Consider the following 118,714-nt stretch of genomic DNA (forward strand, 5'->3'; position numbering starts at 1 on the left):
TGAAGCCTATGATCTCCTTCTTGGGATAACGTTTCTAAATACATAAAACACATATGATCACAAAGGAAACAGATTATATCTGAATACAGTTATCAAAATATAGTTGTTGGTTTTTAATCACACACCGGAAGTTAAAGAACCTCTGACTTAAAAGGGGGCCTTCCCAGCACATTAGGTGGATTCTCCGTGGAGGAGCTATGGAAGAATATAAACGAGAGTCAACAGGCTGTGATCAGTTTTTAATTCAACGACAGATCCACGGAACTATATGATCTCAATGGCAAAAGGGAACCCTCAAATAACCTTGCTCCGATTCTAGTTTTGGTCTCACAGCTTCAGTCATGGCTATAGAATTCTTATCAAGGTCAAATGAGGGTGGGGAAGGAGTTAAACTTTCCCCTTCTTTTTCTCCCTTCCCCATATCCCTAAGTCTTGGTCCTTAAAGCCATCTGCGGTTTCCTGCATGACTTTGAAACATATCAGTAGTTGAGAGTAGGAGTCATTCCTGTGTAAACAATGTTCAGGGTTCTTAAATGAGCTTCATTCTTCAAGAGAGTAAATTACCTATTACTATTAAATATTAATAAACACAATGCCCCAAATCAGCCTGCATCTTACCTACTTTGTAGTACAAGCCATTTGGAGCCCCACAACGCACGGTCCAAGCTGTGTTTGGGACATGTTGTGCCTGTCACATAGTGAGCACTTAATAATGCTTGTCGCTTAGATGACTACCCAAGAAGTCATCGCTTCAATGCATTCGGTTTCCTAGTGATTTTTCCGGAGAATTTATAACAGGCAATACAACAAATTTATGGAAAATTTACAAGTGAATTTATGGAGGAAAAACCCCATATTACTTACAGGTACCGGTACTTACTTAAGGGCTCGTCTACTGTTAGCTGTAAGAGCCCAAAGAAAAGCGTGTCAGCTTTGAGACTCGGAGGAGAAAATTTAAGAGAAGCCTGATTCTTTGATTTTGCTGACCCACACTTGGAAGAGACAGGAGACGAGAGCTTTAATACGAGGTTTTCAGAACAGGCGCCAAAGGCAGAAAGTAAACCTCCGGGGGGTGGGGGGAGAACAGGGTTATTAAAATAAGCCCTTCACAAACTCCTAAAGAGCAGCGACTATTCATAGCACTCCTCGCGGGCTGGGGATCCTTGACCTCCGGCTTCGCCTCGCTAGAGGACAAGCGGGTCAGCCCTCTTGGTTGCTAAGTAACGGCGGGACGTCTGCCAGCCTCAGACAGATTGTGCTCGGTTCCCCCGCGCGTCCGCCCTAGTAACCCGCGGGCTGCGCGTTCCAAACGCTCGCTCCTCAGTACGCCGGCCGTTCCGGGAGTGGGCGGAAATACGTCACTGCGGTGCGCTCACTTCCGGGGAGGGAGCGCGCGGGTTGATTCGTTCTCCTCGGCCCCTTCAGCCTGCTGCACGGAAATGGCGGGTAAGTTCCCGGGAAAAGTTTACCTAGGGGGAAAGGGGGCGGGGAGGCCCTGGGGACTGGATGCTGAGGTGGCGGCAGCCGAGGCCCTAGCTGGCCAGGGGTGGAAGGAGTGGGGGTGGCCACAGCGTCCTGTGCGCCCTGCTGTTGGAGGGCAAGCTCCGGATTCTAGCTCCCGCTCCCTTGCCCCTCTCTCCTTTTCCTCCTCCAGCCCCGGTCCAAACCTGGGCGCCATTGGGGCCGTCAGTGCCCGGGGCAGCTAGAGTGCGGAGGGCATGGTCTCTGTCGGGAGGCTCTTCTCCCTCCCCGACCCCTCCGGCGCTTCTGGCCTGGTGTTCGTCTTGCCCCTCCCCCCACCCCCCTTACCTCGTCCGTCCGTTCGGTCGCGAGCGCCCCTCCTCCCGCCGGCTGACAGCGACACCTCCCCGGCCCCGGGGCTGACGGCGTCGGCAATGCCTGGAGGCCCCGCCCCTAGCCTCTTTTCCCGCGGTTTTGGGACCGCCCGCCCCCCGCTGTCGGACCCGCTTCTTCTTGTAGCCGCTCATCTCTCACCTTGAGGCCACTTCAGTTTAGAGTCTTTCGGATTCCGTTTAGGTCAGGAAGCGGGTTGTTGTACGCCTGCCCCAACCCCTGGACTTCCTTTTAGGATGCAAGTACGGGGGAGGGGAAGTCCCCCAAAGCTTATTATGTTGTATTGACCCTACTTTGCCTTCCCCAGCCTCCCCACTTTGTGGTAGTCTACCTTGATTTGGCTTTATCTCTGGTAGAAGTTTTCAAACCATTATAACAAGTGTGTGTACTGGCCTCCCATGTAGAATAAAAGTACCTCGAAGTACTTCCTTCAGACACATAAACATCGCATTAATGTCTACCTTTATCTTCTTACTATAACCAAATTCTTAATTCCTTTTTACCTGTTAGGCTTTAATAAAACTGAAATGAGATAGTCTATTCGGAGTCGAGTTAAATTGTAGTATTTAATGTAGTTCTGTTTTCATTTTTTTATTTTACTAGTTTGTTATTGTTGTTGTTGAGTTGGTTTTCAGTCATGTCAGAGTTTTTGTGAACCCATTTCGAGTTTTCTTGGCAAAGATACTGGAGGGGTTTGCCATTTCCTCCTCCAGATCATTTGACAGATGAGCAATCTGCGGCAAACAAGTGTAAGTGACTTGTCCAGGGTCACGCATCTAGTAAGTGTCTGAGGCCAGAATTGAACTCAGGAAAGAGATTTTTCCTGACTCCAGGCCCAGAAAATCATAGCAAAAGGACTATATCTTAGAGTTTTAGACCCAGAAAGTACCATCTAATCTAACTCTCTCATTTTACACTTGAGGAAACCGTTGCAGAAAAATTAATTCATTTGTTCAGGGTAATAAAGTCAAGTCTCTGTTTACATTGTCCTTTTCACTGTGCCACAAAGGAAGGCAATGCCCCTTTTTTTGGGGGGGGGGGCGTTTAGTACACACATTGGGTAGGGGGAGAGATAAGCCCTTATATAGAGCCTAGCATGTGCCTGACACTGTGCTAAACTTTTTTTTAATTTAATTTCTTATCTTCATTACAACTGTGGGAGGTAGATCCTATTATTAGTCCCATTTTATATTATCCTTATTTATATATATATATTTGCAGAAACTGAAGAAAACAAGTCAGGTGACTTGCCCAGGGTCATACAGTTAGACCATGTACAAGATCAGATTCAAACCCTGATCTTCCTGATCCCAGGCTATAAAGTTCTATATAGATAGAGACAAGTGATTTAGTAGTTTATTTAAGAGGCTCGTTATCCAACCAGTGGAATAATTATTTCTATTTGAAGCTTGTCTTAGATATATCCCATACACATTTTATCCATTATTAAATTATACAATTGAGGTCTTGTATGAAGATGAATTTTGTTAATATTTTCATAGGTAGTCTGTCCTCTGTTTTCTAAGAAAACTGCCTGCAAAACTCAGTTGTTTTTTTGAATTCCTTATTTTATTATTTAGTATTTTTTAGTTTTCAGCACTGATTTCCACAGGATTTTGAGTTGCAAATTTTCTCCCCATTTCTACTCTCCCTCTACTCCAAGATAGCATATATTCTGATTGCCCTGTTCCCCAGTCAGCCCTTCTTTCTGTCACCCCACCCACCCCCCATCCCCTTTCCCCTTACTTTCTTGTAGGGCAAGATAGATTTCTATGCCCCATTGCCTGTATGTCTTATTTCCCAGTTGCATGCAAAAACAACTTTTTTTTTGAGCATCTGCTTTTAAAACTTTGAGTTCCAAATTCTTTCCCCTCTTCCCTTCCCACCCACTCTCCCTAAGAAAGCAACAATTCAACATAGGCCACACATGTATCATTATGTAAAACACTTCCACAATACTCATGTTGTGAAAGACTAACTATATTTCCCTCCATCCTATCCTGTCCCCCTTTATTCAGTTTTCTCCCTTATCTCTGTCCCTTTTCAAATGTGTTTGCTTTTGATTACTTCTTCCCCCATCTGCCCTCCCTTCTATCATCCCCCTTTTTTTTATCCCCTTTCCCCTACTTTCCTGTGGGGTAAGATACCCAATTGAGTGTGTATGGTATTCCCTCCTCAAGTCAAATATGATGAGAGCAAGATTCACTCATTCTCCCTCATCTGCCCCCTCTTCCCTTCCAACAGAACTGCTTTTTATTGCCACTTTTATGTGAGATAATTTACCCCATTCTATCCCTGCCTTTTTCTCTCTCTCTCAATATGTTCCTCTCTCATCCCTTAATTTGATTTTATTTTTTTAGGTATCATCCCTTCATATTCAACTCACCCTGTGCCCTCTGTGTATATATATGTATATTCCCTTCACCTACCCTAATACTGAGAAAGGTCTCATGATTTACACACATCATCTTTCCATGTAGGAATGTAAAAAAAACAGTTCAACTTTAGTAAGTCCCTTGTGATTTCTCTTTCTTGTTTACCTTTTCATGATTCTCTTGATTTTTGTGTTTGAAAGTCAAATTTTCTATTCCGCTCTGGTCTTTTCACTGAGAAAGCTTGAAAGTCCTCTATTTTATTGAAAGTCCATATTTTACCTTGGAGCATGATACTCAGTTTTGCTGGGTAGGTGATTCTTGGTTTTAATCCTAGCTCCTTTGACCTCTAGAACATCGTATTCCAAGCCCTTCAATTCCTTGATGTAGAAGCTGCTAGATCTTGTATTATCCTGATTGTGTTTCCACAATACTCAAATTGTTTTCTTCTGGCTGCTTACAGTATTTTCTCCTTGACCTGGGAACTCTGAAATTTGGTGACAATATTCCTAGGAGTTTTCTTTTTGGTATCTTTTTGAAGAGGCAATCAGTGGATTCTTTCATTTTCTGTTTTACCCTCTGACTGTAGAATATCAGGGCAGTTTTCCTTGATAAATTTCTTGAAAGATGATATCTAGGCTCTTTTTTGGATCATGGCTTTCAGGTAGTCCAATAATTTTTAAATTATCTCTCTTGGATCTATTCTCCAGGTCAGTGTATTTTCCAATGAGATATTTCACATTGTCTTCCATTTTTTTCATTTCTTTGGTTCTGTTTTATAATATCTTGATTTCTTATCAAGTCACTAGCTTCCACTTGCTCCAATCTAATTTTTTTTTTGTTTTTTTTTTGGGGGGGGGGCAGGGCAATTGGGGTTAAGTGACTTGCCCAGGGTCACACTACTAGTATATGTGTTTGGGGCCAGATTTGAACTCAGGTCCTCCTGACTCCAGAGCCGGTGCTCTACTCACTGTGCCACCTAGCTTCCCCTCCAATCTAATTTTTAAGGTGGCATTTTCTTCAGTAGTTTTTTGGATCTCCTTTTCCATTTGGCTAATTCTGCCTTTCAAGGCATTCTTCTCCTCATTGTCTTTTTGGAGCTCTTTTGACATTTGGGTTAGTCTATTTTTTAAGGTATTATTTTCTTCAGTATTGTTTTGGGTCTCCTTTAGCAAGTCATTGACTTGCTCTTCATGATTTTCTTGCATCACTCTCATTTCTCTTCCCAATTTTTCCTCTACTTCTCTAACTTCCTTTTCCAAATCCTTTTTGAGCTCTTCCATGGCCTGAGCCCAATTCTTATTTTTCTTGAAGGCTTTTGATGCAGGCTCTTTGACTTTGTTGACTTCTTCTGGCTGTATGTTTTGATCTTCTTTGTCACCAAAGAAAGATTCTGAAGTCTGAGTCTGAATCTGAGTTCATTTTTGCTGCCTGTTCATGTTCCCAGCCAACTACTTGTCTCTTGAGCTTTTTGTCAGGGTATGACTGCTTGTAGAGAGTACTTTGTCCCAAGCTTTAGGGTCCAAGTGCTGCTGTTTTCAGAGCTACTTCTGCACAGCAAGCTCTTCCACACCAGCGCTCCTCCTCCCCCAAGAATGGCCAACCCAGACAGTGACCCAGATCCAAGCAGGGCAAAGCAGGCTCTGTACTCCCTCCCTGATCCACTGCTTAATCCCTCCCACCAGGTGGGCCAGGGACTAGGGAAGCAACTGCAGCTGGAGCTCTGGAAGCAGCCACAGAGCTGCAACACCTCTGCTGCCCTATGGCCTGTTCCGCCTGGCTCCTGGTCTGGTTGGTCCTGGCGTGGCCCTCGCTGGGCTGAGCTGTGCTCCACTCTGCTCCTAGCTCTGTGCAATAGACCCTTCTCAGTTACCATCCAGGCTGTTCTGGGCTGGAGCCCTGCTTCCCTCTGCTATTTTGTGAGTTTTGCAGCTCTAGAATTTGTTCAGAGCCATTTTTATAGGTGTTTGGAGGGACTGGGGGAGAGCTTAAACAAGTCCCTCTTTTCCGGCTGCTATCTTGGCTCTGCTCCCCAAAACTCAGTTGTTGTAATTGATATATTTTCTCTTATTTTCTAAATATTTTGTATCTTCAAGTATGGAATCACAAAATTTTAGTGCCTGAAGGAAACTTGGGTAAAATCTAGTCCTAGAATTTTATCTTTTGTAAAGGAGATCTGAGAATTTTACTTGATTTGTACAGGTATATTATCCTGGACTTAAACACCAAATGGAATGAACATTTTCATATACAAAGTAACAGAATGGGGCTTACCTGGAGGAAAGAAACACAAGGAAGGGATCTGAGGAGGTGGGGAGGGGAAATATGTAGAGTGGAGGGTGTGGGGGTGGTTTTGAAGTTCAGAAAGTCTGAAGCACAGATGAGGGCAATAGAGGTTGGTCAGCTTAAGCCCCTCTCCCAAATGGAGGGCTCCACCCCCACCCCAGAGGAACTTAGCAATGGGAGGAAAGGGTCTAAATGGCAGAGGAATGTTCTACTGTGAGAAGGCCACAGGAGTGGATGGATGTTCCAGGGTAGGGAAACCTCAGGCACTGAGGCAGGTTCCAGGGTAAGACTACAAGCTAAGGCATAGTCTTGAAGCCCAGAAAGTCGGAAGTACAGTTAGTTGATAGTGCTTTAGGAGTAGTAGTACTTTCATGGCTTCTTCAAGTTGTCATTTTCCTTTCTTGGTCATCTTTACTAATCAGATAGACATGGAGTGGAACCTCTGAGTTGCTTTAATTTGCATTTCTCTTAGTTATTAGTAATTTGGAGAATTTTTAATATGGTTTTTGATAACTTGAATTTAGAGAACTGCCTGTCCATAACCTTTGACAATTTATCTCTTGTTATCTGTTTGACAGTTTCTATATATTTGAAGCCATTTTCCTTCCTTGCCCTTCTGATTTGACCATGATGTGACCGTAAACCAGGTCATGTATCCATTTAGCTGGCTGTATATTGTGTGAAATTTAAAGTGTAGCTAAGTGGCACAGTGGATAGAATGCCAGACTTGGCATCAGGAAGACCAGAGTTCAAACCTGGCCTCTGACACTTACTAGCTATGTGACCATGGGCAAATCACTTAACTCTTTGTCTCAGTTTCCTCTTTTGTAAAATGAGCTGAAGAAGGAAATGGTAAACCGCTCCAGTATCCTTGCCAGGAAAATCCCAAGTCAAGAAGAATCAAAACTGACTGAAAAATGACTTTGTTACTGTGTGAGATTTTTGCTTTATTCCATTTCTTCACGTTTTTTAACCATACTAAATTGTTTAAAAAATTACTGCTTTTTAGTGTAGTTTGAGATATGTAGTATTCCTAGGGTCGCCTTCCCTGCTACGTTTTAATTATTTCTCATGAGATTCTTGATCTTTTTTTCCTCTATATGAATTTTATTATTTTATCTGCTTCTATATAGTGATCATTTGGTAGTTTGGTACAACATTAAGCAAATTAATTTAGGTCATATTGTCATTGTTATTTATTAGTCCATTCTAATAAGAAGCAATTAATGTACTTCCAGTTATTTAGCTCTGTTTTAATTTGTGTGTCTTGGTAGACAGTTACGTTATGCTTTCTGTAGTAATTTTGAATGCAATTTCCTTTTCAGTTTCTCCCTGCTGGGTGTTAGTAACATATATAGATGCTGATTGTTTATGTAGACTTATTTTATATGCTGCAAATTTGCTAAAGTTATTGTTTCAATTAATTTTTTATTGACTTTTTAAAAGTAGACCTTGTCACCTGCAAAAAGCGATAGTTTATCTCCTTGTTGCTTCTGCTTATTCCCTCAATTTCTAGCATTTCTAGCACTGTTAAATAATAATGATCATCCTCACTTTACTCCTGTTCTTATTGAAAAGGCCTCTGTTTGGTCTCCTTTTCATATAATGCTGTCTTTTGGTTTTAGATAATACTCAACCATATTAAGAAAAAGTCCAGTTATTACTATGCTTTTTAGCATATTTGTGTGTGTGTTAACAAAAAAAAAATCAGATTACATTTTGTCTAATCCAACCTCTTTATTTTTTATTTTTTGATGAACAAATTGAGACCCTTGAGAGATTTATTTATGAGAGGGCTTAAAATCTGTGAAATTTATGTTTTATAGGCAGTTTTACCACCATACATAATCAACTAAGAGGATACTGTGCATAATCTAGCCCTACTTAAAAAATTAAGATTTTAAAACATTTCCAATTCTGTACCTCTTCTTCAATTTACTTTTAAAAACTATATTAGAGGCTTCTCCAAACTGGACCTTGCCTATTCAAACAATTAAACTAAAGGGTACCTCTTGTTCAATTTACTTTTAAAAACTATGTTAGAGGCTTCTCTAAACTGGTCCTTGCCTATTCAAACAATTAAACTAAAGGCCTAAAGAGCTGACAGCCTGTTCTTTATTTGCTGGTCAGCATTGATTTTACCTACTTTAAATTGCTTCTTAATATTTCCCTGGCTTCTGCAAGTAAGGGATGCGAGGTCGTTGGATCTGCCAGTGCAGGTGATCTCTCAGGTCACCTCCATCTCTTAAATTCTGTGAATTAAAGTATTCTTATAAGTAAATATTAAGATTGGGCTGGGATTCTTATTCTACTCTCTGTCCCATACTACTTACCTGGAAATTAGAAAACCAGTGAAATTCCGTGATCCCAGATTACTTATGGTTTTGTAAGCATTTATCATGACCTTTAAAAACCCACACCAGAAAGGAAATCTTAGATGCACCATCAACCTTTTTAAACTCACAAGTACTTTTTTCCTTATCTTTTTCTAGGAACTCCAGTATATTTCTTTTTTCTTTTAGCAATTTTATTGTAAAAGGAGAAATTTTAGCTGACCTGGATTCTACTGCCCTTTGTCACTGCCCTTTAGTAAATGCATGATCTTAGAGCATTGGCCTTGCAGTGAGGAACACCTTAGCTTGATCTTTTCCACAGTCACTTGTAGTGACATAGTGACTTGACTGTGACTCGGCAAGTTATTTAATCTCTCTCATCCTCAGTTTCTTTATCTGCAAAATACTTACTTCACAGGACTACTATGTAGATTAAATGATGTAATATATGTAAAATGCATTGCAAACCATAAAGTGCTGTGTAGGTAGCTTTTATTTCTTCATCTCCCTAAAAGGGTAAAAGTATTGGGAAAAATAGAGGATAGAATTAAGTCCATGTAATACTTAATTTGCTTTGGATAATTAATATTTTATATTAAATACAACAAAAATAGACTTAAGCATTAAACAATTTAAAAAAAAGATAGCCTTCCCATTTTTATGATTATACAAACTTCTTAATTTGTGATCACTTTGTATATATTCTGAGTCTATAAGCCATTGTAGACATTAAATTCCTATAAATTTTTGATATCTGTCTTTTATCTAACATTTATTATTATTTTCCCACATGTGTGGTGTTGATGGACTCAGACACTTGACACATGTACTAGCTGTGTGACCTTGGGCAAGTCACTTCACCCCAATTGCCCTGCCCCAAAAAAGATATTGATCTTCTTACTAATATGTACAAAGCATTATGTTAATAGGTATTGAAAGAAATAAAATGTTTTGATAAGAAATAGTAACATACAAAATTGCAGTGCTGTTATAGTACTCCTAAATAATTGAATCCCTGGAAACAATTACCAGGAAAACTGGAAAACAGTTTGAAAGAAATTAAGTTTAGGTCAACAACTTAGACCAAATTCCATAATAAATTTAAAATGGCTAAAACCCCTGAGTACTAGAGATAATGTTACCAAAAAAATTAGGAGTGAATCTGATTATATACCTTTGACTATGATGAACGGAGGGTCATAAATTAACCGCACTAACACTTTTGGGACATACTCTGTAAATAGGCAAGTCAAAGTAATATATAAAACCAAAAGCCATTCTCCAGTATAGAAATGGTCAAATGATATGAACAGTTTTCAAAAGAATTGTAAATAACTGACAACCTTACAGAAGAATGCTCCAAATTACTAATTGTAAGAAATGCAAATTACAACCTTGAGGTTTTACCTCATAACCAGCAAATTGGTAAAGTGGACAACAACAGAAATTGTCACTTTTAGAGGGGTTGTGAAAATGAAAGGGCATGCTAATGGACGCATTATTGGTGGCTTTGTGAATTGGACCAACCATTCTGGAAAGCAATTTGAAAAGTGACTGATATGTCCATGCCCTTTGACATAAATTACCATTGCTAGTAATATATCCTAAGGAGGAAATTGATAAAAGGAAAGATCCCGTAATATACCAAAATATGATAGCACTCTTTGCTGTAACAAAGAACTGGAAACAAATTATGCCAGTTGATTGGGAAATATCTTAAATAAATTAGTACATGAACATAATGTAATATGTTACTCTGCTAAAAGGAACAGTAGCTATGATGAATGCAGATAGACAAGGAAAAACTTTCATGAACTGATGCAAATGAAACAAGCAGAACCAGAAAAATAATATACACACACAATCACTACAATAATGTAAGTGAAAGAACAAGAAAATAAAACTGAATTCTTCAGAATTATAGTGATCAAGCTTGGCTTCAAAACATAGATGACACCTCCTTCACCTCACTATTTTTTGCAGAGGTCGGGAGAACCATGGGTATAGAACATGGCATATAATGTCAGACTTGATATATTGGTTAGTTTTACAGAATGTTTTCCCTTCTCTTTATCATGAGGGATGGTTCTCTGGGAGGGGGAGGGGGTAAGGGAAGAACTATAGAGGAAATGTAGGTGATATAACAAAAGACCTCAGTACAGTTTATTTTTTGAAAAATATAAAATTCTGTATAACTTCATTAAAAAACTGCAAAAACAAAGTGTTATGTGAGCAGCAGCATAGTACAGTAGAAAGAGTGTTGGAATTGTAGGGGACCCTTCTTCCCATGATTTTTTTTCCCATCTTTTAGGCCCTCTAAAAATGTTCTCCATTGCCTCCATCTTGACTTGGAGATGACAGGGTTTTAGAATGTAATATCCTTTAGGGAAGGAGTGTTTTTATTTTTGTCTTTGTAATCTAAAATTTCATACAGTGTTTGGCACTCAATAGATGTTTGATAAATGTTTGTTAAATTGAATTTGATAGAAACTGGGGAAATGGAGTACTTATCTATTTGAGAGATATAGCAGATGGACAATAAGCCGGGCCCAGAACTGAGTAGGAGGAAGATAATGGGCTAGATAACATTTGGGAGATTGAACAGTACATCTGGTAACCTCAAGCTCTTCCGTAAAACAAAACCAGTCTTTTTTATATCAATGTTTTTAAGATGTTACCTCTTGGCTAAGAATCATAATACCAAATTCTCCAGTCTCAAAATTATAGGTCATGTGAAGTGTGATGGAGTGATAATATGGATGTAAATAGGGTAAGGCACATTAGCAACAATGAATTGTTCATAAAATGGCATAAAACATATCACCAGACATATTTGATTGGAAAGATAGGACTGTTCATGTAGCAAAAACAAGAAGTAGTAGCCCACCTGCTACTCTGTTGCCTACATAATCTTAAGAGATTGATGCCTCCTGCAGGATTTTTGTGAGGACATGTGCAAGAATATTACACGATATGGAAGTATTAGTGGGTTTCAGAATATACTTTAGAAGACTTATACATATTGAAACCATAGGTCCTATGATATGTCAACTCTTAAGAGAAAGAAATAAGAATAGAAACTTATATTAAAGTGTTTTCTTCTTTTAAAAAGAAAAACAAAATTACTTCCCAGATGTTTCTTAAAATCAGAAAATATTTAGTTTCATACTTTCTGCCTCTATATCTACAGTACTGCATCTTGAAGTGTTATAAATTCTGTAATCAGTAATTTGATTTTGTTTTCAATACTGTACCTTTGGAAATGCCAGCAATAGTGTCTTACATATTTGGTACAACAGGTGCTTAATGTTTAAATCAAAATGAACACTTTATAGAAGGTTGATTTCTTCATATCACACCCCTCAATTATTTTCAACTTGGACTGAAATCAAAAGGGTATCTCCTCCTCAATTGAACTGGAAATTCATTTAACCTAGTTATCACTGAGTATTTCTATTAATTAAGGTTTTAGATAATATTGTATTTAATATATCATCTAATGTTTTGATTCTATTGTCTTTAGTTTCTAATATATAGTCATCTTTTGCAATTTCTTTTACTTTCTAAAACAGGAGATCCTGACAGATTCTTTAAAATTTTTATTCATTTATTTATTTGTTTATTTTTCTCACAGATTTATTCGCCAAATATTTGAGTGTCTGCTACATGCAAGACACTGTCCTAGGTACATTGTACTACAACTACAAGTGTATATGTTTAGAAACATCAAACTGGCACCTTTTTAAGTGATTAAAACTACAGTTTCTAGGAAGATTATATTGATAGATTTTTGTTTTGCTTTATAGATTATGACATGATGATCAATCATAAGTTATCCTTCAAGTGCAAAATTTTGGTACTGACATTGTCAAAGTCAGTGTTGTTTTTATAATAATGTGATATTTTCACTTTGACCCATCTGTACAACCCACATTCTCATAATGATGACACATTTAAATGAGACCTACACATCATTGTATCCACTTATAGTACCTAGTACAGTGCCTTGCATATAGCAGACACTCAAATGTTGAATTCCCCACCATGTACAGTTCCTTAAAATAGTAATAACTTGTGATAATAAGAGATAGTACATGTAGTCCTGCACTATTTTCCATTTGTTAAAATAATTGGTAGAAGCAAATGCTTTACAATTATTAACAATTTTATTCATTATTTTTGATTTGAGTTTTGTTACTATTTGAAATTGTCTTCATTTTTATAGCTGTAGATTTGATTTTGTCTTGTTAATTATTACTTAGTGTAGGGCTTTCCCTAACTTCATATTCACTATTCTTTATTGTACAATAATAATTCCAACATGTTCACATACTTTAAGTTTTGCTGCCATTTCACAAGTTAGACATGGTCTGTTTCTTTTTTATTTGCTATTATAAAGAGTTGTTGTGAATATGTCCATACTGTATTTTAAATCCTTTTCATAAAATTCTAAAGCCCCACACTTTCATATTCTGTAATATTTTTAAGCCCTTACAAACTAGAAAATGAATAATGAGTATCAGGAGATATTTAGCATTCATTTTATTTCAAATACTGTTGTAAGTACTAGATAATTTTAAGTCAAAGTTATAAATTAATTTTTATGCCTTTTTTCTATATAGACTAGATAACTGTGTGGAGTGATTTTATCAATTAATCAGCAAGCATTTATTAAATGCTTAGAGTGCCAGACACTATGCTAAGTGTTGGGGATAGATAGAAAGGAAAAAAAAAACCAGTTCTCTACCTTGGAACTTACATTCTAATAGGGGAGACAATATGCAATTAGGTACATACAGAGTAGATTAGAAGGTGACCTTCTCCTAAGGGCTAAGGTGATCTTTTGAGATAAGGTTTGAAGGAAGCCAGGGATTGTAAGAGGCTGAGGTGAGGAGGGAAAACATTCCAGGAATGCTGGTCAGCCACTGCAAAAGTACAAAGAAGGGAGATGACAAGATGCTGTGTCCTGTATGAGGAACAGTAAGTAAGTCAGTATAGTTGGATTGTAGTGTGTGGAGGGGGAAGTAAAATGTAAGAAATTGGAAATGTGGGAAGGGTGTAGGTTGTGAAGAGCTTTAAATGCTACACTAGGAACTTTATATTTGATCTTGGAGGTAATAGAGAACCACTGGAACCTGCACTTTAGGAATAGCACTTTGGCATGTTTGGAGGGTAGACTGAAAAAGGAAAAAGACTTGAAGTAGAGAGATTACCGTATTTCCCCATGTATAAGAAAAAAATGTATTACACAAAGTTATTGAACTCAAGTTTTATTCATCATAAAATTCATATAATATTCAAATAATACGATAAAATTCAAGGACCTTCTGCTCATAGCTTTCAGGCATCTTCTGCAAGTCTGGTGCATGTATGCATGCTTAGTCCATTCCGTTTTGTGAACCTGAAGCACCAATTGTGTCCTCCTTTGAAATCAGTAACTTCTTTTTCATCAGCAATTCTTCTTGCCTCATGCGGGACCATCTTTGTGGACACAGGAATTCCAATTGGCCTTTGCTCTTCAATCCATATCTTCAATTCCCTCTCTAAATCAGGCCATTTTGCTGACTTGCCTCTCATGGCCTTCTTCTGCCGTGGCATTTTCAGTAGAGTTTCTTGTTCCCGTGGCTAGTCTTGGATTATTTTCTCAGTTGGAGGAAGACCAAACTTATGTTCAGCAGCATGATTTCCATTCACTTTTGCAAACTAGATCACTTTTCACTTGAAATCAGCATCTTTTCTGAGCCATTTCTGGGCAGAAGGTGGCAAAATGTAACCAAATATACTGGTAACAAATGCGAAACAATGAGCACAAAGACAACAAGTGCAAAAAAGTGGGAAATGCAAGTGAAAAAATCTACAACCACTGTATAAGATGCACCCAGTTTTTAGACCCCAGATTTTTCAAAAAAGGGTGTGTCTTATACATGGGGAAATACAGTAATTAGGAGACTATTACAGTAGTCCACAGGAGAGATGATGATTGTATAAATTTGTTTGTACACTACAGAGGACTTATATCTTATTCTGTAGGGAATGGTGAGGCAAAGGTCCTTGATCCTTAGGGCTAATGAGGGAGCTGGTTCTGGCATGACTTGATGATATCTTGAACGTTAGTGAGTTGGTCGTGTAAGTGGAGGAAAAGGATGAATTATATAGGTAGAATCTACTGACCTTGGCAAATAGTTATAGAGGTTAAAGGTGAATGAAAAGTGGAGGATGACTGAGGTTGTGAATCTGGATGGCTGGAAAGATAGTGATACCTTCAACAGAAATAGATAAATTAGGAACTAGGGTAGGTTTTGGGGAAAAATAATGCATTTTGGTTTGAAATGCCTGTAGGGCATTCACATAGGGGTATCTCATACATCTTTGGCTTTGTGTGGAGCCTTGAGTCTCTAGTCCTGAAGAGAGAGAATTAGATTGGATTGGTAGATCTAAGAATCATCTGCATGGAGAGGCTAATTGAACCCTTTCTAGCTGGTGAGACTGAAGTTATATAGAGGGAAAAGAGAGGTGTTTAGGGAAGGGCCTTGGGCAGCTAGGTGGTGCTTTTGATAGAGTGCTGGGCCTGGAGTCTGGAAGACCCCTCTTCCAGAGGTCAAATCCAGCCTCAGACACTTAGTAGCTGTGTGACCCTGGGCAAGTCACTTAGCCCTGTTTGCTTTAGTTTCCTCATCTGTAAAAGGAGCTGGAGAAGAAACTGGCAAACCACTCTAGTATCTTTGTCAAGAAAACCTTAAGTGAGCTCACAAAGAGTCCTGAGCAACAAGAATAAAAACAAGGAAGAGAGCCTTGGGGAATATTCCTAGTTAGGTGTGGATCTTAGATCTTAGATTGGAACATGTGACCTAGGAGAAAAAAATTATCTTAAATCCATGAAGAAAAGGGATCTAGTCAATCCTCTTAGGTAGAGAGATGAGAAGCCTCAGCTATGTCTGCCAGTTAAGTGACAGAGCTTGGATTCAGAATCAATCATAGAATTTCAGGATCTTGGCCCCATGGTATAATCTTTTTCTGAAAAAATATCTCTGCTACAGACAAGTGGCTAATAAGTAGTCATCCAGTCTTTTCTTGAAGGCTTGAAGACAGGAACATGTAGCTTGGTGCAGTAGAGAGAACATAAGATGGGGAATTAGGAACGGAGTTGAAGTTATACCTCAATACCAATGTAACCATAGGCAAGTCATTTAATGTCTCTAAACCTTAGTTTCCTCATCTGTAAAATGAAGGAGTTGGACTAGATCACGGCTTCTTAAACTCTTTCCACAACACTCGGGTCTCATGGCTTGAGGACATGCGAAGCGCAAAGTGCCCATGTTTTGTGTCCAGAACCAAGGCTGCGTGAAGTTGTAACCCAGATGATGCAACACGGGCAAGCCAAGTGCTGCCAGAAACATCTCAGATTCATTATGCGTTTGATTTTTAATTAATTCAGAAACCCTTTACTCTTGCCAATTTTTTTGGGACCCCATATGCGGTTGTGACCCACAATTTAAGAAGCACTGGACTAGATGATCTTTAAGCTCCCTTCCAGCTCCAAATCCTTGAACCTGTGACCTCCTGAAGGCCCCATTTCCACTTTTATTTAGCTTTAATTGTTAGGAAGAATTAGGAGAACAGTATTGAAGTACAAAGCCCTTTCTTTGTACCATCCTGTCACCATAGCATGATCTTTTCTATTATTTTGTTATCACAGAGATCTTGCTGATACCTAGTTTTAGGTTATAGGAGACAACATTGACCTTTTAAAAAAATAATAAGGTTATACAGAAAAATTTATCAGCGTCATGAATTTTTAATATAATTCATCTCTGTCTCAATTCATATACTTTTCAAAACTAGTGATGAGAAGTAGAGCCTAGTAATATTTCCTAGTTTATTCGTTCTCTTTTTATTTAGTCTCTTAAAATCAGAGTGGTTCCTAATACAAAGGGAGAGAATAAGCATTTATATAGCATCAACTGTTCCAGATGTTATATTAAGTGCTTTTTTTAAAAAAAAAATATGATTTCATTTGATCCTCACAACAACCCTACAAAATGCTATAATTATTCCCATTTTACATTTGAGGAAACTGAGGCAAATAGAGGGTAAAGTGACTTGCCCAGAGTCATGCTACTACTAAGTGTCTGGGGCTGGAATTGAACTTATGTCTTCCTGACCCCCAGCTGATAGCTATATTTACTGCGCTACCTGCTGCCTCTGTTATTATTCTCTAATATTGTTATAGAATTGATGGCCTTTTTTGAAGCTTTTTTTGTCTGTCAATTTCATTTATGCAGAATTCCTTAAGAAAGATAACTCATGAACTGACGTGGCCTAAAAGCAGATATTTAACACATTTGTGGATATTTTAGTGATACTTAAAAATCTGGAACAATAAGGGCCGTATACATTAGAAAAACCGTGTGTGTGTGTGTGTGTGTGTGTGTGTGTGTGTGTGTGTGTATGTAATGAAGTATCTTGAGTAATAGTGCGACATTGAAAATAATGAAATTCTGCTTCATTGGCAGCAATTGCACCAAAGCCATTGTTCTATTGAGCACCTATGGAGACTAGCTTTTTTACATCCAGCTTACTGTGGGAGTGACTTTAATTTAGCAATATTATCTCTTCTTCAAAGGTTATGCCAAACGAACACAAGCACTAGCAGGTCTTGCCAAGCTAGCTAGACAGGCTTGGAGTACAGACTTGGTGAGAAGCTGCATGGGTAAGGGAAAAGTGTGCCAGATTTGGACCCAGGAGGCCTGAGTTTGAATCCTTCTTCTGATCTGCACCCCCACCTCCCCGCTAGTCACTAACTTCTCTGGGCCTCTGTTTCCTCATCTGTAAACTATACTATTTACCTCACAGGGTAGTTGTAAGGAAAATATTTTGGTTTTTTTGTAGGACATGTTACAATTTACAACTTTCATCTCCAAGGCTATATTGGTCAAAACAAATGACCCAAGTTTTATGTTATTGCTTGCCAAGTTGATGGCAAACCAGTGTTGAATACAGTACTCAAGTAATAATACATTGATATAACATTTTACGTTTATAAAGTGCTTTCCTCATAAAAGGAGGTATAGTGGTATGTGGGTTAAAAGTTTGATTATGTCTGCTTTTTAGATGAGGAATTAAGGTTGTGATTTACTGGGAGTCACAAAGCCAATTTGAAGACCTGGCCCCAAATACATTGGTTTTGCTTCAGGGTGCTGTATAAAGGAAGGGCTGAAGTAGGGTGATTTAATTACCTTGGAAAACTGACCAAATATGCTTAGTTCCTGCCAAAGCTCTTCTAATAATTGGTGGCCATAGCTTGTTAGGTCATTGAATATGGTGTGTAAGTCTTATTTTATTCCTTCATTTGTCTAAATTAGCTAAACAGTAAAGATTTTGTTTGAAAGCCATGTTGTATCTGAAAGCTGCTTTGTCATCTTAATAGTACACAATTGATAATATGCATTAGCCATTTCTGCCCCAGAATCATTTTTCCAGCATTAAAAATGAAATGTTATATAGTAGTTGCCAAAGACAATTTTCTTTGCACTTTATTTTTTGGGGTACATAGGTAACTGGATCTTTGACATTTTAAAACACATCATTGGTATTGCATGTATTTTGGAAAACTTTGTGTAAATGTAAATCCTGTCAGGGAAACCACTGTAAGCAGGTTTGTATAGTGTGGACTACATCACTGTATGTTGACTAAAGAAGAGTGGTGTGTTCCAGTACTTTCAGCCTTATTAATATATAAAGAAAGGCTACTTTGTAAACACATTTCTTCAGATGTTGTGTCTTTTTGTTTTTGGTTTGGTTGTATGACTTCTTTGGTGTGGGGAGATTTCCATTGAGGAAGTTCCCTCTACCAATTTGGACAGTTAACTGTTTTTCAATTTGTAGTCATAGGTCTTCCTGACTCCTGGTTCTGCTTTCTATCTACCCCACAGCTTTGCCTTGCACAGTAATGTGCAACAATTTAACCTTTTCCTTATTGTTGGACATTTGTATTTATTTTCAGTTACATGTAACATTTATACGAGCATCTTTGTCTTTTTTTTTTTTTCTTAGGTGTTGACTAGGAATACCCTATTTCCTTTCCCGCTTTAGGCATCTACTGGCAGTGTGTCTGTGGACAAGTCATTTAACTTCTCAGCCTTTGTTGCCTTATTGGTGATGTGGGGGTAGTAATTGTTGTGAGGATATGATGATGATGATGACGATAGTTAAATTTATACAGACTTACTATATGCCAGTCACAGTGCTAAGCGCTTTACAATTATTATTTCATTTGATGCTCACAGCAACATGGAAGTTAGGTGCTATTATTACCCTCATTTTACAGATGAGGAAAACTGAAGCAAACAGATTAAGTGACTTTGGGTCACCCAGCTATTAGGTATCTGAGGCTAGATTTGAACTCAGAGGTCTTCTTAACTCCAGGCCCTGTGCTCTATCTGCTTTATGAAGTGTTTTGCAAACCTTAACACTATATAAACGCTAGTTATTTTTAAGCAACATTCACAGGATGTATTCCTAATCATGTAAGTATGAAAGTATATGATTTTTGTTACTTTTACTGTTGTATTGCCATAATTTGAGACTTTAAGAAAGTTTTTATGTTTAGGCTTTAGCCTCCCTAACATTATTTTCATTTGTAATTTTATTTAGATTAAATAACTTCTAATCAAATGCTTTTGATACCTTTCCCTTCTCCCATAGGATTTGGTGCCGTGGAAAAATTTTTAGTGGAATATAAGAGTGCTATGGAAAAGAAACTGGCAGAGTACAAGTGTAACACCAACGAAGCAATTCAACTTAAATTAGGTATGCTGCATTTTAGGTGTTTTAAATTCTGTGCTCTTGGAATATGTATACCTCTTAAAAGTTATCTATTTCATGTTGAGGTAGGATTCATTTGTGGAAGGGCTTTTTAACTTTTATACATATAGCTTTCTATATCTATGGTTCAAAGCTTTCTTCTTTGATATGAGTGAATCTCAATTGTCACTAATTCTGTTAATATAGAAACAAAGTAGACGTGGAGTACAGAAGAAAGAAGTAATAGGAATTTTAAATATTGCTATAGTCAGGTCAATAGCCTTGGTTATGACTGGAGGGGTGGGATAGATACCTCTATATCAACTCAGTAAGAAAAGTCAGAATGGAGATTCTTTATTATTCAAATATGCTGTGTCAAAAACATTCCCTTAAACTAACTTTCTAGTAACCCTGTCAAAAAAAACAAGTGAGATTTGTCTAGCACAACTTGTTCTTTATGAGCCCCCAATACTAGAAGGATAAAGCATGTATAATAGGTAAGTAAATAAAAAGTAATTAGAGGAGGAGAGTACTAACAACTATATCAGATGGAGTTGAACCAGGAGAAGTTGTAGGAAGTGACACCTAAACCTTGAAGAATTTTAAGAAATGATTATGAGGAGGGAATACATTTTAGGGATGGGGAATAGCCTGTGTGAAGACATGCAGAGAAGAGTATCAAGTTCAGAGATTGACTACTAAGCCAGTTTAGCTTAACATAGAATAGAAGAAGGGTAGTAATGTGAAATAAGTCTGGAAAGGTAGGATGGAGCCATATTGTAGAGGACTTTACATGCCAGACTGAGGAGTTTTATCAGTCCAGAAGCAATGGGGATCCATTGAAGATTTTTGAGCAGGAAGTTGATATGGTCAGACTTGTGCACAAGGAAAATTTATTTTAGCAGTTCAGTGGAATATGGATTGGGGAAAAGAGCTAGAAAGCTTGGAGAACAATTAAGGAGCTATTACAGTTGTCTAGGGGAGAAATTATTAGGGCATTGTAAGTGGAATAGAAAAAGGAATAGATGGGTAGGATTTAATCAGTTGGCAACTGATTGGGATTTTAAGAACTGAAGAAGAAGAGGAAAGATTGAAGGAATTACTCTGTGGTTACAAAACCAGAGTTGGTTGTTGATGATCCCATATAAGAAAAGGGGAGCTTCTCCCTTGATTCTTCTTCTAGCTGTCTTATTGCTCCTTCTTAATCTCTTTTGCTCGATCTTCATCCACTTCATGCCTGCCAGTTGTGGGTTAGCTAAGGCTTTGTCCAGAGCTCTTTTCTTTTCTGCCTCTATACTGTTCCATACTGTCTCAAACCTACTTATCCAGCCCTAACCTCTCTCCTGACTTTCAGTATTACATCTCCAACTGTAGATATTTTAAACTTAAACATATTCAAAATGGAACTCTTATTTTTTCCCCAAACCTTGTCCTCTTTCTGATTTTCCTATGCTCTTGAGGCTACCACAATCTTCCCAGTCACCCAGGCTCACAACTTTGCTGTCATCTTCTACTCTTTACTCTCACACCTTATATCCAGTCTGTTGCCAAGTCCTTTTAATATCCACCACTCTCTCTCTTCTGAGCCTGCTGCCATCCTGGTGCAGGCCCTCATCACCCTATGCCTAGACTGTTGCAATAGTCTGCTTGTTTTCCTGTTTATCTTCTACTCAGCAATCAAATTGGTCTTCTTAAAATTCAAGTCTGACCATGTCACACCCTCTATTCATAAACTATCACTCCCTATCACTTTCAGAATCAAATAGAAAGCCCTCTGTTTGGCATTAAAAGCCCTTCATAACCTGGTCCCTTCCTGCCTTTCCAGTATTCTTATACCTTCGTCCCTTCTACATACTCTGTGATCTAGCGATAGTGGCCTCTTTTGATCTTTTTCACATATAAGACATTCCTCCCAACTTTGGGCATTTTTACTGACTATCCTCCATGCCTGGAATGCCCTATCTCCTTATAGGGAAGTCTTTTGGCTTCCCTGGCTTTCTTTAAGGCTCAGGTAAAATCTTACCTTCTGCAAGAAGCTTTTCCTGAACCCCTTTTATGCTAGTACCTTCCCTCTGAGTTTATCTCTAATTTATCTTTATCTTATATGCATCTTGTTTGTACATAGTTGTTGGCATGTTGTCCTCCCCCATTAGACTGTGAGAACCTTGAAAGTAGGGACTCTTTTTGCCTTTCTTTGTATCCCCAGAGCCTAACAAATACCTGATATAGAGTAGGTTCTACAAACCTGTTGTCTTGACTATAAAATCCCATCTAACTCTAAATTTATGATTCTGTGGACCTTAAGAACATGTAATTTCCTTGAGTGTACCTGGCCTGGGAGCTTAGCTCTTACCAACAGCAGATCAGAGCACATCTGTAACTTGGACTTAAGAAACTTGCTTGAGGCTCAGAAAAGTTAGGTGACATCTCCATCTTTACAGAACTACTAAGTCTTTGATTTGAATTCACTTCTTCATGATTGCAGTAATTTATCCATGCTGTTATTTGTAACTGTTTGTTAAAGTAGACCTTTGGTTTCTCTAGTTTTTGGTTCTGTGATTTTGAAAGTATATTGTATTTCTTTTAAAGTAGTTTTATTAAGATTTTGTCACTAATTTTGACTAGTGGTAATAAATAATGAAGACTACCACTTGTTTGCATTTTAAAGCAGTTTTCAAAATTTTCTCTAGAGCTAAATATCTTGAAGAGTAAGTGCTTCTAAATATGTTAATTGTGGTGGTATTCAGGTTTATACAGATTGGGGTTTTTTTGGTGTTAATGATGGAGATTGTATGTAAAGTATATGTGTATGTATGTGTGTTTAACATAGACCAATGTGTACTGTATGTGTACCTCATTTATACTTGTAAGTACATTACTTTGAGAACTAAAAATTAATCAACAAAGCTTCTGAGCAGCCAAAAGGTATACTATAAAGTCTGTGCACTAAAGCTTTATGGAACCCATCCTTTTTACTTATTTAAACAAAATTGCTTTTGTTATTTTCTGGGTAGAACCAGATGTGGAAGGGGAGTCTCTGGATAGGATTCCCTTCGCGATAGGCATGGAGAAGTGACAAGTTACTTAAGATAGTGATTAGCCTGAGGCTAATTGACTGTCAAGGCAAGTAGACCTATAAGACTCTCAGCGACATATAAGCATATGATATGTAAAGTATATGGGATATAATTTAAGAAAATAGTGAAGTATTTAATCAATTTTATATTTCCTTTAAAAATTTTGGCATTTATAAAGGATAAGCCCTTACTTAATTGGGAAAATTCATATGTGTGGAATAATCCATTCTCCCATGATACTAATGAGACAGTATATATATTCATATATCTATTAACATTTTGTACATACACATAGGAAAATTTTGACCAACATCTCCTTGGTGAATGAGGTGTTCTATTTAAGTGAGAGTTAATCAGAAATATTTTTTTTTGTTTCAGAATGATTATGTAATTTAGTTAATTAAAGCACAATGATCTGTGATTTAATTGATATGGATACTCTCTCTACACTGATACAGATTGAAATATCATATGCCTCAATTAGACGGTCTTCATGAGGTGCTCTGTTCAAAGACACAGTACCTACTGGATGACCTTTTGGTGATGAGCTTTTCTCTTGTCTTCATGCAACAGATGACTAACTGGTGAGCCTGCATCAGCCTTTGGGCTTATGTCATGCTAGAGCTTATATTCTGATACAGATTTAAGAGTACTGTGTCACTTATAAACATTGGTAGGAGGCTAACTTTAGTAGAAGTTTGGGGTCAGTCTTTTTGGTTAATATTTCTAAGTTTTGTTCATTTAAAAAATGGGTTTTCCCAGCCAAATAACTCTAACCAAACCTGTTTAAAGAACATCTTTATATTAGAAGTATAACTAATGCAAAACGATTGGAACAATGAGGAGGCCAAAAGAGCCTGAAAAGTAAGCAAACACTTGTTCTCCTTGCCTGCAGAGACATGGAAGCCAAGGGCAATTCTGATTTAGAGTACAAGCCTATTTGTGAAATACTATAGGGGATGATGAAAAACTATGAGGACTGTCACCTCAAAACGTTGAAAAGAAGAACCTGCAGAGAGAAATTGGCATGAGATCTCTATGTACTTTTTGAAGAAATGACTATGACATTTAAGAAGATGAAGTTGGAAACAATGTCTGGACTTGAACAAACATATAGATAAGAACTCAGTTCTAGAGGTATTACAATTTTGAAGGTATTCTGGGATTGGCCTTTCAGGATATCTCAAAGAGTAAAGATTTCCCAAGGGATAAAAAAAGATCATGAAGAGTTTTTATTGAAAAGATAATTAGGAAACATCAGTAATTACTTAAACATTTTCCTGTTTTATCTCTAAAATTTTTCTAGGAGTGTTCTCTGAATTAATTAAGAGTTTCTTAGATGAATGTAGAAGGACATAGGCTACTTTTACTAGGGAGATCATGGATCCATTGAAGTGTCTATGACTGAAAGGGAGTTTTACTGGCACTGAAGTAAGAATGAGATACAACACATGGATAATCTGATTAAGACAAGAAGATTTAGTTCATAGGTAGCACCATATCCTCTATGAGGGAATTTTTGAGAAAATATGGATAAAAATTATGTAAGATAAAAAGGCATAGAAGGAATATCTCCACTTAGGAAATTACAAATACATCAAAGTAACATTCAAGAAATATCTAAGTCTTTGTGGGCAAAGACATTGTAGGATGTAAGCCAGTTGAGAGCCAGGACTGGTTCATTTATTATCTTTGTATCCTCAGTGCCTAGCAAAGTACTGGGGACATAGTGTGCGTTTAACAAACATTTATGATTGACAAATGAAGTAAAGATGAATTATTAGATGTGGTTTCTGCTGTTAGGTACCCTGAATATCAAATTAATAAGGACAGTATAGTGAGCATAATGAAATCCTTAAATATATGTAATTTCTCTTTAATATTATCTGAATAATAACCTAAACTTTAATTGTGATTATGGTATAGGCACTTGGAATAAATGTATGCCAACCTTGGGATATATCCTTGTGTTTCCTTTCAGTTTGACTAAGAGGGAGAGGCAGGAATAACAAAGAAGAGACGGTATATTCTAAGCAATTTAAGATTCTTGTTAATCAAAGTTTTCTTGTCTATAGATGTTGACTTCGAGTTTAAATGAAGCCTTGATATATTACTTAAGATTATCTATGGTATTTCTGTATTCATAAGATCATAGATCTAGTGCTGCTAGAAGGCTATTCAAAGGCTATTGAATTCAAACCCCTAATTTTGTATCATATAAAGAAACTGAGGCACACAAGGTCACACAGATAGCAGATATCATAAGTGGGCTTTGAATATAGTTCCTCTGACTTCAGAGCCAGTGATTGCTCTACTGTACAGTTTGATTGAACCCAGTGTTCATAATTATACGATTATGGAATATTTAACCTAGAAAGGACTCCACAGATCATAGTCAGACTGCCTTTATTTTATAGATAAAGAACTGAAACCCAGGAGACTTAAGGGAATTGCCCAGTAATAACAATATCTATTATATGGCTCTAAAGTTAAGAATGCATCTTCCTTGTAACAACCCTGTGAGGTAAGGAATTAAAATATTCTTATATTACAAATGATGAAGGAATTGAAGCTGGAAGGTTTGATTTGCTAATGGTCATTCAGCTAGTAAGTGTTGGACCCAGGATTTGAACCCAGGTCTCCTAAGTGTTTAGAGATCTTTCTATTATGCCATGCTCTCTACACTCAAAGTCACAGATCTGGAGCTGGGATATAAAGCTAGAATGCAGGTGTCTTGATACAGCAGTGCACATTCTACTCATAAGATTTCACGTTCTAACTTATATAAGTGACATAAAATGCATTTAACTGAATCTTTAGCTGTACGACCCTTTTATTCTTTGTTCCTTTCTTGTGGGGAATGGAAATGTGGTTAGGTCTTTAAGAAAGCAGCATTGAAAAATTTTAGTTCTGACCAGAAACGAATAACATTGTTTATGATATATTAGCTAATTTAGAATGACCATGTGAAATATTTCTTGCAGTGTTCTGTTAAAGGATGATGTACAGTATTGATTGTTTGGATATGGAAATTTGTGATTTATTAATAAGCAAATAATTTGATTTGGGAAACCATGATCAGATAATCTTAATCATCAGACTGCTTGAAAATCATGACCAAAAAAAGCTTAAATACTGTATTTTAAGAAATCATAAAGATTACTCAGATCTCTTAGAACCATAGGCTAAAGTAAAAATAGAAAGAATCCATTACTCACCTCCTAAAAGAAACCCCAAAATCAGAACTCTCAGGAACATCATCAAAATCCAGAGCTCCCAGGTGAAAGAAAAAAAATACTGCAAGCAGCCAAAAACGAGAATTCAGGTACTGGGGAGCCATAGTCAGTATAACACATGTTTTAGCAGCTACTATGAAAGAGTAGAGAGCTTGGAGTATGATATTCCAAAAGGTAAAAGATACAGACTTACTACTAGGAATAACTTAACCAGCAAAATGGAGAATAATTCTGCAGTGGAAAAAATAGATCTTTAATAAAATGAAGAACTTGTAAATATTCCTGTTGAAAAGGCCAGAACTGAGTAGATAACATTGAAATGGAAACTCAGGAATAAAGAGAAAAGCAGAAAGATACATACTTGTGATAAATTGTTAATATGTCAGTAGGGGGACAAGAAACAATGTTTTCTCAAAACCCTGATGTTTTCAGGGGCCCTAGAAAAAGATAAATAAGACAGAAGACCTGGGTATGTTTTTTCTATGTATGATGATCTTAGGAGAAGACAGAAATGGGAAGGATAGAGGACTATAATAGGAATGAAAGGAGGAGGAAGGAGAGTGAAATCACTATAGTTGTATTAGATGAAAAGTATTCAAACAAGGAGGAAGGAATGGAAAGAATGATGTCCCACAAACCTCACTTTTCATCTGAACAAAGAAAGAAAGGTTGAATATAATCATACACATACACAAAGATTCGAATAGAAATATGTTAAATTCAACTGGGAAATAGGAAGGGAGGGGGAGAAGGAGGGATTTAAGAGGGAGGGCAGAATAAGCAAGGGATTGATCTTAAGCAAAATAAATCCCAACATCAGAGAAGGTGTGTATGAGGCAAGGATTCATAAGAAAGGAAAAGTAAAACCTGTCATTGGGGGTAGGGTGAAGGCAGCAAAGTAGAAATATACAGCTTCATTTATAGATCGTAAGTATTAGGTAAATTCCTCTTTTACTACCAACTACTATTTCTAAAGTGAGTGTTGGGAGCAAAGAGAAGAAAAGGTACAGGATGACAGAATCAAGGGAAATATACAACAATCATAACAGTGAATAGGAGGAATTAATCCACAAAATGGAAAAGGATAGCAGAATGGATTAGAAAGCAGAATCCTGCAATATTTTTTTTTCAAGAAACTTACTTGAAATAATAATTCATGTAGAGTTAAGCTTAGGAGCAGGAGTAAAATTGATTATGCTTCAGATGAACTAGAAAAGGCAGGGATGGCAATAATTTCAGATAAGACTAATACATATAGGCATGATAGTGAGGGGAATTGCATTCTTTTTAAAGGCATCAGTGTTTAATATAGAATATAAATACTTATAGGAAAGGTTAAGTGGATTTCAGGAAGAAATTGGCAATAAAACTATAATAGTGGGGACCTCACTGTACTGCAGAACTAGACAAATATAATAAAAAGATAAGCAAGAAAAAAGATAAGGACTTGAATAAAACTTTTGAGAAATTAGAGATGATAGATCATTCCCATTACTGAATGGAAACAGATGGAAACAGCCTGGACTGTAGTTGGCTGACCTCTGCTCTATACTATCTCACTTGGTGATCTCTTTAATTCTCGTAAGTTCAATTATTATCTCTATGCCAGTGATTGCCATATCTATCTATTCATCTCAAGTCTTTCTGCTGAGCTACATTCACACTTAACTAAATGCTTCTTGGACATCTCAAACTGGAGGCATCTTAAACTCTCAATTTATTCTCTTTCCTTTTAAATTCCACCCCTCCTGAATTTTCCTTTTAAATGTCAAGACTATCACTATTCTCCTAGTTATCCTGCAACCTTGGTGTCATCCTTACTCTCATATATGCCAATCCATTGCCAAATTGTATTGTACATAACATCACTTGTGTGTGATCTTTTCTTCATTTGTGCAGCCACAACCCTAGGTTAGACTCCTATCACTTCTCTCTTGATTTACTGCAGTGGCCTTCTAACTAGTCTCCATGCCTCAAGTCTCTCTAGTATATCTCCACTCATTTGTCAAAATGATTTTGCTAAGGCATAAGTTTGACCATGTCTTTTACACCTGTTACACCGAGGGGTTCCTTGTTATGTATGGTATCAAATATACAGCTCCCGTTGGACATTTAAAATTCTTTATAACCTGGCAGCCTCCTAGCCTTATCTACTTACTTTTTTAGCTTCACTGTCCTACTTGCAGTTCCTTGAACACAGCACCATCTCCTGTCTCCATGCCTTTGCGCTGATTTTCTGCCATACCTAGAATATTATGCTCCTTTACTTCTTAGTTTCTCTGACTTCCCCCAAGGCTTGATTGGCTTGATTGGCTTAAAGCTCACTTTTTGCAAGCATTTCCCCTTCCTTCTCATTCACTAATTCCTTCCCTTTTCATATTGCCTTCCATCATTATTTATCTTCTATGTACCTAGTTTTTTTGCACGTTGTCTCCTCCATTAGAATATGTGCTTCTTAAAGTTATCTATAGTCATGTGAAAAAATGTTCTAAATCACTACTGATAAGAGCAGAGGTGGGGCACCTGTGGCCTTGTGGCCACATGTGGCCCTTGGGTGTGGCCTTTTGCCTGAGTCCCAAGTTTTACAGAACAAATCCTTTTATTAAGGGGATTTGTTATGTGAAGTTTGGATTCAATCTAAGGTCTGTACTTGGGGACCTAGAGGGCCATGGATGGCCTTAAGCTGTAGATTCCCCAGCCCTGGATTAGAGAAATGTAAATTAAAACAAATCTGATATACCACCTCACACCCATCAGATTGGCTGATATAACAGAAAAGGAAAATAATAAACGTTGGAGAAGATGTAGAAAAATTGGAACACTGATGCATTGTTGGTGGAGTTGTGAACTGATCCAGCTATTCTGGAAGAAATCATTAAAAAGGGAGAAGGAGGGGGCAGAGCCAAGATGGCAGCTGGAAAGCAGGGACTTGCATGAGCTCCCTGCCAAGTCCCTCCAAAAAGCTGTTAAAAGTGGCTCTGAACAAATTCTAGAACTACTGAACCCACAAAATAGCAGAGGGAAGCAGGGCTCCAGCCCAGGACAGCCTGGATGGTCTCTGGATAAGGTCTATTGCGCACAGAGCTGGGAGCGGAGTGGAGCAGAGCCCAGCGGGGGTGGTGGCAGGGCCAACCAGACTGGGAGCTGGGCGGTGCGGGCCCTAGCACCCTGAATCAGTGAGCTGTGGCAGTTACCAGACTTCTCAACCCACAAACACCACAGACAACAGAGAAGGTTAGTGGGAAAAGCTGCAGGAATGGAAGGAGTTCACGGTTTGGCCACCGCCCCGGGGGCAGCCGAGGTGGCCTAGCTACAGAACTACAACTGCAGTTGCTTCTGGCCCCAGGCCCACCTGGTGGGAGAAATTAAGTGGCTGATCAGAGCAGGAGTGCAGAGCCTGCTGAAGATCTGAGTCCAGTCTGGGTTGGGGGTTCTTGGGGAAGGAGGAGTCTGGTGTGGCAGAGCTGGCTGTAATAGCTCCGAAAACAACAGCGCATCCCCTCAAGCTTGGAACAAAGTACTCTTTACTCTATAAGCAGTCATGCCCCTATGAAAAACTTAAGGGTCAAATAAGTTGGCTGGGAACATGGCCAGGCAGCGAAAATGCACTCGGAATCAGTCTCAGACTTTGGAATCTTTCTTTGGTGACAAAGAAGACCAAAACAAACAGCCAGAAGAAGTCAACAAAGTCAAAGAGCCTACAACAAAATCCTCCAAGAAGAACATGGACTGGTCTCAGGCCATGGAAGAGCTCAAAAAGGAGTTGGAAAAGCAAGTTAGAGAAGTAGAGGAAAAATTGGGAAGAGAAATGAGAAGGATGTGAGAAAACTATGAAAAACAAGTCAATGACTTGCTAAAGGAGACCCCAAAAAATACTGAAAAAAATATTGAAGAAAACAACACCTTAAAAAATAGACCAACCCAAATGGCAAAAGAGCTCCAAAAAGCCAGTCAGGAGAAGAATGCCTTGAAAGGCAGAATTAGCCAAATGGAAAAGGAGGTCCAAAAGACCACTGAAGAAAATACCACCTTAAAAATGAGATTGGAGCAAGTGGAAGCTAGTGACTTGATGAGAAACCAAGATATTATAAAACAGAACCAAAGGAATGAAAAAGTGGAAGACAATGTGAAATATCTCCTTGGAAAAACCACTGACCTGGAAAATAGATCCAGGAGAGATAATTTAAAAATTATTGGACTACCTGAAAGCCATGATCAAAAAAAGAGCCTAGATATCATCTTTCAAGAAATTATCAGGGAGAACTGCCCTGATATTCTAGAGCCACAGGGCAAAATAGAAATTGAAAGAATCCATTGATCGCCTCCTCAAATAGATCCCAAAAAGAAATCTCCTAGGAATATTGTCACCAAATTCCAGACCTCTCAGATCAAGGAGAAGATACTGCAAGCAGCTAGAAAGAAACAATTTGAGTACTGTGGAAACACAATCAGAATAACGCAAGATCTAGCAGCTTCTACATTAAGAGATTGAAGGGCTTGGAATATGATATTCCGGAGGTCAGTGGAGCTAGGATTAAAACCAAGAATCACCTGCCCAGCAAAACTGAGTATCATGTTCCAAGGCAAAATTTCGATTTTCACTAAAATAGAGGACTTTCAAGCTTTCTCAGTGAAAAGACCAGAGGTGAATAGAAAATTTGACTTTCAAACACAAGAATCAAGAGAAGCATGAAAAGGTAATCAGGAAAAAGAACAAGAAAAAGAAATCATGAGGGACTTACTAAAGTTGAACTGCTCTGTTTACATTCCTACATGGAAAGATGATGTGTAGGATTCATGAGACCTTAGTATTAGGGTAGCTGAGGGGAATATGCGTACACACACACATATAGATACAGATATATATAGACAGAGGGCACAGGGCAAGTTGAATATGAAGGGATGATATCTAAAAAAAAATCAAATTAAGGGATGAGAGAGGAATATATTGAGAGAGGGAGAAAGGGAGAGATAGGATGGGGTAAATTATCTCACATAAAAGTGGCAAGAAAAAGCAGTTCTGTAAGGAAGGGAAGAGGAGGCAGGTGAGGGGGAATGAGTGAATCTTGCTCTCATCAGATTTGACCTGAGGAGGGAATACCATACACACTCAATTGGGTATCTTACCCCACAGGAAAGAAGGAGGAAGAAGATAGAGAAGGACGGATGATGGGAGGGCAGATGGGTGAGAAGGTAATCAAAAACAAACACTTTCGAAAAGGGACAGGGTCAAGGGAGAAAATTGGGTAAAGGGGGATAGGTTAGGAAGGAGCAAAATATAGTTAGTCTTTTACAACATGAGTATTGTGGAAGGGTTTTACATAATGATGCACATGTGGCCTATGTTCAATTACTTGACTTCTTAGGGAGAGTGGGTGGCAAGGGAAGAGGGGAGAGAATCTGGAATTCAAAGTGTTAAAAACAGATGTTCAAAAACAAAAAAAAAGTTTTTGCATGCAACTAGAAAATAAGATACACAGGCAATGAGGTGTAGAAATTTATCTTGCCCTACAGGAAAGGAAGGGAAAAGGGGATGGGAGGGGAGTGGGGTGACAGAAGGGAGGGCTGACTGGGGAATGAGGCAACCAGAATATACACCATCTTGGAGTGGGGGGGGGGTAGAAATGGGGAGAAAATTTGTTATTCAAACTCTTGTGAAAATCAATGCTGAAAACTAAATATATTAAATAAATAAAATTTAAAAAAAAAAGGGAAAAGGACCCACATGTATAAAAATATTTATAGCAGCTCTTTTTGTAGTGGCAAAAAGTTGGAAATTGAGGAGGTGCCCTTCAACTGGGGAATGGCTGAACAAGTTGTGGTATATGAATGTCATGGAATACTATTGCGCTATAAGAAATGATGAGCAGGCAGATTTCAGAAAAATCTGGAAAGGCTTACATGAATTGATGCTGAGTAAAACTAGTAGAACCAGGAAAACATTGTACACAGTGACAACAACATTATGTAACATCTAACTTTGGTAGGCTTATTTCTTCTCAGCCATATAGTGATCTAAGACAATTCCAAAACTCATGATGAAAAATGCTATCCGCATCCAGAGAAAGAATTATGGGAGTCCGAATGCAGATAGAAGCATGCTATTTTCATTTTTTTTGTTTTTTCTTTCTCGTGGTTTTCCCCTTTTGTTCTGATTCTTCTTTTTCAATGTGACTAATGTGGAAATATGTTAAATGTGATTGTACGTGTATAACCTATACCAGATGGCTTGTTGTCTTGGGGAGGGGGGAGGGAAGGGAAGGAGGGAGAAAAAAAATTGCAACTCAGAATCTTATAGAAGTAAATGATGAAAACTATCATTGTATGTAATTGGAAAAAAGAATATGTGCTTCTTGAGGGCAGGGACTGTTTCTTGCTTTTATTTGTTTTCCCAGGATTTAGCACAGCACCTGGCCCATAGTAAGTGCTTGATAAATTCTTGTTGACTGACTGACTTTAGTTTGTTGTTCAAGGAACAGTATCTTGACTAGAAGTCCAGATTCCTGAAAACATTGAAAAAACTGTGAGACTACTGAACTTCTCATTTATTCATGTGTCTTGATTAGTTTCCTAGTGTCCTTTCAACCTCTCATAATGAGTAGAAGGGTGCTCTGAGGTTTCCCCTTCTAACACTTATCCCTGTTGTTTTGCAGATGATAGAACTAGCATGCATGAATTTCCCGTGGTCACATTGTAAGTTAGAAAACATAGAATCATAGTTTTAGAGCTGGAAGGGACCATAGATGTCAATTAGTCCAGCCCTTTCATTTTATAGATCGGATAACAAAGGCCCAGAGGGATTGAATGTGGTAAATGGCACAGACAGGAATCATATCCAGGTACTTATGCTTCCAAATGCAGCACTCTACTGCTGCAATCTTGAATAATCTTGTGCATTTTTTAAAAATTAAAAATTAATCTATCACTTCAATCAAGTGTTTGGAAGTAATTTTAAACATAATTAGAGAAGGTATACTTGGAAATGTTAAGCGGGTAATAGTGTTGACTAATCATGTAGGGTACCCAATTTTATTATACAGCAAAAAAAGATTGGTAAATAGTACAGTAAATGCACATACGAGATGCTTTTGAAATATCCAACAAAGCTTGTTCTCCTGGGTTATGGTGCCTCAGGGGATGTCCCATTACATTCCACTATTTTTTCTCACTAGCAATAATATTAATAACTCAAAATTGCTTTAGTTACAAATGACATCTGAAATAGTATAATTCACATTTTACATGATGAGACTTGCCAGTAGATGCTGCTGGGGGGTGCATTAGATAAGCATGCTGGGTTTGATGTTAGAAAGACCTGAGTATGTACTAGCTGTGTGATCTTGGGCAGGTCACTTAACCTCTGTTTGCTCTACTTCCCTCAACTGTAAAATAGGGATCATAATAGTATTTATTTCCCAGGGTTGTTGTGAGGATCGAATGAGATATTATTTGTAAAAGCTCTTCGTTTAATACCTAGCGCAATAGTAGGCACCACATAAATGCTTATTTCCTCCCTCTGTCCCAATGTTACACATCTAATAAGTGTAAGAGATGGATTTCAAATGCAAGTCTCTCCTAATTTCAAGTATAGTCCACTTTCCACTATACAATACTGCCTTGTCTAACTGTTCTCCCTTCCTTTTTAGCCTGCCATTGTGAAGGGAAAGGACATGGGTAGAGAATGAAATACCAGATGAAGGTTAATTGCCTGTAATTTTAAGAATCTATATTTCATTGTGATTTTTATAAATCTTATATGCTTATATGCTATAAGTTTATAATGTGACTATACCTGTGTTTGTATTTTATCCACCTGCTAGATCCTAGGTTCCTTGAAGGGAGGGATTATGTCTAATCAGTGCTAATATTATTCTTAACACAGTACTTTGCACGTACAAACTGCTTACTATGTGTATATTTTGCATTTTAGTTTTAATTTTGATCCTATATGAGCAGTAGGATATTAGTTCCCTACTGCCATTGTATTTTTTCTTAGTCTGGGCCTGGAACTCAGTTCTACTTCTAGTATCCTAGAAATGAAAGTAATGGGCTAGTCCCTTGTAGGCTTCAGAAATATACTTATTCTATCCCTTAACGTGATCTGTAAGAGTCTGAGGCTAAGCAGGGATTTCTCTCCTGCCCTCAATCTTAGCCATCTTGCATTTTCTCATCCTGAAGGTTATAGGCAAAGCCTGGGATAGTCTGTCATCTTGTCCCATCTTCCTCTTAGTTTTGGGTTTTTCTGCTTCCTTCACTTTTGTCTTAGAGACCTATTATGTTTTAGCCCCATTCGAAGTGCTCATTCCTTTACCCTTGTTCTCACTGATCCTCTGAAACACTTTGTCTAGCCATCAGTGGAACAAGGCACCTCTTTCACCTCCATTATGTTGGGCTATTGCCTTGCCTCCCAAAAGACCAGTGCAGATTTGATATCTTTCCGTAGCCCTTAGGGATCTAATCGCTTTGCTGTCTCGTAACCAAGAGTCTTGTTTGAGTCATTTCCTGCCACCATCCCTCCATTCTCCAGGCCTAAAAGCTGTATGCTAAAATAATTCTAACAAAAAAATTGTATGAACACATAGTAATATAACCATTTTCACCTCCAAAATACATGGCCAAAACAATTTTATTACAAATATTTTAAATAATCTCCATGATACCTTATTGTTTATACTATTAATGACAGTAGAGGTTGTATACACAGATAATTTTAAGGACCTCTACTTTTGAGAGAAAACTCAAAGAATTAGAGATAAGATGTGTTACTTTTCTGTCTTTTTTTATTGAAAGTGTAATAAAACCTTGTCAGTCCATTCACATTTTCTTGTGGGGGATAAAAGAAGCCTCAGGTCTGCTATACATTTGCTCAGGGTAGAAATATGGTAAGGAACAGTTAAAGAAGAGGATCACTTCATAGACTAAATCAAGTATAAAGTTTGAGACTGTGGAATTTTCTTGCGTGCTTGAGTCATAGGTTCCATAAGGAGGCATGATTCCAAATAAAAAGAAAGAGGTTCCGAACTTTTCTAAGTAACTTTTCTCTTCACGTGCCATTGATTAAGGATTAGAATTTTGATCAGTGAAATTAAATAATCTTAAAAAGGAAACTTAATTAAGGGAATAAGATTTAAATTGACTTACATAATTTGAAAACCTTTAATTTGGAACTATCTGTGAGATACTTATGCCTATAGATAGTGAAGTCCTCGATACTTTGTAAATGATACTGTGCTGATTGCATCAAATCCTGAAACATTTTCAAAGTCACATAAATAAGATCCATAATAACATAGAAGAGTTAGGCCTAAGTATTCCCACAGGAAAAAAACAAATTAATGAAGAATACTAATTGTCGGAACTAATATAGAGAAAGAGAATGCTTGTATATTCATGTGTACGCACTGTAAATGGATAATTGATAGACATTGAAATTGGATAATGAATTAAGAGTGTAACAGGAGGAGTAGAGGTTTAAATTACCTTTGGGAACTTGCAGAGTTCTTTCAAAGACCCTGAACTTCTCTCTTTCTGAAACAAAGGCTCATCTTTTTTTAGACCAACATTCTTTTCATGATGTTATATGGCTTTGAGTAAAGGAACACTATAGTCCTTGAAAAATTAGGGCAATAAAGAGGTGTACAGTGAGTGGGAGCAAGCTCTCACACCTTCCTAAAGAAGAGCCCTTGAGAGGTGGCACAAAGGCTTCTGGTAGAGAAATGTATAATCAGAAAACTGGACTAGTACATGGCAAGAAGAAGGACTGCACTAATAGACATTGTACCTCAGAAGGTTAGGAAACCTCAAGGAAGCATCAAGCACATGGTTGGACGTAGAAGCTGGGTACATAGGTAATAAGCATGAGTGCATTATAAAGGATTACCACATTGAAGAGATCACAAATATATTTGGATTAATTTACATACTGGAGTGTTATACTTTAGTTGTTATACTTTAATTGTTCAAGAGGGCAGCTGGGGACACAGCAGGTACAGTGCCAGGCTGGAGACAGGACTCATCTTCCTAAGTTCAAATCTGACCTCAGACACTTAGTGAGTGACCCTAGGCAAGTCACTTAACCTGTTTGCCTCAGTTTCCTCATCTGGAAAATGAGCTGGAGAAAGAAGTGGTAAATCACTTCAGGGTTTTTGGGGTCAGCAATACGTGATAGGGCTTTATTCACTAATAAACTAAAACTAATACAAATTATCCTTTATTTTTGGCTTAATTATACATCTTGATACCATGTAACAATACTGATTAAATCCTCACAAATGACAAAGTTATAATAATAATTCTCTTCACTGTGAATAATTATCTTGGTTTGTTTTCTTGAGGCTTTGAAAATTATGTAGATTCATATATCTTGTGCCTGACTTAGGAGCCTATAAGAAACTTTGGCCATATTTCACAAAGCTAAAAAATGCAATTACATTCTTACATTCTTACCAAATCTTTCTCCCTTGTCCTTTACTTTCTTTCCATTCTTCAGCATTCTTAGATTTTAACTGGAATTAGAATTGCATTATCTTCTTTCAGTAACTTATTTAAAATTTAGAGGCATATGTGAATTCTTCATTGTTAAATAATAGAACAATAAAGTCTTTCTAAAGATATTAAAAGCATTTGCCCCATTCCTAACAACTAAGTGTTGTCTTAGGTTTATTTGTTGTTGTTAAATTAGAAGAAAACACATAGAGGACCCACAACCACTATCTAAGGCATTCAGGAATCAATAGGCAGTCATTATCGTAGCTCCCAAGCTAAGTGATTTGGGATGAAAAGTAAATAAGCTGGAAATTATAGTTAAAAGAGATTCTTTTATTATGGGGAGAGTTGAAGGAAAATCATAGTATTCAATAGAAACCACATCTATTTGGCCCTGAACCTTTAGTGATACTCATTGTGACCCAAGAAAGGAAATACACTGCATGACTTTTAACTTGCCTATGTATATATTTTAGGAGAAGTTGCAATAAAATGAGATGTATACTAAATGGCACATACAAAACTGATGTTGGATCTCTTCTCTAGGCAGCTAGGTGGTACAGTGGTTAGAACACTAAATTTGGCATTAGGAAGACCTTAGTTTAATTCTAGCTTCAGACACTAACTTGTGTGACCCTGGGCAAATCACTTAACCTCTTTTCTTTGTGTGTTCCTGAGCAAGATACTTAACCTCTTTTATCAACTTCAGTTTCCTCATCTGTAAATTAGGGATCATGATAGTACCTAACTCTGAGGGTTGTTGTGAGGATCAAATGAGATAGTATTTCTAAAGTGCTCTGTCAGCCTTCTAGTGCTTTAGAAATGCTAGTTATTGTTATCACCCCTCCTATCCCCCATCACCCATACCTTTTCAAATAACCTTTAAATAACTGATTTGAGAGCTCTTTGTAGTGCAGAGAAAATATCCTGAGATAATGAAGCAAGTTCTCTTGTTTCAGTCAGCTGAGAAGCATTTATTAAGCACTGTCTATATGCCAGGCACTATGCTAAGCTCTGGGGATACAAAGGAGGGAAAAAGGCAGCTCATCAAAACCAACAAACATATCAACTGTGTCTGACAATATAGGCAGTATTCCAAAAGCAGTTTCAAAAGACATTTAAAATGTTTTTCTCAATAGCAGCATCAATAAAATAAGTATATGTCTTCCTAAAGTGGCCATTTTGAAGGAAAGGAGTCATCTAACATAGTATACTTGTTTGGGGGAAAGAGGCACTGGAAAGGAAGGGAAAAAATGTGGAAAAGGAGAGAGTGTTAGCATTTTAAAACTGTGCTTATATCTAAGGTCCTTAAGCCTAAGTATAAGCAAGTGGCACTATCATTCATGAGCAAGATAACTTGCTCTTGAGATTCATACTATTTGCACTTGTATTTATTATAGAGTGACTAGATTAAAAAATATATATTTTTGTTTGTTGAATTGTATGAACATCTAGACCAGTGGTTCTCAAAGTGTTGTCTAGGAATCTGTGAGGTTACCTAAGATGTTTTCAGAGGGTCTTCAAGGTCATTATTTTCATAATAATACTAAGATATGTTAGTTTTTAATGCCATAAAAACACTGATAGATATTACCCACATAAAGAAAAGCTCTTTGGATAATCTTCAGAAATTTTTAAGAATGTAATGGGGTCTTGAGACCAAGAAGTTTGAGAACCACTGTTGTAGTGAAATAACTATTCATTTTTGCTTGTCTCTTTGATTCCTAGAATCCTAGATTTTGAATATTTCAGCTTTAAAACTATTAAATTGTCTTATAAAAATCCAGTCAATTGTCAGTAGAGGAGAATGATACAAATTGTTGAAACCCTGAAGGCTATAATGGAACTACTGCTGTTGTATATATATTTATTTTTCATGGGTGTCTTTTTTTTTTCTTTAGTTCGCTTTGCTGAAGATCTTGACAATGACAGCACAACTTTTAATCCTGAGTACAGCCATCAAATATTTGGTGATGAGTAAGTATTGTAGAAACATAGGAAAATATAAACAGGATACAAGTATTTATTCTTTAGCTTCACTTAGTTATTAATTTTATGTTTACTGTGTTGTGTGCCTTTTATATAACATTTCATATTTTGAGAATTTTTAGTTACTGAGATTTTATATATGTTGTACTGCTTTACAACTGGAAGTTTTAGCTAACTAGTTTTTTTTCCCCCACTATAATTTATGAAAAGTAATCAAGCAGATAATAGGCCCATTTAAGAAAAGCAACCTGTAGGATATGTCATGAGATCTCAGTCCAGTGGTGATCACTTTTCATAAACCTGAGGGATGGCAGGATCTTAAAACACTTTCTGATTCATCAAAAAGAACTTAAACTATATTTGATATTATCTTGTTATATTTTTATTCACTTTGTGATGGTTTTATATAATGTATTTGGTGACTCTAAGTTAACCAAAATGTTAAAATAACTATAACATTCCTCCACCACTTTGGATTAAATGGAATTTTATTATATCATGGAATTATTGTTTTTGTGAATAATTGTGCTATTATGCACAGAGACCTTGACTTTTTTTTAAAGGTCAACCAAGAACGTAAGTCCATTGTCAGTCACAGTTGTGCTATATGTCAACATTGTTCTGTGGATTTTAATTTAATTTTATCAATTTTTTACATAAATTCCAACAATTTTATTTAACTCATTAATAGCACTTATCATTTTCATTATCTGACCATGTGTTAACTTTCACTGACTGTTAAATGTATTTGGTTACAGTTTCATTGGGGGTAATGTTCATGATCTATTGTTTTAGACAATAAATAGCTCTTCATAGTACATTCCAGTTGAGAAATACTGATGCATCAATCTGAGGTTTTTTGAGTGGTTTTTTTTTTTAAAGAATTAAAATATTTTCTTATCAAGCTTGGCCTTCTGTATTTTAAAGAATTAGACTGTTATATAAAAGCAATTATGATTCACTTTCTAGTTTCTCTTGAATAGATTTTATTAGAAGCATGTCTTATGGTATTTATTTCATTTTATTCCTCTTTGCTTTTATTGTTCTCTGTAATGACTTGAGTGGGGGAACTAAGTGATAAGTGTCACTACTTTTTGGCACATTTCACCTAGAAAACACTCAGTAGTGTCTTGTCAATCCTTCAGGATATCTTTTAAAAATAGTTGTTTATGTGCAGTTCTTTAGGTGGTCAACAAGGCAAGAAGTTATATGAGATAGGAGGGGATAAACTTGGTGACTTAAACTTAAATGGAATCTTAATTCCTTGTCCACCTTTTGTTTCCTTTTAATATCATCAGTATCAAGGCTCTGAAAGTAGGACAAAAGCCTGTCCACATTCTTCTGTAGCAGCCTAGAATGGAGTTTTGGAACTGCCATTGTTGCTTTTAAATACATTTCCTAGGTCTGTCTTGGTGCTGAGATTTTATTGGAAATTATTTAACCAAACTTATTTCACCTAGAAGGCTGGCTGGAAATTCTAATGATCTTTGTTCCTGGAAACATCCATTTGAAAGATATGATGATGTGTACTACCTTGCCTTTTGTTTTCCTGAGGGGGTTTAGGATGTGGTCACTTTGCTTTTATAGAGGTGGAAAGTTGGTAGAAGGAAGTAGTACAGTCGAGGAACTGCTTTTAGAATTTCGATTGGTTGAGGTCCAGGTTCAACTCTTTTATGCAGTGTGTGTCTACATAAATTATTTTTATAAATCTTTATTTGTTTTTATAGGAACAATGAGAAATGTTTTAATACATGCAGATTAATACATGCAAATTCAAACTGTTCATAGACAGTTAATATGATATTTCTTTGTTTCTCTAGGGTTCTTGATTGCTGTTTATTTTTTTTCCTTCCAGTGAAACTGTGTTCGGTTACAAGGGTCTTAAGATCATTTTGTACTATAATGCTGGTAACCTGTCAACACTGTTCCGAATTGAGTATGCATCTAAAGTTAGTGAGAATTTCGACTGTGTAGAGGTAAAAGCAGAAATAAAATTTATATTTTACTATACTTTTAATTATGTTTATAATATTGTATTCTAAACATTTGTAGATAAGAGAGGGCTATTTTATCTACTTTTTGTATTACATGTAGTAAATTGTCAGTTGTCAGTTCTATTATTCTTTAAATTATATAGCTGTTTTTCCTACTCCATATGATTTCTTAGTTACTTTTCTATACACTGTTTCACCTTAACCTTATGTGTCAATGTTACATTTTTCTTTCAAATGCTTGAGTTCTGTTCCTTTTGCTTTTGGCTTGTGGATTAAGAAAACTGTTTACTGACAAACTTCATTGTTGCACATTTTATGTAATATAAAGAAATAGAAATCAGTGCAGTAGAAGAAAATACCTAAATTCTCTTTTCCTAAACTTTGCTTGCAAACTCATTTTCTAATTTCCCTTATCAATCACTATTTTCATATTTCTTTCTTCTGGCTCAAACCTCATAGAGATTTTGTTATTTATTGTTTGTTAGGACTCTCTCACAAGCATAGACGATGAAGTCAATTGAAAGAAAACTAAATCAGCCAGACAGTGGTCATGGCAGGACTGAACTTGAGTAATTTGAGTACCGTATTTCCCCATGTATAAGACGCTCCCTTAATTTTGGGGCCCGAAACTTGAAAAAAAAAAGTGTTAAATAAAGTTATTGAACTCAAGTTTTATTCATCATAAAATTCATGCAATAATACAATGAAATTCAAGGACTTTCTGCTCATAGCTTTCAGGCATCTTTTTTATGTATTAGTGATTTTATTTAATATTTTAGTTTTCAACATTTTTTTTTTAAGCATCTGCTTTTAAAACTTCGAGTTCCAAATTCTCTCCCCTCTTCCCTTCCCACCCACCCTCTCTAGGAAGGCAAGCAATTCAACATAGGCCACATATGTATCATTATGTAAAACACTTCTACAATGCTCATGTTGTGAAAGGCTAACTATATTTCCTTCCATCCTGTCCTGTCCCCCTTTATTCAGTTTTCTCCCTTGACCCTGTCCCTTTTCAAAGGTATTTGCTTTTACTTACCTCCTTCCCCTATCTGCCCTCCCTTCTATCATCCCCCCTTTTTTTATCCCCTTCCTCTTACTTTCCTGTGGAGTAAGATACACAGGAGACTGTGTTATTCCCTCCTCAAGTTGAATCCGATGAGAGTAATATTTACTCATTCCCCCTGCACTCACCTGCCCCCTCTTCCCTTCCAACAGAACTGCTTTTTCTTGCCACTTTTATGTGAGATAATTTACCCCATTCTATCTCTCCCTTTCTCTCTCTCTCAATATATTGCTCTCTCACCCCTTAAATTTATTCACTTTTTTAGATATCATCCTTTCATTTTCAACTCATTCTGTGCCCTCAGTCTATATTCCCTTCAACTCCCCTAATACTGAGAAAGGTCTCATGAATTACACACATTATCTTTCCATGTAGGAATGTAAACAGAACAGTTCAACGTTAGTAAGTCCCTCATGAATTCTCTTTCTTGTTTACCTTTTCATGCTTCTCTTGATTCTTGTGTTTGAAAGTCAAATTTTCTATTCACCTCTGGTCTTTTCATTGAGAAAGCTTGAAAGTCCTCTATTTTATTGAAAGTCCATATTTTGCCTTGGAGCATGATACTCATTTTTGCTGGGTAGGTGATTCTTGATTTTAATCCTAGCTCCTTTGACCTCTAGAATATCATATTCCAAGCCCTTCAGTCCCTTAATGTAGAAGCTGCTAGATCTTGTGTTATTCTGACTGTGTTTCCACAATATTCAAATTGTTTCTTTCTGGCTGCTTGTAGTATTTTCTTCTTGACCTGGGAACTCTGGAATTTGGCGACAATATTCCTAGGAGTTTTCTTTTTGGTGTCTTTTTCAAGAGGCAATCAGTAGATTCTTTCAATTTTTGTTTTACCCTCTGACTCTAGAATATCAGGGCAGTTTTCCTTGATAATTTCTTGAAAGATGATGTCTAGGCTCTTTTTTTGATCATGGCTTTCAGGTAGTCCAATAATTTTAAAAATATCTCTCCTGGATCTATTTTCCAGGTCAGTGGTTTTTCCAATGAGATATTTGACATTGTCTTCCACTTTTTCATTCCTTTGGTTCTGTTTTATAATATCTTGTTTTCTCATAAAGCCACTAGCTTCCACTTGCTCCAGTCTAATTTTTAAGGTGGTATTTTCTTCAGTGGTTTTTTGGACCTCCTTTTCCATTTGGCTAATTCTGCCTTTCAAGGCATTCTTCTCCTGACTGGCTTTTTGGAGCTCTTTTGCCATTTGGGTTAATTTAAGGTGCTATTTTCTTCAGTATTTTTTTTGGGTCTCCTTTAGTGAGTCATTGACTTGTTTTTCATGGTTTTCTTGCACCACCCTCATTTCTCTTCCCAGTTTTTTCTCTACTTCTCTTACTTGCTTTTCCAAAACCTTTTTGAGCTCTTTCATGGCCTGAGCCCAATTCATATTTTTCTTGCAGGCTTTTGATGTAGGCTCTTTGACTTCGTTGACTTCTTCTGGCTGTGTGTTTTGGTCTTCTTTGTCACCAAAAAAGGAACCTTGAGTTTGAGTCTGAGTTTGTTTTCGCTTCCTGTTCATGTTCCCAGCCAACTACTTGTCTCTTGAGCTTTTTGTCAGGATATGACTGCTTGTAGAGTAGAGAGTACTTTGTTCCAAGCTTTAGGGTCCAAGCACTGCCTTTTTCAGAGCTACTTCTACTGCACCGTCACCCCGGGCTCTGTCACAGCAGTGCTCCTCCTCCCCCAAGAACTGCCAACCAGGACTGAAATACAGATCCAAGCAGGGCATAGCAAGAGAATCTGCCTTTGTGCCCACTACATGCTCCTTGTACTCCCGTTTTGATATACTGCTAGGTTCCTCCCTCTGTGTGAGCCAGGAACTAGGGAAGCAGCTGACACTGGTGCTCTGGAAGCAGCTTCAGGCGGTTTTTGCTGCTGCTACCGCCACTGCCGCACCACTTCCTCCACCCCCAAAGCTGGTGGCCGTTTCGCTCTGAACTCAATTCTGCAGTTTCCCCCTAACCTGCTCTTTGGCATTCGTGGGTTGAGAAGTCTGGTAACTGCCACAGTGCACTGTTGCATGGCCCCAAGGCCTGTTCTGGCTGGCTCACTCAGGGTCTGGTCTGTCCTGGCGTGGCCCACTCTGGGCTGCCCTCCACTGTCAGCACCGTGTGATAGATGCTTCCCAGTGACCGTCCAGGTTCTCCTGGGCTAGACACCTGTTTCCCTCTGCTATTTCATGAGTTCTGTAGCCCTAGAACTTGTTCAGAGCCATTTTTTACAGCTGTTTGGAGGGATTTGGGGGAATGCTCAAGCAAGTCCCTGCTTTCCAGCCGCCATCTTGGCTCTGCCCACCTTTCAGGCATCTTTTGGGCAAGTCTGGTGCATGTACACATGCTGAGTCCATTATGTTTCATGAACCTGAAGCGCTAGTTGTGTCCTCCTTTGAAATCAGTAACTTCTTTTTCTTCAGCAATTCTTCTTGCCTCATACGGAACCATCTTTGTGGACACAGGAATTCCAATTGGCCTTTGCTCTTCAATCCATATCTTCAGTTCCCTCTCTAAATCAGGCCATTTTGCTGACTTGCCTCTCATGGCCTTCTTCTGCCCTGGCATTTTCAGTAGAGTTTCTTCTTCCTGTAGCTGGTCTCGGATTGTTGTCTCAGTTAGAGGAGGACCAAACTTACGTTCAGCAGCACGATTTCCATTCACTTTTGCAAACTGGATCACGTTTAACGTGAATTCAGCACTGTATGAAAATCTTTTTTGAGCCATTTCTGGGCAGAATGTTGCAAAACGTAACCTAATATACCGGTATCAGATGCGAAACAGTGAGCGCAAACACAAGAAGTGTGAAAAAGTGGGAAATGCAAGTAAAAAAATCTACAACCACTGTATAAGACACATCCAGTTTTTAGACCTCAAATATTTTGAAAAAGGGTGTGTCTTAATACATGGGGAAATGCAGTATGTGTTCCTCTTCCAAATCGAGACATTTTTGTTTTCTCCAGCTTCCAAAAAGATTTAGTTATTCTTCTGAAAATGCTCTTTTTTTCTGACTTATTATCGTATTAATCTTTTACATAACCAATCTCTTAACTTGCTATGCCATTGAAAAAAACGACGAACTGAGAGGCTTATATTTTACACATTTGGTATAGAGCTATACTTCCTTTCTACAACTTCTGTTGGGTATATTGTAGAATTCACTTGCCAAAGTCATTATTCTTTAGTCCCTTACAAACTTAATTCTGATCTAGTTTTTATATTATTCCATTCAGGAAAACCATCTCCTAAGAACAAAAGCTTTTCTCTCAGTTTTCATTGAGAACTATAAGACTGAAATGGAAATTTTTTTTTTATTCAATAAAGAGAACAATACAGTGTGCGATTTTGTCATTTATCTACCACTAAAGAGTAAACATCAGACTTGTAGGATCAGTGCTTACTATCAGGTACTGCTTTTTCTCCTAATCAATCGTTGGCTCATGATACTAGGGTCCGTGCCCTCTGTCGCAAGTCACTGTGTTTCCAGCTTCTTAAACCGACTTCAGCTCATCTTTTTCACCTTTCACTTGAAGGATTTCCATAATTCTTCTATAATTTTTTTTTCAGAGGAATCATATGCATAATGATTAATCCACATGCTTATCAGGTACTTGAAGTATTTCCAGTATTCAGTTCATAGCCTTCTAGAATTTCTACTACTTTGTCTTCACAGAGAAATACATTCAGGAGATCATGCCAATTGTTAGCAGATCAGTCAACAAAATAGAGAATTTCAGCAACTTTAGATTGGAAGAGTTTGATGACAAACATTTTCCCCCATGGCTTCTACTGTGAGCCCAGAGTGCTCACACCAGAGATACTCTATATAGAATCCTGCCTAGGCCCCCCACAGGCAGAGGCTCATCAGTACCCTGACTAGTGTTATGTTGATACTAGTATCCCTTCCATAAGATGGTATATGCATTTTAGCAAAGTTTCTTTCAAATCTAGTTTTTGTTAAATGAATCCTATTTTTCCTTGATTTATTATGAAATTGGAAATATATTCTTCTAGAAAAAGTCTTCCTATATGTAATAAAATTTCATTTATGAATGACACAAACTATAATTGTAATGATGAAGTTTAATTGAAGAAGAGATAGGAAAAGACACTACTTCCTTTTTTCTTATGAATCTAACAAATGCAAATATTTACATATGCAAAGAAGAAAGGGAAAAGGAATTGTATATGAAACCATCTATCTCTTTTTATTCTCTTTTGTATAGTTTGATTTTTAGAGTGTATTTAATTCCTTTTTTTTTCTACTTCTAATTAAGTCTCCACCTTTCTTTGACTCCCTCTCCTCCCAAAAAATCCCTCCCAAGTACATACATATATATAGTCAAGCCAAATGGATCTACACACTAGCTGACCTGAGAGGATAAGTCTTATTGTACACAGCCCTAGTCTAGTATCTCTCCTATGGAGAGGTGGGAAGTATGTGTTGCATCATGAGGTTTCTAGATTCAAGATTGGGTATTGCATTGGTCAGAATTTCTCAGGCTGGAAGAGTTATTTTCCTTGACAATATATAAGTTGTTCTGGGCCCTTTCACTCCCTGTCAATTCATACAAGTCTTCCCAGATTTCTGAGTCTGACTTTTCAGAATTTCTTAGAATGCAGTCTTATTCCACTACATTGATATACCATAATTTGTTCAGCCATTTCCTTTTGAAGAGGATTCACAAACAAGTATTTACGATATTAAATATTAGAAGTTTTTATTTTAATTATACTGCTTGTAAATCTTTCTAAAATATATTGCATTTCTATCTTAAGCAGAGTTTATTGAGCAAATTTAACCTTTCTTAAACATTTTCATATTTGGCTATAACACAGACATAGCCTCACACTTCTCCTTTGAGTTCTTGTCTATTTTTATAGGTTTTGAGTATCTTCCTTTGCTCATCATTATTATTAATTGCTGTTAGTGTATCTGCCTCTAATAGCCAGTCCCAACTCCTTCTAAAAAAATAAGAACCTTTTTAGAATTAGGTATAAACCAAGAATAGACAAGCTTCAAGTGAGGATCTAAGTGACTTTATTGCATGGAAGAGTCCATTTTGGCTTTTCAGGAGCTTTCCTCCTCCCCACTTTTTTTTTCTCCATGTTCCAAGTTGATTAAAGGTGTGTGGGGTGGGGGGGAGGGGATTATTGGGTTTGGGGTCAAGATCTTTAGTTTCATTGGTGTAGGGAGCTTAGTGGGAAAGAAACAGCTACAACTAATGCTAATCAACAGCTCCTATCCAGATTATAGTCTTAGAGGGATTCTAGTATTTATTTATATGTAGTGTACTTTTATGTGCATTTAAAAATTTTAATAATGAGGCAGGTGAGGTCAAAGGAGGTTGTGGTGACTCATTTTTTTAAAAGATTGTTTTTAGTGTCCAGGCCTGTGATTTCATTGGTATAGGGAGCTCCTGGTGAAGAAACTTCCTCTCTACCTATGCAGATCTGCAACTGTGCTACAACTTAACAGCCTTAATGTCTTGCTTGAGAAACTTAGAGGTTAAATGAATTCCTTAAGTGGACTGGGTGATTTCCATCTGCCCCAAAGCAAGTTCATCCTGCCTTGCAGTCTACCACTTCCTGCCTTGCTGCCTGATCTTCAGCCTTAGGTGAGAAAAGGCCGTTCTCACCAAGTGCCTTCCATCTCCTGTCTGTGTCCTCTGAGGGAAGGCAGTAAGGGGCACAGCCGAGTAGAACATCCAATGCAAAGAGGGGCAGTCTTCCCTTTGACCTTAGGCCTTTCATCTCAGCTGTGCCTATCCCTTGAGGGAAAAGGAAGAAAAATTCTGTGGAGAGTGGGACTTCCTCCTGCTTTGTAAGTTTGTCTTCCATCTCTTGCTGCCCCATTTTCTGCCTAATCTCTTGCCTTTGGAGGGAAGAGGATTGATGAAACAGTGTCTCCCATCCGACCGTGGGGCCTTCCATTTCATGCTCCGTTTGTCTCCAGCCACCTTTGAGAAGAGGAGTGGCACCTTCTGCTCAGTGAAGAACAATTTGATACTCATAGGTCATCATCCAAACTTTTCTTACCCATCCCCATCCTCCCACAATCTTATTCTTTATCCTCATCCCCCTTCAACTCTCCCACCCTAAAGTTCCAACCAAATCTCCGCCCCCCTTCCCCATTCCTTCCATTGTGCCCACTGAAATGCCTGTTCCTTAGGCAACAAACTTCCCTTCATCCTAAATCTTTTCCTCTCCCACTCCTTCCGTATACTAGCTCTTACTGAAACCAGGCTCCTCTGATGACACAGTCTCTTTGGCCACCCTTCCTAGTATTGGCTGCACTATCCACCCATTCACTTTGGCTCACCAGCCAAAGCAGGGGAATTGGAATACTTTTTGCTCCCTATTGCCACTTTAGGTTCTCTCCCTATTTCCACCACTCAGTAATCTCTCTGTCTTTGAGGTTCATGCTATTCATATCTACCACCTTATAAAAAACCTGGTAACTGTTAACAAACCTCCAGGCTGTTCCCCTTCTTTCTTCAATGAGTTTGGTACATAGCTCACAATTTTTCTTTCTTCTCCAATGCCTACTCTTATACTGGAAGACTTCAGCATATATATTGGCTCTCCCTCAAACACTGTAATCATTTCTCAATCTGTTCATTTTGAATAAATTACTCCTCCAGCCCACCTGAGCTATACACAAAGATGGTCATATTCTTGAATTTGCCATCACCTATAAATCTATCACCACCACATTCAAGAATTCCTAGATCCCTTTATCTGACCATAATCTATTGACTTTTCACCTTTCCCTCTGTTTTCCTATACATTACCCTAATCTTCATCCCCATTGTGACCTCCAGTCCATCTCCCCTCCACTTGCCACTCTTTCCTCTTTTCCCCATCTTTACTCCCTTAGTGACCTAATTCAACTCTGCAGTCTCCTCTCTTGAGTTCTGAGCCCCCTTATCATTTCATCAGTTGCACCCTGCCAGTCCTCAGCTTTGAATAACTGCCACTATCTACCATACATACTGCTGAATTGAAGGCGAAAAAAATCATGCAACTGTTCTGACTGGGTGTGCCACAGATGTATACTATACAAACTCAACCAGGTCCTTACTGCTGCTAGACAATCCTACTTTGAATGCCTTTTCAACTTACTATGCCAGTTTCTACAGTGGCTCTTCCAGACCTATTTTTCCCTCCTCAAACCTCCCAGGGCTCTCCTCCCTACCACTGTCTAGCTGAGAACTTTGCCTTATATTTTATAGAACAATCGAGGTCATATCCATCAGCTCCCCCTTCTCCCCTTTTCCTCATCTCATATCACTCATATGCCTTCTGCCGTTGTTTCTTCCTTCACCCGTCTCACATGATGAAGTGGCCTTACTTCTTGCCAAATTTAACCCCCTCTACCTGCTCAAGCAATCCTATCCCATCCTGTCTCTTCCAACAGATTTGCCTCTCTGTCCTATGGCTCCTTCCCTATTACCTACAAATATGCCCATGTCACTCCCATGCTGAAAAAAATCTAATTTGATCCTTCTGTGCCTTCTCTCATCTTATGTCTCTTCTCTTTGTGGTTGGACTCCTTGAAAAGGCCGTCTACACTAGGTGCCTCCAGTGACACTTGCCATCTTGCTGTTCTATGATTAAGACACTCCCAAATCTCCACTCTTGGCAGTTTCTCTGGCTATCTTCCATGCCTGGAATGCTCTTTTCATCTCCCATCTCCTGGCTTCCTTTTTGTCCCAATTAAAATCTCTTCCGGCAGAAGCTTTGCCCAGTCCCTCTTAATTCTAGTGCCTTCCTTCTGTCAGTTATTTCCTATTTATTCTGTATATAGCCTGTTTGTACTTTTGTTGTTTCCCCCATTAGGTTGTGAGTTGTTTGAGGATCATGACTTATCTTTTGCTTCATTTTGTATCCCCAGTGCTTTGCATAGTGCCTGGCACATAGTAGTTGCTTAATAAATGTTTATTGATTGACTGACTTGCTTAAGTGACACAGCCAAGATGTGTCAGAGGTAGGGCTTGAACTTGTTCTAAGTTGATTCTTTAGCTACTTTACTTTAACTACTATTCGTACCAGTATGGAAGCTGCCTGAATTTTGAAAAGAAATTAGCTACCATTTATCACAGAAGTCTTATTAATATGTAGTTTTTCATAATTAAATGTCATTAAATCATCCAAACACAAGTCAAGTTAGTTATTCTTTTTAAAGTGCTATTGGTATTTATCTTCATGAAACTGATTGTCTATGGGCATTTTTTTTAGTTGTAAAGCTAACTGAGCTAAATTGATTTCTTTAAAAAGAAATATTGACTTAATTATTGATAAATCTTTCAAATATTGTATACAGGGAGAATAGCTGCGTATTTACATTGACTTCTAATTGTTCCATGCTTGAAAACCTGTTTTTTCCATTTAGCAATACATTTTCACTGAGAAATCAATGTTCTTTGATTTTAAGTTAGTTTATAAAGTGTCTTATTCTCTTCTAGTCAAAAACCATTTAAATGTGTTCACACATTCCCTTTGCCATCCTCTTTTTTACCTTTCTTTTTTTTGGAAGGAGGGAAAGAAAATCTGGAATTGGATGAATTTTTTGGTGGGTTTGCCTCTTTTCTTTCTTTAGAAGTTGTACAAGGTTAAATTTTTTTCCCAGTTTTTGAGTTGTTATCTGTTGTATAAATTAATATGTTTCCTAGACAGGACATGTATTGAGATCATTAGGTTGTTTTTATTTCAGCAAGCATTTATTGAGCACATAGCAAGTCTCCATAATTGTACTAGCTACTGATGAAAATGTAACAAACTATGGCCCAGCTATCATGGAATTTATAATCTAGCTGGGGGAGAGAACACTAATTTGCATCAGACTAGAGAGCACTTATGGGTAAAATTGTGATATCAACCACTAGGAGGAACTGCTTTGAATTAGAGAAAGCTTTTTGAAACAGGTAAGATGAGCTAGGATTTGAAAACTGCTAGATTTGGAGGGTGAGAAGATTTTTCTTTTCCCTATTGATGGACATTTAGATTGCATCCAGTTTTTGCAATTAAGTAGTGCTGCTATGAACACTTTTCACCAAGTTTTTTTTTAATAAAATTTTAAGCATATATTGCCTAGACTGCAATTGTTGGGTGTGAAAGGATGTAATTGTTTTTATAAATTCTATTTCATACTGCTAGATTGTATCACTCAGAGATGTTGTAGGTTTACAGTTCCTGTGGCATTCCATGAGTGTGCTTGTTCCTCCATAATCCGTCTTTGAGTTTTATTGCTTATAATTATGTTTTGCTAAGTTTGGGCATGGTGTGATTTGATTTTGTGTCAGATTAACTAAATTGAGAGTTTATTGCCATTTTTACTATATTGCCATAACTCATCAGTTATCACCTTTTTTAGACTCATTGCAATTGTTAGAATTTCCAATACCATTTCAAATAAAAGAGGTAGTGTGCATCCTCATTTTATACCTGTTTTTAGAAGGAATACTTCTGATGTTTCTGTAATGATATTAGGTTGACTCTTAAGGTAGATATTTCTTATTGTATTGAGGAAGAATTGAAAGAAAGTTTTTCTAGATCGAAAGAAAAATTATGAGCAGATTGATTTAAAATTGGTTTATCATTTTTCTCATTGTAACTAATATTTCTTCATGTCTGGACACTATTACCTTTGCAGATAAAGTAGTGCTTATTTTATTTTGACAAATTTTTTTTAACTTAACAAACACCAAATGAAATGAGCATTAAAACAGAAAAAGGATTGCACACGAAACTGCAAATCTTTATTATGTATAGTTTGCTTTTCCTTTTAAGTATATAATAGACCCAGCAAATAATTTTTAAAGCTGTCACATTTGTGTTTTCTTCTGGCATTCCTTCTGTTATCCTGTGTGCATTTTTAAAAACAGTCGAATACCCCTTTTCCTTTTTGGGGGGTTGATGGAGGGAAGAACTCTACAATAAGAATACCTTGCACTGGAAAAAAATTAAGAAGCCTTTTTAACAAGCAGACATAGACATAAAACTAATTCTCATATTGTCTGTAGCCAAACATATATTTCATTCTGCATCTTGAGTCCATTATCTCTTGGTAGTAGCATGTTTCATCACTGGTCCTCTGAAGTTATGGTTAGTAAACATTGTCAGTGTATAAATTATTCTCCTGATTCTTTTCACTTCAGTCTGTGAATAGAAATTTATAAAATTCTTCCTAGGTTTCTCTAATGGTTCTTTTCATCATTTTTTATGGCGCAATAGTATTCCATTACATTCATATGCCATGATTTGTTCAGTTATTCCTTAATCAATGGGTACCTGCTTCGTTTCCAATTTTTTGCTGTAATAAAAAGTGCTGCCATTAAATATTTTTTAAAATATGAGTTCTTTTCTTCCCTTTTTGAATTTTCTTGGTATAAGCCTATAAGGGGGATACCTAGTGGTCAAAGGATATGCACAGTGTAGTAAATTTGGGGGCATAGTTCCAAATTGCTTTACAGAACAGTTGGACCAAGTAACAGCAGTTTTAGTGTGCCTGTTTTCCTGCAGCCCAACTAACATTTGTCATTTTCTTTTTCTGTCATCTTTGATAGTCTGATGGTTGAGAGGTAGAACCTTAAGGTTGTTTTAATTCTTTAGTTAGTGAGTGAAAATTTTTTTCATATAGTTGAATTTTTAGTGACTTGGAGCAATAGCTTGGATTTCTTCCTTCAAGAACTTCCTGTTCAATATAGGTAACTTTCAATTTTTCAGAAACCAATTTGGCCCTTTTTTGTGAATTATATATCCACATCCTGCTGTCCGTCTTATGGTAATATCACTGCTTATTTAGTGTTGTTGTTGGTTATGGGCAGATATGAGAAGTGAAAATCAAATCAGTCACTTTTTACCAATGTTTGCTTTTGGATAAGGTTTGACGGTGATGCTTCATAGGTACTATGTTTATGTTCAATACTTCATTGTAAAATATCTTTAATTTTTCAAAAATTAGCCTAGGAATTTAATGAAGCAAAAAGAAGAGTGCAAACTCATCATAAATCAAATATAACACAAAACCTGTTTTGTAGGAAAATTATCAAGGTTCAGCTAGTTTGGAGTTCTTTTTGCTTTAATAAAAATATTATTTTTTCCAATATAAGTGAGACTGCAAGTTAGCTATTTATGAATGCTTCTTTAATAACATTGAATTTTTTCAAAAGTTTTTTTTTAATCATGTTTCCTTTTCAGTCAAATATAAAGGCTCTCCTATATTTTTTTCTTCTTACTAACTGTAAAAATAACTATCAAGAATTGGAGGTAGATGGTGCTACTTTTTTAAGACAATAAGATTGTGATATCTTGTATTTAAATATCAATGAAATTATTCATACCAGAAACTGTAGTATGTCCATATCACATAAATACTAGAGAATTACAGAATTTAGAATTGAAAGAGACCTGAGAACATCTAATTTAATGCTCCCATTCTATAGATAAGGAAACTTTGCCTAAGGTAGTAATTGAGATAGTTAGGATTTTAATCCAGTTATTCTGACTTCAAATCCAGTGGGTTTGCTTTCCACTACCCTACCCTGGACCACGAAAAGGATTAGTAGTGGTCTTAATATTGCTGATTGTTAGCACAGTAATGAATTAAAGCCCATCTTGTTGTTATGTGCACATTGTATACTATATTGAGTAAAATAATTAGAGTTGTAAGGTACTTTAGAGATCATTTAGTCTAAAACATTAACCATAACCCAGGACATTAAAAAACTCAGTTTTTTTCCCCTGCGCTCAACTTTTAGGAGAACCCAAATGTTAAGAAACCAAGCTTGAATGAGAGGTTTGTTTATGCCCAAAAAAGGCAAATACAGAAAGCCCTTTTCAAGAATATATTCTGGGTCAACGATTCCCAACCTAGAAGCTGAAAGATTATTGTCAGGAGTTCATGAATCCATATGTATCAAGCATTGTCATTTTGTTCTTAATTTAGCTCTAGCAGAATATGCAGCTTGAATAAAAGGCCTGTTGGAAGTTTTATATTTTCATTCGTTACTCCTTTTCAAATATATATAGATGTGATTAATCAGATAGACACAAACTCATCTTAAACATGTATTCAAGTCATAGTTTTTCATTGCCATGTTTTTCCTTCAGCATGAGATCATAGCTCTAGAGCTAGAAAAGAGGCCTTAGAAGCCATTTAGTCCAGTGACCTCATTTTGCAGATGAGAAATTTAAGACTAGACCAACAAAATGACTTGCTCAGGATCACCCATGTGGTAAGTGGCAGAGCTGATAATTGAAGACAGGGCATCTGATTCTCCAAGTTCAGCACTCTTTCAGTTGTACTGTGCTGCCTGTCAGTAGATGCTAAAATCACAGCTAATATTGTTGGGTTCGATGGCATTTTTTTAATATTAAGTAGGGATCTTCATTTTTATAAAAGAAGTTGGGAATATGACTCCTTCAACCTACAATATTGTACAAGCATAACTGAGATTTAGAATGCAAAATTGAATCTTGTTCAACATACTATATTTACTAACATAGGAAAATAAACACTTACTTTAAGGAAAGCTTTATAAAGACTTGAAACAAAAAGTTGAAATTGGCGTAACCCTTAGTATCAAATTCAGTTAACCAAAAGATAATGTTCTTTAGTACTTCTTTCCTTTATGTGTATGTGTTTGTAATATGTCACATTGATTGTTCATTTTCCTCAGAAAACTAAGTAGAGATTAAAATTCCAGTTAGTGGTCTTAAAATTTGTCCTGCAGCTTTTAGAGAGGGAGTGTGAGTTCAATTTTTAACAGTGAATTTTGTTATATAAATCAGATAAATGCATTGTAGTTAATCTTTTTAGGGAATGGAAATTAGTACTAGAATAATTAATCCTTACCCATTGTACCTTTTCTATTCACTTTTAACATTTTAAAGATTTAAATTAGGTGTTTGTGTTAAAACAATTAGGTGTTTGTGTTTTGTCTGGATATCTTTCATGTTAATTGGTGTCATTTGTTATAGTTTTATAGGTTATAATATATTATCTTGAAGGTTAAAATCTTTGGGATTAAAAAACTTTGTTAGACTAAAAAAACCAATATTGCTATGTTCTTCCAACACCAGCATAGCCAGGTCATCCTTGCAGCTATTTTATCAGAATGAAAACAGGGGTGTCAACTAAGAAATATTTGAAGTGATTGAAAGAATTGGTACAAAGTTGTAGATTGAACATACTGTATGTTCTGTGTTGAAGGCAATAAATATCTCAGGCGAGTTTTTGAGAGTAATGTAAAACTTGAAATGTTAGGTGACTTGCCAAGTCTTTAAACTAATTTTCTTTTTTGAATTATTCAAGTTGGGAACCTTATAAAACATATTACTTTACCTATTCCACCCAACTTAAAATTATTAATTAGTAATACCTTGTATTTAAATCACCAGTAAACAGGCTTGTGAAAAATGTTATTCTTCCTTTATAATACTCTTATTTAAATTACATTGATAGTATAAAGTAAAATCCCTAATTTGGTCTTTACCGTTCTGTTGTTCAGATTAGCCAGTAGTTTTAGGGAGAAATATTTATCAAATCCTGCTTAGGAAGTGAACAAAAAAGAGTTCTGGTAAATTCAGCTTCTTTTATCTTGATGAATCAGATGCAGAGACTATGTATGTATTAAAAGTAAGCTTAGGGGCAAAGTATTGTAGAGCTATATTCTAACTGTTTAATAGCTCTTTTTTACAGATAGAAAACAAGTTAAATATAAATGTTGGTGGTACCAAAGCATTGAGAATACAACTTGTTTGTGATAAACTCCATCCGTGGTTCTCCATCCTAAAATTGTAACTGAATGATGATAAAGTGCTATTCATCTGCAGGTGCATTGCTTCTACTTAGTTAAAGATGGTTGAAAGGACAGGAATTAGTAGCATGTTGTATTAGCCTTTTGTAGTGTATTTTGTTCTAAGCATCTTAATTTCCCTGTTTTGAATGCTAAGTAGCAAGGGTCTTGGTTTAGAACTAATACCCATCATGCATGTAAACGGTGTGAAAGAGCTGCTTAGTAAGTTAACACAAAGTGTTCTTGTGTCAGTCCTTGTGGAAATAGATACAATACAAACATTACAGCTGAACTCACGGCAAACTCCATTAAGTAAAAACCTGGCCTCATTGTTCAGAAAAAAGTTTGAATAGAATGCAAGCTCATTTTGTTGAATGTAATGTCAGGCTTTTAGGGACTGTATTGAGGGGTAAGGTTTTGTTAAGTTGAGACCAATTCATTAAGTTTTATTGCCTGGTGAGAAGCAGTAATACTTTATTGTGAGACTTCATCAAATATTCATGGTTAAAGAGAAGTAGTAAATGTATTCAATCAAGTGGTCTTTTGGGGTTTTGAAAAGGATTATGAAGTCTGCTCAGCTGATAGTCTGAACATTCACCAGAGTTGTTTAACAAGGGTAATTTTAATCTCTGAATTTAATTTTGTTAAGACTTGCTTTTTCTCTTTCCATAAATCTAAGTCTATAGAAATTACACAAATATATGTACATATTTTTATTATACTAGTGTATATATTTCCAAAATGCTGATATTCTCAAATAACTGTATTGGAAATTTCTTGTATTAAATCTCTTCAAAAACCCTTAATTTTTTTATGTATGGGGGCGTTGAGAGCTGCCGCCCCCCCCCCCCTTCTTCATTGTGAGATTCCTATTCATTTGCCCAGTCATTAGCTTTATCCCACTGCTGAAGGCAACCCTTTCTTGAATAGAGAAACATGTTGGTCTCTTCCTATGTAGCACAATTTCCAAACTTTTAAAATTGGTAAACTTCAAAGACTATATAAGAGTAAAGGCAGCATCAATCATATTGTATTCATAACTGCAAAACCAGAAAAAATATTGCAGTGGCTATCTGACCTCCCTTTATTAAATTTCAGTATTTTCTGTGCTTACTTGAGACCAGTTTGACAAAATCATTGTGGTTTTAGGTATGACTAGATGCTCTTATACATAACAATCTCCTCAATTCACTACATGTTTATATCACTTGCTTTCAATTATATAATTATGAGCTGAAGTTACATGGTCTCGTGAGTCCTACATATGCTTTAAAGGTTTTGAATGTTTTCAGCTAAATATTAAGGCAAAGTGTTGATTTTAATTTTTTTCCATTCCTCTTTAATGGCTAATCCTTAGGCAGATGATGTTGAGAGCAAAATTAGAGAAATCATTCCTCCAGGATTTTGTACAAACACAGATGATTTTATTTCATTGTTGGAAAAAGAAGTTAATTTTAAGCCCTTTGGAACATTACTCCATACATACTCAGTTCACAATAAAGAAGCAGGAGAAAACATTACCTACGAAATATACAAGGTAAGAACAAAACTAGATATTTCTTTAGCATAAATTGACACTTATTTAATTTGCTGAAGGTTGCATCCAGTATTTGGTTTATTTTCAGTGATCTTTCTTGCTTGCAGATTATAGCTCTTATCATTTGGAAAAAAAAAAGTTCTTTTCAGAGTGTGTGGGTGTGTGGGTGTGTGGGTGTATACACATCTTAATCAGAGCATTCTGCTCCTAGACATTTTCCCACAGGACAGTTTTGTGTTCTACAGACTTTCACTTACCTCTGTGATGAGTTTCACCTGACTTTTCTTGGCTTTTTCCCTAGGCTGACATGACATGTACAGGCTTTCGAGAATATCATGAAAGGCTTCAGACCTTTTTGATGTGGTTTATTGAAACTGCTAGCTTTATTGACGTGGATGATGAAAGATGGAACTACTTTCTAGTGTAAGTACAGTTCTAAAGCAACAGTAGACCTTATTACCTCCACAAAGCCTGCATTTTAATTGTGGCGGGCCAATTATTGGGACAGTATAATGATATTTTTCCCAGGAAAGAAAAACTATTGTTTATCAGGCTTGAGTTTTCCTTCATTATGCTTTGGGAGATCTTGAGAATAGAGCTGAATTAAATGCTGTTGTCCGTTAGAGCCCTGAATGTAGGCTTAAACAGTAAAATGAGCTTTGCCTGTGTTTTCTTTTACTTGCCACCTATTCATCTTTATAATAGGCAAGTGCACTGAAGTGATGTAAAGAGGTCTGATTTATCCAAGTTGCTGCACACCAATTAAGTGAATTGTACATTCAGAACATAGCAGGTGTATCCATTGGGCCCTCACAGAGTAGCTTGCTGACACTGAAAATTCAGTCAGAGAATGGAAAAGAAAATGGACACTGCATGGGAGCGCGACTGTAATTGACCTGCTTGGCTTTCTGTTTTATCTGCAGATTTGAGAAGTATAATAAGGATGGAGCTACGCTCTTTGCGACCGTAGGCTACATGACAGTCTATAATTACTATGTGTACCCAGACAAAACCCGGCCACGTGTAAGGTAATTGGCAGTGTAACACGTGCCTTGTCTTTTATTTCAGAAGAGGGAACTGCTGAAGTTTCCAATACTTGTTATAATGGTGTTGATTTGTTTAAAAAAAATCACCATTATCCAGTGTGTATGCACTGATTTATTTCATTGTGCCCTTTGAAACAATAGGGAAGATGTTTTGATTATCTAACATTTTTTGGAGATAATGTTTCCATGATTTTATGGTACTTTTAAAGTTGTTCATCATATAAAACTGATTTCAGATTTCAGATGTTACCTTTTTTTATTTTAAATTTAAAAATAATTTATTTCTGTATTGTAGCCAGATGTTGATATTGCCTCCATTTCAAGGTGAAGGCCATGGTGCCCAACTTTTTGAAACAGTTCATAGATATTACATTTCTTCTCCTATAGTTCTTGATATTACAGGTATGTAAATCTTTATTCTCACTTTCAGATTAAGTTGCTGAAAAAATTTCTACTTTAAGTGGCTAACTTTTGTGTTATTTATTTATCACAATCGAATTAAGACTTCGGCTGCTACCATGGCTTATGTAGGACATTTTAGATTGTAAGCTCCTAGGGGGCAATGGTTGTATCTTTTTAACTATCTATGTAGAGTGTTTTAATAGAAAGGATTTCCCAAGGTCACAATTCATTTTTATTACATTGAAATGGATTGTACTTTTTATTTAGTCATAATATTCTTGGAAAAGTTTAGTTTTTCAATATCTGTTTTGTGTACTTCCTCCTTTGTTGAAATCATGAAGTGTTATTTTGAATGTGATAGAAATTTAATAAGTTTGTAAATTATTAATAACTTTTATGAGTATTTCATTTTCCTTTCATTATGTTTTTATAATTTTGGGGAAGATATAAAGCCACTTAATAAGAAAGTAGTGGAATGAGTGAACTGCAGAGTCACTACATGATGTGAACATCAATCTGTTAGCTACCCATAGAATGCTATGACTAGAATGACTAATGAAAGAAAGATTTGACTCTTTAATCTGTGATTTCATCTATTGGATTCTTCTATTCACGCAGTGTGTTAATGTCATGAAAATTGAAGAGCAATGACAGGTTGGAATAATGCAACTAACTTAACCTGAAGTGAAATGATGCAGCTTTACTCTTTTTCTGCAGTTCATGGAATTGTTGCCAAAGATATAAATTGCTATTTAAACTGTGAAAAAATAACTTTAAAAAAAAATGTAAAATGCTCTTCCAGCTGCTGGCCACTAGGTGATGAATTATTGGGCCATGGAAACCAGCTATTTGTCATTTTCACAAATAGAATATAATAGTTCGAAAGCTGAAAGGATCCTTGGAAATCCAGTCAAACCCTTTTATTTTTATATGTTCTAGAACTTCATGTCATTTACAAGAAAGCCTCAGCACCATATGATAAGAAGAGCTTACTTTTAATCTAAAATAAATTAAAATTACTCTGAAACAAATTCAAATTTGCCATTTTGAATAACCTACTTGAAAACATGCAGTTTCAACAAGGAGCTCAAAAGTGAGATGACTTGTTTCATCGTGCTGTCATTGTAGCTACTAAGATAGATGGAATTCAAAGTTGGGACACAGGCAAGGATTTAATGAAAGTTTGAAAGTTAGATGTATTTGCTAAGTGAGAATTCACTAAAACAATAAAGAATCGAAGCATAAACTATAATAATTTGCTTCGGTTGATTTTAAATGGATAACCATCCTTCTGGTTTGCTTATGTTGTTGGACTCAATGATTTGATGCAGTTTTAATCTGCTATCTTTTGTTAAAGACTATTGATTTGAGCTGCTATACTCACTAAAATGAGATCTTACTGACCATCAATGGATTCTGAATCTCAGAATATATCTTTGTGTCTAGGTCTGGTGCTCCAATTTTATACAGTTATGTTAGCTAAAATTTGCTCTTGGTGACTTTGTTGTTAAGTCATCTTCATTCTAGAAAATAGATATTTGCATTACATCTCATGCCTGTGTTAGAATAAAAATAATGTAAAAAGTATTTTATAGTGTGTAACATCTTCATTTTAAGGATGTCTGTTCACCACAGATACTCTTGTGAATACCCACTATATCTTCTGAGTTAGACAAGCATTTTTACAAGTAGAATAACATATAAAATAATTGGTTATGTCTCCCTTGATATTAAAGTACAAATTGAAGATAGGAATAAAATTTGATATGAGAATAAAAGTTGTCTCCTTCACCAGTAACATTATCATATAAGTATATTTGCCCTTTAGAAATCCCTTTATTGTTCAAGAACTTCATATTTTAGAGCTTTTTGGAATACTACATTTAAATTTTTTATGCTTGGTTAATTTGTGCTTTCATCTTATTTCCCTGTTCCTAATATATCATTTTCCTATCTCATATTTCATTAAGAAGAAGCTTTTTTTTTATTATAACTGAGCACTTATATTGTTAAGTGTTATAGTTTTAACTTGTAAAAATTTAAACTTTGACCCTGTCTTCTAATGCATATCCTGATGAACCTTGTAAAAATCTGTATTTTAGCATGTTTCATTATTAATATATTGCTTATCTCTTTGGCACTAAAGCAACTGATAAAAAGAGACATGCCAAATTGTTGGGGTCAGGAGGTACTGCAAATTCACTAAGGCTAACACTTTTACCCTTAGTTACAGAGAGTTTAAAAAAATCTGAGAGGCAGCATGGCCCTTTCGAGCCACATCTGAAATGCAATCAGCCTATGAGGGCTTATTTTAAGCTAAAATAGTAATGATTATTTGCATAGTTTAAGGTGACCTTTCAATTGTATGAAAATTGAAGAAGAGAATATGACATACTTTTCAGTTTTAAAATTTCGCTCGAGATAAATATTTTTAAACATGTTCCACATTTCTATGAGATATCTAGTGGATTCCTAGTTGCTCCTAGTTACATCAGATTTTCTTTTTGATAAATATGCTTCTTTTCTCTTTGTTACATTTAGTCTTACTTGCTTTTTTCCATGCCACTTTTCAGAACTTACATGGCAATGGACAAAACATTTTATGTTGAGAAATCTGTATCTTAAGTCACTATTTACATTTTAAAAGTAAGGTATATAACATATGCAAGCAATCTTAGAAAAACTTGGAATAGTTCTACCTTTTTTTTCTCATTTGGATCAAATATTTTTGTTGTTATTTAATTCTCATCTGAAGTTATCATTCTCCATTAGAGTTGGTTGGTGTATTTATAGGGAAGGTTTAGTGGTTAGTGGATTGAATACATCATGAGCAAATGCAAATTTTCTTTTAAACTGCTAATTGTTGCCTATAGGCCAGCTGACAGTCTAGTTTCGCTTTCAAGAACCAGACTGCTTTACTAACAGGTCTTCTGTATTTCTTTGCCTGGCCATACTTTTCTTTCATGTTTATTTCCAATAAGAAAATAAAAAGGATTTATCTTGACAGTTTTGAAATGTTACTTTGGGAAATGCTGAAGATTTTTTAAAAGTCACTTTTGTTTCTAATATTGTTTTTGACCTTGCTATATTCATCGTGCCTGTGGTGGAATTTGAATTCTCTTTTTCTCCAGAAGAATGGTCTGATGATATTTACTGCATGCTTTTGTATATAAGGTCCTCTTTTAGGAACTCCTCTAAAAGTTTAAAATAACCTCATTTGGTCTTTGTCCACTATAGTCTAAAATAGTCAGTTAACAAACACGTATTACACAGATAACCTTAAATGAACTATGTACTGCCTGAAGACCAGGAGTGGGAGCATAAGGGCTAGGAAGAGGAGGGGCAGGATTAAAAATAAGAACTTTCTAGAATTTTAATCTTCACAAATGTTTATAGTTCTTTGGGATGGTAGATGATGCTTTGTCAGTAAATATGGAATAAAGAATGTGACCTGGAAGAAGGGAATATTAGAATAAGAAAGCTAGTATCTAGAATCAAATAAAAGAAATTTAAAACTTGTAGAATTGGGAATGATTGAAAAGCACATCATAAGTAAAACACAAAAAAATAGGGAACCCCCAAGCATTTAAGTATGTGTGCCCTTCAATAGTTTTCTTTGGCTATATATATAATATACATATACATTGTTTTATAAACTTTTAGAATTTACATAACTTGATGTTGAAGTTCATGGAGTTAACTTGGCACTTGGAGGAACTTCTTCTGAAACTGCTATTTCTTTTCTTCTACCTTCCCTTTTCCTTCTTTCCTACTTATCTCAGATCCCCAGCTCCCATACCTTTTAAAGTTTTTATGCTAGTGAAAATAAAAACCTCACATGCTTGTGACAGTAGCTGATACAGGTTTTTTTTTAGCATGTGATTGCATGATCAAAATTCTACCCTTTTTTATTTGACTACTGGTTCAGACTCCAAATTTTTCATAATCTGTTAGGGGAAGATCATGGCTCATAGGCTGATATAAATATATTTTAGACATGAGTGCAGATTATAGCAGCACATTTGAAAAATACCTTTCATTCTTTTTTTTAGAACTAAGAAACAAAGTAAAAAGAAAAACAACTCTTAAACGTAATGCTAAGTATAATAAAATAGATAACAGATAGAACGATCAATTTGTGGGCCTTTATTTGGGAAAGAGAAAAAGATGGAGTGATATATAAAGCTGAAATGTTTCATAGTGCCAGTTTTCAGAGAGCACTGTGAAGATGTAACTATATAACAACATGTAAATCAGTAATTCTGTGAATTAGAGAGAGGTAGTTGAGATATTGCTGTATTATACATTTGTGTTGGAAAGAAATTGAAAGATTGCCATGTTATCTTCTTTAAGCATAGAAATCTTTGATGTGAATGTATTATTAAGCTGAATGCCAGATGTGTGCTAGCCACCAAACTGGAGGAAATATGTTTTCCATGTGGTCAATACTCACATTCCAATATAATACAATTTTTCCTGTGCTATTATGTCATTACTTTGTCATCTTTAAATAATTGTTTTCCTATGCTGAATAGAACTGTTTTGTTTTTTTTTAAATTTGACAATTTTTATGGGATAGTTTTTTATATTTTAAATGTAGTCATAAGCAGGTCAGTGCTATGAGATCAAACAAAAGTAAACCAACTTTTCTCCTATGTACATTACAGAATCTAAAATTAATTGGCTTATTTGGCATGTATTAGTGAATGGCTGCCTCTGAAATGGCTGTTCTATGTCTGTCTACTTGGTGTGTGTCTTTTATGTTTTTAGTCCCATGAATATGAAAACTGAGACTACTTGTGACAGCAGTATGACATAAGGTAGTATTTTAAAAGACTAACACTTAGGTCATAAGTATTACATGGATCTATAAAGAAAGGATTTCAGTTCTAATATTTGGCTAAGTTGGGAACTTTTGCTGCTTAAACACAATTCTAGTTTGTAAGAAGCATTTCAAAAACCAATTACATTATGCCTTTCATAAATTCTTATGAACCTTTAAACTAGACTATGTATTTATCGTTCAAAATAAAAAGAAATTATTTTGAGTGGGTATGTTGTCATTTTGATTTTATTTCCTTAGCTGAAGATCCATCTGAAAACTATGTGAAACTAAGAGATTTTGTCCTTGTGAAGCTTTGCCAAGATCTGCCTTGCTTTTCACCAGACAAGTTAATGCAAGGATTCACTCAAGATATGGTGACAGAGGCACAACAGAAGCTCAAAATAAACAAGGTATTTTAAATTATAATGTAAGCAAAAAAAATTTATATTTAGATGTTGATAAAGATATAACAAAATATTGGTTAATATATAATATTTGTTGGCCATGACTGGTATACTTCAGCAATTGTAGTATAAACTTTAAATATTACAAAACACAGCTAGATAAGCAAGAAAGAATGGTTTAAGAGATGTCTTAAGTTTATGATACCATTTATGCCTCTGCTTAGGTGTGAAGGACTTGGAGCAGAAGCTGGGGACCTCCTTTGTACTTTAAAATATATACTTCAGAATTCTTTGTCCCTTCTAAGAGATATCACCTTGAAAATGCTTTCTAAACTACTAAAGTAAAAGGATAATTTAAATTCTTCCCAGTACCAACGTATTCATCCTCCAAAAAAATCCCAAAGCAACAACATAGCTTTCACATACTATTTCCTTCAGGAAGTGGTTATGAACACTAGTTCATAAAGTATAATGGTATCATGCCTTCATCATTCATAGAAACATGCAAATATTTAAGAAATGAATGTGATTCAGTGATCAAAAAAAGTTTTTTTCCCCCTATGATTTCCTAATTATTTTTCTTCTGTTTTAAAATAGCTAACTTATTTAAATTTGGTTTAGGCTTGACAATTTAATGAGAATCATTTTTAGTCTTTGTCAATATGAAAGCAAACTAACATTTTTGCAATGAATACATTAGTGTAGAAATGAACAATGATGTTTTAGCATGGGAACTGCCTGGGTTTTTCTTCCTCTTTCATCCTTGTTTTAAAGTGTTGATTTTTGTCCTATACAAGGAAACTTTTTTAGGCATCTGTTGATTAGCTATTAGTCAATGAAGTCCCCATTTTGTATAACTGGGTGTGGTGTGCAGCAAATACACCATAAAACACAGTCTAGAAACCTTTGTGGACATAAACTTAGAAAATTAAAACTCTTTTCAATTCAGTGTTTAACTATTTAAAGGACCTTGGCATTGGAAGGAATAAAGAATGGCTGTTAGGGTTCTGAGGAGGCAATTACTGCATGAGAAAATAAGGAATAATTTATTACAGGCTTCCATTAAAATATGCAAATATAAATATCTGCCTTAATAGTTGCACCTCTAATATGTTATTAATTTTCTGAATCTTCTCGAGTCCATAATTAGTGTGAGAGAATAATTGAATGTGGTTGGGGTTTTTAAAGACAAATATATGTGGTTAATAGGGTAATTCATATATTATTAATTTTTTTCATTTTGCAGATTTGAGAACCTTAGAGTTGTTTTTTTATTTGCTCATAATGTGCAAGGAAATTTTAGATTGAAAGATTGATCATATACAACCTATTACTGTTCTTTAGACTAGTGCTTTTCAGTCTACTGTAAGTAAGCCTTGTCCTCTAGGAGGTTACTAGAAAGGTTATTATAGACCCATTAGCTTGTTAATTTGAGTGGTCCTGGCAGTACTCTTCAAAGACAAGGGATAGTAAAATAACCAAGAAAGAAGAAACATGGTTCTGCTTATATACGTATTTGGCTGCAGGGAGGGCAAGAAGGCTATAGTGCATCAGCTGAAATTAATCAGGAAAGATCCTTGGCAAGATGGAGCTACCATGATAATTCAGGAGAACCTAAGAAGTTAGATGAAATATAGGAATAGAGAATATAATATATAATATGTATTATAGTATATGTTAAGTTTGATGTTGAAGACTTATAATAGGATTAGATAAAAAGCTAGCATTATGTAAATACATAGATTTGACTTCATATGGACTCTTAGAGAATTTTTAGTAAAATATTCCTGTTTATGTTTTCTTTTTCCAAAATGATCTGTCATTAAATAAATCCTCAACAATAAATTGAAACCTAAATTGGGCTAGTCTTGTCAAACCTTCCTAGTTCAGGACTTGATTTCTAGATATTATAAGAAATTCATCCCCAAATTGGTTGGCCTTCTGTTCCATCATTGCTAGCACAGTTAACACAGAATGAGAGATGCTGAAAAGCCCTGTTGTAGATATTTATTATGTTAGTTTTTAAAGAGAAAATGTTTTCTTTTATTAAAAATGATCTCAAACATTTTGGTAGTGGAAACAAAAAGGACAAGTGTCTTTGTTTTTTAAAATTTGGTAATTTTTAATGTTATATTTTCAAAATAAATTGACCATTTCACCTACTTACAGTGGAACCTGTATTGTGAGCACTCACAATTAGACTTGGAGTGGGGGCAGTTTTGTGACAGTAATGGGGACTCCCCAGAGGAGTGTTAGCTTGTAAAGGAGAATGTTCTGATTCTGCTTTGAAACATGTGCTGATCATTTTTTATTGCTTTTAAATAAGTAGCTTAACAAATAGTGTTAAAAACTTAAGTCAGGAGAGATTTGCTTTAAAAGTTATGTGATAAGTACAATGGTATGTAAATGATAGCTCTTTAAGTAGTGTAAGACTTTGGAAATTTTGTTTACACTAGATTGGGGTTTGTTTTTGTTGTTTTGTTTTGCTTTATACAGACTAAAGGTAAAGTATTGGCTACCTAATTCCATGTTTTCACATTGGTTCTATTTTAATGTGGCTTTGCTGTAACTTTAATGGAAGAATAGACAATATAGCAAATTCCAAGTTTCTTTAAGAACAGCATTAACTTTTAAATTAGGTAATGAATCTTTGAGAGTATGTGCGTATTCAAGAATTTTTAAAATTCACAATGTGTTTTCTTTTGTCTAATTTATCAGCAACATGCTAGGCGAGTTTATGAAATTCTCCGATTACGTGTGACTGACATGGGTGATGCTGAACAATCCAGAGGCTATAGACTGGACATAAAAAGAAGATTAATTGGTCCATATAAGGTATAATTAGTTTCAATCATCTTGAAATATTATGTCCTATTCACTATTTGGGGAATCTAGGTGGCACAGTGAATAGAGTGCCAGGCCTGGAGTCAGGAAGACTCATCTTCGTGATTTCAAATCTGACCTTAGATATTAACTGTGCGACCCTGGCCAAGTCACTTAACCCTGTTTGCTTCAGTTCCTCATCTTTAAAATGAGCTGGAGAAGGAAATGGCAAACCACTCTAGTATCTTTGCCAAGAAAACTCCAGATGGGGTCATGAAGAGTTGGACACAACTGAAATGACTGAACAATAACAAAAATTCGATATTTAAATTAAAAGCCAAGAAGGAAGTATTATTGGATGCCATTTATAGCAAGGTTTAAACCATCCTGCTACTTTTATTTGACTTGCCTGGAAAAGCTCTAGAATGATATAAATTTCTCTACTACTACTTTTAATTTAAAATTTTTTTTTACTGAAACGATAGATAAACTATCCTCATTAGTTAAACTATCTGTCGTTAGGATAAATTTCACATAGCAGCTTGTTCTTTCACTTTTGTGCATCACGGAAAATCTTAAACACCAGAATGTGGTCAAACCTGTTTCTACCTTCTTATCTTCTACGTTTTTCCTATTTAGTATGTTTTTTTCTTACTGTATTAATGGCACCCTTTTCTACCACTGTAACTATAAGGTGGCCTTTCGTCCCATGTTTTTGTCCCATGTTTCTGCCCTCTTTTGCCTGTTTTTTCTGCCTTTACTCCTCTTCCACCTCTAAACTCAGAGTTTTCCCCTTCTATATATGGAAGTTGTGGCAAGGTGAAGAAGGTGAAAAAAAATTGGCATCATTGGAGCAACTAGAAATGATATGGTTTTAGGGGTACAGGGACTCCAAAACTATTGAGGTACAAGGCAGAGTTATCTGGAAAGAATTATTGGACTCAACACTCTGCTAGCGAAGTAGCAAAAAGTTTATTGTAAATCTGTATAGTGGGCAGAGCCCCTTAGGGAACTCACAACGTAACAGGAGTGATAAACACTTAGTACATTGTGTGCCAAGTATACTAACTAGGTGGTGAACATACAGTTTCTGTACCTTGGGCACAGGCATCATTCACTACTGGCATGGCTGGAGACGGAGGCAGTGTCCTTCTAAGGGTTGTGGTTTTGGTTTGTTATATATGTAACAAGATAGCCTTGGGAGTTAATGTCTATAGCTTGCCTTCTGAATTGTACATGGTAACTGTGGCAATCAGTACATGACAGTTCTACTGATACAAGATAGTCCTGTTCATAAAGGGGGAATTCTACAGAGGGCAGCTTGTTCTTGTAACAGGGAGAGATTTGCCTCACTGGTCTTACTCCTGAGTTATTGATAGGATCTTTGGGCTGGGGACAGATGTGGTCCTAGGACTGGGGTCTACGCACCCCATCAGAAAGACTGAAGAATTGCCATGATGGTGCTTGGCAAAGAACTGGTCTGATCTGAGTACATGCATAATTTTTCTGTTTATGACAGTTTTGAATCTTAGTTGCCTTTGTATGAATATTTGGCTCTGATTATTCATAGCGTAGAGGGTGTTACTATTGAGTATCACTTCTGGGAGTTATAACTTCTATTCACTAGCTTAATTAAAAGTAGATACATAAAGAGCATCTAAGAACTACTTTATTGCAATTCTTCCAAGTGTATTTCAGAATAACTTAGTTTAGTATAACCTTAGGATTTAGCTAAAGTTAGTTATATATTGACACGTGTATTGTAACCTTTTGAAATTAGCTTGGTTGATTTAAGATCTAGAGTGTTTCTCTTTTGATGTTGCTCCTAAAAGTGCAGAGAGCTTAGCTAAAGGTGGCTTTGAATTTCACCTTTTATGATGCCTGAAAGGTCTACTTCAGAACCTGCAGAAGGATAGCTCTGAGTAGTGGAGAGCCAAGAAACAGAGTGAGAAGCACTGTGATTTTGTTTTAAAAACAGGTCTTTGAAATTTCATTGTGTGTTTAAATGTTTATAGGTTAAGAGGAAGAGGAAGAAGGTTTGGCCTCTATGAGAAGTTTCCTGCAAGGAGTTAGGATGAAAAAATTGCTCCAGGCAAGCTCTGAACCATTTTGTGCAACTTGGAAAAATAAAAAAGCAGACCAATCAGATCAGCTAGAAAAAAAATGAATAATTTAATTGCCCCAGGAGCTTTGGGCTGACTTGGGAAAACTCTCCCCTGGGTCTTGGCATATGGCAGGTACTTCTTCTCTTCTCTTTTCTCTTTCTGAGTTGCAAGAAGATCGAGTAATAGTGGCAGAGAGGAATGCTGTGTAAAGGCCTACCCTAAAGAAGAGAGGAGAAAAAAACAAGTAGTTAAAGACAGGCACCAACTAACAGTGTGAGAGCATTTGTCCCACCAGCAGTTGTAAGTTAAAAATCACCAGTGGCATTAATGTTTCTTCATTTAGCCATTTATTAAAGGCCTACAGTGCTGTGCTAGGTACTGGGGATTATAAAGACAAAACTAAAATAATCCTTGCCCACAAGTAGCTTACATTCTGCTGGGGTGATATATTTGCTCAAACAATTAAGGACAGTATAATTGTAGGAGGTTAAGAACACTAACAACTAAGGGGGCCATAAAAGACTTCCCATTGGAGATGGCATCTGAATTGAGCTTTGAAGGTGCAAGTTGTAGAGGTGAAGAGAGAGTATATTCTAGGCATGTGGGATAACCTGTGAAAAGACAAACAGGCAAGAGATAGAGTTCTGAGTTTGGGGCATAGCAACTAGTCTGTTTTGGCTAGGTCACAGTATGCGTGAAAAAGAAGTATTGTGAATTAAATCTCTAGAAGGGTAGGCTTAGAACCAGATTAAAAAGACACAAATGTCAATCTGAGGAGTCTTGAACAGCAGAGTGATATGATCAGACCTATAACGATTTGGGCAGCTGTGTGGGAGGATGGCTTGGAAAGAGTAATTGGACAGGGAGATTGATTAGGTAGCTAGTGTAGTAGTCCAGGTTAGCGGTGATAATGGCCTGAACTAAGGTGGTGGCCAAAAAAAGTGAAAAGAAGATTGAAGAAATATCAATTCAGCCTTTACAGCAAAACTTGGTGACTGTTCGGATAACAGGAAGGGAAACTAGAGTTGTGGATGACTCAGCATATGAATCTGGATGACTAGAAAAATGATGAGGCTTTCAATATAAACAAGGAAGTTAGAAGAAACAAATTTAGGATGGAAGATAAATTAAGCATGATCAAACTGAAGCTCATTGAGATTCTTGTGGAATATCCAATTGGAAATGTCCACAAAACAATTGATATGGAACAGGAGCTCAGGAGAGAGATTAGAGTTGGATGTATAAGTTTAGGAGTTATCTCTCTGGAGAGGATAATTGAACCTAGGAGTTGATAAAAGTGTAGGGGAAAAAAAAAAGAGGGTTTAGGACAGAGCTTTAGGAGTCATCTACAGTTAAGGGACAGGACTAGTAAGAAGTGATCAAACAGTTAGAAAGGAAGCCAGATGAAAGCAGTGCTACAACAGCTTAGTGTGGAGAGAGTGTGCAGGAGAAAGGGAATGGTCAACTTTAGATTCTGGCAAGTCTGACCATATGATTCTATTCAGTGGTTCCTTATGATTCTAGGATCAAATAGAGTTAAGAGTTGATAAACATTTATTAAGTGCCTACTGTGTGCCAGATGCAGCTAGGTGGCAAAATAGATAGAGCACTGAGCTTGGAGTCAGAAAGACTCACCTTCATGAACTCATATCTGGCCTCAGACACTTACCAACTGTGTGACCCTGGGTGCATGTCACCTAACCCTGTTTGCCTCAGTGGTTCATCTATAAAATGAGCTGGAAAGGGGAATGGCAAACCATTCCAGTATCTGCCAAGAAAACCCCAAGTGGGGTGACAAAGAGTTGGACATGACTAAAACAAAACAACAACGTGTGCCAGCCACTGTGCTAAGAAAGGCACGGGAGAGACAGTCCCTGCCCTCAGGGAGCTCACAGTTTAATGGGGAGACAACACATTAAAAGACGCTGAAAAGAGGTAGAGGGACTTGGGAATGAAGAAGGCCTGCAGCTGGGATGAGAAATTATCTGAGGAGGTATGTTAGAGTTCAATCCGTCTTGAAGAATGATGAATTTTATAATTTTGTGTGTGTGTGTGTGTGATCAGTAATTATACACATATTGGGGTATGTGCTTAAAACATTTTTTGCTGATAGCAGTACATGATTAAAAAATAAGCTTAGGAGTCATTGGTGTAGTTCAGGCCTGGTATGGTGGGTGGAGGGAGATATGGCTAGATCTCATGTGAGAAAGACCTGGGGGTTTAAACTGTATGGAAAGCTCAATATGAGGTTATGATAGTTAAAAAAAAAAACCTAGTATGCTCTTGTTCTAGACAACTTACTATCAATTTAGTTTGGGGGAAGGACTATAATTAGACCTTTCACCAACCACAGTGCAGTGTTTTCTATTACATCTTGCTGCCTGACTTTGTCTGCCACCTCATCTCCCCTCCATTGCCCTCCTTCCTCTCCCCAAGCACCATGAGTTCTTTGTAGCCAGAATTGGTTTGTGGCAGAACTGGAGGTGGTAAGACATAAGGAAGGAAGCTCCCAAATCTGTTTCTCACCCCACACTGTACTAAATGTGGATATTTTACCCATTGTTCCAAGTTCTGACCTGAAATAAAGCAAAACAAATCTTTTCTCTCTTCCACATGACAGCTTGAAAAAAGCTATCATAGCCACCTGTATTCTCCTTTAAGCATCCCCTGTACTTTCAACCAGTTCTCCTATGGAACATCGTTGGATCCTCTCACTGTCCTGGTTACCCTAAATTAGTTAAATTCCAGTTTGTCATTGTCTTTCTTAAAATGTATTGGCCAGAATTAGACAATCTTCCGTTATCTGGTCTGACTAAGGCAGAGTACAGTGGAACTATATAGCCTCTTGCTCTGTACACTGTATTTTTAATGCAGCCTAGGACTATCACCTCCTTGTTCTGTACACTGTATCTTTAATGCAACCTAAGATTATAGGAGGAAAGAGCAGAGTTGTCTTGGGGAAATGTCAGAGTCCTTTTAATAATTCCAAAGTTTTCCCTTAAATAAAGGCTTATCTTTTTAATACCAATATTGTTCTCATGATGTTGTATGACTACAAGTTATAACAGAAAAGTGCATGGCATATGCAAACTGGCTATATTATCAACAAGTAATGATATTAAAGAAGTTATATAAAAGGTGTCCTCAGAGTAATGTATGAAAAGAAGGATGATCCAGTCATATAGTGAAAGTGAAGTATAATGGATGTCCAGCCTACATTCTGCATTGTTAACCAAGCCACATCAAGAGAATTTGAGGAAGCTCTTTCCCCACTCCAACTCATTGTGTGAACCCCCCTACAGCAATGGAGTTTTTATGGGGAGATCAATTGAGAATTACATACTAACAGAGGTGAACCATTTTGGGGGGTGGGGTGCAGTCTTGGATATGAAACAATTTACATTGTTGGAGGGAATACCTGAATTGATGAAATCACAGATTCAATGGATTTTTGACCAGTGATGTCCTTTATTTCCTGTCTCTACACTAATTTAAATAAAACCTATAAAACTTCTCTACTAATTCCATAATAACTTGTAATTTGAAACCTCTTGACTCTAAAGAGATGAACTTAGACTTTTTTATCTTTACAGTATATAATTAGAGGTAATAAAAACTGTATTGCCTTAAAAGCTATTTTAGAATTTAACCTAATCTCTCTTAATTCTGCTTTTGCTATGATCAGTACATATCTTTATATTTGTTAAGATTTTGAAACAAGTAGATACTGCATAATGTTAGAATTTAAAAGTACTGATCACAGTTGATTGACATCCTTTGCCTTTTCAGTTCTCTAATTCTTCATAATTAAGTGGGTAAAAATGGTCCTCTGATCCAAACATAACAAATCTGTATTCTTAAAAGAATTTTTGTAAGTTTAGAAATTTCTTTGGGTTAGAGCTAATTTTGGGGATATGAAAATTAATGAACAGTTTTATGAGATTAGAATTACTTCCTACTTCTAAAATTTTGTAATTGATAACTGTTGAGTTAGAAGGAACTTCAGTAGATATTAAATAAAATCCATATCTAAACAAGAATTCCCCACACATCATCAATAAATGTTCATCAAAACTTTACTTAAAGAACTCTTAATGAAGGGGGTGGGGGAGATGCCTACTGTTTCATGAACCAACTCAACTAACATCCACGTTTCATCATCTTTCTCATTGTTCTGCTACATATATGAACAGCTAGCTTGTTAGTTGTACAACTGCATTGTACCCAGATTGTTTTAATTGACCCTTTTTGTCATTCTTTTGTGCCCAGAAGGGTCAATCATGAGGAACATCTTTCTTTTCAGTGTTTTGTTGTTGACCTATAAGGAGCTCAATGAATCCTCAGATTTTTAGATGATTATTAGATTAAGTTAAAACTTGATACTAAAGACAAATAAACATTTGAATAATCTGGACCAACTGGAAAAATCTGAACAAAATTGGATAGCAGTAAGGATAAATATGTAGTCTTTTATGTTTAAGGCCACCAAAACAGAGTAGGAAGAAGGCAATTTGAGTTATAATTTACTACAAGTTGAATATGTTACTTATGTGGTAACATTATAGGGGCAGAAAAGCCACTATGTTGGTGATACTAATTATAACAGTCAACATTTCTAAGAGAATTTTGGGGTTTGTAAAAGTGCTTAATATACACTATTACAGTGTAATCTGCCAACTAACTGTATGGCATTAGGCAGGATATTTATCCTGTCTGAGCTTTAGTCTCCTTGCGCAGGGAGGACTGAACTCTACAATCTCTAATGCCACTTCCAGCTTTAAGGTATGAAATGTAAGAACCAGGAAATCTATTTTATTATGTTTTGTACTAATTTCACCCCTTCTTCGAAGATTGTCCAGTTTTGTTCAGCACACTTTAAAAATGGAGGAGGTTCATAAGAAACAAAAACTATTAAAGGAATAGAAATGAGTGCCTATAGGGAAGAGTTTACCAGAAAAATTTTAAGGTAGTGACTTAGTTGGCATATTCAAACATTTAAGAGAATGATGCTAATTTTTTTTCATGTCTATAAAGGTATAAATCAAGGTGAACAAATTTAAACCAAAGTATTGAGACTGCAGTTGGGCATAGAGGAATCCTTTACCTTTGGAGAGATTGCAGCATCTCTATTCATGTGGTTCAAAGAATAATAGATTTAGAGTTAGAAAGGCCCTCAGAATCCATCTAGTCCAGCTTTTTCACTTTATAGATAAGGAAGCAGGACCAAGAGGTTAAGTGACTTGCCAAGAATCTCCCAAAAATAGAACAGGGTAGACAACTCTCCTCAATGAGGCCAATGGTGGGAGGAGGCTGTAATAGAGGTATCACAGTCTTCACTCTGATTCAACAGAAATAAATGTTTGTACAAAGTTTTAACAGCTTCCTGAAACAGTCCAGATATGTTACACATGCATAGAGATGTGTCAAACCTAGAAGGGCTCTGGAGATGACCAAATTCAATTCCCTTCTAAGAAAATGGTCCTACTAGAATAAGTGATTTGTGCAAAGTCCCAGCTAGTTGGTAGTAGAGACAAGGCAGGAATTCATAGCTTTTGGCTGTTTGATGCTTTTCCCTGTGTGCTACCTACTACAACCTGTCATATAAATGGGAATATGTCTCGATGTGGAGAGTCTCACCTTGACATATAGTCTTGAATGGTGCAGTGGTGAGAGTACCAGCCTCAAAGCCAGGAAAGCCTGAGTTCAAGTCCCTTCTTTGATACTTACCGACTGTGACCCTGGGCAAGTTGCATAACCTCTTAGTGCCCTTGTCACCACTCTTGTTGAAGAGAAGGTGCCAACAACTATTGGTAGTATTTCCTCATCTAGGAGTTCCCTAAACCCATGAAATTACAGGTCCAGTTGTTATCTCTATACTAGTGCATGTTGCTCTCTGTTCATTCGCACTAATTTTTCTTTGCATTAAGGTTTAGTGTGTAATTTTCCTCCTAAAGTGCAAATCTTTTCCAAAACTGTTTAATTTACTATTAAAATATGTCAGACATTGCATTTCTGTTCCTTGAACATGCCCTGTATTTATGGAACTAGAACTAGGTCCACTCAGTGGCAGGCTATATAAATTCATTGTTTTCTTAAATAATAGTTTTTTTCTTTTTTTGTGCTCAAGATTTCTGTCCTTTAATGAACTACTACTGTTTTTATATTTTTGACAGTGTAAATGCATGGGACCATAGGTCATGAACTGGAAGGGACCTCAGAGGTCATTTAGTCTAGCGTCCTCGGTTTATAGGTTGAGGAAACAGACCAAAGGATGTCATAAGTTTCCCATGGTCACGTGGCTACTAAGCATTAAAATGGAATTTGAGCCTAGGTTTTCTAACTCCAGAGCCAGTGTTCTTTCCACTCTATCATATAAACATGAAATTTTACTGTACTACTTTTTTTCTGATTTGTACCAAAATGTTGGTCAAATAATTGAAATGTAAAATCTTTTATGAGGGGGGTGGGTTGGGGCATTTTTATTTCAACAACCAGTCAGTACGTTGTAATGATTTCATAATCACCTGATATATAAATATAATTACTTTAAAATGTTACTTAGGCTAATTATAATATTACATTTTACAAAAGTTTTTTTAAAATTTTACTATCTTAAGGATATCACTGTAGACCGTATACATACTTAATAGAAATTCATCAAAGAGAAATTTCTTAATATTAAAACTCCTTGAAGACTTCAAACGTAAAAAAAAAAATTCTATTATATTCTAGTATTTTAATGTCAATGCTTATATATACCAAGCCATAAAATATTTGTATGTATTTTTGAATAGGGTAGGACTACTGCTGTTATTTTGGATCTTTCTTTATGAAACTGACCAAGAACCTGGAAAACATACTTTTTTTCTCTTCACTGTCTTTTCTTTATATGAAATGAATTTTGGTATAACAGCCACAGTAGTGACGATTGTGAGCCTAACAATGACTGTAAAGTCACAAAAAAGTAAATTGCTTTTGAATAAATAAGTACAACAGGAATAAAAACATGTTTTATTTAAAGTTTCTAAAGGGAACACATTTTCACATGATAAGAGACCATGAATGAAGAAATTGATCCATTAAGTATTTTAAATACAAAATAAATGTGGTAGGGTTTCTTATTTTTGGTGAAATTGGGAAACTGAGAAATAAGTCTTCCCTATGGAGTGTACTTACTATATAAACAAAAGGCTTTGTGTCTGGATGATTTATGGCATATAAGACCATTGCATTGTCAAATAGTCACTTTGAGTGGATAGAGTAAAATAAGGAGAAAAGGGAACTTTTAGAATTACAAACATTTTTACTTTCTAGAATGATATGCTCATTTATATGATTTTGATTAATATTTAATTGTATTTCAACAAAAAATCTTTTTATGACTTAAGAACCAAAATGACCAGATCCACATTTCCTTATTTGAGGCATGAGGTATATAGAGAGGATTGGGGAATGAGTAGGCATATGTATGTATTAAAGCTTAAAGGAAAATAATCTAAGTTAATAGATAAATATGCAACTGTTCCATTCTACAATTAGTGTAGGATTTTTTCTTTATTCACAAATATTTTGTGTTCCAAATAGAAAAGTAATTCTGAATTAACTAAAAGTGAAATATTAATAATACAAAAGCATAATTTTGTTTTGTTTTTAACATTAAGCTTATTTGCATAACTATTCTTCACCTGGATGTCCCCTGGGCACATCAAGCCCAGAATGACCAAAATGGAACTCATTATCTTCTCACTGGAAATTTTACTGCCCAGAGTAGCTCATTTCTATTTAAGGTATCAGTATACTTGCATAAACCTAGGACCCTTCACTTAAGCTTACTTCCTGTGATCCAGGGATTTGCCTCTACAACATCTAGTCCCTTCTTTTTAACCAATTGACTACTAACCTGGTTCACTTTTTCACTACCAACCTATCATTTTCACGTGGAAAATTGCAATGTCCTTCTAATTGCTCTCCTAGCCTTCAGTCCCTCCCTCTTCACTATTTCTTCAACCAGTTGTCAAAATAATCTTCCTAAAGCACAAGGCTGACCTTGTCACTCATTTGCCCAAGAATCTTCAATGCCTCCCTGTTTTCTTGAAGATAAAATACAGACTCCTCAACTTGGCACTCAGAGCCTTTTACAGTCTGGCTCCAGTGTATTTTTCCAGACTTATTTCATATTATAATCAATTCTGCTGTAACTTCTTGGATGTTGTGAATTTGTGAATGTGAATTTGTTCCAGTATGATTGATGTATTAGAGAATGATTTAAGCATATCACAGATTTTGTGTTTGTTTATACAGTTTTATCCCACTGTTTCATCTGTGAGAAACATCAAGAACAGAAAACCATAGTACTGACAATAACTCACAAGCTGCATCTCTTCCAACACTCAATTCCACAAGCAAACTTCAGCTTTTTCTAGTCAAAGTGCCATATTTATGGTGTGTCTCTTACGGTACTTTCCTTACCTCCCCCTATATAGCCATGGACCTCTAGAATTACAACCTCCTGAGGCCACCTTTTTCCCTTAGCCCTTGACTTTGCCACCTGGAGGCCACAGATGCTGCTATTTGTTGTAGTATTTAATCTGTAAAAAATTGTACAACTGTTTTTATGTGTTTTATGAACTTTTTGAGTGTTTTTGTCCATAACCCTATTTTTTTTTTTCTGGAAACACTGTTGGTTTTATTGTGCAGTTTTGCACATTGAGATGTTCTTTTGGACTGTATATGTCATAATATTTCAGAACTGATCATACTTCATACATTCCATGTTCCAGCTTGAACTGGCCTGCTTGCTATTCCTGAACTCCTCCATCTTTCTCCATGCCCTTTGCATAGGCTACTTCCTAACCCTGGAATATATTTTCTCCTCACCTTAGTTTTTACTTCGAGGCTCAGCTCAGGTTTGCCTCTTATGGGAAGCCCTTCCTGCTCTCCTTTGTTGTTAGTGCTTTTGCCCTCCTCAAATTATCTTTTATTTACCTATCTGTTTACATGTTGTATCTTACACACACACACACACACACACACACACACACACACACACACACACACACACGCAGCAGCAGCAGCATACTGTGCACATAGTAGATACTTAATATTTCTTGAATTGTTTCTTGAAGCTTATGTCTTATTTACAAATATAAAAGTTTAAAATCTCCAGCTACTACCTATTCCTGCATTCAAGCAACTTTCTTACATGATTTCTTATTTTTTCTCTTAATGTCATTGTTGCAAATGATTGAAATTTTCTATGGGAAGTACATTGTTTATTATGAGCACTTTTTCATCCTCAGTTTCCTGTTTCCCTCTCTCCCCGTCCGAAACCCCAACAACCTCACTAAACTTGATTTTTGGAGGGATTTTTTGGGGGGATTAGGATCAGAAAATAACTAAGTAGAGTTGCCAAATGATGAGAGATATTATCTATCGACTTACAAATTTACCAAAGAATATATGATGTGAAGGAGTGTGATAAGAGGAGAATTAAAACATGCTATTGAATGTATTCTACTTTAAAAGAGGGTAGGTGCTCTTTATTGGGGCTTGGTATCATTTCATAAAGCAAAAAGCTCAGAAGTACTGAAGACAGCAAAGGCTGTTAACAATGTAGAAACAAGCAACCTTGGCTATTATAGTATTTTAATTTCTACTTATTACCAAAATTCTGAGCTTCATATAAAGGTCATTTAAAAATCTTGTTAGTATTATTAAGTGCCTTCTAAGTGGCTAAGTGCTGGGGATACAAAGAAAGGCAAAACAAACAAGTCCCTACTCTCCCGGAGCTCAAGTCCTAATGGAGGAGACAACTTGCAAATAGCTATGTACAAACAAGATACATACAAGATAAATTGGAGATAATTGACAGGAGTGAAGGCACTACCATTAAGGATTATCAGAAAAGCCTTCTTGTAGAAGGTGGGATTTTGTTTTGGCCCTGAATGAAGTTAGAGAAGCCTAGGTAATAATGAGGAAAACACTAGGCATGGTTGATAGCCAGTAAAAATATCTGGATTCAGAAGATGGGAATATTTTGTTTGTGAGGAACAGCAAGAGACTGTGTCACTGGCTCCTAGAGTATGTAGGATAAGATGTAAGAAGACTGGAAAGGTAAGAAGTCAGGTTAGAAATGGTTTTGAATACCAGATAATTTTATATTTAATCCTAGAGGTGAAAGAGAACCAAGTGAGTACTCAGTGGCAAGGTCAAGACAGGGATTTAAAGTTGCTGTTAAAAAAATAATCTGACTCCACTGTGGCATGGATGTGATCCTTGAATCCTCAGGGACTAATATCTGTGTGGTACAAGCACTGATAGATTCTACTAAGATTAAGAGCCTTTTGAGAATGGTCCCAGCAACAGATGGTGAAGTTGGCCCTCAAACTGCAAAAATGCGGAGAGGGTTCATCACCATCAAATTCTTTGCCCATAGTAACCCATGAATAAAACCACTCTGAAGATTAAGGATTGACTTTGTAATGGAATCAGGGTTGAGGAGAAGATCAATGCCCAGTCCCAAAATTTCCTTACTGTAGTTTTTCACTCACATTATCTACTTTGTATTTTAGTTGTCTTTAACTGAGGCCAACATCAAGTTCTCTTGGGCACTAACCACCCCTACGAGTATTTGAAAGCTTCAAATCTTCAGTGTATTATTTTTTATTAACTATTGAGTTTAAATTTTAGGCTTCCTTAAACATTACAATCTATATTACGTCCTATTGCTAATAGGCTCAGATCTAGAATTACAAAGGATCTCAGGAGCTATCTTAGTCTAATCCTCCCTAATTTTACAGGTATGACAATTGAGCCCATGGGGGTTAAATGTACTTGACTGAGGTCATGAAGGTTATAAGCATCAGAGGTGAAATTTGAACTGAGATCCTCTTGACTCCAGAGTCAATATTTGACTGGTACCACAGTTGTTTATTTTGTTTTTAACATTGGATATTACTATTAAAGTTACACAGATTTAAGGAAATAAGCTATTGACTTATTTACCCTAACAAGTAATTTTATTTACTGCCTAGAAAAAACAGAGAGATCTTGCCAAAATGAGAAGATGTCTCAGGCCTGAAGAGCTGACAAACCAGATGAACCAAATAGATATAAGCATGCAACATGAACAGTTGGAGGAAAGCTTCCAGCAACTTGTTTCTGACTACAGGAGGATAATAGAACGACTTGCCCAAGCATAATGAATCGACCTTTCTGAACAGGAAACTAGAAGATTTCTATACATTGTGCTGGGAAACACCTGTAATGGCTTGTTAATTAATTGAGAAATCTTATGTGACACTTATATTTACATTAAAGGCTATCTTTTTTTTCCCTATTTGAAGATTTTCTTCTAGTTGGTTTGGGATTGTAGATTCTAAGACATTGTTTGTATTCTAGGAGCACTCACTGCTAAATAAACCACAGGTATAGCTTATGAAATATCCATCACTGCCATTTCTTTTTTTTTTCATAAATAAGCATTTGAAATGCTCACTTGGAAAAGTCAGGTTGTAGTAACATAGCTACTCCCTTAAATGAAGGGATAAGGCAAAATGAGTATAGTACTCAGCACTAAATATCCTCAAACACTAATAACATACGGCATTAAGACCATATTACCATTTTCTAATAGGGTTCTATACTCTGGAACTAGAAAATCAGAAACTTTTTTTCTCTATGCTTCTTTCCAGTTGTCTTGCCCTGTATCAAAAAAAGCTGATTCTATTGTGAGATGTAAGGTTTTTAAAGAGAGTGATACAAAAAGCATAAGTTTCTTCTATCCCAAAACTACATTGGGGGAAAAAATTAAATGGCTCCATATTGGTGGATTAGAGGAAGTAAAGAACTTTTGCACACAATCTGAGTTATCAGGTGCCTTTAGTAGCTTGTTAAATCCCTTTGTGTGTGGAAGGAAAAGCCAAGGGAAAACAAGGTTGTTTGATGGAGTGCTAGCTCTTCCCACACATGCCTACCACAAAGGGCACAGGTACAAAGAAGATTCCTCACTTTGTCTTATTTTACTTAGGGGCATTATTCTCATCTTGGGATTTTTTTTATTGAAGTTTTGGAAAACGTAGATCTTCCCCAAAAAACTTCTTAGCTTTAGATAGATTCACTTGGAGTTAACAAATACAGTAACAGTAAAACTGAATAAAGAACTACTTACTTGAACCAATATTTCTGGAGTAATAAAGTAAATATCCCTAACTACCAAAAGAGGGCTTAACTGGCTCTAGAAACAATTGTTAGGATCTTTAATTATTGGTCCTTCACAGAAGGAAGAGACATTGGTTTTGTGGATGAGGACACTGAGACCCAGAGAGTTTTTCCCCAGTCACAGAGGTAATAAGTTGCAAAGCTAGATTTCAAGTCCAGGTACACTTGCATTTAAATCCAGTTCTTTTTCCCTCTATACCATGCTAAGGTTTGGAAATACAGTAATGTTTAGGAACTCAACCCATAAAACAGACCAAATTAGATTAAATTCATGGGATCATCAATTCACCGCTGGAGTTGGCAAACTAAGAATTTTTACATTTCTAAATAGAAGTTATATTGTATTTAAATGGAAAGACCATTTTTAGCTGGGTCCGTACAAAGAGATAGAGGGCTGGATTTGGCCTTCTGACCATAGTTTGCTGACCACAGATCTAGCCCAATCGCCATATTTTGCAGATGCAGAAACAACCTCAAAAGGGGTTAAGCAAGGTAATACTATTAAGCAAAACTGGGACTTGAGTCTAAGGACTCCAAATCTGGTAACTTTCTACTACACCTTGCTGCCTCTCATATCTTTATATTGCTCAGAGATACAACTTTTTAATTTCTTTTCACATAGTTTTTTAAAAAAAACTAGATTTCAACATTCACTTCTACAAGATCTTGAGTTCTAAGTTTTCTCCTCCCCAAGACAGCATGCAATCTAATATAGGCTATACATGTACAAACATATTAAATGTATTTCCACATTAGTCATGTTATCAAGAAGAATTAGAAGCAAAGGGAAAAACCACAAGAAAAAAAAAAAGAGAAAATAGTATGCTTTGATCTGCATTCAGACTCCATAGTTTTTTTTCTGGATGTGGATAGCAATTTCCATCATGAGTCTTGGAACTGTCTTAAATTCTTGTATTGCTGAGAAGAGCTAAGTCTATAAAAAGTCATCACACAATGTTCTGGTTCTCATTTCACTCAGCATCAGCTCATATGAGTCTTTGCAGGTTTTTCTGAAGTCTGCTTTTTTTTTTCAAGGAGGCAAGGCAAGGCAGTTGGGGTTAAGTGACTTGCCCAAGATCACACAGCTAGTTTGTCAAGTGTCTGAGGCTGGATTTGAGCTCTGGTCCTCCTGACTCCAGGGCCAGTGCTCTACTCACTGTGCTACCTAGCTGCCCGTGCTCATCATTTTTTATGGAACAATAGTATTCCATTACATTCATATACCACAACTTGTTCAGCCATTCCCCAATTAATGGGCATCCCCTCAATTTCCAACTTTTTGCCACCACAAAAAAAGCTACTATAAATGTTTTTGTACATATGGGTCCTTTTCCCATTTTTATGATCTCTGGGATATGGACCTAGAAGTGGTATTGCTGGGTCAAAGGGTAGGTAGTTTTATAGCCCTTTGGGCAAATTCCAAATTGTTCTCCAGAATGGTTGGATAAGTTCACAACTTTACCAACAATGCATTAGTGTTCCAATTTTCCCACATCTCTAGCATTTATCGTTTTCCTGTTTTGTCATGTTAGCCAATCTGATAGGTGTGATGTGATGTGATACCTCAGAATTGTTTTGATTTGCATTTCTCTAATAGTGATTTAGAGCATTTTTTCATATGACTATCGATATCTTTAATTTCTTCCTCTGAAAACTGCCTGTTCACATCCTTTGACCATTTGTCAGTTAGGGAATGACTTGTATTCTTATTTGACTCAGTTCTCTATATATTTGAGAAATTAGGCCTTTATCAGAAACACTGGCTATAAAAATTGTTTCCCAGCTTTCTGCTTCCCTCCTAATCTTTTGTTGCATTGGCTTTGTCAGTGCAAAAAGTTTTTAATTTAATGTTATCAATATTATCCATTTTGCATTTCATAATGTTCTCTATCTCTTGTTTGGTCATAAATCCATTTTCCATAGATCTGACAGGTAAACTATTCCTTGCTCTCCTACTTTGCTTATAGTCTCACCCTTTATGTCTAATATCATAACTTTTTTTTTACCTGTATCAGTTTATAGTCACCTTATCCTGAAAAGTTTTTTTTTCCTCCACTATAGTTAATTTTGTGGATTTAATGCTCTGGGCAAGAGAAAAAGAGAAAAGAAGCAGAAGCAGATTATATCAAACGTAGAGCACTGCTGCTGAACACACTTCTCTAACCATCCTCTTCTTTATAAAGAGGGGGCAGAAAACTGATCGGTGCATGTTACCATGAGATAACATTACAATTACAGAGTTCTCATGATGAAAAATGCTACCTACCTCCTGACAGTGATGGACTCAGTGTGCAATTGAGACATTTTTTTGGACATGGCCAATATAGCAATTTGTTTTGCTTGATGCATATTTGTTACAAAGGTTTTGTTTTTCTTTGTAAATGGGGGAGGAGAGAGGGAGAAAAGATGGATTTCATCACTTGAAAAAATTAGGTTAAAAAAAGCAGGATGTTATTTGAATGCAGTTAAGATTAGAAAAAAAAATAGGTTACTGGGGGGAAAATCTTTGTAGCAAATTTTTCTTTTATATGGAAGGTAATAAACATTAAGCACTTACTATGTGCCAGACACTAGTATGTGCTTTACAAATATCTCACTGAGTCCTCATATTTCTAAGATATATAAGAAACTAATTCAAATTTATAAGAATAAGAGCCATTCCCTAACTGATAAATGGTCAAAAGATACAAATGGGCAAATTTTGAAGCAAGAAATCTAAGCTATTAATACCCATATGGAAAATGTTCAAAATCACTAATAATTAGAGAAATGCAAATTTAATTCATTCTGAGGTTCTACCTCATACCCCTCAAAGTGGCAAAACTGACCAAAATAAGTAATATAAATGTTTGAGGGACTACAGGACAAGCTATATTAATATACTGTTGATAGAGTTGTGAATTGGCGTGGCTATTCTGAAGAGCAATTTGTAACTATGCTTTAAAAAAAAAAGGTTGCTGAATTAGAGATGATGACAGAGTGAAGGTAAGATGACAAGATGACAGAGTGAAAGGTAACATTTATGCCTTAGCTGCTCCACAACAAGCAAGTGCCATGGAGCCACAGTCAGGATCACACAAGATTTAGCAACTAACAAAATAAAGGAATGGAGGACTTGGAATGATTTTCTAGAAAGCAAAAGAGCTAGGATTACAACCAAGAATAAGCTACTCAGCAAAACAATATAATCCTACAGGGGGAAAAATGGACACTTAACAAAATTGAACATCCAAATACAAGCCTCAAACGTGAAAAAGTAAAAATGAGTAAGAAATCATAAGGGACATTCTTATATGGGAAGATGATATAGAACTTTATCATCAACAAGGGTCTTAGACGGAACTTACTATAAAAGATCTGGGTGTGATTCTATTAGGTTGAGATGATCTCAAGAGAAAGGGGCACATTGGGAAAGGGAGCACAGGAGAGAAAGAATGGCAAAAATTATTTCACTTACAAATGGGACATGCAAGGAAGAGTTTATACAATGGAGAGGAGAATGGGGGTAGGTGGGAGTGGGCAACCCTTGAACCTCACTCTCATTTGAACTGGTTCAAGGAAGAAAGAATATATACACAATAGGGTAGAAAATTTTACCTTACCCAACAGGGAAGTAGGTTAGAAAGGAAAAGAAAGTAGGAGAGGGCAATAAGAGTGAGAGGAGGGTAGATTAAGGAGGGCAATGGTCAAAAGCAAAATAGATACTTGAGGAGGAGATACGGGGAAAAGTATTAAGAGAATAGGATGAAGAGAAACACAGCAATCACAACTGAATATGAATGGGATGAACATATTCATAAAATGGAAGAATAGCAGAATGGATTAGAACTCAGAATCCAATAATATATTCAGGAAACACTTGAAACAGAAAGATATACAATGTGTCAAAATAAGGGACTGAGGCAGAATCTATTATGCTTCAACTGAAGTAAAAAGGGCAAGGGTAGCAATCATGATCTCAGACAAAGCAAAAGCAAAAATACACCTAATTAAAAGGTAAACAGGGAACCATTTTGCTAAAAGGTATCCTAGACAATGAATTAATATAAGTATTGAACATATAAGCACCAAATGGCACAGCATCCTGATTCTTGAAGGAAGAATTAAATGAGTTACAGGAGAAAACAGTAAAACTTAATAATGGGGGACCTCGATTTACTCCATTTTGGACTGATTGATATAAATCTAACATAAAACAAAAGTTAAGGAAGTGGGCAGAATTTTAGAAACGTTAAATATGATAGATTTCTGGAGAATACTAAATCAGAAAGGAAGCTTTCTATTCTCAGCTGTGCATGGCACCTTGACAAAAATTGACCATGTAGGGCATAAAAACCTCATAAATGCAAAAAAGCAGAAATATTGAATGCATATTTTTCTGACCATAACAAGGTGAAAATTCTATAAATAAAAACCCTTTAAAGCATGGATTAAAAATTAATTGGAGACAAGGCCATACCCAGGAGCCAAGATCGTGGAGTAAACAGTAAATCGCTATAACTCTCCTATATTCACCTCCATACAATCATAAAATAGTGTGCCAAAACAAAACTGGAAGAGCAGAACTAGCAAAAAGATGAGGGGAAACAGTCTTTCAGCCCAAGAAAAGTGGAAAATCAGCAAAAAAAAGTAGGTCTTACTTTTGTAAAAGGGGAATGCAGTCCAGGAGAGGAAGCATCCCAGCAAGCCCTACCTCAGCAAACCAGTGGGAGATCCTGAGCCCCAGTGCAGTGGAACAGCACATGCCAACACCAGGATTCCACCCCCCTCACTTGCTTCAACATAGCCCCAGGCAAACAGGTGCCAGCAGCCGGACAGCTATGTGCTTCAAGGTAGCCTCAGGGAAATGCAAAAACACCCCACTGGCCTCAGCACATGCCAGACACCAGCAGTAGGACTCCAGGTCAGCAGCAGGTAAGCTGCCAGACCCCTATGGCTTGCAGTGCCAGCCACCCCTCACCCTACCCCTTCAGCACAGCACTAGACACAAGGGTCCCCTGTGCAACTCAGGACAACATCAATGCAGGACCAGGTAAACAGTGAAGGCCTGCAGCTACTGGCACAAGAAGCCTGAGGCAGTGTCGCTGCCACCCTGGGAGCAAATTTAAATTTAAAAGAAAAGGCCAAAAAAAGATGAGGAAACAACAACAAAAAGAATCAGACCATAGAAAATTATTATGGTGACAGGGAAGACCAAGACACAAACTCAGAAGAGGACAACAAAATCCCAAAGGAAAACAGGAAACAATTTCAAGCCCAGAAAGAATTCATGGAAGAACTACAAAAGGAGCTTAAAAATTATACAAGAAAAGGAGAAGAAAAATTGGGGAGAGAAATGAGAGTGATACAAGAGAATTATGAACAAAAAAAGTCAATAGGTTGGAAGACAAATGCTTGAAAAAGTAGAACTGGCCAAATGGGAAAGGAGATACAAAAATCCACTGAAGAAAACAACTTAAAAAGTATAATTGGCCAAATGGGAAAGCAAGTACAAAAGCTAACTAAGAAAAACAACTCCTTAAAAGTTAGAATTCAGCAAGCAGAAGCTAATGACTCTATGAGACACCAAGAATCAAACAAATTCAAAAGCATGAAAAAATAGAAGAAATTGTAAAATACCTCATTGTAAAAACAACTGACCTGAAAAACTGATCCAGAAGAGACAATGTCAGAATCATTGAAATACCTGAAAGCCACAATCAAAAGGGGGACCTGGACAGCACTTTCAAGAAATTATCAAGGAAAACTGCCCTGATATCTTGGAATCAGAGAATAAAATAAGCACTGAAAGAATCTACCAATCACCTCAGGAAAGTGATCCCAAAATAAAAACTCCAACAAACATTATAGCCAAATTACAGAACTATTGAGTCAAGGAAAAAATACTGTAAGTGGCCAGAAAGAAACCAAATATCGGGGAGCCATGATCAGGATTATACAGTACTTAGAAGCTTCAACATTAAAGGACTGTAAATTACGGAACATGATATTCCAGAGGGCAAAGGAGCTAGGACTACAACCAAGAATCACCTACCCGGCAAAATTAAGCACAATATTTCAAGGGAAAAAAAGTCATTCAATGAAATAGAAGGATTTCAAGCTTTCATAAGGAGACTAGAACTGAACCAAGAATTTGATCTCCAATATCAAGACCCAAGAGAAGCCTAAAAAGGGAAAAAGAGAAACGAAAAGAAGGGATTCAATGGAGCTTAACTGTTTATGTACCTACATGGGAAGATGATACTTGTAATTCTTAAAAATTGTCCCACTAATAGTACAGCTAGATGGAATATACATAGACAGAGGATATGGGTATAAGGTGAATTTGAGGGAATGACTTAAAAAATTATTAAGGTATGAGAAAGAGGAGTGCACTGGATACAGAAGGAAGGCAGAGACAGAATGGTGTAAATTATTTCACATGAAGAGGCATGAAAAACTTATTATGGTGGAGGAAAAGATAGTAGGGTGGATGATGGGCATCACTTGAACCTTATTCTCATACTTTATTATTTCATATTTTTAGTTTTCAACATTGATTTCCACGAGATTTTGAGTTACAAATTTTCTCCCCATTTCTAACCTCCCCCCCACTCCAAGATGGCATATATTCTGATTGCCCCATTCTCCAGTCAGCCCTCCCTTCTGTCACCCCGCTCCCCCCCCCATTCCCTTTCCCCTTACATTCTTGTAGGGCAAGATGGATTTTTATACCCCATTGCCTGTATATCTTATTTCCCAGTTGCATGCAAAAACAACTTTTTTTTTGAGCATCTGGTTTTAGAAATTTGAGTTCCAAATTCTCTCCCCTCTTCCCTCACCACCCACCCTCCCTAAGAAGGCAAGCAATTCAACATAGGCCACATATGTATCATTATGCAAAACACTTCCACAATAATCATGTTGTGAAAGACTAACTATATTTCCCTCCATTCTATCCTGTCCCTCTTTATTCAATTTTCTCCCTTGACCCTGTCTCTTTTCAAATGTGTTTGCTTTTGATTACCTCCTCCCCTTATCTGACCCGCCTTCTATCATCCCCCCTTTCTTATCCCCTTCCCCCTACTTTCCTGTGGGGTAAGATTCCCAATTGAGTGTGTTATGTTATTCCCTCATCAAGTCAAACCCAATGAGAGCAAGATTCACTCATTCCCCCTTACCTTCCCCCTCTTCCCTTCCAACAGAACTACTTTTTCTTGCCACTTTTTTGTGAGATAATTTACCCCATTCTATCTCTCCCTTTCTCCCACTCTCAATATATTCCTCTCTCATCCCTTAATTTTATTTTATTTTTTTAGATATCATCCCTTCATATTCAACCCTGTGCCCTCTGTCTATATATGTGTGTATTCCCTTCAACTACCCTAATACTGAGAAAGGGCTCATGAATTACAAACATCATCTTTCCATGTAGGAATGTAAACAAAACAGTTCAACTTTAGTAAGTCCCTTATGATTTCTCTTTCTTGTTTACTTTTTCATGCTTGTCTTAATTCTTGTATTTGAAAATCAAATTTTCTATTCAGCTCTGGCCTTTTCCTTGAGAAAACTTGAAAGTCATCTATTTTATTGAAAATCCGTATTTTGCCTTGGAACATGATACTCAGTTTTGCTGGGTAGGTGATTTTTTATTTTAATCCTAGCTCCTTTGACCTCTAGAATATCATATTTCAAGGCCTTTGATCCCTTAATGTAGAAGCTGCTAGATCTTGTGTTATCCTGATTGTGTTTCCACAATACTCAAATTGTTTCTTTCTGGCTGCTTGCAATATTTTCTCCTTGACCTGGGAACTCTGAAATTTGGCAACAATATTCTTAAGAGTTTTCTTTTTGGGATCTTTTTCAAGAGGTAATCAGTGGATTCTTTCAATTTCTATTTTACCCTTTGGTTCTAGAATATCAGGGCACTTTTCCTTGATAATTTCTTGAAAGATGATGTCTAGGCTCTTTTTTTGATCATGACTTTCAGGTAGTCTAATAATTTTAAAATTATCGCTGCTAGATCTATTCTCCAGGTTAGTGGTTTTTCCAATGAAATATTTCACATTGTCTTCCATTTTTTCATTCCTTTGGCTCTGTTTTATAATTTCTTGATTTCTCATAAAGTGACTAGCCTTCACTTCCTCCAATCTAATTTTTGAGGTGGTATTTTCTTCAGTGGTCTTTTGGTCCTCCTTTTCCATTTGGCTAATTCTGCCTTTCAAGGCATTCTTTTCCTCATTGGCTTTTTGGAGTTCTTTTGCCATTTGGGTTAGTCTATTTTTTTTAAATTTAAATTTATTTATTTAACATATTTGGTTTTCAGCATTGATTTTCACAACAGTTTGAATTACAAATTTTCTCCCCATTTCTACCCTCCCCCCACTCCAAGATGGCATATATTCTGGTTGCCCTGTTCCCCAGTCAGCCCTCCCTCTATCACCCCCCTCCCCTCTCATCCCCTTTTCCCCTTCCTTTCTTGTAGGGCAAGATAAATTTCTACGCCCCATTGCCTGTGTATCTTATTTTTTGTTGCATGCCAAAAAATTTTTTTTTTGAACATCTGATTTTAAAACTTTGAGTTCCAAATTCTCTCCCCTCTTCCCTTCCCACCCACCCTCCCTAAGAAGTCGAGCAATTCAACCTAGGCCACACATGTATCATTATGTATAACCCTTCCACAATACTCATGTTGTGAAAGGCTAACTACATTTTGCTCCTTCCCAACCCATCCCATTTATTGAATTTTCTCCCTTGACCCTGTCCCCTTTCCAAAGTGTTTGTTTTGATTACCTCCACCCCCATCTACCCTCCCCTCCATCATCCCCCCCCCTTTTATTTTTTTTTATCTTCCTCCCTCTTCTTTCCTGTGGGGTAAGATACCCAACTGAGTATGTATGGTATTCCCCCTCAGGCCACATCTGATGAGAGCAAGGTTCACTCATTCCCCCCTCACCTGCCCTCTCCCCTCCTCCCACAGAACTGCTTCCTCTTGCCACCTTTATGCGAGATAATCCACCCCATTCTATCTCTCCCTATCTTCCTCTCTCAGTATGTTGTTCTCTCATCCCTTAATTTCATTTTATTTCTTTTAGATAACTTCCCTTCATCTTCACCCTGTGTCTGCTCTCTCTCTTTTACATATATATACATACACATATACATGTATATATACACATATAAACACACACATATATATACATACACATACATACACATACATACACATACACATAGATATATACATACATACACATTCACTTATATATATACATAAACATATATATATATGCATATTCCCTTCAACTACCCTAAAACTGAGGTCTCATGAATCATACACATCATCTTTCCATGTAGGAATGTAAACAAAACAGTTCAACTTTAGTAAGTCCCTTGCAATTTCCGTTTCTTGATTACCTTTTCATGCTTCTCTTGATTCTTGTGTTTGAAAGTCAAATTTTCTATTCAGTTCTGGTCTTTTCACTGAGAAAGCTTGAAAGTCCTCTATTTTATTGAAAATCCATATTTTGCCTTGGAACATGATACTCAGTTTTGCTGGGTAGGTGATTCTAGGTTTTAATCCTAGCTCCATTGACCTCCGGAATATCGCATTCCAAGCCCTTCGATCTCTTAATGTAGAAGCTGCCAGATCTTAGGTTATTCTGATTGGGTTTCCACAGTACTCAAATTGTTTCTTTCTGGCTGCTTGCAGTATTTTCTCCTTGATCTGGGAGCTCTGGAATTTGGCCACAATATTCCTAGGAGATTTCTTTTTGGGATCTATTTGAGGAGGCGATCGATGGATTCTTTCAATTTCTATTTTGCCCTGTGGCTCTAGAATATCAGGGCAGTTCTCCTTGATAATTTCTTGAAAGATGGTATCTAGGCTCTTTTTTTGATCATGGCTTTCAGGTAGTCCAATAATTTTTAAATTATCTCTCCTGGATCTATTTTCCAGGTCAGTGGTTTTTCCAAGGAGATATTTCACATTGTCTTCCATTTTTTCATTCCTTTGGTTCTGTTTTATAATATCCTGATTTCTCATCAAGTCACTAGCTTCCACTTGCTCCAATCTAATTTTTAAAGTAGTATTTTCTTCAGTGGTCTTTTGGACCTCCTTTTCCATTTGGTTAATTCTGCCTTTCAAGGCATTCTTCTCCTCATTGGCTTTTTGGAGCTCTTTTGCCATTTGAGTTAGTCTGTTTTTTAAGGTGTTGTTTTCTTCAGTGTATTTTTCAGTATTTTTTTGGGTCTCCTTTAGCAAGTCATTGACTTGTTTTTCATGGTTTTCTTGCATCATTCTCATTTCTTGTCCCAATTTTTCCTCTACTTCTCTAACTTGCTTTTCCAAATCCTTTTTGAGTTCTTCTATGGCCTGGGGCCAGTTCATGTTTTTCTTGGAGGCTTTGGTTGTAGGCTCTATGACTTTGTTGTCTTCTTTAGGCTGTATGTTTTGGTCTTCTTTGTCACCAAAGAAAGAATCCAAAGTCTGAGACTGAATCTGGGCACGTTTTCGCTGCCTGGCCATATTCCCAACCAGCTAACTTGACCCTTGAGTTTTTCAGTGGGGTATGACTGCTTGTAGACTAACGAGTTCTATGTTCCACGTTTGGGGGGGAGGTGCCAGCTCTGTCAGACCCTCACTACTCCTTCCCCAAGAACTCCCAGCCTGGGCTGGGCTTAGATCTTCAGCAGGCTGTTGCACTCCTGCTCTGATCTGCCACTTAATTCCTCCCACCAGGTAGGCCTGGGGCCAGAAGCAGCAGCAGAAGCAGAAGGACCTGCCCCACCTCCGCTGTCCCCGGGGCTGGAAGCCGAACTGCGAACTCCTTCCACTCCCGCAGCTTTTCCCACTAACCTTCTCTGCAGTCTTTGGTGTTTGTGGGTCGAGGGGTCTGGTAACTGCAGCAGCTCACATATTCAGGGCGCTAGGGGCCCCATCCGCCCGACTCCAAGTTTGGTTGTTCCATGCTGCTCAGGCTGGGCTCTGCTCCACTCCATTCCCAGCTCCCAGCTCCCAGCTCCCAGTTCCGTGTGGAATAGACCTCACCCAGAGACCATCCAGGCTGTCCTGGGCTGGAGCCCTGCTTCCCTCTGCTGTTCTGTGGGTTCTGCCGTTCTAGAATTAGTTCAGAGACATTTTATATAGATTTTTGGAGGGAGTCGGTACGGAGCTCACTCTAGTCCCTGCTTACCAGCTGCCATCTTGGCTCCGCCTAGTCTATTTTTTAAGGTGTTTTTTTCAGTATTTTTGGGGTCTCCTTTAGCAAGTCATTGACTTGTTTTTCATGCTTTTCTTGCACCAGTTTCATTTCTCTTCCCAATATTTCCTCTATTTCTCTTATTTGCTTTTCCAAATGCTGTTTGAGCTCTTCCATAGCCTGAGACCAATTCATATTTTTCTTGGAGGCTTTTGATGTAGGCTTTGTTGACTTCTTCTGGGCTGTATGTTTTGATCTTCTTTGTCACCAAAAAAAGATTCTATAGTCTGAGACTGAATCTGAGTCCATCTTCGCTGCCTGGCCATGTTCCCAGCCAGCTACTTGACCTTTGAGCTTGTAGAGTAGAGAGTACTTTGTCCTAAGCTTTAGAGGCTGCACTGCTGTTTTCAGAGCTACTTCTACTCCACTGTCACTGTAAGCTCTGCCACACCAGCACTTCTCCGTCCCCAAGGGCCACCAAACAGGACCGTGATCCAGATCCAAGCAGGGCAAAGCAAGAGAACCCTGCCTCTGCACCAGCAAAGTGCTCCCTGCATTCTGGCTCTGATCTGCTGCTTGATTCCTCCCACCGTGTGGGCCAGGGACTCCACAAGCAGGTGGGAGCTTCCTGTTGTTGACACCGCCACCACTGCACCACCTCTGCCACCCCCAGGGCTGCGGCCAGATGGCTCTCGCCCCTATCCAGCAGTTTTCCTACTAACCTGCTTCATGGTCTTTGGCGTTTGTGGGTTGAAAAGTCTGGTAACTGCTACAGTTCAGTGATTCATGGCCCTAAGGCCTGCTCCACCCAACTCCCAGTCTGGTCTGTCCAGGTGCAGCCCACACTGGGCTGCTCCCAACATGGTGCAATAGACCCTTCCCAGTGACCATCCAGGGTGTCCTGGGCTCATGACTTGCTTCCCTCTGCTATTTTGTGGGTTCTACAGCTCTAGAATTTGTTTAAAGTCATTTTTGCAGGTGTTCGGAGGGATTTGGGGGAGAGCTTAAGTGAGTCCCTGCTTTCCAGCTGCCATCTTGACTTCACCCCCTTGAACCTTATTCTTGTAGGTACTGGCTCAAAGGTGGAATAATATATACAATCAGTTGAATAAAGAAATCTATCTTACCTGAAAGGAAAGTAGGAGGGGAGAAGATTAAATAGAGGCAGCAGGGCTAACAGAAGAGAGGGCAGACCAGGGGAAGTGGTAGACAGAAACAAAACACTGGTGAGGAGGGAAAGGGTGAAAGGAGAGAGAGGACAAACAGGAGGAAAAAGAGGATGGAGGGAAATATGCAGTAATCATGACTGAATGTGAATGTGATGAACTCTTCTATAAAATGGAAGTGGATAGTAGAGTGGATCAAAAACCAGAATCCTACAATATTTTGTTTACAAGAAACACATCTGAAGCAGAAGGACATGCACAGAGTAAATGTAAGGGTCTGGAGCAGAATCTATCATCCTTCAGCTGAAGTGAAAAAAAAAGCAAGGGTAGCAATCCTGTTCTCAGACAAAGTAAAAGTAAAAATATACCTAATTAAAAGAGATAAGGAAGGAAATTACATCTTAATAAAAGGTACCATAGATAGTGAAGTAATATCAATACTAAATATATATGCATCCAAATTCTTAAAGAAGTTAAATGAGTTACAGGTTCATGACCAAACGAGATATAGAGCATTACAAAATGTGAAATAGGTAATTTGTATTATATTTAATTAAAAAGCTTTTGCACAAACAAAACCAATGCAATCAAGATTAGAAGGAAAGCAGAAAGCTGGGAAACAATCTCTACAGCAAGTATCTCCGATAAATGCCTCAGTTCTCAAATACATAGAGAACTGAGTCAAATTTATAAGGATATAAGCCATTACTGCACTCATAAGTCATCAAAGGATATGAACAGGCAGTTTTCAGAAGAAGAAATCAGAGCTATCTATAGGCATATGAAGACGTGCTCTAAGTCACTTCTGATTAAAGAAATGCAAATTAAAACAACTCTGAGACAGTACCTCACACCTAATATATTGGCTCATATGACAGAAAAGGAAAATGATAAATGTTAGACAGGATGTGAGAAAACTGGTACAATAATGAACTGTTGGTGGAGTTGTGAAGTGATCCAACTATTTTGGAGAGCAATCTGGAACTATGCCCAAAAGGCAACCAAACAGTGTATACCCTTTGATTCAGCAATACCTCTACGAGGTCTGTATCCCAAAGAGATCATGAAGAAGGGAAAAGGACCTACATGTGATAAAAATTTTTATAGCAGCCCTTTTCATGATGGGAAAATGAAATTGAGGGGAGGCTCATCAATTGGGTAATGGCCAAAAAAGCTTTGGTATATGAGTGTAATGGAACACTATTGTGCAATAAGAAATTATGAACAGAAAATTTTTCCAGAAAAACCTGGAAAGACTTGTATGAACTAATGCAAAGTGAAATGAGCACAACCAGGAAAACAATGTACACAGTATCAGCAACATTGTGTGCTGATCAACTATGAATGACCCAACTCTTCTCACAAACAATGATCCAAGACAAGTACAAAGGACTCATGAAGGAAAGTGCTAGATAAATGCTAGATAGAGAACTGATGAATTCTGAATGCAGACTTAAGCATACTTTTTTCATTTTATTCTTTATTGTGTTTTTTTCCTTTTGATCTGCTTTTTCTTTCACAACTGTGACTAATATGGGAATTTGTTTTACAGGATAGCACATGTATAACCTGTATCAAATTTCCTATCATTTTAAGAAGAGGGGAGGGGATAGAGGGAGGGAGAAAAATTTGGAACTCAAAATCTTGTAAAAATGAATGCTAAAAATTGCTGTAACATGTAATTGGGAAAAAATAAAATACCATTCAAAATTAATTGGAAACTAAATAAGCTATTCATAAAGAATGAGTGGATCAAAGAACACATCAAATGAACAGTAATTTCATTAAAGATAAGGGAAAATTGTTTACATCCTTATATAGGATTACATTGATTTATATATGTCAATCTTGAGAATGGTACAGTTATTATGACAATTGAAAGGGATATACATAGAATGAGGGTGTCAGTATAAAGTGATGTGATGTTAAAAGACATAATTAAGGGGTGCAAAGGGATTGTTCTGGGAGAAGAGGTAAGGAGGAGACAGAAAAGGGTAAAACATGCCACATGAAGAGGCACAAAAACATAGAGGGAAAGACAGGAGAGAGAAAAGCAGTGAATGAGCTTTACCCTCATTGGATTTGGTTCAAGGAGGGAACAACATACTCTGATAAGTATAGAAATCAAATCTGTCCTACAGGCAGTAGGAGAGGAAAAGGGAAAGAAAAGGGGGGAGTGGATAGAAAAGAGGGAAGAGGTAGCAAGGGGAAAAGGAAAAGATAAGGGAGGGGTGTCATTAGGGAGGAAAAATTGAGGAAGATGGTGGTCAAAAGCAAAACTCTTTTGAGGAGTATAAGGAAGAAGGGAGAAATAAAAGCACAAATGGTAGGGGGAAGTAGGATGGAGAAAAAGACACAGACAGTAATCGTAACTGTGAATGTGAATGGGATGAACTCTCCCATAAAATGGAGGTGGATAGCAGAATGGATTAAAAACCATAATCCTATAATATGTTGTTTACAAGAAACACATTTGAAACAGGGGGATACACACAGGGTAAAGGTAAAAAGCTGGAATCGAATACATTATCCTTCAGCTAAGGTTAAAAAAAAGCAGGGGTAGCAATCCAAATCTCAGACAAAGCAAAAGCAAAGATAGATCTAACTAAAAGAGATAAGGAAGGACACTATATCCAGCTAAAAGGCACCATTTCCATTTCACCAATGAAACAATATCATTACTTAATATATATGCACCAAGTGGTATAGCATACAAATTCTTAGAGGAGAAGTTAGGGCATTACAGGAAGAAAAAGACAGCAAAACTATACTAGTGGGGGACCTCAACCTTCCCCTCTCTGAACTTGATGAATTTAACCTCAAAATAAACAAGACAGAAGTTAAGGAGGTGAATAAAATTTTAGAAAAGGTAGATATGATAGAACTCTGGAGAAAACTGAATGGGGATAAAAAGGAATATACCTTTTTCCTCAGTGGTACATGGCACATACTCAAAAACTGACTATGTACTAGGGCATAAAACCTCACAATACAGTGCAGAAAGGCAGAAATAGTCATTGCAGCCTTTTCAGATCATGATCCAATTAAACTTATTTGTAATAAAAGACCATGGATAGATAAGCTAAAAATTAATTGGAAACTAATTTAGTCCTAAAGAATGAGCAGGTCAAAGAACAAATCATAGAAACAATTAATAACTTCATTCAAGAGAATGACAATAATGAGACAACATACCAAAACTTATGGGATACAGCAAAAGCAGTTCTTAGGGAAAGTTTTATATATCTAAATGCTTACATGAATAAAATAGATAAAAAGGAGATCAATGAAATGGGCATGCAACTGAAAAAGCTACAAAAAGAAGAAAATGAAAATGCCCAATTAAATACCAAATTAGAAATACCTAAAACCAAAGGACAGATTAATAAAACTGAAATCAAGAAAACTATTGAACTAATAAACAAAACTAAGAGCTGGTTTTATGAAAAAAAAACAATAAAATCAATAAACCTTTGATCAATTTGATTTAAAAAAGGAATAAAACCAAATTACCCATATCAAAAATGAAAAGAGTGCATTCACTTCCAATGTAGAAGAAATTAAAACAGTAATTAGGAATTATTTTGCCCAATTATATGTCCATAAATGTGACAACCTGAGGGAAATGAATGAATATTTACAAAAATATAAATTTCCCAGGTTAACAAAAGAGGAAGTAAAATACCTAAATAACCCCATCTCAGAAAAAGAAATTGAGCAAGCCATCAGTGAACTCTGTAGGAAAAAATCTCCAGGGCCAGATGGTTTTACATGTGAATTCTATCAAACATTTAAAAAACAATTAATTCCTATACTTTATAGACTATTTGGGAAAATAGGTGAAGAAGGAGTCCTACCAAATTCTTTTTATGACACAGGTATGGTACTAATACCTAAACCAGGAAGAGTCAAAACCGAGAAATAAAATCATAGACCAATTTCCCTAATGAATATTGATGCAAAAATTTAAAAAGAAAATACTAACAAAAAGATTACAGCAACTTATCACAAGAATAACACACTTTGACCAGGTAGGATTTATTCCAGGAATGCAAGGCTGGTTCAATATTAGGAAAACTATCAGCATCATTGATCATATCAACAACAAAACTAGCAGAAACCATATGATTATCTCAATAGATGTAGAAAAAGCTTTTGACAAAATACAACATCCATTTCTATTAAAAACACTAGAAAGCATAGGAATAAACGGAGTCTTCCCTAAAATTATAAGTAGCATCTACCTAAAACCATCATCAAGCATTATAAGTAATGGGGATAAGCTAGATCCATTCCCAATAAGATCAGGGGTGAAATAAGGATGTCCATTATCACCCCTATTATTCAATTTGGTACTAGAAATGTCAGCTTTAGCAATAAAAGAAGAAAAAGAAATCGAAGGAATTAGAATAGGCAAAGAAGAAACTAAGTTATCACTCTTTACAGATGATATGATGATTTACTTAGAGAATCCTAGAGAATCAAGTAGCAATCTACTCTTGGATAAACCCAGAGAATCCAGCTTCTGGGCTAAGGTTCACTATTTCACAAAAACTGCTGGGAAAATCGGAAAATGGTATGGCAGAAAATGGGCATAGTCCAAAATCTTATACCATATACCAAAATAAAGTCAAAATGGGTTCATGATTTAGGAATAAAGGCTGATATTATAAGCAATTTGGGGGAGCAAGGAATTGTTTACCTGTAAGATTTATGGAAAAGAAAAGAATTCATGACACAACAAGAGATAGAAAGCATTACAAAATGCAAAATGGATAATTTTGATTATGTTAAATTGAAAAGTTTTGTATAAACAAAGCCAATGCAACAAAGATTAGGAGAAAAGTAGAAAACTGGGAGAAAATCTTTACAACCAGTGTCTCTGATAAAGGCCTCATATCTAAAATACACTGGGAACTGAGCCAAATTTATAGGAATACAAGTCATTCCCCAATTGAGAAATGGTCAAAGAATATGAACAGGCAGTTTTCAGAGGAAGAAATTAAAGATATCTATAGGCATATGAAAAAATGCTCTGAATCACTATTGATTAGAGAAATGCAAATCAAAACAACTCTTAGTTACCATGTCTCTCCTGTCAGATTGGCTAACATGACAAAACAGGAAAATGATAAATGCTGGAGAGGATGTGGGAAAATTAGAACATTGTTAACATTGTTGGTGGAGTTGTGAACTGACCAGTCATTCTAGAGAGGAATTGGAACTATACCCAAAGGGATATAAAAATGTGCCTACCCTTTGACCCAGCAATACCACTTCTAGGTCTATATCCCAGAGATCACTCAAGAGGGAAAAGGGCCCATATGTACAAAAATATTTATAGCAGCTCTTCTGGTGGTAGCAAAGAATTGGAAATCATGGCGATGCCCACCCATTGGGGAATGGCTAAACAAGTTGTTGTATATGAATGCAATGGAATACTATTGCGCTATAAGAATGGGGAACATTTGGACTCCATAATAACCTGGAAACACCTAAATAATATGATGTTGAGTGAGGGGAGCAGAACCAGGAGAACATTGTACACAACCACAGACATATTGCTTCTGTGATGACTAACTTTGATAGACTTGGCTCCTCTCAGCAATACAAGGTTCAAAGACAACTCTAAAGGACTCATGATGGAAAGAGCTATCTACATCCAGAGAAAGAATTACTGAATCTGAATGCAGATTGAAGCAAACTATTTGCTCTCTCTCTCTTTTTTCTCCTCTCTTCTTTTTTGGTTTTGTTTCTTCTTTCTCATCATTCATTACATTGGTCATTATTCTTCTTTACAATTTGCCTATTGTGTAAATGGGTTTAATGTGAAGGTATATGTAGAACATATATCGGATTCCATGCCGACTTGGTGGGGGAAAGGGGAGGGGAAGAAAATTTGGAACTCAAAAACTGGTGGAACTGAGTGTTGTAAACTAAAAATTAAAAAATCTAAAAAATTTAAAAAAGAGACCAAGTAGAACAATGAAGTGGGTGTGCACCTATATAAAACTGGTTGTTGTTGTTTGTTGTTGTTATTCCCAAATCTTTGTGACTCCATTTAGGGTTTTCTGGCTAAAGATCCTGGAATAGTTTGCTATTTCCTCCTTCAGCTCATTTTACAGATAAGGAAACTGAGGCAAACAGGGTTAAATGACTTGCTCAGAGTCACAAAGCTCATAAGTGTCTGAGGCCACATTTGAACTTGGGTCTTCCTGACTCCAGACCTGGCACTCTGTCCACTGTGCCACTTAGCTGCCCTTAAATAAAACTAGAAAAACAACAAATTAACAACCCCCCCCCAATTAAACACCAAAAGATAAATCCTGAAAATTAAAGAAGAAATGAAAATTGAAAGTTAAAAAAACTCCACTGTAGGATCTGGCTGTGTTTTTTTTTTGGTGGGGGGAGGGATAAAATAGATTAGTCATTGGCTAGTTAGGTTTAAAAAAGGAAAAAAGAAGACCAAATTACCTGTATCAAAATAGAAAGGGTAAATTCACAACCAATAAAGATGAAATAAAAGCAATTTTAAGAGATATTTTGCCTAACTATATGCTAATAAAACTTACAGTCTAAATGAAACAGATGAATATTTACAAAAATATAAGTTGCCTAGATTAAAAAGACAGGAATTAGAATACTTAAATAACCCTATCTTAGACAAAGCAATTGAAAAGAAATAATGGATTAAAATGGGAAGGAAGGAGGACTAGCACTACCAGATCTCAAACTAAACTACAAGGCTATAACTGTCAAAACAATTAGGTACTGAATAAGAAATAGAGATTGTTGAAACAGGGACACAACATATATACAATGATGTGCTAGAATCCTGCTTTAACCAGCTCTCATGAGCCAATTGTCAACTTTTGAGTGTGAGTATTTACACCTTGAATCTACAAATCAATGCTTGATTTATTGTTTTATGGATTATTAGATTCAAGAAAGTAATTGAGAAAATTGTAATAAAGTAGATTAAATTAAAAAAAAGAAATAGAGATTGATCTGCAGAACAGATTAGGTACCTGATATATAGAAGCAAATGAGCACAGTAACCTAGTGTTTGATAAATCCAAAGGTCCCAGCTATTAGGTCAAGAATTCACTATTTGGGAAAAATGGAAAATAATCTGGCAAAAACTAGGCATAGACCAACTTCTCATACCATATACCAAGATAAGTTCAAATAGGTACATGAATTAGGCATAAAGAAAGATATCATAAGCAAATTAATGGAGCATGGAAAAAATTACCTGTCAGATCTATGTTTCAGGGAAGAGTTCATGACCAAACATGAGATAGAGATGCTCACAGTAGGTAAAATGGATAATTTTGATCATATGAAATTTAAAAGCTTTTGCACAAACAAATCCAATTCAGCTAAAACTAGAAGAAAAGGAAGAAACTGAGAAAAATCTTCACAGCAACTTGCTCTGATTAAGGTCTCATTTCTAAAATATATAGAGAATTGAATCAAACTTATAAGAATAAAAGGCATTCCCCAATTTATAAATGGTCAAAGGCTATGAATAGACAGTTTTCATAAATCAATCAATGGCCATATTTTAAACAAATGTTCTAAATCACAAATAATTAGACAAGTGCAAATTAAAACAACTTTGATGTGCAACCTCACACCCATCAAATTGGCTAACAAAAAGGGAAAATGACAAATGCTAGAGCAGATGTGGGAACATAAGTACACTAATGCACTGTTGTTGGAGCTGTGAACTAGTCCAACCATTCTGGAAAGCAATTTGGAATTATGCCCATAAAGCTATTAAACTGTACATATACTCTTTGACCTGATATTACTGCTACCAGGCCTACACCACAATGAGCTCAAAGAAAGAGTAAAGGTTTATATGTTATATCAGTTCTTTTTGTGGTAGCAAAGAATTGGAAATTGAGGCCTTCCCCAGAAATTGGAGATTAGTTGAACAAGTTATGGTATTTGAATGTGAGGGACTGTTGTGCTATTAACAATGAAGGAGATGATTTCAGAAAATCCTGGTAAGATTTGTATGAACTGATGCAAAGTGAAGTGAATAGAACCAGAAAAACAATTTATATAGTAACAGCAATATTGTAAAGATAATAAACTCTGAAAGACTTAGTCACTCTGATCATACACATAATTCCAAAGGACTTATAAGGAAACATGCTTTCCACTTCCAGAAAGTGAACTGATAGACTCAGAGTGCATAATGAAGCACATATTCTATTTCTTTTTTTTTCTTGGAAGATGACTACTATAGAAATTGTGTGTGTTTATATATTTATAATGAGTTTTATTTTTCTTGCCTTATCAATAGATGGGGGAAAGATAGGGAGGAGGTAACTTCAAACTAAAAATAAAATAAATTGTAGCTATCCTTTGACATAACAATACTACAATACAACCAGGTCTATCTGTATCCCCAAAGAGCTCAAAGAAAGAGGAAAAGGACCCTTAGGTACTAAAATATATGCAATAATTCTTTGTGGCAGCAAAGAACTGGAAACAAAGGGGGTGCCTATAAATTGGGTAATGGTGAACAAATTGTTATAGAAATTAGATGGAACATCATTGTGCCATAAGAAATGACAAAAGGTAATAGTTTTAGAGGAACTTGAGAAGATTTGTATGAATCCATATAGAGTGGAATGAGCAGAACTGGGAGAATAATTTATACTGCAGCAACAATATTATTAAGACAAACAATCCCGAAAGATTGAAAAACTTTGATCAGTTCAGTGATCAACTGTGATTCTATAGTACTCATGATGAAACATACTGTCCACCTCCTGACAGAGAGATGATGGCCTCAATATGCAGAATGAGACATTTTTGCATGGCTAATGTGGGCGTTTGTTTTGCATGACTACGCATAATTCATACAAAGGTTTTGCTTTTGTTTTTTGTTTTTTTCCAGTGGGGTAAAGGGAAGATGGGAAGAGAATAAAAATACTTATTCCAGAAAAAAAAAGTAAAACAAAAACTAACGCATGTTGCCACTCTAAACTACTTGGTGGTCTTCACTAAGGGGAGACTTGTCATGATGTCACCTTGATAACAGGGGGGTATCTACTCCAATCATGTTAAGACTTCTCCTGGCAGAATGGATGTGTGGATAAGAACAATTTTTTTCCAGTAGCCATGAAAGTGGCTAAAGCAGGCACTGTGGAGTGCTTAGAGATTGGTTAGGCATCAAAGGACACCAAGGACATTCACTGCATCCCATGCCATCACCAGCCATCCTGACTTTTTCACCTGTCACTGGACCTCTATGACTCTGGAAGAGAGAGTGAGGCTGATGACTTTGTGCAACTCTGCCTCACTTAAATCCAATTCACATGCAAGTCAAGACATTACCTCATGATGTCACTGGTCCTATTACAAAATGAAGGATGAACAATAAGGTCAGGATGGAATATAATATCCCACCGGGCAAAAGATAAAAGCTTACAACCAAGAAAAACTAACCTTGCAAAGATATATACAAATCTAAGGTATAAAAAAGTCAACCTTTAACAGAATAAAGGACTTCCAGCATTTTCCAAGAAAAATACCAAAACTGGGTAGAATATTTCAAATGCATATACAAGAGGACTTCTGATTATGGTGGCAGAATGAACTGGGGGCAGAACAGCCTACCACTCACAGCAGTATTCCAGTAAAAAAAATTTTAAATCACCAAACCAAATAATGATCAAGCAATCCAAAGAGAAAGTATAGGCCAAATCCAAGTCTACCTAAGAGGATAATCAGAAGTCTACACAAACTTAAGGAAGGGATTCAGTCAAAAAATTTGGGGAAAGTGAAACATTTGGAAATCTTCCATATTGGACCAGAAATGTTCCAAGGACACATGGAGCCTGTAGCCCTATATATTGGGAAACAGGAAAATCATAATGCTCCAAGATGGAAATCCTAGAGCAGTTGGAAACACACAGCTCTCTGACACTGATATGGGAATGGGTCATTTGTAGCACTCTGACGTGAGACCATCCCTAAGGAATTTGAACACAGCACTCTGTACCTAGACAATATGGATGCACTTGCAACCTTTCAAAAGGAAAATAAACACTTCAGTATAGTAAATAATGGAATCCCTGACAATTAGAATGCAACAAATTGAAATCATTGACTCTATGAGACAACAAGAAATACTACAACAAAATCTAAAGACTGAAAAAATAGAAGTAATGTAAGATATCTACTACCAAAAACAACTGACCTGGAAAGAAAGTCAAGAAACAATAATTTAAGAATTATTGGAATCCATGAAAACCATGACAAAAAAAGGCCTGGATGCCATATTTCAAGAAGTCATAAATGAAAACTGCCCAAATCGACAAAGTATCCCAAGAGACTTATTGCAGTAGTAGGCTATCAAAGCTTAAATTTCTATTGTGAACTGTATAATAGAAAGAATTCACCAATCACTTCCTGAAAGAAAACCCAAAATGAAAACTCCCAGGAATATCATAGCCAAAACATAAAGCTTTCAGGGCAAAGAAAAAATGCAATAAGCATCCAAAAGGAAAGAGTTCAAATACAAAGGAACAACAGTTAGGATCAAACAAGAAATGGCAACTATGACTATAAAAGAGAGAAATCTTGGAGTACTATATTCTAAAAGGCAAAAGACAAAGACTGACAACTAATTATAGCTTACCCTTAAAAGCTTGGTTTATTCCTAAAGGATAAAAAATAGAGCTTTAATAGAATACAAGTTTTTCAAGTATTCTTGATGAAGAGTCCATAGCTTAGTAGAATCTTTGAAATGCAAACAAAGAAGCCAAGAAAAACCTAGAAAGATAAATACATTTGAGCAATGTGGAAAAAGCTCTACAATGATACATGCTTACATTCTACTAGAGGAGAAGAAATAAGAATCCCTTGGGAATTTTTAGTTTTCCAGAATCACAGTTAAATACATAGACACACACACATGTATATATACACATACACACATATGTATGCATATTTCTTTCAGCTACTATGATACTGAGGTCTCATGAATCATACACATCATCTTTTCATGTAGGAATGTAAACAAAACAGTCCAACTTTAGTAAGTCCCTTGGATTTCTCTTTCTTGTTTATCTTTTCATGCTTCTCTTGATTCTTGTGTTTGAAAGTCAAATTTTCTATTCAGCTCTGGTCTTTTCACTGAGAAAGCTTGAAAGTCCTCTATTTCATTGAAAATCCGTATTTTGCCTTGGAGCATGATACTCAGTTTTGCTGGGTAGGTGATTCTTGATTTTAATCCTAGCTCCATTGACCTCCAGAATATCATATTCCAAGCCGTTCGATCCCTTAATGTAGAAGCCACTAGATCTTGTATTATTCTGATTGTGTTTCCACAATACTCAAATTGTTTCTTTCTGGCTGCTTGCAGTATTTTCTCCTTGATCTGGGAGCTCTGGAATTTGGTGACAATATTCCTAGGAGTTTTCTTTTTGGGAACTATTTGAGGAGGCAATCTGTGGATTCTTTCAATTTCTATTTTACCCTCTGGCTCTAGAATATCAGGGCAGTTCTACTTGATAATTTCTTGAAAGATGATGTCTAGGCTCTTTTTTTGATCATGGCTTTCAGGTAGTCTAATAATTTTTAAATTATCTCTCCTGGATCCATTTTCCAGGTCAATGGTTTTTCCAATGAGATATTTCACATTATCTTCCACTTTTTCATTCCTTTGTTTCTGTTTTATAATATCTTGATTTCTCATCAAGTCACTAGCTTCCACTTGCTCCAATCTCATTTTTAAGGTAGTATTTTCTTCAGTGGTCTTTTGGACCTCCTTTTCCATTTGGGTAATTCTGCCTTCCAAGACATTCTTCTCCTCATTGGCTTTTTGGAGTTCTTTTGCCATTTGAGTTAGTCTATTTTTAAGGTGTTGTTTTCTTCAGTATTTTTTCTGTGTTTTTTGGGTCTCCTTTAGCAAGTCATTGACTTGTTTTTCATGGTTTTCTCACATCCTTCTCATTTCTCTTCCCAATTTTTCCTCTACTTCTCTAACTTGCTTTTCCAAATCCTTTTTGAGCTCTTCCATGGCCTGAGACCAGTTCATGTTTTTCTTGGAGGCTTTTGATGTAGGCTCTTTGACTTTGTTGACTTCTTCTGGTTGTATGTTTTGGTCTTCTTTGTCACCAAAGAAAGATTCCAAAGTCTGAGACTGAATCTGAGTCCATTTTCACTGCCTGGCCGTGTTCCCAGCCAACTTACTTGACCCTTGAGTTTTTCATCAGGGTATGACTGCTTGTAGAGTAAAGAGTATTTTGTTCCAAGCTTGAGGGGATGCACTGTTATTTTCAGAGCTATTTCTATACAGCCAGCTCTGCCATACCAGCACTCCTCCTCCCCCAAGAACCACCAACCTGGACCTGACTCAGATCTTCAGCAGACTCTGCACTCCAGCTCTGATCAGCCACTTAATTCCTCCCACCAGGTGTGCCTGGGGCCAGAAGCAACTGCAGCTGTAGTTCTGTAGCTGCACCACCCCTGCTGCCCCCAGAGTGGTGGCCGAACCGCGAACTCCTTTCACTCTGTCCCCCACAGCTTTTCCAACTAACCTTCTCTGTTGTCTTTGCTGTTTGTGTTTTGAGAAGTCTGGTACCTGCCACAGCTCACTGATTCAGGGCACTAGGGCCTGTTCCACCCAGCTCATGGTCTGGTTGGTCCTGCTGCCACCCACACTGGGCTCCACTCCCCTCTTGCTCCCAGCTCCATGCGGGATAGACCTCACCCAGTGACCATCCAGGCTGTCCTGGGCTGAAGCCCTGCTTCCCTCTGCTATTTTGTGGGTTCTGCAGTTCTAGAATTTGTTCAGAGTCATTTTTATAGGTTTTTGGAGGGACCTGGTGGGGAGCTCACGCAAATCCCTGCTTTCCAGCTGCCATCTTGGCTCCACCCCCCTAAATGATAATATTTTTAAGTGCCCAAGTAAAAAGAAAGAAAAATGTAAATCTCAGAAAAAGAAGTCAAACTAGCCATAAATGAACTTTCAAATAAAAAACTCTAGGACTAAAAGAATATGCAAAGGAATTCTATTAAAGGCTTAAAGAACATTTAACTCCAATTTTATATAAAGTATTTACAAGGAGAAGGTCTACAGCAGAAGTGTCAAACATGGCCACATGCAACTCACAATACGCCAAAATGCAGCCCCAAAGAAATTAAAATGTAATTGGGAAATATGTAACAAAATAAGTAAAAATACAATAAAACATAGATAAACATTACATTTAAAAACTAAGTCAATATGCAGTCCCCAAGGATCCTTATGTATAGATTAGGGCTCCTGTTTCTATTTAAGTATAATACCATTGCTCTACAGCAACACATTTAAAAGATTATGTACTATGAATAGGTTGGATTTATATTAGAAGTGCAGAGCTGTTTCAACAATAGGAAAACAGACTAGACCATGTTAATAACAAAACAAAGAAAAATCAGAAATATATCAGATTTAGAAAATCTCTGGGCAAAATACAATATCCTTTTATTTTAAAAATAGTAGGAAACATAGGAATAAATGTACCTTTCCTTAATATGATCAATAATAACTGTCCAAAAACAAGAGCCAACATCTATAATAAAGAAAATGTTAGGTGCTTTTTCCAAGTAAGATCAGGGGTAAATTGGGGGGGGGCCCATTGTTACCACTATTTTTGAATATAGCTATAAAAATGTTAGCTATAGCAATAAGACAAGAAAAATAAATTGAGGGACAGACAAAGAAGAAATAATTGCTTTTTGCTAATGATTTGGTTCAGAAAACTCTAACAAGTAGTAACGTCAATAAAATAGCAAGATACAAAATAAACCTGTGCCTGTATGATAACCAGATACACATTTATGGCACTATACACACTATACACACTCTTTCCAATGAGTGGGACCAGCATATTGACCTGCCCGAGGGAATTCTGGAGTGTAACTGCAACAATGTGTTCCTGGTTCACTTGATCAAACTCACCACACTGGGAAACTTTATACCTTCAAGCACTGTATTAATTTATGTCTTTGTTTGTTTGTTTACTGCTGTGATATGCAAGAAAGATTCAGACCAGCCATGGAGTGTTTCAGTGATATCATTGGTATAGGACAAATATTGTTACAAAGGCACACATTTAGAAAGTCCTACTTACTGTAACTGAACAGTTACAAAAGCCTTGAGCAGCATAGTATAAGAAATTAACAGATTTTAAACTTGTATTTCCAAAGATGAAATTATCAACAATACTACCAGAAGGAGAAGCTGCATTAGAAGAAATTTCAGTAATCCTTAGAGTTGTCTTATTTGGAGTAGAAACTCATGAGTGCATGTAGCAAATATCAGTGGAATTGGTTGGCTGAGACGCAGATGTTCACATTGTATTCATTAAAAATTATGCCAGATAAGATGTTTGCCTTGAGCTTCTTGCTCGAACTGGAATTACAGTTACTACAAATGAGGTAGTACAGCTACAACTCTTAGAGGACAAAGACCATCTAAAATTCAAGGAAATATAAAATCTAATTAAGACAATTGCCCCAGAAACTGATCTTTCCAAAGTGTTAGTTTGCAAAAGCATCAGCCCAAGCAGGTTGTCTTTTCTCATGTACTGCAGCTATAATATTAAATTAAAAAGTGATTCTTTTTTTGCTTATCTTCACAAAATATATTTGGTTGAGCTGTTTGAGTACTAATATTTAATCACAGTAGCCAAAGGCTTTAAGTATTCATGACTTCTTGCCTTCTCTCATTTCAGTGCACTTTCTAAAAATACTACAGAAGTACCTAATGATTGTGTTGTGCCCATTTGTTGTAAAAGATCTCAAAAGTTCATACTTTTGTATAATTTCTTGACTGGATACTTTGTAAATAATAAAGGGTAACTATGACTGGTTTTCTTTTGGTATTAATATGTAAGGTATACATGTTACCATAAAACATAAGCAAAAGGAATTAGAAATATAGATTCCATTCAAAATAACTCCACTTTGCATCTGCTGCCCTGCCTAGTTTCAACTCCATGGAACAAGACACTCCTGCTAGGATAAACTCATCACCAGGATGCTAACTCAAGCCTTGATTGACACCACCTCTCTCAGACTTCTTTTATAGAGGGCAGAAACTAGATTCTCAGCTCACTCCACTCTGTGGATCTTCCTGGTTTCAACTCAAACTGCTTGCCTTCTAAAGGACAGGACAGGGGAGTGAGAGAATAAAGAAGTCAAAAAAATAAAAACAAATAAATGTTAAAAATTTTCATTTATATGTAATTAAGGAAAATAATTTTTAAAAGAAAATATTTATCAAATTAAGCTGTATGTATAACAGAGATGTGCAGTTTAATATATAATCCTCTCTTTTTCTGTTTTATTTTGCATAAGGAAATGTTCTTTTTTGAAAGGTGAACACTCAGGTTAAATTTTTTTCTTCCAATGGAAAGGAAAAGGATCTAGCAATACCAAATCTCAAACTATCTACACAAACAGCGACATTCAAAACTATCTGATACTGGTTAAAAAAAAAAACTAGAAAAGATGGTCAGTGGGACATACTAGGTACATACAGAAGCGGTTCAGCATAGCAGCATAGTGTTAGATAAACCCAAGGATACCAATTACTGGGGTAAGGCTTCACTATTCAACAAAAACTGCTGGGAAAATTGGAAAGCATTCTGAGAGAAATCAACATCTCATAGCATTTACCACTATGTGCTCCAAACATATACATGTTCTAGATAAAGAAATCATATCAGAAAGAAATTAGAGGAGCAGAGAAGGAGATATATTTATGGCTCAGCCCTATGGGAAGAACTCTTGGACAAACAAGGAATACAGCCAATCACAGGAGATGAGATAGACACTTCTCCAGCAGATTTCTAACCTTTAACATCCCTATTCTCTCGCTAATCTTCTATCAATTCCTATTTACTGGCTGCTTTCCTACTGCCCAATATATTACCATGTTTCCCCCATCCTCAAAAAAACCATCATTTGATCACCAATCCACACCAGTTATAGTCCTATATTCATATATTTTTAACTGGAAATTCTTCTTCTAAATTTTTAACTGGAAATTTTTCTAAAGTTGCTAATTATCTCTTAATTACTAAATCTAATGGCCTGTTATATTGTGAGTTCCTTTGAGGGCAGGGATTTTCTTATGCCTCTCTTTGTATCCCTAGTGCTTAGCACTGTGCCTGGCATATAGGTGCTTAATAAAAGTTTGTTGATGCTGACTCTATTCTCGGTCTTCATTCTTCTTGAGGATTACTTTATGGAGCTAGGAAAAGAAAACATAAATTCATCTAGTGAAACGAAAGGTTTAAATTTAAAGAGAAAGAATAGACAAAATGGGAAGGAAGTAGGTCTACCAATATGAGGTCCCACACTATAGCTCCAAAATCATTTGGTACTGGCTAGAAAATAAAGAGGTTGTATCAACAGAAAAGATTAGGTATATAATATATACCTTTCATGATCTCATGATCCAAGCTACTGGGGCAAAAACTTACTATTTGATTAAAAAAACTGTTGGTAAAACTAGAAAGTAGTCTGACATCTCATTCTCTATACCAAGATAAGTTCCAAATGAGTATATAACTTAGAAATAAAGGGGGACATCATAAACAAATTAGAGGAACAACAAAGAAATTGCCTTTCAGATTTATGGATAAGGATGTGTTCATGACCAAAAAAGGGATAAAAACAATCACAGAAGGTAAAATTCAGAGAAGGACAATTTTGATGACTTGAAATGAAAAATTTTTGTACAAACAAAACCAATGCAACTAACATTAGAAGAGAAGCAGGGAACTGAGAAAAAAATCTTTGCATCAAGTTTCTCCGACAAAGATCTCATTTCTAAGATACAGATATAAATATAGATATATACATATATAAATTTATAAAAATAAGACCCATTCCTCATTGAAAATGATAAAAGGGTATGAATAAGCAATTTTCACATGAAGAGACCCAAGTTATCAATAGCCATATGAAAAATGTTTCAAAAGAGTGGTGTCAAACTCATATAGAAACAGAGACCACTCATCCATACCTAAGGATCCCACAGACTGCATATTGATTTTATCTATGTTTTACTGTATTTTAAAAATTAATTTTATTAACTATTTCCCAATTACATTTTAATTTTGTTTGGGAGTGTTGTGGACTGCATGCAACCCGAAGGCTGAGTGCATGACGGCCCTGCTCCAAATCACTAATAATTATGGTAATGTAAATTTAAGTAACTCTGAGATTCCACCTCACATCCATCGGATTGGTAAAATTGTAATAAAATAAAATAAAATAACAAATGTTGGAAAGCCCACAGGAAAATAGATATCTTAATGCACTGTTGGTAGAACCGTGAACTATTCTAGCCATTCTGGAAAGCATTTTGGAACTATGCCCCCAAACTCACAAAACTGTGTCTATCTTTTGACATAGTAATAAACCACTACTAGATTTATACACCCAAATGTATCAAAGAAAGAAGAAAAAGATCCATGTGTACAAAAATATTTATAGCAGCTCTGTGCTGGCAAAGAAATGGAAACAAAGAAGGTATTCATCATTTAGGGAATGGCTGACCAAATTCTGGTACATGAATATGATGAAATACTATTATTCTATAAGAAATGATAAAGGGGACAGTTTCAGAGAAACCTGGGAAGACTTGATTGAAATGATCCAGGATGAAATGAACAGAACCAGCAGAACAATCAATACAATAACAACAGCATTATAAAAACAAACAACTTTGAAAGAATGAAGAACACTGAATAATACAGAGACCAATCACTAGGCCAGAGGACTCGTGATGAAACACACCACCCACCTGGGATTCAGGAGAGGTCAACTGAAGAGCAGCAGAGCCACACCAACACAGCAGTTAACAAAATTATTCAATCAACTGATAAAAAAAGTAAGGTATTGCCTCTTTTATAGATGAACAAGTTGATGTCTGGGAAAAAATTAGGAAAATAACTTTGGTTTAATTCCAAACTACTAAAAATGGGTGTAAAGAAACAAAGTTGTATGGCTTTGAACACTTTGGGGCAGAAAATAAATGATGGCATGAATATAAAGATTTAGATCACCTTGTAAAGGATATGGGGTGATGTCTTATTTGTATGCAAACAGTTTGTTTGTTTAAAAGGGTAGAGAAAGAATTTTTATTTATTAAAAAGTGATAAAAAGACACTGTAAACAGTTTTGAGAGGCTGAGCTAAGATGGCTAAATAGAAGGAAGACAAATAACCAAGTTCTACTCTACAACTCCAAACAGATCCAGAAAATGTACCAGACCAATTCTTGATTGGGAAATCTAAGGGGGAAAAAATGCAATGAGTCATTTTTCAAGCTAGTGTGGCACAGAGAAACAGAGAGATCTGTGGATTCTGGGTCCAGCATTCCAGCACAGCGAGACGCAGTGCACCAGGAGAAGAAGTCTCAAACCAAGTCAAACGGTCCTAAATTTGTGCAGGGTGCAATACTTGATGTCAACTGGTTCTGATGTCAATTGATGTCTGTGGCTGACTATCCACTTCTGCCAGCGTAAAATGAGGAGAAGATATGCATCTAGGGTGCCAGGGTAAGGAGAAGATGTGGAAATTGAGGAGATTCCCATCAAATGGGGAATGGCTGACCAAGTTATGGTACATAAATGTAATACTACTTTGCTGTCAAAAAGGACGAAGGGGTTGGTTTCAGAGAAACCTGGGAAGACTTGTATGAATTGATGCAGAATGTGGTTCACTGATAAACCCAAAGACTCCAGCTTCTGGGATAAGAACTCGCTGTTTGACAAAACCTGCTAAAAAAAAATGGAAAATAGTATGCCAGAAACTAGGCATAGACCAACATCTTACACTCTATACCAAAATAAAGTCAAAACGGGTACATGATTTAGATATAAAGGCTGATTCTATAAGCAAACTGGGAGAGCAAGTAATAGTTTACCAGTCAGATTTATGGAGAATGGAAGAATTTATAACCAAAGAAGAGACAGAGAACATGCAAAATGGATAATTTTGATTACATTTAATTGAAAAGATTTTGCACAAAGCCAATATAACCAAGATTAGCAGGAAAGCAGAAAACTTGGAAAGAATTTTTATAACTAGTGCCTCTGATAAAGGCCTCATTTCTAAAATATATAGAGAACTGAGTCAAATTAATAAGAATACAAGTCATTCCCTAATTTATAAATGATTAAAGGATATGAACTGGCAGTTTTCAGAGGAAGAAATTAAAGCTATCTATAGTCATATGAAAAAATGCTCTAAATCACTATTGATTAGAGAAATGCAAATCAAAACAACTCTGAGGTATCACATCACACCTATCAGATTGGCTAACATGACAAAACAGGAAAATGATAAATGCTAGAGAAGATGTGGGAAAATTGGAACACTAATGCATTGTTGGTAAAGTTGTGAACTGATCCAACCATTCTGGAGAGCAATTTGGAATTATGCCCAAAGGGCCATAAAACTGTACATACCCTTTGACCCAGTAATATCACTCCTAGGTCTGTATCCCAAAGAGATAATAAAAATGGGAAAAGGACTCACATGTACAAAAATATTTATGGCAGCTCTTTTTGTAGTGACAAAGAATTGGAAATTGAGGGGATGCCCATCAATTGGGGAACGGCTGAACAAGTTGTGGTATACTTGTAATGGAATGGAATACTATTGTGCTATGAGAAATGATGAGCAGGCAGACTTCAGAAAAACCTGGGAAGCCTTATATGAATTGTTGTTGAGTGAAATGAGCAGAACCAGGAGAACACTGTACAAATAACAACCACATTGTGTGATGACTGACTTTGATAGACTTACCTCTTCTCAGCAATGCAAGGGATCTAAGACAACTCCAAAAGACTCATGATAGAGAATGCCATCCATATCCAGAGAAAGAACTTTGGAATCTGAATGCAGATGGAAGCTTACTATTTGCTCTCCTTTTCTTTTGTTGTTTTGTTCTGTTTCTTCTTTCTCATGTTTCCTCCCATTACTTCTAACTCTTTTTTATATCATAACTAATGTGAAAATATATTTACTATAAATGCATAAGTAGAGCCTATATCAGATTGCATGCTGTCTTGAGGAGCGGGGAGGGGAGGAAGAGAGAGAAAATTTGAAACTCGAAATCTTATGGAAATAAATTATGAATACTAAAATAAATTAATTTTTTAAAAAATATGATTTGCTGTTTGAAGGAAATGATTTATACAGTATGTGAGCCACAAAATTGTGGCAGAGCTCTGAGTCAATAACCATTTATTAAAGTGACATGGCCCACTTTAATGAATGGGACCTCGGATCTTCCTAATGTTCCTCACACATCTTCCTCCAGGCCATTAGTTTTATAGTGCTTTATACCTAGACAATACAGATGAAGCAAACTAAAAATATAGAGTCTCATTGATTGATAGATCTTGACCTTGGCCCTCCAGGAATATCTACATAAAATACAGAATCCCATTGGTTGACAAACCTATGTCTTGACTTTGCCTATGAGTAGAATGTAACAGACCTAAGTTGACCTTTCAAGAGGTCCTGCTGAGTCAATGAGCAGACCCATGGACGGGGCTGATAAACAGATTTCAAAACAGCCACATGGGCCAGTAAGTAGATAGGCAGGCCACAGGCTGGCAAACAGTGTCACTTGTTGGTCAAGTGCTCATGGCCATCTCTCCATGTAGGGCAATAGAGAGATGACAAGGAATAGAGGGGCAACAAAAATAGCTAGGGGACTATCTATACCATTGACTCATCTCCACCACACTGGGCTTGGTCCTCTACTCAGCAGGAAGAAAGGGTAGAGGTTCTCTAGTTAGCTTCCTATGATTAAGCAAGTGAACTTTATAAAAGCAAGGGAACTTAAAATCTTGTAGTTTAAAGTTTAGCTGATTAACTAAATGTATATTGGTAGACAAGTTCAATGCTAATGATTATTAGCAATCACTACCCCTATGGAATCACACTAAACTGATTAATACTGATTGGAATAAAATAGGGGTCTAATTAAAATCATCTATCACAGGTAACAACAATATTATAAACATAAACAACTGTGAAAGATGTAGGAAGGAAGAAAAGAAGCATCTAAGTGCCTACTACATGCAAGGCACTGTGCTAAACACTTTACAAATATTATTTCATTTGATCCTCAGAAGCATCCCAAGAGTTAGGCACCAGCAGGAACTCTGATCAAAGCAATGCCCAACCGTGATTCCAGAGGACTCATGATGAAACATGTTAAACATACTAAAAGAGGTAGTGGTCTCAGTGTAGATTGATTCTGGATGTGACCAATGCAGGAATTTGTTCTTCTTGACTACACATGTTTGTAAAAGGGGGGTTGTTTTTCTTTCTTTTTTTTTAATTGGAGGAGGGCAGGGAGAGAAGGTAGATTGCAGTTGACTGAAAAAAAATTCAAAAAAAATTTTTTTAAAAATGGTTTTCAAGGACAAAGACTGTGATGGAGGGCCATTCTGAGAACTGATTAATGGTGGTCGCTGCAGGGTAGTGTGTCTCAGGTAATTATTTGCATGTGAGTTTGAGAGGGTAAAACTCACAAAATGAAAAACTATATGACTGGAGCAAAAGGATGATTCAATAAGGAATGTTGATTTCATAGGGAAGATTTGGTTAGTTTTTAACCTGTGAAATGAAAGATGAGTCACCAGGAAGCTCTGATGTAAGCCACAAGCTTTTTTGCCTTGTCCCAAGAGTTAACCTAATCTATTTTACTGTGAGTTCTCTTGACTGCAATCTGAGCAGATTACAGAACATTCTGGTAAGTGAATAGCTGGGGAGGTGTTGTTGTTGGTAAATAGCAGTAGCTGCCCCCTGGGGACCCAACTGGCCATTTCCAGTTGGGCAATGCTGCTACTTCCTCCTCTTCCATCTCCTCCTTCCTTTCCTTTTCTCCCTCTGTCCATGTGGGGAATCATAGCCTTACATGTGGGTGGTCTGTCCAAAGGAATATAAATTTTGACCACTTATACTTCACAAGGTATCTTGGGATTTGGAGGCTAGATTTTTTTCTTCCCTACTTATTTATTCTATCATTGTCTGTTTTTTTTTTAAACTGGGACAACGAACCCTTTTGTCTCATGTAGTTTTCATTTGTGACTTCTTGAAACATAGCTCTGGAAAACCAAGCTTTGTTAAAGCCCATTGGGATTCAAATGGAGCTGGGAAGGTAGAGCCAAGATGGTGGAATAGCAGGAAGTAGTGCAGGGCTAGCTCCCTACCACAACTTCTCCAAACATATCTGGAAAATGCACTAGACAGAATTCTGAAGGGAAATCCAAAAAAAGTCACACTGGGTCTTTTGCCCAGCCCAGGTAGGCCTAGGGAATCATGTGCACCAGGTCTGTGCACCAGGGCATGGGCACCCCCAGACCCATACTAGGGCACTGCAGTGGGGACAGGTGCCAACTGGAGCAGCTCTGTCACTTACTACCTAGTTCTGGGTCACAGATCCAATGCTGATTGAGGAGTGGGTGTCACTCCCAGAGAGGAAAGCCCCAAGTGGTATATCAAGAAAGTAGGAGGTTCAGAAATCAGCAGCAGTGGTTTGGCTCAGACCCCAGGAACAGAAGAGGATTTCAGTTCCAGAACCCAGACCAGCCTGCAGAAGAATGAACAAGACAGGAATCCTGGACAAAAGGGGAGTTCTGTTACTCTGAACCAGCAGAACTTCCTGGCTGGCTGAAGAGGGCCTGAGTCTTGCAGCAGTCTACTGTTTCTGACCAAAACTAAAGTTAAGAACTTATAGAACTCACACCATGGGGGCAGCAATCAGATTTTGCCCTGAATCAGAGCACTTTGGAAGCACTGAAAGCTTACAGGTCTCCAACCTATTCCTAAGATCCTATAGCAACACAACACTCAGTATCCCAAGAAAGCTGCAAAAGTACCAGCCTGGACCCTCTTTCGAGAAAGGTGGCAAAACGCAACGCTAACATCAAATCAAGGAGTGGGCTGAAAGAATGGGCAAATAGAAAAAGAGCCCCATCATCATGACCTCTTTTGGTGGTGAGGAAGATTCAACTGGGAAAACAATCAACATAACTAATCATGTTAAAAACAAAAACACTCAGAAGGACATGATTATCTCAATAGATACAGAAAAAGTCTTTGACAACAGATAACACATGAGTTTATGCTAAAAATCCTACAAAGTATAGGCATGGGAGACCTTTTTAATATCATAAAAATCATTTATCTAAAACAAAAAAAACCCCTTTTCTGATAAATGTGGATGTAAAGCAAGGAAGCCAATTCTCCCTACTATTATTTGATATAGTTCTAGAAATGCTAATAATAGCAATAAGACAAGAGAAAGAAATTGAAGGCATAATTCTAGGTAAAGAGGAGATAAAACTATCCCTCTCTGCTGATGATATGATGGCATACTTGGAAAACCCTAGGGAATCAGCAAAGACATTAATTTAGACAATAAATGGCTTTGGCAAAGTTGTAGGCTACCAAATTAACCCTTAAAATATCATTTCTATATAACAATATTAACAAAATCTAAGAGACAATAGCAGAAAAAAATTTATTCCAAATAACTACAAAATGCATAAAATATTTGGGGATCAATTTACCAAAGCACACAAAAGACTTGTATATATTCAGTTACAAAATGCTCCTTAAAGAAATAAAGAGTTGTAGCACATTATCAACAAGACAGAGGACTAGAAATCTTTTCTAATCCCCATGATTTCTCAGACCTCTCCAAAATAGAAATTATGTGCTAAAGATAAAGTAAATTCAACTGTCTCTATGCTACAGACTCAAAATCAAATAGAAACCAATCCCTATAGGCCATATATTGCCTTAGAAAATCATAAAACAATATTATCTATGTTGTATTGGATTTTTAATTTCTTACATATTTCTGAAAGTACATTTTAATCTAGTTTGGGTCCCATGTTTGACACTTCTGGTCTAGGACACCCAGAATCAAAAAGAAGGTTAAATTAAAAATAACAAACAAACCTCAATCCCATCAATTGATGCCTACATTGATCTCACTCAGCACTCTCTCCCTCAAAGTGCACCATGCTACTGATAGAAAGGCTTGCAGCAAAATACAACCACATATCTCAATCTTCTCTCTCTCTTTTGAGTGCATGGAGATCTAGGATCCAAGCTTCAGGACTTTGTACCAACCTTGACAGACTACTTTGTGCTGCAAAAGATCTCTGCAAAACAGCAGGTGAACAGAGGGAAAGCTCAACTTCACACTCTACCCTACTCTTTCCCCCCTTCTAGAGCCTTGGAACTACAGAAATCAACCTCATAGCACCATTGGTGCAGCTCTTAAAACTGCGGGTGCTGAGCCAGGGAACTGAGGAACAAAAGGAGTGTAAGACAGGATTCTCTCTCTCTCTCTCTCTCTCTCTCTCTCTCTCTCTCTCTCTCTCTCTCTCTCTCTCTCTCTCTCCCTTTCTCTGTGTGTTGGGGGATGAGGAGGACATCGTGCAGCATTTCACTTAGCCTGAGAGAAAAAAACTCGGCATCCATTTGAGAATAAACAAGGAAACTATATTATGCTGAAAGGAACCATAGACAACAAACCAGTATCAGTAATAAACTTACATACTCCAAATACCTTAGCATTCAAATTAGTAAAGGAAACATTATCTCAGCTACAAGAAGACACAGATCATAACACAATAGTAACAGGAGACTTCAATATTCCTCAATATTTCATTTTTGAATAAGTCTAATAGAAAGATAAACAAAAGGGAAAGTATGGAACTGAATAAATTGCTGGAGTAACTAAAGTTAAAAACAAATAAACAAACTTCTGGAACCTCCTAAATGGGACAGCAAAAGAATGCACAGATTTTTTTTAGGGCCCCATGAAACTTGCAAACACTGACCACATATTAGGGCAGAGAGATATTGCAAACAAATGTAAAAAGACAGTGGGAGAGGGAGTGCTGAGTGACACCACAGTAGGTGTCAATTCATCATTATGTGAAAGAAAATTATAATGATGAAACAACATGTCAAAATTTCTGGGATGCAGCTAAAGAAATTCTTGGGGGGAAATAATATCCCTACAAACATATTAACGAAACAGGAAAAGAAGATTAATGAACTGAATATGCATCTAAAAACTTAGAAAGCCAACCAAAAAACAAACCTAAAATAAGAACAAAAAAGAAGTTATTAAAAATTAGAGGAGAAATAGATAAACTGGAAACAAAAAACATAAAAATAATAATTAAACTAAAAGTTGGTTCTTTGAAAAGGCTAAAATAATTGATAAAATTTAGTGAATAAGATTAGAAAGAAGAGGGCAGAAAATCAAATCAATATAATAGCAAATGAGCCAGATTAAATCACAACAAAACCGGAAGAAATAAAAAGAATAATCAGAGTATAATGATGCACAGTTATATGCTCACAAAACTGAGAACACAAAAGAAATTGAGGAATATCTTCAAAAATATACAATACTCAAACTATCAGAATATCAGATAGAGATCTTAAATAACCCAATCTCAGTAAAGGAAGTAAATATAGTTGTAAAGGACTATCAAAGGAAAAAAAAACTCTTATTCTTGACAAATTCACAGGAGAATACTATCAGTTTTAAAGAACAATTAATAACCATACTTCACAAATTATCCTCAAAAATTGAGAAAGAAAGAACCCAACTGGAATCCTTTTATGAGACAAATATAGTC

At 36.6% G+C, this 118,714-nt stretch overlaps 1 protein-coding gene and 1 pseudogene across 1 annotated transcript; both read left to right on the forward strand.

Moving 5' to 3' along the window:
* The first annotated feature begins 837 nt into the window (after nucleotides 1–837).
* Nucleotides 838–79,871, forward strand: HAT1 (histone acetyltransferase 1). The gene is made up of 12 exons (XM_036744021.1): nucleotides 838–904; nucleotides 1,243–1,446; nucleotides 19,550–19,654; nucleotides 38,348–38,423; nucleotides 40,291–40,411; nucleotides 56,645–56,824; nucleotides 57,126–57,247; nucleotides 57,748–57,852; nucleotides 58,166–58,272; nucleotides 63,356–63,507; nucleotides 66,220–66,336; nucleotides 79,463–79,871. Exons 1-12 carry the CDS (start codon nucleotides 838–840, stop codon nucleotides 79,628–79,630), a joined length of 1,524 nt encoding a protein of 507 aa, XP_036599916.1. The 3' UTR covers nucleotides 79,631–79,871.
* A 5,652-nt stretch (nucleotides 79,872–85,523) lies between these two features.
* On the forward strand, nucleotides 85,524–115,719 carry LOC118836921 (annotated as a pseudogene).
* The last annotated feature ends 2,995 nt before the right edge of the window (nucleotides 115,720–118,714 follow it).

The sequence above is a fragment of the Trichosurus vulpecula genome, chromosome 2 (assembly GCF_011100635.1).
Source record: "Trichosurus vulpecula isolate mTriVul1 chromosome 2, mTriVul1.pri, whole genome shotgun sequence".
Taxonomy (NCBI): domain Eukaryota; kingdom Metazoa; phylum Chordata; class Mammalia; order Diprotodontia; family Phalangeridae; genus Trichosurus; species Trichosurus vulpecula.

Excerpts from the sequence above, each read along its gene's own strand:
- HAT1 (XM_036744021.1), top strand. The coding sequence starts at position 838 with ATGGAGGAAAAACCCCATATTACTTACAGGTACCGGTACTTACTTAAG. Across the intron at positions 1,447-19,549 it reads CTGCTGCACGGAAATGGCGG|GATTTGGTGCCGTGGAAAAA; the intron begins GTAAGTTCCCGG and ends CTTCTCCCATAG. Across the intron at positions 58,273-63,355 it reads TATAGTTCTTGATATTACAG|CTGAAGATCCATCTGAAAAC; the intron begins GTATGTAAATCT and ends TTATTTCCTTAG.